We start from the raw sequence: 144,179 nt of genomic DNA, 5'->3' as shown, positions 1-144,179 counted from the left end.
CATCTTTAAGGGCATGGTGGGGGGAACGCTGGGATAGAAACCAACACTGGAGTATGAGCTGTGTGGAAATAAAAGAGCAGCATTAAATAAAAATCATAGTCGTTAGGCTATTGGGCTCTTCTCAACTCTGGACTAAAGCTATGACAATAGCATGAGCAGGGAAGAGTTTGTGGCTGGGGGAAGTCTTTGAATAGAACTCCTACAGTCCAACAGAGAGACAGATCTGGAACAGAACTATATATTTAAGTCCAGCAGCAGAATCTATCTCTTGTACAGCAGACCAACATGGCTGCCCTCCAAAACAGAGCTGGGACACTATGACAAAGCCATTATGACAAACAAAAATAAAAAGGGGCTTTGACCCATTGAAATTAAGGTCTACCCACACCACAGCTGTAGCAAAAGGGAACTGCGCCCAGGGCATGCATGTGCCCTGCACCCCTACCACACTCCTGACTGCCCCCATCATGCCCCAGAATGCCCCCGCACCGGTACACACCCGTTGTGTTGTGCCCACCCTCCTCCCCCTTGGCGCTTTGCCACTGACCCACACTTATGTTGCTTGTAGAAACAACACAGACAACAATACTGCTCAGTCTATTACTCTGCATGTAACCACCATCAAGTTGGAGGTAAAGATGAGATGCGTCCTTTTGAAAGTTCCACGCATAAAATTTGCTCTGAAAAGGCTCTTCCTAACCTACATGTAGGACAAAGGAGCTGCTGTGGCTATCGAGACACTTTCTAGATGGCTAATTTATAGATCAACAAATGCACAAGAAGCAGTTGGTCTTGACCCCAGCTGATTCACAAAACAAGCCAGGCACCTACATATTCAGGATAATAAAGTAGGGTGTCTAAGGTGCCACAAGAGTGGGGTCGTGAGGGCAGACACATCCACCAATAATGTGAGCCTTGTGCTCACTGCAAATCCAACTGCAAATCTATCATGAACAGCAGCAAATTTGGTGCTTCCCTTACTGAGAAGAGCATGCAGAAGCTTATTTACACTTTGAGCTTAGATGTTGGTATGCAGGCCCATAGCAAGATGGGGTGGGGGTGGGGACATTTATCTTGGTATCAAAGACAGTTCAGACTGAGATGAATGCCATCTTAATTCTTGCACTTTGATATTAAGAGGGGTCTGCTAGAACATGCTTTCCCGCTCCCAATCAAGTATGCATTGCAATAGATCTGGGTAACAACAGCGCAGCCTTGAGCAAGCACACCTGCCTTCAAACTCACAAAGAATATGCAAAAGGTCCACAATCCAAGTCTATCAGCAAACTAAACAGATCACCTGAATCTTTTCCTCCAAACGTTAATTTAATCTTAAACTTCCTGCCCAGCTATTAAAGAACCATCAACCTTCCAAAGTTTCTCTGTTTAGCCTTCCAGGCTCATTCTGTCTTAGAGTGTCCCTGGTTCCAATATCACCAGACGTAATCAGAAGTTGGGCACTCCCAGATTTTAACCCAACCAAGCCTTTTTCCATAACATTGTTCCTGCCTGGGAGTAGAAATGTAGCTCCAAGGGGATGGGGAGGGGGGGGTGATGCACCAGGTGCACCCCCTGTTAGGGCGTGGCAAGGGCGTTCTGGGGCATTCCGGGCCGGGGGCAGATGTTGGCGTGACGGGGCAGAGGATGCACCAGTGCACCGGGTGCTTTTCCTCCTTGCTACGTCTCTGTCTGGGAGTGGAACTCTGCTTTGTTTCTGGAAAGTAGAAATAGAAAATCGTTGCCAGAGGATTAACTTTTCTTATAAGTAGATCCCTAAAATTCCTTGGCTCTTTGCACTTAGATGTCCTCCTTGCATCTGTGAGCTGTGCTGGCCACTGTCTCTCATTCTCCTTTCACCTCTTCACCTCAGACCTCTTCTAGATCAGCAAATATTGCCCTCCCTTCATCACCCTCTTCTATTCCCACCTATCTTTTACCTCTCTCTACATCCTCCTTGACACCGTGTGTATGTTTTACAGAGTTGCATGTGTATTTTTGTTATTTTTGTTTCTTTAATAAAATTGTAAACTTCCAGGTAAAGTTCATTTGCACTTGCATTTGAATATGTGTGTCCTAGTTGTTTGAATGTGTGTGACTCATCTCAGAAACTGGAGTTAGGTGAGGCAGTGAAGATGGGGGGTGGAGAGAAGAAGGAGGTTGAAGTGTCTGGAAGATTGTTGAATGGTGTTTGAAAGGTCACCAGATTTGTGGTTTTGATTTTTTTTAGTATTGGTAGCCAGGTTTTGTTGACTTTCTTTCAGTCTGCCCTGGAAGTGCTAAAAATAACTGCAGGTAGTATTTCCATATTCAGCTGGAAGGAGCATGATACAACCACTTTCCTGATGCTAAGCAGGTTTGGATCCAGTCAGTATGGGAATCTCATATGTGCCACTTCAAGTTCCACGATGGAAGAAAAAAGAGATATAAGTATAATAAATAGTATCAGCCGCAGGGTGGTTGGGAAGAGAAGTATAGCACTAGTCTTTTCCTTCTCTTGGCATAGAAGATAACAGCTCTATGGGCAAATACTACTAAAAAAGCAGAAGGGTTAAAGAGACCCCTGTGCTAATAATAATTTTAACTCTTCCCCTTTCTTTCATGGCTGCCTTTTGTATTGGAGAAAATAGAAGATGTGGTAAGATTTCACAGACTATGCGGATCTAAGAGCCTGTCCTACTTTAGTAATATTCACTTGAACAAACTATTCAAGAATAATGATTTGCACAACTTCAGGAGCAAGTATTTGCACAACTTCCAAAAGCCATCATTTCATACAAGTAATTTAGAAAAGCCCTTTGCCTTGTGCCAAGGCTAAAGTGACCTAAATCAGCCAACACAAATTCTCAAACCAATGAAAGCAAACGCTGAGTTATAACCTTACAGTTACAAACAGAGGCTCAGAAAGGGATATTAATCTTTCTCAGGAAACTATGAAGAATGAAACTCAGTAATCACATTTCCAAAGCTGCTGATGAAGACAGACTGTGAAATGCATTCAGCTTTTTAACTTTACGCTATTTGACTTTATTGACTCTTTGTGGATAATGTAATATGAATATTGTTGCCTCCTGATTACTGTGAGATTCATGCAAATAAATGATGACATTATTGTGATACAAATATTTTGATTCTTACCTTCTTTATTTACTGCATGTTCAATTTTCACAGTTATACTTTGAGTAAGTTGTACTTTGACTGATGGGAAAGAATTCAGAGAAGAGCTATGAGAAAAGGTCTGGAAGATCTATGTAAAAACTGGAGAGAAGACCTAGACGAAAAGATTCAAAATAGACACATTGGCATTCTTTTCTGTTTTGGTAGCTACTTAAACATTTGAAGAAAAGAGAGAACTACAGGACCAAGATTAGAGTTCATGATTAATGTTTTAAATCAATCAAATTTTATAATTAAAAGAGTATATACATTTAAAATCAAAGGTAAAAGTATCAAGAGCCAGCATGGTATAGTGGTTGTAGTACAAAAAAACCCCTGAGAACTAGAATAATGCAACAATACAAGCATACAAAATATACATAACACTATACTGCTGGCTACAAAAAGGATGCTAAGCACTAAAGCGTGTTCTAAGCCTAAAGCATGTGCAATTATTTACTATAAAGTGCAACTGACAAACATAACACCACATACAAGAGTCCCACTAATATAAAAAGATAGAATCTTCAATTAATGTTCTCAGAATAGTACACAAAGCAACAATTCTGTAAAATCCAAAAAAGGCCAAAATAATTATTCCATGAATTCCATAAGACATGTTTCTTGGTGATTAACAAGGAAACAGGGAGAAATCACCAGGAAACCTGCCTTATTATAAATTTTTGCCTTTTTGTGGATTTTTATGCAATCCCTGTTTTAAGCACAAATTTATTGCATGGTGGGTGCATGTATAATCTTTGAATTAAAATGTTTTCAAGCAAATTTAACTCTAAATATGTTATATAGTTTTCTGTCTACCACAAGTAAAAACTTACCTACAGCTTCAAACAATAATAAATAGGTTTATTTGCTGCTAAAAAAAAATTTTCTGCTGCACAGTATTGCTGCTGCTTTTACTGTCAAAATTTTATTGCTGGCTTTATTGGCTTATTTCAGTTTCATTAATATTGTTGGTGACCTGTTTTTCTGCATTGACTTGAAAACTTTACGACTATGAAACAATATAAAATTAGGCAAATTAAGTAACATAAGCCAGATATAATGGCTAGAGATCTGTGCATTCAAATGTGCAACTGCTCCAAACATGCAAACAGAGGAAGGTGGGCATCTCCTTTTTATGACAAAAAGAGTGCATAGGTGAGAACCGTTTCTTCCCTGCAACTTTTGCACATGCATATAGAAGCATATATACAGAGCACATTGTTCACACCAGCATCTGAAGTACCAAAAGCAAGGGCAGAGCAAGGGGAAACTATGCCCAGTGCACGATTGCCCCTGTGCCCCTGCCATGCCCCCGTCCACCTCGCAATGCCCCCGGAACACCCCTGCCACGCCCCTGCAGGGGTGCGTACCTGGTGCATCGCACCCCCCGAGCTCCCTTGGTGCTACACCACTGACCAGAAGTATACTAGTCAGCTGTCCAAAAAATGCCAAGAAGTGATACGTTGGACGGAAAGCCCAGGTTTCTGCATGCTATAGTCGCACACCCTTTCACTGTTGAAATCGGAACCCTGCAACTGAGCTACACAATTAAACTGAAATCTTTCTCAAGCCTTATGAAAAGGCCAATATTCTGTTGGTAAGGAGCAGGTGTCCTAAATATCCTCCTCTCATCAGAAGAGCAATGGCCCTCCGCTGCTTCAAGTCAGGATCTGAACGGAAATACAGAAGAAGAGATTTGGTGGAAGAGCCATAGTGCTGTGCGTGGCAAGCAGCCCTTGCGGTACAGCTGCTGCCTTTTCATTGTGCTCTAGTGCCCTGTTTCAGCACAGAAAATATTGGCATACTTTTTACATCTTTCTTCCAACCAGCTCATAAAGTAGGCAGCTGTTTCTTCTCTCCTCTCCTCTCCCTCTGAAAAGCTGTCACGAAGCAGGAGGATGATGACTTTTGATGGCTTAATAAGAAGTAAAGAGTCCCAGTCTCAGACTTTGGCTTATGCTCGAGGCACCATTGGGGGCTGACTAAGAAATAAAAGCAGGATTGACATTTCTCTCAATGGTCCAAGAAATACCATTGTTATATACCTGTACATCACTTGCACATTTATGGAAGAACAATTCCTTCTGGCATATCAAGAGCTCTTTCTGTAGGAGACACACATACCCATGCCAAATACTTAAACATGCAGGTTAAAAAGTACTAGCCAATATCTGGAGAAATGAAGCAGGGGTGACCACCCTAGGAGTACAGAAATTACTCTGAAAACACTAGACAGTGACCATGCTGGGGAGGGGACACACATATTTATTTTGCCACACAAAATGACACCATTAAGTAGTTGAGAGCTAGGGCAGTATAGTGGTTAAGAGCAGCAGACTCTAATATGAAGAACCAGGTTAGATTCCTCACCCCTCCACATGAAGCCAGCTGGGTGACTTAGGATTCTGTCAGAACTCTTTCAGTCCCACCTACCTCACAAGGTGCCTGTTGGGACGGGATGAGAGAAGGCGATTGTGAGCCAATTTTGAGACCCTAACAGGGAAAGAAAAATGGGGTATGAAAACCAACTTATTTTTATAATCTTTGACCAACAGGCAGAAATAAATAACATAGTGGATGAGCTGCACATATAGGCAACAAGAATATAAACAACAAAAAATTAAAAGCATTCACCACCAGCACCCCAACACTTAAAACAGGGCTTCAATCAGCCTCTCTGGAGACTTGTGAACTGCAGACTTTATAAACTAATAGTAGTAGAAGAGAAGAGTTTGGATTTATACTCCTGTAAGGAGACTTGAGGCAGCTTACAAACTCCTTTCTCTTGTTCGTCCCACAACAGACACCTTGTCAGGTAGTGCTCAGAGAACTGTGATTAGCCCAGGGTGAAGGTCACCTAGTAGGAACGTAGGAGTGCTATAGCAAATCTGGTCCACCAGGTAAGTGCCATTCATGTGGAGGAGTGGGAAATCAACCCCAGTTCTCCAGATTAGAATTCACCTGCTCTTAACCACTACATAACATAACTTTGCTACTTGGCTTGAGATTTGGGGGTTCTTATTGGCATGAAGCCAGTCAAGCCTTGCTTTCTCTGACTGGTCTGGGAACTTTTTCAAGAACTGGAGGAATAAACTTTGATCATGCTTCCTATCAGTGCACACAATGGAAGAACGTGTGCTCCATCAACTCTACTTCCTCTGTTTGGCATGGGCAAAATCTTTCAGAATAAGGATTGCTGAGGGAAGTGCTGAGCACTTAGCCAGAGTGAATGCCCTTCTGTAACTGTTAATTCACAGTGGCAATAGATATGGTGCCCAGGCGAGAATGTATCTGACTTCAGCTAAGGGCCTCAAATCAAGTGTTCTTAGAATTTCCATTTGATGTTCTGTATCTTCTACTCTTTGTCTGATAAGCTTCTTTGCTTGCTCCAAACCCAATCATAGAATGGCATAGAAACCTAATCTCTCAAGACTAGACTGTACTACTGTGAGCCACTTGGGTTGAAATTTGTCTTAAAAGAATCAGGGGATTTTAAGCTGGCTTTCAGCCACATGTAGATTGATGATAAACAAACCCTGGCCTCCACCTTCATCATGCCTGTCTCAAATTGCACCCTAAGAGTTTGGCACCCCAGTGGGACTTTTCAGGGCTCAGGATGAACTAGCTCTAGTTCAGTCTGATGCGAGGAAGGAGGTCCAAGGTGAAATCCCTACAGAAGTTATGTCAATATCTTGGCCTTAAACAATTTGAGGGTTGCTGGAACGAAGTGCCTTCCTTTGGACCTGAGGAACTTGGCTTGAGATCTGGGGGTTCTTAGCTAGCTTTGACTCTTAAAAAAGCTTATATTCCAAAAAATCTCAAATCCAGCAGTTCTACTTCACACCAACATGGCTACCCTCTGACACCCACCTAGAAGAAGTGTTTAGATATAGCATACAAGCCCACCCAAAAGCCAAGAGAAATCATAAACATATTTTAAAAATCAGGGCCAATTCAATGTGCTTCAGAAATACTCAGTGCTTTCTCCCAAGAAGTTTACATGTCTAGCAAACAAACAGGGGTGAACACAAACGGTTATTATCCTAAATGTGATTCTTTTCTACACAAGTAGCTGTTTGAATCTGTCTATTTACAAGGATGTATTCATGAACAATATTAACTATTTTTTAAATTACTTGTACACTGCTGTGAGTGCAGGAAAGGCAGTGTATAATATATGGGGGGCATTTTCTTATCAGGCATTTTGGGGTTTGTTTATTTGGGAGGGTTCTCTGCTGCTCCTTCAGAGTTCTGCTTGAGGCAGCTTACGTATCAAAATAATAAGTTATCAATAGAGAAACAACCTACTAAAACAAGCTATTGCTGGACATTTTTTAATTGTCACGCAGTGGTCAACCAGATCCCTCTAGGATACAGGTGTCAAACTCGCGGCCCTCCAGATGCTATGAACTACAGTTCCCATCATCCCTTGCCAGCATGATGCTGGCAGGGGATGATGGGAACTGTAGTCCATAACATCTGGTGGGCCGCGAGTTTGACACCTATGCTCTTGGAGGTTTACAAACTGGGCAGAGAATCTGAGGCCTCCCCTGTTGCTTCCCCACAGCAGGGCTACTGGGGATACTGACTGTGAACATAGATGTTCCTTTTAACTGCTGCACTTAATAGCCACTGATAGATCTATGATCCAAGCCCTTGTCTAACCCCCTTTGAAAGCTAACTATAGTAGACATCGCTAGTTGTTTCGATTTTTAAAAGTTTAAATTGTTCCAAAAAAAATGTCTGCCGAAAGACAAGTCGACACATATTGTGAATAAGTAAATCCCCTCACAGACAGCCAATATATTTTGTAAATGGCCATTTCCGCGTAGCACAAATAAAACGTCTTGCAGGCATTTTTAAAAGAACCACTTTGGCTTTTTTTGGTAGCACAAACAAAAAAAGCATTGCCTTAGAATATGGTTCTTTTTTTCTACCTCCCCGCACATAGCTCTCACTTCAGTTTTTGTTGCAGGTTGCACCCACCTGAGTCTTGGGCCCCTTCTGCACATGCAAAATAATGCGTTTTCACGCCACTTTCACAACTGTTTGCAAGTGGATTTTGCTACTCCGCACAGCTTCAAAGAGCACTGAAAGCAGTTTGAAAGTGCATTACTCTGCATGTGCGGAATGAGCCTTGGTGAACGATATATCATCTGGTGAAAGTTTCAGAGATTCCCTCTGCTTGCAGCTCACCCACCCACCATTTCCGCATAAAAGGTACGTGAATATAGTTAGTTTTGACTGCTGATTCAGTGCACGTGTCATTTCCCCTTTTTTAATTGTTGTTGTTTTGAGGGAGGTGTTTTTGAAGCTACAATGACATGATGCGAGAATCTGCAATATGTGCATATTTTGAGAAGTTACTGCTTCAGGGACACCTTCAAAATAAACTAACGAAAAAAGAAACACATGCGCTGAATCGGCAGTCAAAACTGACTTTATTCATGTCCTTTTTACGTAGAAATGGTGGGCGCACGAGCTGCAAGCAGAGGAAACCTCTAAGGGAAACCTTCACCAAATGGTGAGTGGCGTGGAGAATCACAAGCAGGAGAAAATAGCAGGTGCAAGCTGCAGTGTAAATGAAAATAAGAGCGTGAAAATTGGGTGGGAAAAATAAGATGTTTTCTGCTCTCCTCACAGCAAGCAGGAAACATCTTGACTCCGTCTTGGGAAAAAAAAGATTGCAAGTTTAGCATTTTCACAAAAACCTGGGTTGAGCAAAAATAAAACATGCTGAAGATGTCTTCAGGGAAAAGCTGTCCAAATTTCCTCCCCAAAACACTTTGTTCAACATCCTCAAGACGCTTTATTTGTGCTGTGCAGAAATGGCCAATGAGAGGAATAACAGCCCCCTTCCAGGTCAAAAACAACTAAGGGTTTTTCAAAGGGTAGAAAATGTCCCTTAGCCAACCTGATTTGGGTTGAAACTTGGACAGAAAAGGCAAAAATTAAAGAGTAATAAAAGGAAGGAAAAGTAAGAAAAGAAAGGAAAATCCCTTCACAGCACTCCCAAGGCTGAGGCAGTGAAACACACACACAGCGAGAGAGAGACTGAGGTGGGAAACTGGTTATTCCCCTCAGAGCTGGGCAGGCTGTAGCTAAAAAGCAAAAACTGCAAGGCATTTTTAGACTTGCTAAATATATTTCAAAGCTTTTCGTGGTGTTTACGGGAAGGAGTGCAGGGGGAGGGGGGGATTCAAATTCCTGTCATAGAATATCCCCTTGAAAATCAAGAGCAAGGACTCAAAGCCTCTTCCTTTCCCGTTTATGAGGCATCTTTTGCAGTTACTGACAGGATAATCCTGTCGTAGACCCCGGAAACTTCACATCACGTAGGGTGCTCAGTCACCAAAATTACAACTGATCTCCAGACTACAGAAATCAGTTGCCCTGGACAAAATGGCTGCTTTGGAGAGTAGACTATTTGATATAACTACCCCAATTTGACACTGCAGTATCAAATCATGGCTGAGCATTCTCTCCTCCCCAAATTCCGCCTTCACCATCAGTGGCGTAGTGCCAATGGGGACAGGTGGGGTACGACGCCCTGGGCAGAGCAGCGGAGGGGGTGTGGCCGGGCTGCAGAGGGGGTGGGGTGGGGCTGGAAGGGTGCGGCAGGGGTGCAGGGCATGCACGCGTTCCAGGTGCAGTTCCTCCTCGCTCCGCCTCTGTTCCCCATGCGCCACCTTCAAATCTCCATGTACTTCCCAAGAGAAAGCTAGCAACCTTATGGTTACTAAATTCATAGCATTTCCATTTTACTGCTTCTAAATTTCTTTATTTGACTTTCCATTGCTAAATGTTATGCATTAAGTCACATTTTTTTGGCTAGTTGAACTATTTCAGTGGGAAACAGAGATAAGTCCTCATAAAAAAAAAAAGTTCACTTGGATCAGAATGGAAGTCCAGAATCCTGCTTCTCATAGTGGCTGCCAAGATGTCTTTGCAAAGTCCACAAGCAGGACAAAGGCAAAAGTAGTCGCTTGCCCCACAACTAAGATGCTCAAGACATTCTTCCTCTACGTAACCATTATGACTAATAATAACTGACAGAGTTCCCCCCTCCTCCTCAGCTTAGTTTTCTTTTAATGGCATCTAAACCAGTGGGCATCACTATGAGAGCAATCCTGAATCTTTGCAGATATAAGCCCTTTTTTAGTCCTGGGAAAGCATTCTTAGGATTGCATTTGCAGCCTTTATCCTGCAATCGATAAATGTTACAACTGTGTCTTCCTGACACAAAAGGACTACAAGCATGAATTTAGAGAAGATTATGCTTCTGTGCGTGGGAGGGGAGTTCACATACTGAGGGAAATCTCACTCCATTTAGGAAAGAGGCAGTTTTATTTAAAGAGAGTTTTCTCAAGAAACTAGCCTATTTTTGCCATCCTCCTTGACAAATTCCATTGACTATAACTCTCTCTTGAATTGTTTCTGTTCATTACTCACCTTTTCTTGTCAGTTTCGCCACCGTTTGGACTGGATCACATCAACTTCAACTGAATCATTGACACTTTCCCCACAAAACAAAGCATTTTCAGTCTGGAAATAAAATGTTTCCTCCATGTAGTTCCACGTGTTTTTTAAATGTTTTATTTCCTGCCTGAAAATGTTTTATTTGGCTCCTGTTCCTTAGTTTTTTTCCTGAAACATTTTCAAAACATTTTTACTTGCTGCTCAGAGGTGTTTAAATGTTTCCTATCACTCTCTGCAGTCCTTGGACAAAGTTCTCAGCAGCATTTTCTGAGCTCACTATGTTGTCTCACATTTACTTCCATCATTGGGGGGGGGGGGGGGGGGCGCTACAAAGACATGGCCCACAAAAAATCACAGCACAAGGCTTTGAAGCTTTAGCATCGGATCTAAAGATCTGAAAAAAGGGTCAAGGGTTTATTTTGTGTTCCTTAACAGCAGACTTCTGCCAAACTGAGAGGTGTCCAAGCTGAGCAGCAGAAAAATGTTTTGCTTTTTAAATTAAAAGTGTAAAGGTAGGAAAGTACAAAGTGAAGAAAATGATGTGAAATAAAGTTAAAATCATTGTTCACACTACTGCATCAATATAACAACTGGCAAAGGGGCTGCTCAGTCCAAATCTTAACTGACAGAACTTTTGGAGGGAACTTTTGGAGGGAATTTTTGGAGGGAAATTCTTGTGAGGGCACTGGTGGGCAGAAGGAAGCCGTTTCAGCGTAGCACAGTGGGCATCAGAAAAGGGTCTGCGGGCATCATAGCACCCATGGATACCACATCAAGGACCCTTTATATACACTATCTACATCCACACTTTATTTGCCTCAGCCCCTGTTGCAATTTCTACAAGTCTTTTTTTAAGGAAATTGACCTCTTGCTATAATGCAATTTTTTCCTTTGAAAAATGTAAACTCAAAGTCAATATAACACCACACAGATGGCTATGTATAAACGCACACACACACACACCTGGGGGAAAAAATAAATACCAATGCCGTTTATACGGTTTATCAAATGTCAAAATACCAATACAGTTTAGATACACCAGCAAACAACTATATGTAAGTTTGAATACAATTCAATATACAACTGAATACACACAGAACTACCATACGTGGATAAAGTTTGAAGAGGGTACTCCATTGTACCAACAATTGCTTGAGGACAAATCATAAGTTTACACTGTTTGTTTGGGAGAAAGTTACAATGGGTGAATTATCTTCCCTAAATTTTCTCCCATTGTCAAACTTATAGAAAAATAATAGCATTTAGAGTCTATAGACTCTATATAGAGTCTATAAACTTCCAAGTTCCTACAGACTAATTTCGTCTAGTCTGAGAAACCAATTCAATATCTTGATTATCAATGATAAACATAGATCTAAGGAAAATCATGTTCTGCTTGCTGTGCTTCAAGCTTCAAGTTTAGAACTCTTCCTAAGGTGCAGACAGGAATGAATTTCAGCAAGCAATAAATGTTTAGTTTAAGGGTAGAGCATACAGTTAGAGTCATTTGTCCTTTGTGAAACCATTTCAAAAGATATTACTTTATTGTTTTCTAGGATTGTTTCATACAGAGCTTGACTGGCTTTTGCCCATTTCTTTATCAAGCAGGATTTAAATCCATCAGCTACTTCCAAGTCCTATACAAGTCTTATACAAAGGAAGCAAAAGGATGCATCCCTGGAGAAAGCTTGCAATGGTACTTTTCTCAAACTGTCAGCAGGTTGTTTATAGTGCAATAATGTTATGTTTATTGGTTTCCAGCTCTCTTTTAAAAAGTGTCCCACCCCCATCCATTACATTTTTATTCTGCTCTTCTTGCAAAGAGCTTAAGGCAGGTTACATTATTCATACATCCATTTTATTTCACAACCTGTGAGATATACTAGGCTAAGAGTTACTGACCCAAATGAGCAAGGATCGGGCATAAAGTCTGGAAACCAGCCCCACAGTTTCCTTGGTGTCGCTGGTTCAAGTGACTGGATCAATGCCAGGTTACAGGAAGAACATCAATCTGCTCTCCAGGGAACACAGCCATCACAGCACAGTAGAGAACAACATCCCTAAACTGAATTCCTTCCTTTAAGCAGCACCGTTGCTCAGTGATGGGATCCAAAAATTTTAGTAACAGGTTCCCATGGTGGTGGGATTCAAACTGTGGCATAGTGCCAATGGAGCTGGGTGGGGCACGATGGGGGCATGGCCGGGCCTTCCAGGGGGCGGGGCATTCCTGGGTGGGGCTGTGGCAAGGATGCAGCCGCTGCGCCGGTCCTTGGGCGGGAAACGAATGCACGCAGGTGCAGGCTGCCACGCACGCTGGTGCACCTCCTGCTAGACTGCTTCAAGTTTTGCACGCTACTGCTGAAGGAGGGGCATAACTAAGGCAAAAATCACGTGGCAAAATCACCAATTAGTGACCCCCTCTCAGCACACACAAATAATTAGTAACTTACTCTCGGGAACCTGTGAGAACCTGCTGGATCCCACCTCTGACGTTGCTCCATTGAAACATATCAATTCAGTTCTAGCTCATCAAAACTGGGAAAGGCACCCATAGATGGAGTCATTTTTAATGGGCCTGCCTTCCTTTTCCCAGGGCACGGCTGCAAACTAACCCATCTGTCTGCGCAATAAGACAATTTCATTTCTCTGGGCTGCATTCATGGCCCAGACACAGACAATGACATCACACAGACAGCAAAAGCTACCATTCAAGGTGGAGAAGGGCTGAGGGAACAAGGAACTCCCCTCAGGCGCCGAATCTGTCTCAGCTGCCAGTTTATTGCATCAAATGTTCACCAGCCAGGAAGGGAAACTAAAACAGAAGCTTAAGGGAAGCCTGGGGCAAACTGACCAACATAGCAAAACATCTATTGGGCACCTGTTACAAATGTAGGCATCTTAAAACAGAAAGAAGAAGCAATCCTCAGACCCAAGACATCTCATCATATATATATTTTCATGGGGGGCCACCAATGGCCAACGATGAACTTCCCCACCAATCGGTGCACAGGACCCACGTCCACTGGTGGGAGGGCCATCCTTTGCATTCCAGCCACACTCACACCCGCCTTCCCCTGTCCCAGGAGCAAGCCTGGCCTGGTAGCCAAGGTGCTGAGAAGCTGCCCTTCCCATTGGGCCTGCTGACACTCTCCCCACCTGTGACCACCCTTCCCCTGCTTCAAAAAACAACCCAGACTTGGCAGAGAAGTAGTTCCAATCCTCCCTCCCACCGGGCCTCCTACCTGCCTCCCTCTTCCCCCATTCCCCCAGTCGTCCACCCGCCACCCACAAACTGAACCACAGCCAGGCGGAGAAGTGGCACCAAGCTCTCTTCCCACCAGGCCTCCCACCCACCTCCACATTTACCCAGCCACCCTCCCCCCATCCAAAAATCAACCCAGCCCTCCTGTCCGTGCCCCTGGCCTCCAGACTCCCACCCCAGCTGCAGCAACCCACCTGCAAGGCCTGACATGGTAGCACAGAGTGGTGGCAGAGTGGCAGCCAAGCACCAGAGTGACCCCGGAGTGTGTGGGGATTGGGAGAAATGCTCAGAGGAGTGCTGGAGGGGGGAGCAGAGAAGACAGGGGGGCAGAAAAACCTGCCACCAGCCCACCCAGTCCCCTGCCTGTGTAACCTCTATCTGTGGGTTCTGTGGGGCAGAACTTGGAATGAGTTTGCAACAACAAATTTTAAAAACAAAGTGGTTTACTTTCTTAACATATAACATATAACATCAACATTTAACATCACACTTCAAGGTCCTGTTCAGGTTGCATTTTCAAGTCCTTATATTGACAGTCTACTGATACTGCCAAGTCCAATTCTTCTTTGCAAGTGGGTTGGCTCCTGAAGACTCCAAGGGCTTGATGAACAGGATTCAACATGATGAAGGTTTCCAGGAGAACTCTCACCCATTACAAACATTAAAAAAACCCTGAAACAATAAGCTCCAACATTTACAACATAGCAAAAATAAACAACTACCTTCCCACTAGTTCCCATTCCCAACAACATTGCAGTTACCTTAACAAGGTGTTGAGGGCTTATACAATCAAGGTCCGAGTCTGGTAGCCTTGTCTCCTCCAAACTACATGAGCTCTGCAGCCTTCTGCTGCTTTGAGTCTCCACCCCTTTCTGGGTCAACCCATTCTGAGCATGGGGGTTACACCTGCACTCTTCCATGCCCCCGTCTAGAGCCCATTTTATTGCAGTTTGAAATGGGCCTTTCTGCTCATACATACCTATCCATATACATATATATGGTCAAATATCCAACCTGTACTTAACATATGCAGCTGCCTTACACCAAGTCATGCTATTGATCCATCTAGCTCTTTATTCTGACCCTCTGGAGAACAGCAGCTCTCTGGGGTCTCGGGGAGAGAAAAGTGTTATTGAACTCCTATGATCCAATATCTGCTATCCCTGAATTGGAAATGCCAAGGACTGAACCTGTGACCTTCTGCATGCAAGGCATACTCTGCTACTGAACCACAAAACTTCCTCGCATAGCAGATTTGTTTATTCCACTATTGCCGGAAGGTTTTATAGCTTTTTGTTTCAGATGCCCGAGACCAGAACTGAACAAAAGTATCAAGTGTACCCCATGACTTAATAGCTTGTCAATCGTGCTACGAGTTCAGTAGGAAATGCACACAGTGATTGCTGACATGGCATATTGATCCACCTATCAGTTCCTAGGGTGTATATTTGAATCTCTGCATCCCATTTTCTCTGTCTTTCATTTGCAGGAGGCGTGAGTGTTTTAGAATGGTGACCAAGTCATATCCCATGCTGCAAATTATGGTGTGACATTTAGAAAACATGACTATAGCAGACTATAGAACAGTATGACAACATTTGCTTTGCTATAAGATAAGAGCTTGATTTCTGACATGACTGATAATTACAGTGCCCCCATGACCACATAGAATCATAGGCTCATTCTGCACATGCAGAATAATGCACTTTCAAACTGCTTTCAATGCTCTTTGAAGCTGTGCGGAATGGCAAAATCCACTTGCAAACAGTTGTGAAAGTGGTTTGAAAACGCATTATTTTGCGTGTGCGGAAGGGGCCATAGAGTTGGAAGAGACCACAAGGGCCATCAAGTCCAACCCCCTGCAATGCAGGAACACACAATCAAAGTACTCCTGACAGATGGCCATCGAGCCTCTCTTTAAAAACCTCCAAAGAAGGAGACTCCACCACACCCCAAGGTAGTGCATTCTACTGTCGAACAGACCTTACTGTCAGGAAGTTTTTCCTGATGTTCAGGTGGAATCTCTTTTCCTTCACCTTGAACCCATTACTCCTAGTCCTAGTCTCTGGAGCAGAAGAAAACAAGCTTGCTCCCTCAACAACATGATACCCCTTCAAATATCTAAACATGGATATCATGTCACTTCTTAACCTTCTCTTCACCACACTAAACATATCCAGCTCCCCAAGTCCCTCCTCATAGGGCATGGATTCCAGATCTTTTACCACTTTGGTTGCCCTCCTCTGGACCCGTTCCAGTTTGTCAATATCCTTCTTGAATTGTGGTGCCCAGAACTGTACACAATATTTTAGGTGAGGTCTAACTAATGCAGAATAGAGAGGTGCAGTTAAATCCCTTGATCTTGATACTATACTTCTATTGATACAGCCCAGAATCGCCTTGACTTTCTGCTAACTCATGTTCAATTTGTGGTCTACTAAGACTCCCAGGTCTCTTTCACATGTAGTGTTGTCAATCCAGGTGTCCCCCATTCTATATCTGTGCATTTCATTTTTTCTGCCTAAGTGTAGTATCTTACATTTATCTCTGTTGAAATTCATTTTGTTTATTTTGGCCCAGCTCTCTAATCTGTCCAGGTCATTTTGAATCCTGACTCTGTCCTCCGGGGTATTAGCTATCCTTCCTATTTTGGTGTCATCTGCAAATTTGATTAGCATGCCTTCTATTCCATTATCCAAGTTGTAGATAAAAATATTGAATAGCACTGGGCCCAGGACAGAACCCTGTGGCACCCCACAAGTTACTTCTCTCCGGGATGAAGATGAGCCATTGATGAGCACCTTATGAGTTCCGTCAGTCAACCAATTACAAATCCATCTAATAGTACCATTGTCTAGTCCACATTTCATTAGCTTACTTGCGAGAATATTATGGGGCACCTTATCAAAAGCTTTACTAAAATCAAGGTAAGCTACATCCACAGCATTCCCTTCATCTACCAAGCTTGTCAGTCTATCAAAAAAAGAGATAAGGTTAGTATGATATGACTTGTTTTTCAGAAACCCATGCTGACTTTTGGTGATCACAGTATTCCCTTCTAAGTGCTGGCAGACCATCTGTTTAATGATCTGCTCCAGAATCTTCCCTGGTATTGGCTCAGTTGAAAGTTCTTTAGACTGCCATCCTAGTTTCCTTACACATCTTTCATTTTTCCTCGTCATTGGAACTGTCTGAAATTGTGTCCTCAATATCTCATTTTTAAGAAACTCCCAGCCATTTTTAAGAAACTCCCAGCCATTTCTCTTTTAGCATTTTTGACCACAGAATAGCAGCCAGTAGATTCCTAAGCTTACTGAAATCTGCTTTCTTAAAATCTAGAATGCGTGTATGACTATGCTTAGCATCCCCTTTTCACTGCATAACAAACTCCAGGAGAACATGATTACTCTCACCTAAGGATCCTATTACTTCCACTCCACTAATCAGGTCATCATTATTGGTTAGGAGCAGATCTAAAATAGCCATTCCCCTTGTTGCTTCTTCCACCTTCTGGAACATGAAATTGTCTGCAAGGCGAGTGATAAATTTGTTGGGCCTGATTGTCATGGAAGAGTTTACTCCCAGCAAATATCCAGATAATTGAAATATCCCATTACTACTATTTCTCTTCTTTGTGCAAGTTTGGTCATCTGTTCCAAGAATGCATCATCCATCTCTTCAGACTGGCAGACTCTTCATGTCTATAATAGACCCCAATGAGATCAGTGCTGTTTCTCTCTCCCTTAATTTTTACCCAAATGCTCTCAACATGTATATAGTTGTACTGACAAATAAACTACCATGCACAATATGGAAAATATGCCAGTTACAATGTTAAAAAACCTGCAGATGCTTGATAATGCTTAAAATGGAATTGTGCATAGATCTGTACACAAATAGAAATCCTGTTGGTGCACTGCTATTTTTTTTAATGTGGTATTGTGAGTATTTGGGTTGTGGATAACTTCTTATAAGTTGTTTTCTGTCTCAATCAAAAGTGAGGAGGGGGGCTGCGATACAGACTCTTCTTCAAGAATAACAGGTAGCACTGCTACTCAACTACGTGCTCTTGTGAATGTTAGAAAGCCTCTGTCTACCATAGGGAGGAGTATAACGTTCTCTAAGGACAAAGAAGAATTTCCATGCAGGACTACTTTCTCTCCAACAGAAATATTGTCTCAGATATCTTGAAACAAAAGAAAGAATAAAAATATACTCAAGAGCCCCTTTTCAGCAATCACTACCAACAGCACCTCCCATTTTTAATGCCCCCTTTTACTAAAACATTACTTGATATGAGAGCAAATCAGTCACAGGTCTTCCTTTCTGTCACCCTACAGGCATTTTGACTGCTAACGATGTTTCTATGTGTAACTGAAGTAAATGCAGTGGCAGTAACACACCATTGTGGCACAGGGAATTTTGCAAGAAATGTATGCTTGCAATAACAACAATAAGAGTCTACAATCTGGAGATGTCCTCCTTGTTTGTTTAGAGAAGAGAACTAAAAGAGAGGTTTATATTTCAACTGTTCCTGTTTCCTACTTGGCCTCCTTGGTGAATTGTGTCTGTTTTGTTCTGATGTTTGTCTTTTTGTAGAAGCCATGTTAAAATGGTACAAGTTGCCAGTTGTCATTCCTCAAGGTTCAACTCCCACCCCAACTCTAGAAATGAAGAGTGGAAGGATTAATCTTATTGCTAGCACATATACCTGTAAATTTCACAAGCAAGAACACTGTACTACACAGTGTACAATGTCTGACATTTCACACCTTCCAGCAAATACACCATGTTTTGAACTATGCATAACATACTGTAGGAATACTATATTTTTGGTATAACTTTACCAAAAATACTATCACCCTCTTGGTTCTTCAATTGTGGAGCTTAGACAGAGGCGGGATCCAGCAGGTTCTCACCAGTTCCCGAGAGTGGGTTACTAATTATTTGTGTGTGCCAAGAGGGGGTTACTAATTGGGTCTGCTTTTCCATTAGAAATTCCATTAGATCCAAAAATCATAAAGTCCTGTTGTTTCCCATGTGGCTGGTTAGCGAAGGTAGAAAACGGGATAATTCTCCCTGTTGGGCTGTTTTAAAAACATGTTTTAGAAATATGGTAAAGTTCCTTGTTTAAGGAAAGTATCCTTCTTTTTATTTCCAGAAACAAAATTAAGTATTTGAAAATATTAAGTATTTGACAGGCAGTCAATTAGAGGAGAAGTAGTTGTTTCTGTTGGCAGTAGACGATAGGACTTGCTATAATGAGTTTAAATTATGGACAGAAAGATACCAGCTGGAAATTAGGAACTTTTTTTTTACGGTAAGAGTTTTCTACAGTAACAGAGAAATTATTAATGCCCCGCCCCCATCGTGCCCCGCCCAGCCCCATTGGCGCTACGCCACTCTTTGAATCCCACCACCATGGGAACTTGTTACTAAAATTTTTGGATCCCACCACTGAGCTTAGATAGATACAGCACACAGCCAACAGGATATAAGATGAAAGATTCAAAGTGATTCTGGCTACAAGAACAGGAGAGTTTAAAGAACAAGCAGTAGAATTTTAGTTTGTGTTTCGAGGCATGTCTTGATTTCATTAATTTATGCTTGTGTCTCACGCTTAAGACATAATCCATCTTTCTACCTGAAACTGTTAAATAAAACACAAGTCATCAAAACAGTTGGAGGAATACAAGAAAAACTCAAAACCTCACTGAATACAACGAGACTCTCCCCACTCCTGATAAACATATATAGGATTAGGTAGATTGCAAGTCTGCTTAGTGATGCTAAAAGAGATACACTTTTTTTACTGCTCAACCTCTTTATCGCTTCTCTTCTGTACTGATTTAAAGATATGCATGTATTTATTAAGTTTACATCCTGCTTTTCCATCGGCATGCTCAAGATGGCCAATAAAATCAAATTGCAGAAAGCAATTACATCAAAATCAATACTGAAATGGCTGTCTTAATACTATTCATACCGTTTCTTCCTCTTTAAAAAAAAAAAAAGGTTGAAGGCAGCTTAACAACCAGACAGAAAGTAGAGGGTAGCCTTTTGCCATGCCAATGTATAGTGGCCAGAGCTTGCTTGAGAGAGCAGGGGGGAATATAACTGGGCTTCGATGGAGAGCCTATGGCAGTTTAAACCAGGGGTGGCCAACCTATGGTGCTCCAGATGTTCATGGACTACAATTCCCATCAGTGCCTGCTAGCATGGCCAACAAACCAATTGTTTTTGCCTAGCTAGCCCTACCCAGTCTCTCTGTCTCTGGTTGCCAGAATTGTTAAGCAAAGGAATGGCATACTTTTGTGTAGGAGTCTTGCTTGCACACCAAATAAAACCACCGTACTTGGCATGCAAATTTTGCCCCAAGGAGTGTGTTGTGGTTTCCTAGCCAAAAGCTGGACACTAGGAAAGCAACCCATGATCGCATAACAAGGCTTTCACTTCCGAAGAGCAGATAACAATCCCTGGATTTTACCCACACAGCACAGACAATACACCTGCAGAGCCAACAGAGGAAATTAAAAAGATGATAGTCTCCCTTTTTGCAGGGAGGGAGGAGATGAAATATCAGAGAAATGAACTAATATTCCTTTCAGAGGCCAGCAAAGCCGGTAGAGGGAGGAAATGGCTCTCATCTGTATACATAGCCCTGACGGCTCTCACCTGATTCTTGTGCGGGCAGCTGTACTATCACCACCTTCCAATCAGCTCCTCATAACATGCCAGCGTCAGAGATAAGGATCTTTCAACAGCAAACTCTGCTTGCATCCACATCTGAATTCTGCATAGCTCAGAAGGAGGCCTGTGCTTAAATGCTGTGCAAAACATCACTGTTTGAAATACCAGGAGGTTCGATGAAGCTTTCATATTCCAGACCTTCTGGGGTCTCCAGATCTCCCCAGATTTTTAACTTTTTTGATTGGGAGAAGAGAGCAAGGGCCACGTTTTTGACACTAATGCTTAAGGCTAAAACATCGCAGTACTAAAATGTAGCAGTATCCCTCCCCTATACACAATCTCTGTTTTAAAATAAAATTTTATTGCATTATTATAAACTTAAACATTTTAACAAACTTAAGTATATCTGCTATTAATCCAGTTTTCCAATATCATTACATTCTAGTTCAATTTTTAAAATATCTTATAATTAATATCAAGGTCAATGATTTCTTATCTATATTGTCAGAAGAAGGAGGAGGAGGAGGGAGGAGGAGGAGGAGGAGTTTGGATTTATATCCCCCCCTTCTCTCCTGCAGGAGACTCAAAGGGGCTGACAATCTCCTTGCCCTTCCCCCCTCACAACAAACACCCTGTGAGGTAGGTGGGGCTGAGAGAGCTCCGAGAAGCTGTGACTAGCCCAAGGTCACCCAGCTGGCATGTGTGGGAGTGTACAGGCTACTCTGAATTCCCCAGATAAGCCTCCACAACTCAGGCAGCAGAGCTGGGAATCAAACCTGGTTCCTTCAGATTAGATACACGAGCTCTTAACCTCCTACGCCACTGCTGCTCCTAGTCTTTAGTTGCCCAGATCATAGTTTATAAGAATATTCAATTTATTGTTCACTGATTTATATAATCTAAGAAAATGTTCCATCTTCTCTTGTACTCTGTAGAGGGTCTGCTATGCACCAAAGATGTTAGTTTCACCATTGTTGAATATTCACTGAGTTAACTCATCCATTCCATAAGATCTGGGTAATGCTTTCCACCTTGTTGCAAATACAATTATTGCTGCTGTTACAATTCATTATATACTTTTGTTCTATTGCTCAGCACAATACTTAGTAACATACATTTAGGATCTCATACAAAGTTTATTTTCAATATCTTCTGCATCTCACCATGAGTTATAATCCAATATTTTCTTGCTTTCAGGCATGTCCCCTGATAAAAAGGGGCATTGGTATTTTGACATTTCTAACATTTTGGCTCAAAACTTTTGGCTCAAAACTTTAGTTAGATCTTCAGGTCATACACACAATCTCTTAACAAAAGAAAATATACATATGAACATTATTTAATAAATAGATATAATGGACTTGCAGCCTAGGCTAGGCCCCAACAGATCCCCCTAGTCCAAATAAAGTATATCTCCTTTCCCCCAAAACTTGGACCTCATATTGGTGCCAGTCTAATCTAGGTCTAATCAGGCTTAATAGGCTGATCTTATCAACGACACATAAACAGGAAGTCCACTGGACAAGTCAATTTCACTCCTAAAATCTACTCAATTTTACTAGTAGAAAGGCTTTTCTTCCCAGTAAGAAGTGAAATTGATTAGACAGTACTAGAAGCAGAGAAATGCTACCAGCATTGAAAGTCTCCACCACCTCTAACTACAGATACTCCACTGCCCAGGCTGGACTGCACATATTGCATACTTAAAGTAAGGATTCTGTGTCAAGGTAATCTAGTGTCATGAGCCAGCCCCTGGGTACTTACCAGGACACAGAGGACTCTGAGGCAGAACCTGGGGACACAGTGCAGCCAGAGCTGGCTGCTCCTGAGGAAGACCAGGCGGTACATCCTTTCCCTGCCTGATGACATACAGGTGGAGGAGCCTGCAGCTCCTCCTAGAGAACCCAGTGATGAGCCAGCTGTGCATAGGAGGCAGAAGCAGAGGCTGCTACTGCAGAAGCATAGAAGGAGTGTTCATTTGACAGCAAGGTATGGGAGATTAGAAGTCTCTGCATCTGATGAGGATTAACTCCTTGCAGAATCCCAGCCCCCTGAACAAGGCTCTCTATATAAACCTTGCTGTGAGCTTGCTTCTGCCTGGATGCAACAACTGTGTTACCTGTCACCACTGTGTACTTGTTTTTTGTTGATTCCTAGCCTGCTCCTTGGTTCTCCCATACCTTGACATATTGGACTGTGACCTGACTACGCCTTGCCTGCTGCCTGCCTTGATCCATTGGACTGTGACCTGACTACACCCCTGCCTGCTGGCAGCACATAATAGACTGCATCAAGACATTGCAATTCTGCAACCTGAAAACATTATTCAGATTACACTTGTGTGTGTACATGTGGATGGTGGGGTTTTTTGCATAATTTATTCCAGTTCTGCTAGTCATCAGCAAGCATCACTCTCTCATATCACTGGAAATATAATTCACTCTGGCTTCCAAAGTCTGAGCAGGCATTGACAATGCCCTTGCAAACATAAGAGTGGAAATTTGGTTTTATTTTTAAAAAGAATTGAAAGCAGAAAGGTTTCAGGAAGTGGGATCCTGCATATCCATGGAACTGTTGCATGCAAACTTCTGCACAGCTCTTGCCTAGCTACGCCATCTCACAATGACGCTGAACAGCAGTAGCTGTATTTGCAAGGAGGGCATTACTTCTGACTCTTTTGTGAGCTGTAGTCTATTAGTCCCCTGTAGTGGGCCTGCTTTCCTTCCTAAGACTCAAGAAGGATTACAAAATGTTTTTAAAAACGTTTATCAGACAGCATACTCAGTCAGCAAGGCATTTAGTTGTCTCAAGGATAAAAGGGGAGAGTTGAGAATTGCACACTTTGCTATCAAGCTGCCTCGGGGATCAAAAGAGAGGAAGAGAGAGGTTAATAAAGGACGACTTTGAAGATGCATCATGTAAGACATCCGTGTCTCTTTTGCTACCAACTTTGCGCTATTAAAAATAAATTTCACTGTGTAGATGAACAGCCCAATCCGAAGGGAATGTGTGAAATTGGTTGTGGGAGTGGCACAAGCTTGTGTTGGCATGAATGCCCAGGAGGACAAATGGGGTCAAATGTCCCGGGCAGAGGACATTTAGTCACGTGGGGAGCAGAAAATTTGCTGTGTGGCTTGGGCCATTGGTGTGTTCAGATTTGTGAGTTGGGGCATGTTCGATAATGGGATGGTGACTTTGAGATGACCTGGTGCAAAAAAAGTTGCTTGGTCGTGGTGGGGGAGAGTGGCTGCCAATACCGGGGGTGAGGGTGGAAAACTCAGATAAATTTCCCCTAGATTTGCCTCTGGGCCCACCCCACTGGCATAAGGGGCACTTATGCCAGCAGAGAGAGCAAACACATCAGCAGACATTGCACAGCTCTGCACCACCCAAACCAGAACAATTCTGCTGCTCTGAAGCTACGCCAGCGTTGGAGAGCACGCTGTTGCAGCCTGGGAACACCACCCTCCCTGGCCACAGACCCATGCCACCTGAAAGTGTGGCATAAGTCCTTTTTGTCCATTTGGTGATATTCAAGTGGCAGGAGGTTTTCTTGTTTTTTTCCTCCTTCTCACACTGCCTGAAAGTCCTTTGGGGGGCAGCGCAGTGACATGTTAGTGGTGCCATCCCTGGCCACCATGTCCTCTGGATCGGGCTGTAGCTATTCTAGGTCTTTGCTGTGCCCTAGACCCTACTTTAATTAGCCACAAGCAGAAAAATCCATGATGAAAACTTCTCTGGTCACTACATCTCCACCCAGGAAAAGATTAACCTGCTGAGTTAACAGTTTCTTAGGTAATAGTTAAATGTAGATGAGACCTGCCAGGTGGAAGAAAAAGAAAAGTGACAGTCTTTTACACACACTTGGGCCCCTTCCGCACATGCAGAATAATGCACTTTCAATCCACTTTTACAATTGTTTGCAAGTGAAATTTGCTATTTTGCAGAGCTGCAAAGTGCATTGAAAGTGGATTGAAAGTGCATTATTCTGCATGTGCGGAAGGGGCCACAGAAAGCACCACAGCAGTTCCAGGAAAAATGGAGACTGGTAGATTTAGCCCTTAGTGGGGTTGTCAGCAGAAAAATGCACTGTCCTTTTAACAAGAGCTTAATAGGATATTATTTACGAGGGGGTGTTTTTATCTCCATGCCAAGAAAAGCTTCCTCTGCCCATTTCTACATGTTAAGCCACTGCTAAAATTAAAAGGACAAGACATTTTCCTCCAGGCCTATTGGCAACCTTAGCCAGTGACATCCCATCCCCAGACTTCAAAGAGCCAGCATGGGGAAATGGCTAAGAGCGGCTGACACCAGGTCTGATTGCCCACTGCTTCACATGAGCAGCAGACTCTTACCTGGTGAGCCAGATTTGTTTCCCCAGTCCTCCGCATGAAGGCTGCTGGGCTAGTCACAGTTCTCTGAGGACTCTCTCAGCCCCACCTACCTCACAAGATGTCTGCTTAGGGGGGAGGAAGGGAAAGGCGTTTGTAAGCTGCTTTGAGTCTTCATACAGGAGAGGAAGGTAGGGTATAAATCCAAACTCTTCTTCTTCATCATCTTATATGGCAACACAGAACATTATATGGGGTCACAGAGCATTTCGAGTGCCTCTGAACAAGAGAGACAACCAGCCTTCACTCACTCCAGAGCATTCCTTGTTATTCTTACTGTGCCTCTCCGTGTGCAGCCCAGCCTCCCTTAACGAAGGGATAATTTTATATACCTGCTGCAGCTGAGTCCCAAGGAAGAGCTGCTCACACAGAATTCACCAAGCCAGCTCTGCTAGTTCCCCAAAGTGCTGAGAAGGATAATTAAGTAGACAAAGGACATACAGCCTTAATCCAAACCAGGCTATTAGGAAATCAATTAACAAGACACCAATTCCAAAGCTCATGACCAAGCAAGGCTCCAGTCCTCCCAAGGGGATGCTCGAGGCTTGCAGTATGCTCAGCAATTATCAGCTCACATGGGGTTCCGGGGGGTGGGGGGAGCCTTTTTCCTCCTAGGCGGTGCAAGGAAGGACATTATTTTAGCCAGAGCAGCCAGCCATTTTTGTGGGGGTTCAGTGGCATGCTGGGAAATGCTTCACTTTCTGCATTTTTTTTAAATAGTGGAGAAGTGCCTTTATATTAACTTAACTATAGAACTATGTGATGTTAAAACATGTCTGCAAACCACCAGTTCCCTAACCTTGTTAACTATAAGGGAATGTCCCTAAATTATAAACTTTCTCAGTATAATATGTGTGCAGAGTAAAGTTAGGCAGAGACTGACTTTCTTAGGGCCAGAAAGCAGTCTCGGGTCTCAGAAGGGATTTGGCTCTCCAAGATCTAGACAACGCTGGAAATGCTCTGAAGGGGCTACCATAGGTGAGGAAAACCAGTACTGGTAACACATGTATTAGTTCCGTGGTGGCGAACCTTTGGCACTCCAGATGTCATGGACTACAATTCCCATCAGCCCCTGCCAGCATGGCCAATTGTAGGGGCTGATGGGAATTGTAGTCCATAACATCTGGAGTGCCAAAGGTTCGCCACCACTGTATTAGTTTGTCCTTTTTGCCAGTTAGTTCTCACAAACAGTTCATATTTTATTTTGCATGTATATATGCTTGTTTTGTCATTCTGATTCTAGAACAAGGAGAAGATTTTCTCCTGGGGCCCCAGATCCATCACTTTCCCCTCCACGTATAACCACCAGTACTTCACAGGTGAGAACATGGGTATGTTTCTACACCCCCTTTCTCATATCAAGTTTTACAGGCTTCCACCATCCCCACCCTGGTGTCCCAATTTAGGAGTGCCAGCCTCCAGGTGGGATCTGGCGGTCTCCAGGTGGGATCTGAAGATCATTTTCCCTCATTTTTGGGCTACCTGGGGCAACTGGTTACTCTAAAAAATAGCATGCTGGACTAGCTGTACTACTGGTCTGACACTTTGCAGAATCATGGTAAATTTAATTATAACGTATTATGTAGAACTTGTATACCTGTGGAGGCCAGGGTGTCAGGCTGGAGCCTGTCATCCATCAGGACTGCACCGAGTAGTGGGCAGAGATGAATATGGTGTTGGTTACTTTCGTTTTTGGCTAGTGTAATGAACTAGATGTGTCTGAGGCCAGGTGGCACTTTGAGTCTGTCTTGCATTCCTCTCTGTAAAGCTTTGTGGGGTGGAGGTGTGGAATTGGGAGGGGGAAAGGCAAAGAAGGGTTTGATATACTTAGGTGATTCGAGACAGCTCTCAAAACTGACTTCTTTCTTCTGGCCAACCGATGTCTATCAACAAAGGCTTCTGAACCAAAGTTACAGAGTCTGAATAGGTCCATAGAACCAGGGCTTGACACAGGGGTGAGCAGTAGGTAATATGGGAGAACATCAGTTGGCCATGTCCATCTTTGTGCATTTACACCAGGCCTTTCATTCCAGAAGACAGTTTTCATAGAAGGATAACACACAATGTTTGTGCAGTGGAGACAAGATGTCTCCAGTCTCCTCTGCTAGAGATGAAGCTTCTAAGGACCAGAGGGAGCTGAACCCTAAAGAATGACAAATTTAGGCAAAAAGAGGAATAATGGTTGACCATGGTCTGGTACCAGAAAAATAGGGATAATCCACTGTCAGTAGAAACAGGTACATATGATAAACCTGGGCTGATCTTTTAGAGTTACGTTTGGGCATTCTGTTCTCTTGAATTCAGAGGGATTCAGGTTTGAGGTTCGAGCTCAGTTGGCTGCAGGTAGGCCACAGGCTTCTTAATTCCCAGATAGGCCAACAGGAAGAGGCTGCTATTGCTATGCCTATCATAGCTATGCCTAGCTTATCCTGGGGGAATTTACACACACACTGGGAGGGATTTCATCTCTGCAGCTGGCCCATTTGGTGTGTGGAAATGCCCCCCCCCCCCCCCACACACACATGCACAGTAACAGTCTACTTTATCTCTAGACTCTGGAAGGTTCTAATGCTATAGAACAGTCTTCGGGGGTGGGGGGTCTCAACCAGAACCAGGGACCTTTGCAATGATAAAGGCAAAATGATGTCGCCACATCTCAAAAAAGATATTGAAGAGATAGAAAAAGTGCAGAGAAAGGCAACGAGGATTATTGAGGGACTGGAGTACCTTCCTTATGAGGAGAGGCTGCAGCGTTTGGGACTCTTTAGTTTGGAGAGGAGACGGCTGAGGGGGGGATATGATTGAAGTCTATAAAATTATGCATGGGGTAGAAAATGTTGACAGAGAGAAATTTTTCTCTCTTTCTCACAATACTAGAACCAGGGGGCATACATTGAAAATGCTGGGGGGAAGAATTAGGACTAATAAAAGGAAACACTTCTTCACGCAACATGTGATTGGTGTTTGGAATATGCTGCCACAGGAGGTGGTGATGGCCACTAACCTGGATAGCTTTAAAAAGGGCTTGGACAGATTTATGGAGGAGAAGTCGCTCTATGGCTACCAATCTTGATCCTCCTTGATCTCAGATTGCAAATGCCTTAGCAGACCAGGTGCTCAGGAGCAGCAGCAGCAGAAGGCCATTGCTTTCACCTCCTGCACGTGAGCTCCCAAAGCCACTGCGGTGGGCCACTGCGAGTAGCAGAGAGCTGAACTATATGGACTCTGGTCTGATCCAGCTGGCTTGTTCTTATGTTCTTATGTTCCCACATGAGGGGAGCAATGCACCATACTGGACACTACAGAAAGGCTATTATTAACCATATTCCCAAAGGTCTGTGACTCATTATTAGTAGCAGAGATAAGAATCTTCCGTCCTTTCCACAGAGCAAACCACTTTTTATTCTTTATCAAAATTCTAAAGGCACACTTCAATCAAATCAAATCACCTTTATTGGCATTTAAAATATAAAAGAGATACACAAAATGTGTTGGTCATGGCTCCTTTCGTCTAAAGGTTGGAATTAAAAAGATGTAACTTTGTTTTAACAAGATGAGTTTGCAGAAGACTGAAATAGTTCTTTGTATTTGAAGTTAGTTTGAATCATAGCTTCCACTAAAAAATTTGCCACTATTTCTGTGGTTTCTGAGTCAGTATCGCACAAGAAGAATTTAGTTAATTTGATTCCTTTTGGGTATATACAACCTTTTTGATAGGATAGTATTCAAGAGGAAAGCACTGGAAATCTCTTGCAATCAGATAATAAGTAAGGGAAATCTCTTGCAATCGGATAATAAGTGAGTGTCAGGTGTATTGCATCCAAAAAAATATAATCAAACCAAGTATTTCTTCATGTAGTTGTAGAAGTCACTGTCAGTTTTGTACACACTGGCTGGAAAAGGTCCAAAATGCTAAGCATTATTCCTGTCATTCCTATAGCATCCCTCTGTCTATATGTCTAGTCTCAGATTTACCCAGAAATATTTAAAAGTGTGTATATGTGGAAGCAGCAGAAAAGGAGAACTGCCTGCTAAACTCTTCAATTAAACTGGCATGCAAACAGAATGACCTTTAAAGGCAGTAAGACGCATGGTGGGTGCTGAGCCTGCAGCAAGAAAGTAGCATTTCCTGGTTGACTCACAGCATGGCTGGGATCTTGACAAGCACAATTACATCAGAGACTTCCCATAACTTTTGTACACATTAATGACATTGGTGGAAATAGCCTTTGGAACTCAGCTATGGAAACTGCTTATCATGTAAACTAATTTGCACACTGTTTTACCCTCAGCTCTCAAATACACCAAGAGCTATATATATTCTCTACCCACATGCACTTTTTTATGCATCTGTCCAAGAATTTGAATACTGTACCAGGAAAGCTAAATCTTGCACCCATAATAAATTACACAAATATACACATGCTTGCTTGCTTTTTAACCAGAGCAGCAGCAGCCACAGAGTGTGACTTGGTTACAGAGCACCAAATTATCTCTTCCCATAATTAAAAGTATTTCCTGGCCTCCTTTTAGGATTCAAGGTTGTACCAGTGACTGCCCCAACATTTTCAAGATGTATTGTTGAAGGCTTTCACGGTCGGATTCAACTGGTTCTGGTGGGTTTTCTGGGCTGTGTGGCCGCGGTCTGGTAGATCTTGTTCCTAACGTTTCACCTGTATCTGTGGCTGGCATCTTCAGAGATGTATCACAGAGACTGGACACAGCGTGTAACAGACGTCTCTCTGTGATACCCCTCACAGAATGCCAGCAATAACGATTAGGAATAAGATCTACTGAACCTGTCCACACAATAAAAAACTCCCACAACAACTCAATTACATGGATATTTCAGAGAGATTTTATACAAAGCACTACATTCCAAGCTTTTACATTACCAACCCCAGACATGCATAATATACTTAACCCAGATGGGTTGATGAGTGAGGAGCGCTGCTGAAGATCCAGGAAGCTGATAATCGAGGCTCCAGGAAGTGGTCCAAAAGGCTGCAAGAAAAGGCCATTAAAAGATTCTCAGCTCTTTTGCCATGAGCATCAAATAACGATAAGATGCAACGAGGGCTTTTTGCTGTAGAGCTAAGTCAGATTTTGTCCATTAGATAACTATTTCCATAACTGGGAGGAGGGCCAAAATGTTCTGCTAAAGGGGCAGCATCCACTTTCTTGGAGTAAAGTATTATTCTTTGGATGAAAATGTATGACGGAATAACATTGTTATTCTTTAAGGCGGTACATGCGGTCTTGGAGGAGATGGGTTATCTAGACCAGGGATCTGCAACCTGTGGCTCTCCAGATGTTCATGGCCATGCTGGCAGGCGCTGATGGGATTTGCAGTCCATGAACGTCTGGAGAGCCACAGGTTGCAGACCCCTGGTCTAGACCCTTTTTGATTAAGATTTAAGCCTGGTTTTGGGACAGTATCAGTCACCCTGAATGGTGATCTTTGCCAGAACAGTGAACATGAGGGAGAATTGCTGTTGATCTCATGGACATCTCAGTGGCTGTTGATACCCTCAATCTTGGTATCTTTCTGGACAAAATAGTAGGGTTGGGTCTGGTGGGTCCAGTGGTAGAGTGGTTTTGCCTGTTCCTTGGCTCACTCTCTCCTCAAACTCCATGGGAGCAACACAGGTCATTTGGTCCCGACCTCAGCTTGCCCTGGTCCAGCTTTAAACTGCAGACCAGCAGGAAGCGGGTTGACCAGCTCCAGCTTCATACTGTTGGCTCTACCCTCAAGCTCCACCTCTGGTCAGGTGGACCTCTTGAAGCCTGGGCAAACTGAGACCAGCATCCAGTGGGCCTGTGCTGCCCCTGAACTCCATATAGAGTTTAGGGGCAGGACCAACCCCAAGTTCAACTGCACCCCAGACTGAACTCTGTAGGTTCAGGGTTGGAGTGCAGTTGTGAGGGGGCAGGACATGGCTGTTGGGGGGGTAGCGCCCAAGGTAAGCCCCGGGCACCTACTCAGCTATGCCCCTGACTTGAGGAGAAAGATTCTTCACCCAAGGATTCATCCAAAAGTTTCAATTATTATGACTCCTATCTATGTACAGGTACACAGTTGGCAGTCTAGTAGCAGAAGGGGAGGTGTTGGAGAAAGGCACGCTCAAGCTTCCAGCACAGAGGACACAAGCTCTTGGTTATGCCGATGGCACTGGCTGAAGAACGATAATGGCTAAGTAGCTCATCCCCTGCTGCCAGGTTATACTCAAAAGAGGCAGAGGCTGTGGCTAGAAAGAAAACATTTCCTTCTGAGGCAGGAAGATTCAGATGACCCCCCAGGTGAGATGTATGCCCCAAGAAAAATGATTTAAGCTCAGAACCCAAGGAAGAACTCTCACCTTCTGTGACTGTGTATTGAGAAGTCGCAATCCATTACCCCCACACTTGCTTGTATGAGCATAGCAGGAGGCGCAGAAACTAGGTAGGGCCTTTCCATGGCAATGCTGGAACAGAGAGCTAGCCATAGGATGCCATCTGGGGTGTGATACTCTCAGACTAATTGAGGCAGCAGGTACCCAGTTTTTAATTGGCACCCTGGGGGATAAAAGGAAGGAGAGGCATCACCAAGTGGAAATTCGGGATGGCCATGTGGTTTTTCCAAACTTCTGGAGAACCAGAATGAACAGGGTAGGGCTTGTAAGTTCATTATTTCGCAGCACTCTAGATGGGCCTTTGAAAACAGTCTGAAAACTTGAATTGGTCCAAAGTGCAGTGGCCAGCTGTTAATACAGGGAGTGTATTGCTGAAAGATCTCTACTCAGTGCCTGTCTGCTTCCAGGCAAAATTTCAAGCGCCGATTCCTGCAAGGTGCAGTGGTTAAGAGCGGCAGATTCTAATCTGAAGAATCAGGTTTGATTCCCTGCTCCTCCACATGAAGCCTGCTGGGTAACCTTGGGCCAGTCACAGTTCTTTCAGAACTCTTACAAGGTACATGTTGAGGAATGAGGAAGGAAATGCCATTGTAAACCACTTTGTGACTCCTTTTCATAGAGAAAAGTGGGATAAACCTACTGTTCTTCTTTTCAAGGGCCTAAACTGTATGTAGCCAGAGTATATCAAACACCTTTTCCTCCCAGACCTTCTAGCCCAATAGTTAAGATCTTCCTCCCATGTCCTTCTCAGTGGCGTGGGAGGTTAAGAGCTCGTGCATCTAATCTGGAGGAACCAGGTTTGATTCCCAGCTCTGCTGCCTGAGCTGTGCAGGCTTATCTGCGGAATTCAGAATCTGTACACTCCCACACACACCAGCTGGGTGACCTTGAGCTAGTCACAGCTTCTTGGAGCTCTCTCAGCCCCACCTACCTCACAGGGTGTTTGTTGTGAGGGGGGAAGGGAAAGGAGATTGCCAGCCCCTTTGAGTCTCCTACAGGAGAGAAAGGGGGGATATAAATCCAAACTCTTCTTCTTCTGGAGAGATGAGGCAGGTGACAGCTAGAGAGAGGTCATTTTCAGTAGTGGTCTTTGGAATGTGCTCCCCGGTTGGAGTGAGACATACCCCGGTTCCTACTATACCAGTCTTTTAGGTGCCAGGCAAAACATTTCTTTTCACTCATATATTTAACTGAAGAGTTTATCTTTTGTGCAGATTTATTTAAGGACAACTTCTGCTCCAAAGATTTTTAAAATGATTTTATGGTATATTTTTACTTGTAAGCTACCTTGAGCAGGAGGTGATGAGAGGCATCATATGACTTGTACTAGATTGAATGCCATGATCGCTAACAGTCAACATGGGTTTCTCAAAACAAGTCATGCTCGACTAATCATATCTCTATTTCTGATAGCGTGACAGGCTTGGTAGACGAAGGGAATGCTTTGGACATAGCAGACCTTGATTTCAGTAAGGCCTTTGACAATGTCCCCCATGATATTCTTGCAAAAAAAGCTAGTAAAATGTGGGGTGGACAATACTGCTGTTAGACGGATTTGTCGTTGGTTCTGGTGGGTTTTCTGGGCTGTGTGGCCACTGGCCGTGGTCTGGTGGATCTTGTTCCTAACGTTTCACCTGCATCTGTGGCTGACATCTTCAGAGGAGTATCACAGAGGGAACTGGACACAGTGTGTAACAGACTTCCCTCTGTGATACACCTCTGAAAATGCCAGTCACAGATGCAGGCAAAACGTTAGGAACAAGATCCACCAGACCACGGCCACACAGCCCAGAAAACCCACCAGAACCAGTTGAATCCGGCTGTGAAAGCCTTCGAGGATTTGTAGTTGTTTGACTGACTGAACCCAAGAGGTGCCCACCAATGGCTCATTATCCTGAAGAGAAGTGACTCGTGGGGCGCTGAAGGGTTCTGTCCTGGGCCAATGCTATTCAATATTTTAATCAATGACTTGGATGATGGAATAGAGGGCATGCTAATCAAATTTGCAGGTGTCCCCACATTAGGAGGGATAACTAATACCCCACAGGACAGGGTCAGAATTCAAAATGATCTGGGCAGATTAGAGAACTGGGCCAAAACTAACAAAATGAATTTCAACAGGGCAAAATGTAATGTGTTGCAGATATAAGATGGGCAGTACTTGGCTTGACAACAGTATATGTGAAAGGGATGTGGGAGTCTTAGTAGAACATGAGCTGAACATGAGACAACAGTGTGATGTAGTTAAGACAGCCAATGTGATTCTGGGTTACCTGTATCTATAGCATCTAGATCAAGGGAACTAATAGTACCACTTTGTCTGCCCTCACCTGTCAGCCCACCTGGAATACTGTGTGTCAGCCCTCACCTAGAATACTATGTTCAGTTCTGAGCACCACAGTTTGAGAACGATATTGACAAGCTGGAGTATGCCCAGAGGAGTGTGACGAAAATGATAAGAGGTCTGGAACCAATGCCCCATGAGGAGAGACTTAGGGAGCTGGGCATGTTTAGTCTGGAGAAGATTAAGGAGTGATATGATAAGCCATGCTAAAATATTTGAAGGGATGTCATGTTGAAGATGGAGCAAGCTTGTTTTCTGCTGTTCTAGAGAGTAGGACAGGGAGTAATGGATTCAAATGATTTAAAAAAGAGATTCCACCTCTTCCTGACACTCAGGGCTCTTTGACAGTAGAATATGCTGCCTCGGAGGGTGGTAGAGTCTCTTTCTTTGGAGGTTTGTTAAACAGAGGCTTGGTGGCCATCTGTGTTTTGATTGTGTGCTCCTGCGTGGCAGGGGGTTGGACTGGATAGCCCTTGTGGTCTCTTCCAACTATATAGTTCTATGTTTATTTTTGTTGCAGAACTGCTCCTCTGGCATTGTTCATCATGGAATTCTCTGCCAAAGGAGGCATTCCTCCCTTGTGTTGATTTTTATCCCATTCAAATTCAGAACATCACCTCCCCCCACCCCACCCACCCACCCACCCACCCACATTTTCATCTTCACAATAGTCCTATAAGGTTGTTAGTCTGGGAGTCAAGGTCATTTTCATAAACTTCGCAGCAGAACCTGGGCCAAGAAGAGCACACTGTTGAGTTGCAACCAATTATCGGTTCTTCCAGGCAACAGGCGAGCAGAGATGGCTGTCCTTGCCTCCCTGCAGCAACCTGTGGCTGACACCTTCAGCAGAATCATCGAGCAGCAGAGAAGTCAGCAAATTAACACTCTGAGACGCATCGGTTTTGCACTGCCCACCGACAAGCAATGGTTTGCAGTGAAGTTGATTTAAAAAAACCCTCAAGTTATGATTTAGTTCGGTGATTTATTAGCCGTTCCTTCCACTCATTTTCCATGAATGGAAGAGGCAAGTTATATAGTTCATGATGCAACAAAGGAGTAAACTGCTCCAACAGGAATGACGGTGGCAGAGGAAAGTGCCGTCAAGTCACAGCTGCTTTATGGCGACTCAGGAGGGTTTTCCCGGCAAGAGATATTCGGAGGTGGTTTGCCATTGCCTGCCTCCACTTGGGGTGAGGGAGTTCTGAGAGAACTGTGACTGGCTGAGGGTCACCCAACATGCTTTATGTGGAGGAGAGGGGAATCAAATCCGGTTCTCCAGGTTAGAGTCTGATGTTCTCAGCTACACCGGCTCTTAGTCTGATGCTCTCAATTAAAGTCTGATGCTCTCAGCCACAATGGGATGATTGGGCCGGGGGGAGGATGCAAAAGGTGTTGCACATCAACCTCCGAATTTGGTACAGTCCATCCACCTAGCTGATTGCGCTGCCTTGCCCCAAACATTCCAATTTCCAGGGTCAGCAAGGGCTCTTCATGCCCTGTAGTTATTGACTAGAATAGTTAGAAGACCTTTAAAACGTTATTTCAGCAGCATTTTCATGCCACCAAATTGCATCTGATTTATGGGGACCCCTGGTGGAGTTTTCCAGGCAAGTGACATTCAGAGGTGGTTCCCTGTTGCCTGTGTCTACGTCATGACCCTGGTACTTCTTGGAGGTCTCCCATCCAAAAACTTGCCAGGGTCTATTCTATTTAGCTTCTGACAAGATCAGGGCAGGTTGGGCTATCCAGGTTTGGGGCAGCAGCAGCATAACCAACCCCAAATTGTTGTGCAACTATCCAGCCCAAGAAAGAGGGGTGGGCGCTTAGCATTTCCTCTCTTGCTGTTTCCAGACTCTGCTTCAAGTTACTGGCTGACCATCTCTTTAAGGCACCATCTTTCATCTTGATCTTCACTAAGCACAGAAACTGGATTAAAGGGACGATGCAAACTGAATGGCAAGCCTTCGGCTCCTCCAAAAGATAGCTCTTTTGACTTACAACCATCTTGTTAAATTTCACTCAAGACAGCCAGCACATGAAGTGGCTGGACAAAAGAGATGGGAGGTCCTATATCTTAAGGATTCATACGGTGCGGAGAAAACAGCCCAGGCGTTTTCACTGAATGGTTTCATACTGTGTGTGGTCTCTCTGATACAGGCTTTTTCTTTGAGTACATCAACCACTCAGAGAGGCAGACCAGAATGAAATTGACCACAAGCAAGAGAAGACTTGGGATCTGGAAAAGTTTGAACTAAGTCTGTCATAGATGAAGGAACCATGTGAATGTATGCACTATAGGGTTATATTATAGTTTCCAAACGTGATTGATTTGAAATTTTGATTATTTTGATAAACCTAGATGTTCTAATATGAATTATGAAATTGGAACCAAGATAACAATATTTTAGTTGGTATGATTTTGTTATAAAACTAGTTGAAGTGAATATTAAGGGTTTTTATTATCTTAAAAAATACAGTATAGAAATATGCTAGACCGTGAGATATGAAGGGTACCCTGACCTCACTCTTCATATCTCATGGTACCCCTGCCGCCACCCTCCACCTTCCCCTCCCATTGCCCCTGCTTGCCACACCCCCCACCTTCCCCTCCCAGGGTGAAGGGAAGCACTGGGGGTGGTGGTGGCTGCTGACCTTGTGGCAGGCCCTGCCCCATGGGCCAGCTCCATGTCCTTGCTGGCGCCGGAGGGAGACACCACGAAAATGAGGGGGGAGGGACGGTAGTGTTGCCACGGTACCCCTGGGACATGCTCACGGCACCCCAGGGTACCAGGGAACCCTGGTTGAGAATGGCTGTGCTAGACGGATGGGGAAGTCAACTGGGGAATACAAAGTTTAATAATGTAACTAAGTACTCCTGATTTGAGGAATAATGAACAAGTATGTGATGTATGACTATCGTGCTGATACATGTATACATTTGGTTAATTTTGTGAGAAATAAATTTGTTTTAAAACACAGAAAAAGAAAAAAAGAATGCAAGATGAGCCAAGCTGAACTAGACCACCTCGTCCAACATCCTGATTCCGGCGGTGGCCAAAAAATGCCTCCAGGAGTCCACAGGAAATCATTAAAACCAAAGAACTCTGGTCCCTCAGCAGCTGCAGAGCACGGGCCACCCTCCATAAATTTCTCATCTTTCACATGTCAGCTTACCCACCATCCAGAGGGCTTAGGTTAGCATACACGGGTCATTCTTCTCTACCTTATCCTCACTATCAACCTGCGAAGTCAGTTATGTTGAAAGTGACTGATCCAAGCCTACTCTCCCGCTTAATAGCTGAGGGGAGACTTGAAACCAGCTATTATTTTTATTTATATTTACTTATTTATTTGATTTTATAGGCCGCCTCATCCCCAAAGGGCTCTAGGCGGCTCACAATAATCCTAAACAACCATAGAACAATTTAGGGAATCCAAAAGGATACACAAACCATCTAAAAACAATAGTAAATTAATTAATTAAAATTCAACGCAGCAAATAACTTCATCACAACAGTACATGATTAGATTGGAGGCACCCGATCTAAAAGGAAGGGAAGGAGGGCATTGGCAGCCGCTAAAGGATGGAAACAGCAGGCGCTGCCAAAGATGGTAAATGTGGTGGGTGTTACGAGGGGGCAGCCGATCCGCAGCCAGCCTCATCAAAAGCCCGGTGGAACAGCTCAGTCTTACAGGCCCTGCGGAACTTGCCAAGGTCCCGCAGGGCCCGGACAGCTGGAGGAAGAGCGTTCCACCAGGCAGGGGCCAGGGCCATAAAGGCCCTGACCCAAGTAGAGGCCAGCCACATCATGGAAGGGCCGGGGACCTCCAGTAGCTCCGCCATTGCAGAACGCAACGGCCTGTTCGGGACATAGGGGGTGACACAGTCCCGCAGGTATGAGGGCCCAAAGCCGCGAAGGGCCTTAAAGGTCAATACCAGCACCTTGAAGATTATCCGGAACTCCACTGGGAGCCAGTGCAGGTGGCGAAGTACGGGGGTGATATGATCTTGGTAAGTACCCCCCGTAAGAAGCCGAGCAGCTGCATTCTGGACCAGCTTCAACTTCCGGGTCAGTCTCAAGGGAAGGCCCGCATAGAGCGAGTTACAGTAGTCCAGTCTTGAGGTGACTGTCGCATGGATCACAGTGGCCAGGTAGGCCTGGGAGCGGTAGGGTGCCAGCCACAGGGCCTGGCAAAGATGGAAGAAGGCAACATGGGACACCTGGCCACTATTATGTCAAAGTGCAGTACTTCAGAAGCAGAGAGATGAAGAATCCCAGCTGAAGTCTATTCAACCTCTGGCCACAGGCATTACTTTCTGTTAGGCTGACTGAAGACCGTGCCAACTGCAGGACTCAGAAGCACTTCACCAAAATTCCACATTCTCGCCTTTACTACTGCTGTGCATCTGGAGTAATAGAGACCAGAGATCACCTCACCTTCTTCTGTGAGTGATGGACTATATTAGAGACTATGCCAGGGGTGTCCAACTCTGGTGCCCCAGATGTTGGCCATGCTGGTAGGGACTGATGGGAATCGTAGTCCATGAACATCTGGGGCACTCGAGTTGGACACCCCTGGACTGTGCTAAGCAAATATCAGCTATCTTCAAACCTCACGTGATCCTTATTTTTGCTGGCTGACACCAGTGCAGATTATCTGTTCTGCTGCCAGATTCTTAGCACTTGTGGTTTCTCTAAGCTGTTAGAGATGGCTGTTATTCACGAGGCTGCGTTTTAATGTTTACTGCTCTGTACTTTAATTGTGCGTCTGTATTGACTTCGCTCAAGCCTTTCCATCAGAGGAGCGCCATGATAAAGGAAAGCAAGCCTTTCCAGCGGGGCTTACTCCCAGGAAAGTGTAAATTGCTACACTGCATTGGCTTTCAAAACCTATTGGGTGTCGTCATATCCTGTGGCACTGAATTCTTCACATTATGTATTATTGATCGTAATGGGAACAGGGAAGCTTCGCCATTGGGTGGAGCTATAAGAGTGGCAAACAGTGGTTGTGAATTAGCTTTACAGAAGGCAAAGCAGGACAAGGAGCCTGTAGCCAAGCATTGCCGAAGGCTTTCACAGCTGGAATCAACTGGCTGTTGTGGGTTTTCTGGTGTGCGTCCCCATGGGCTGGTAGCCTTTGCTCCTAACGTTTCGTCCACATCTATGGCTAACATCTTCAGAGACACGTGTTTCTCTCTGTGGCTGAAGATGCCAGCCAGAGATGTGGGCAAAATGTTAGGAGCAAAAACTACCAGCCCGTGGCCACACAGCCCAGGAAACCCGCAACAGCCAGATCCTGTACCGGTTCAACGGCATGTAGGTTTCTCTCCTCACACCTGCTAATAACTCCTTCATTGGGGTGCTGTGTGTTTTCCGGGCTGTATGGCCGTCTTCTAGCAGCATTCTCTCCTGACGTTTCACCTGCATCTGTGGCTGGCATCTTCAGAGGATCAGATCCTCTGAAGATGCCAGCCACAGATGCAGGCGAAGAGAGAGAATGCTGCTAGAAGACGGCCATACAGCCTGGAAACCACACAGCACCCCAGTGATTCCGGCTGTGAAAGCCTTCGACAATACATTTAACTCCTTCATTGTTGACTGTATGAATTATACCCAGTAGAATCAACAAGGTGGCTTACATGACATTAAATACACTTTTGCCAGAACTCCTGCTGTGCTCTCAAACACAGAGAATTGCAATGGGGAGACTTTCCCAGCTGTTCCCCCCCCCCCAATTCACAGTAGGGCTTCAAACACATCCCACCCTGTCTGCCTTCCCTGACCACTGTCAATTAGTTGCTCAATTGTTTAGCCGCACACGTTCCAAATTCCCAGTTTGTCCCAGATCTTTTCACTCCCCCATATTTCTGAAATAATTAGCAAGCATGAAAGTGATATGAGGGGAGGCGGAGAGAAGGTCCCCCCCTTTGGTAAAGATGCTGTGTTCAGGTCATATGGAGGCATGGGTTCAAATCCCACTTCTGACCCAAAAACATCTTTAGAGGCAGGAAAAAGTTTAACAGCAGACCACATGCTTTGCATCCAGAGCCTGAGTTCAACCCTCAGGATGTTTAAAGAATCTCAGGTAGCAGGTGTCAGAAAAATACCCTTTCCTACCTGCGTGCTGCTGTGAGCTGAAAGAGAAAAGGAGCTTGATGAACAAGAAATCCAACTCGATAGAAGGTGGCTTCCAACACTTATGTTCACCTTTTGCCACCCTCTAGACCATAGGTGTCAAACTCGCAGCCCTCCAGATGTTATGGACTACAGTTCCCAGCATCCCCTGCAGCCTCATGCTGGCAGGGGATGATGGGAACTGTAGTCCATAACATCTGGAGGGCCGTGAATTCGACACCTATGCTCTAGACTGTTCTACTGGAAGCAGAAGAAAAGTTACAAGAATAGAGCTACTCGGGTTTTTTTTAAAGCACTTTTTATTGATCTCATTAAAAACAGAACAAGGAAATGATGGGAGGCAAAAGAAGGCGCCTTTAAAACTGTCAAAAACATGAACGGGGGGAGGGGGGAGGAACGAAACACAAAACAAAACAAAAAACCAGCAATATGAACGGTTTAGAAGAGATGCACGGGGGGGAGGGGGGGAACCAAACAAAACGTGGTACTGCACCAATTACAGTATTTAGAGATATATGAAAAAAATTAAAATGACCTCCTCTGCCACCACACAAAAGGTGATGACAAATTTTATTCACACTACAATACTAACAATTTAAAAAAAGGTTCACGGGGGGTTTCTTTTTTCCTGGATTTTATACTAAAATCACTTTGTTCTTTTTTTTTCCTTTATACAATTGATAAATTTATATTCACGTAGTGAGTAAAAATCGCACTAGAATCAGCACCGTTTTAGTTACTTGGGGTGAGGGACAGTGGTGGGTTCGTTTTGGATTTTTTCTTTTTTCTTAATGTTCAACCCTCAAATGGTAAAAAATAAATCAGTTCATTCCAACATCATTATGTGTAACTTTAGAATAAACATGGAGGGGGGGGCCGGGGTCGGAGAGAAGGGATGGCACCGGTCGTCTTCTCGCAGCGCCGTGTCCTTGGAGGGCCCGGTTTCAGCAGCCGCTTGAGAAACGCCCTGAACGGGGACACTGTAAATGCCAGTTTCCTTTCGATGTTTTTCTTTTAATTTTTAAAAAGAAGCTCCTTTCGTTTTAGAAGTTAGTGTCATGTAAATTAATTCCCTGTACGCTTCATAGCATAATGGAAGAGGGAAATACACCCGCTGGTGGGGGGGTGGGGGTGGGGAGGAGGGAAACACTGAGAAAAGCAACATGCCCCAAGAGACAGTTTGTAACGGAGAAGCCCTGGTAGGACTCATGAGAAATATCTGCCAGGCCTGGAGAAATCAAAGGTAGATGCAGGAGAGGAGAGCGCAGATGTCTAACGCACTGGATTAGGTCACTGGCAGGCACCTGTTCGTGAGACGATACGGTTTCAATTCCAGGGCAACGAGCAAGGAAAGAGAAAGTTAAGGTTCAGCTGCTAGCAAAGCCCCCCAGAGCTGTGCCAAAAGAGCAGGCCTTGGCTTTGAAAAAAGGGTTTCATCAAGTATGCAGAGTTTATTACAAGCGAACTGGAGATACTTGGCATAAACAGTCCATTCAATTTTCTTCCTTCCAAGAGGGAGGCGGGGGTGGGGGAAGACTCTCTCTTGGCTCGGAGAACACGCGTCACATTAAGAGAGGCCGTGTGGGTCACTCAGCGTGGAACAAGCGGGAGCAGCCGCCCCCGGACACACGCTGTCAAGCTAGCCGCTTCCTGGCACATCGTAGGCATGTTGGGTCGGGGCGACAGCGCGAGGCTTTCATTCGTTCCTCAAGTAACAATCACAGCAGTGCCTGGAGCCAGAGTGTCTCAAGCTCATAGGCTTCCTTTTCCCAGGTTACCCTTTCTTGATGGAGAAATTCATACAATCTGTGCATTTGGGGAAAGCTGAAAGAGGCCCTCAAAACGGGGCAGCCACCACCACTGCTGTGGAGCTGGTATCCGGGAGTCCGTTCTCTGCTGCCTCCTGGGAGGATGACGACGACGACGTACTTGCTTGCCGGTAAGCGAGGGCGGCGCTGGAGTGCCTGCATTTGGGGGAGCCGCACTGACAACTGAAATATTTGCCCTTGATGTCCCAGAACCTCTCGCCATAGTCAAACCTACAAGAAAGAAAGAAGACCAAAATGAGGGAAGGCGCTACGGTTGGATGTGTGTCCCACTCAAGGGCAGGAATGTCTCAAAGCTGTAGAAATCAAAGGGATATGTGAAGGTGCCCGATACCAAATCCAGCTATCTTAGGTCATTGTTCTCCACTGTGTCTGGCAGCCGCTCTCCGAGGTCTTATGCATAGAAAGCCACTTTCCAGCACTTGCTTTCTAATATCCATTCACTAAACTGTTATGGTATGTGAAAAAAGAGGGCTCATCTCCTAGGTCGCAGATAGCTGGGTCACCAACAGAACCGGAACCAGAGAGTCTGGAGCAACTTGAGATAGTCGACCTTTAAGGTGATAGATGCAAGAGACTGTGACTCTGTTCTTACGGAAGACTGTTGCTGGGCGAAGTGCTAGTTTGAACCATTATAAAGGCAGTGTATAGAACTCTATATGTATCTTTAGGCTTCTTCCTTACCTTAGTGCTGAGTCCTGTGTAGCTTTAGAACTTTGCACAGTGTATTGTGTAGTGTTATGCTGCAACTAACAAGTAAAGCCTTCCTGTGGAAAGACCATCTTGTGTGAAATGTCTTATTCCTAAGAAGGTAGGAGGCTGCTGTGAGTGTATGAAGTTGGACTACTAGACCTCCTTGTCTACTGTGGGTAGCTCCGCTCTACTCTGCTGATATAAACTACATGTGGAGCCTTCAGCATGCCAGCAAAGCGCTCTCTCGACCACTGAGCCAAAACCTTCCTTCATGCTACTGTTAGGTAGCCCAGTGCAGTCTATTCTTCAACATGGCGGTGGGTCTTGGCTAAAGAAAGTTCCTTTAGCAGCCAAAGAAGGGGGGGGGGGGACTCAGCTAGAAAAACAATCTAGGAATCAAAGAGGTTGAGAAGTCCAATATATAACTGTTAAATATATATTAAATACACATTTTATTGCACTGTGCTGAACTCTGCACTGTGCTGAACTCTTAATAGGAAACTACACATCAAAATCTCAACAGATAATATACATCAATAACTAAAAACACATAAAATATCAAGATATCACAAAACATACCACAAATATGCACAAGATCTCAATTGTTAGGATCATACGTAAAATATCCCAGAATCTACCCCAAAAATTCCTGACGCATTTTGATCCCACTGGACCTTCTTCAGAGATCAGCACTCCTCGCACATACAGTTCTAATATCCCTACACACAATCTCATTTACAGTCCGGTATGCTTTATATAGGTCAAAAATACTAATGGTGTTTCTACAGATATCTAAGGTTTATATCGCGAATCCTACAAAGTCCATATTCATCAGGAAACCTTTCAAAAGACCACCCCTTGGCAGACCTGCCTTGGATGGAAATTAAATCGACGATGTGTGGTCTAACATATACCAAAGAGGCAGCAACCCCTGCTCCCTGAGACCCTTCCGTTGGAGACTGAGATCCTTGGGAGGCAAAGTAAGTGATGTCCCAGTAAGCCACTGTCTCTCCCTAAGATCAATTCACGATAAGGAGAGAGGGAATGAAGACAGAGTGACACAAAGATGTATGAATGGGGAACATCTCCCCACAGACCTCTTGAGCTATCTGCTGTCTATTGAAAAGAGCCACCCTAGACCTCCTTATCTGAGAATAAGCCCCACTGAACTCTACTGGTGGAATGCTCTGACAACGGAGGCTTGGGCCCGGCGAGATCTGGCACAATTCTGCAGAGCCTATAAGACGCGGATGTTCTGCCAGGCCTACGGCCGGCATCTTTTCTGGCCTCCCTACCCACACTATTATTATGTACCTTTATTCTTCTTCATCTTATCTCTTTAGTAATAGGATCTGACTTTTGGTTTTGATTCTCTTCTTTATGTTTCTCCTTGGTTGGTCACCCAGGCGATGAAATGAAACAGGGGCATCAATGAGTTATTTTAAACGTTGTGGCTTAATTGTACACAAACTATTCGATTGCTTTTAATTTCTGAAACTGTCAGCCGCCCTGAGCCCAGTCTTGGTCAGGAAAGAGCGTGGTATAAATCCAATAATAAATAAAATAAAAATATGCGGCTCCCCGTGTTTCCCCGAAAATAAGACAGGGTCTATATTAATTTTTGCTCCAAAAGATGTGTTAGGGCTTATTTTCAGGGGATGTCTAATTTTTTCCCATGATTTTGCGCCCCCCCCATGTGACCAGATCAGCTGTGCCAGGGAATAAGAACATAAGAACATAATAACTTTATTATTATTATTGTTGTTGTTGTTGTTGTTGTTGTTGTTAATTGAGTTTATAGACCGCCCTCCCCCGGAGGGCTAAGAACTAGCCTGCTGGATCAGACCAGAGTCCATCTAGTCCAGCACTCTGCCACTCGCAGTGGCCCACCAGGTGCCTTTGGGAGCTCACGTGCAGGATGTGAAAGAAGTGGCCTTCTGCTGCTGCTGCTCCTGACCACCTGGTCTGCTAAGGCATTTGCATCTGTAATTAGGGCTTATTTTTGAAGTAGGGTTTCTATTTTAAGCATCCTCCAAAAATCCTGAAAAATCACGCTAGGGCTTACTTTTGGGGTAGGTCTTATTTGCGGGGAAACAGGGTAACTTCTGAGTAGGCATGCATAGGTTCACATTGCATATTTACATTTCCTGGACAGAGAAGCCGGACAAAAGCTGCAGCTTCCTCCTCCATTCCCTTTATCTCATTATCAGATAGTCCTTCATTTCCAAACTCATTCAAGATTCAGGGACTTCCGGAAACGCAAGATGGACGACAGACTTCACAACAGCTCGTTCTGGCATTAAAATGCTGGACTAGGGAAATCCCATCTCCTTCACACCAGCTTTCAGGGTGACCCTAAACTGGTCACATACTTTGCTCTGCCTAACCCCATGGATGTTGTGAGCATAATAGAGGGGGAAGAACCTCATGTGCTGCCCTTAGATCCTCAGAGAAAGGGCAGAGGGAAAGTGCAGTCAAAGAACAGAACATATTGTTGCTCTCTCATAAATTTGGAGTCTGGGTGACAAGCCATGGAGAGTCCTGTTTTGCTGCAAACAGGCATCCTGTTTTGCTGCCAAGTCAGTCACCTGGCGAAATAGCTACCACTAGAAGAATCTCGCAGCACTGACTTATACTTGCATCCCCTGAATGCCAGCCTGCTTGTTTCCACGGAGACACCTCAGCCATGAGGGCCGCTGTTGCTTTATTCTGCCACTTGTGACGTTCCAAACCGACTACAGGCCATTAAACAGGTACCGAGGCTTGCTGGGGGCTTGCCAGACCTTGGGTTCCCTGAGGCTGCAACCCCTGATGGTTTTCAAGTATTCGTTAGATCACTCAACATGTTCACTACGCTCCATCTAGTTTGATGGCTGCCAAGGCCAAGGGTAATTTGCAGAGCAGCCTAAGCCTCGTCCAAAACACAGCCTCAGCCTAGAAACACAGATGAGGCCTGCAAAGCGCTCCTCCATTATCCCTCCCACACTCCCTCTTTTGTCCACTACGGCAACCCAGAGCAAAGAGGCAGTTCACACAGTGGTGCCTTTTCCGAGAAACTGGGGAGGCAGCGGCCATAGCGTTTCAGGGAAGAAGCTCGGTGCCAGTTGCGAGGCTGGAAAATTGAAAGCAGAGGTTTCAGACTTAGGCACGGTGGAACCAAGAGGCCATTCCATTCAGGAAACTCCAGTGCCTTGCAAAGTGGTTGCATTAGCATAACATGGGCAAGGATGTACAGTGGGGCAGGATACAGACAAAATGGCTCCAAAGAGCACGTTTCATCAAGCCCCTTGGTTTTTCCTTTTCCTTTATTTAATCTGGCCTCCTCCAAGTGAGGAGCGCAGCAAGATTTCTGAAACTAATGGGGTGGCACACAACCAGAAGGGTGAACTGGTTGAGTCGAACAAACCGGCTCAGTCTAAAGCAGATCTTTTTGTTCATTTTCACCTATTATGTTCTTCTTGAGAGCTAATCCAGATTTTATCTTTCCCTCTTGACTTGTGCTAATAAGCACGCACACGGCTTTCATCTGGAAGAAGCGACAAAGGACAGAATGGTCCTCGCAGAAGAATTCGACTGCTGCATCTGTGAGCACAGCCAGCAGAGAACTGGAAGGCGTCTGCTCTTGTTCTTCAGCACCTTTGGCGATGCCGCACAGCCCTCACAAGCAGACCATTTGCAATTGTTTAGATGCAGACCACATAATTTGACTCAACGCAGCAGTGGCGTAGTGGTTAAGAGCAGGTGCACTCTAATCTGGAGGAACTGGGTTTGATTCCCCGCTCTGCTGTTTGAGCTGTGGAGACTTATCTGGGGAATTCAGATTAGCCTGTGCACTCCCACACACGCCAGCTGGGTGACCTTGGGCTAGTCACAGTTCTTCAGAGCTCTCTCAGTCCCACCCACCTTGTTTGTTGTGAGGGGGGAGGGGAAAGGAGCCCCTTTGAGTCTCGTACAGGAGAGAAAGGGGGGATATAAATCCAACTCCTCCTCCTTCAGGAACAAGCCATGTTTGAACAGCCTTTCTTTATTTTGCTAGGAAGGATACCCTGAGTTGCTGTTCAGTGAAATATGCCCAGTGAGAGCAGCACAAAGGCGACCCAAAAAACCACCAAGGTGACCCTCTTTCCCTTGCTACCCCCTCCTGTTCTTTCAAGGCCAGGACATACCCAATCTCCTCTCCCGCTTGGATGCTTCTGCTGCTGAAGAAGGCAATTCTGGGAAAGCGCAGGTCCTGGTGGGTCATGAACACTCGCACGGGGATGAGGTTTGGCTCACAAAGGTGGTTTATGAAGCGACTGATGTTGCCGTAGAAGCGGGCATCTATGCAGTACACCTCTCCATCCTGGCAAAAGGCAGAGACAATATCCATGTTAGACAGGCTTCTGGAGGCATCTCTAAATAATGTCAAAAATCACAAGGACACGTCACCATTTACAGGCCAAAGGACTAGGGAAGGGGTCTGCAACCTGTGGCTCTCCAGATGTTCGTGGACTACAATTCCCATCACCCCCAATTGGCCATGCTGGCAGGGGCTGATGGGAATTGTAGTCCATGAACATCTGGAGAGCCGCAGGTTGCAGACCCCTGGACTAGGGAGATTGGGAATGACCAAAACTAACTGGGAATTACAGTCTCGAATTCAGGAAGGAGTCACTTCCTCGCACAATTTCTGTGCTTGGAGTCAGACGAAAATGTCTCCGAGGGCAAGAGCAGGGATGCTCTCCATGTGCAGAATTATGGTCCTCCTATTCCATTTTTTGGGAGGCAGGCTTAAGTCTGGCTTCTTCTTAAACTGAACGGGACTGCTGAATAATGCCAAACCAGAGGCTGCAAAGTATCTGGAACCTTCAGGCTCATTCCGCACATGCAGAATAATGCACTTTCAAACTGCTTTCAGTGCTCTTTGAAGCTGCGCGGAATAGCAAAATCTACTTGCAAACAGTTCTGAAAGTGGTTTGAAAACGCATTATTTTGCGTGTGTGGAAGGGGCCTCTGATTCCACAACAGAAGTGAGAAAGCAAATTACTCCAGGAGCAGAAAGAGTAACTTTGGGCTTCCCTAAGACTGCCGGACTTTCTCAGGGCATTTTAAAAAAATTATTGTGGCAGAAAACAGCAAGCGGCAGTCCTTAATTACAGACACTCATTGAAGAGACATCACTTCACAGAGTACGCCTTGCCCTTTTGGGGTGAGTTGCTTCTCAGGGATCACTCTACTAGCATCTCACTGGGCTGCAACCAAAAGGCCTTCCTCTCCTTTTCCCTGCGTTCCAAACTACAGATTATCCTTCTTTATTCTGATGAGCATTTGAAGTATCTCCTGCAACAAACAGCCATCTGCACTGCTGTGAAACGAACGACCCCTCGAACCTCAAGGTTGGTACATCTCGTGATGCCACACGAGCATATGCCGTTCAGGTTGCATCGCCCTTGAAATAACGGGAACAGGTTTGAAACAGCATGGCAATTCCACCGGAATTTGCAAGAGCTGGTGTTTATTCTCTCCTGCATAGCAAAGAGCAGTGGTCCGCTGCTGTTTAATCCTCACTAGGGGAAAAGTCTCGAGCACAGGTTGCATTGTGCGCACACCCCGTCCTTCTGAAGGCAACAACCTAACATTTTCACATTTCCTCTGCCATACCTGAGAGAGCTGGCTCCTGTGCAAATGTCAAAACAGGAAATAAATTGGACTTAACATCAAGAGAGCGAATATGTTTTCTTCCTTTCCCTGATAAAAACTCCCCTTTTTTTAATAGACAAAGGAATTAAACAAACTCCCCGAACTCCTGCCCTTCAGCAGAAGAGGGCAGCCCATTCAGAAGCCATGGAAACCTCCCTTACTTGTACAGAATTCTTAGCAGAGCATAAAAGACACCGTTGGTTGAGGACTAGAACATAAGAACATAAGAACAAGCCAGCTGGATCAGACCAGAGTCCATCTAGTCCAGCTCTCTGCTACTCGCAGTGGCCCACCAGGTGCCTTGGGGAGCTCACATGTAGGATGTAACGCCTTAATGGCTCCCTCTCATGCTGTTGCTCCCCGATCCACCTGGTCTGTTGAGGGCATTTGCAATCTCAGATCAAGGAGGATCAAGATTGAAGTAGCCATAACCGACTTTTCTCCTCCATAAATCTGTCCAAGCCCCTTTTAAAGCTATATCCAGGTTAGTGGCCATCACCACCTCCTGTGGCAGCATATTCCAAACACCAATCACACGTTGCGTGAAGAAGTGTTTCCTTTTATTAGTCCTAATTCTCCCCCCCAGCATTTTCAATGTATGCCCCCTAGGGGTGTGTGTATATATATATCGGGCAGCTTCGACTGTAATGCGAATGAGGGGACCATCTTTAGTACCAAGATGGTAGCTCAGTCCAAAGATCAAGCCTGAAAGTACTGACATCTGAAAAGTGTGTGTGTGTGTGGGGGGGGGGGGGGGGGGGGAAGGATGGCTGCAGAGATCATAGTTACAAGACTAATAGCTGATTTCGCTCTCTTGTTAACTGTGGCTAAGAGTCATGCAAAGCAACAATCGACCCATGTGATTCCTGAACCAGTGAAATGATAAAAGATCCTCCTCCCCACCTCACTCCCACCCCCCCAACTATCAAGTCCCTTGAGCGTCTCAACCCACATTCAATGGTCTAATGGGATTGCACTTTTTCCAAAGGTGCAAAGAGCTTCTTGTCACACACATCTGCTCTGTCCAGTGAAATGGGAGAGAGAATTCATTTTAACACTTGCATTTGTCCTGGGAGCCTCTTACAAACCCCATCCCCGCCCCCATCCCTCCCCCATACACTACCTTATTGTCAAGGTCAAAGAGATAGGAGTCTTCTTCACGTACGTCTGCCTCTGAATCAGAAATCAGTTCTCCAACATACCTACAGAACAACAGAAAAGCAAGAGAACGGGAAAAAGGTGAATGGCCCACGGGATCAGACAGAGGGTCTGTGTCACAGGTGTCAAATTTGCAACCCTCCAGATGTTCATGAACTACAATTCCCATCAGCCCTTGCCAATTAGCCAATGCTCATATTGGGAGGGACTGATGGGAATTGTAGTTCATGAACATCTGGAGGCCCGTGAATTTGACACCCCTGGTCTATGTAGTTCAATAGTCTGTTTTTCACAGTGACCAGCTAGGTGCCTCTAGCAAACCCTCAAAACCAAAAGCGAAGACAATATGCAGTCTTCTGTTGGCTGATCATATCAGCAACTGATGGAAATATTATATGAATCCAGTCTGGAGACCTGTGCAACTCAAGGAGGGGGGAATCTCGTCCTCCCTCCCTTATACTAATCCAGACCACTAAACCATCAACCACTAAACCTTATACTAATCCAGACCACTAAACCATCGACCACTAAACCCTTATACTAATCCAGACCACTAAACCATTGCTGACCATTACTGTCTGACTTGTGGCAGCTCTAAAAGGTCTAGAGGAGTCTCTCAGCTCAACTGCCTGAGATCCTCTGAAACCGGAGACGCTGGGGGTTTCAACCTAGCACCTTTGACACTTAAAGAATGAAGTTTTCAAATGAACGACAGCCTCTTCTCTTCGCTCAAATTAAACCACAGTCGCAATCCACAGACTGCCAGTACCATTCGCAGCAAATATGCAGCATGCTCTGATTTCACAACTGATTACGTGGGTGCTTGCTCTTTGAAGGAGTTTAATCACAACATGCTAGAATGTGAGAATGAAGCCCTGCTCTACGTACGATCGATGGATACTAAGATGTCCTCAATAAGCAGCGGGGCTTTTCCTGTGATGGCCCCAATTCTTTAACTATCCTTCCCACTGGAGATTTTGCAGGCCCAGTCTTTCTTCATTCTTTTAAGAGGGGAGTGAAATCTTAAACCGTTCCTTCATTATTCAGAATAAGTAAGTTTACTTTCTTTTTTCGCCCTGCTTACTGACACCCTGCTCTGTGTGCCTGGAGGTTGTTATGATTAGGTTTGCAGCTCCTTCAACTATTGATTTTGTAGATCGATTTAGACCTGTATCAGTTTAACTGTGAATCTTTTCATTTTTAATTGCACCTTGAGAGCAGTTCGGGCAAAAAATGATCTACAAATAAACGTATATTTGGGGATGAACAATATACTGATAGATCGATCAACAGATAGGCGGCCTAACAGCGTAATCCTAAACAGAGTCCCACCTTTCTAAGCCCAGTGAAAACAATGGACTTAGAAGGGTATAATTCTAGAGTGGTCTAAAGCACTAACTGTGGTTGGCCCTTGCCTAATTCTGAGAACAGATGATGATGAAGAAGAAGAGTTGGATTTATATCCCCCCTTTCTCTCCTGTAAGGAGACTCAAAGGGGCTGACAAACTCCTTTCTCTTCCTCCTTCACAACAAACACCCTGTGAGGTAGGTGGATGGAAATTAAATCGATTGTGTGTGGTCTAACATATACCAAAGAGGCAGCAACCTGAGACCCTTCCATTGGAGACTGAGATCCTTGGGAGGTAAAGTAGGTGATGTACCACTAAGCCACTGTCTCTCCCTAAGATCAGTTCACGATAAGGAGAGAAGGAATGAAGAAGAAGAAGAGAAGAGTTTGGATTGATATCCCCCCTTTCTCTCCTGCAGGAGACTCAAAGGGGCTTACAATCTCCTTGCCCCTCCCCCCTCACAACAAACACCCTGTGGGGCTGAGAGAGCTCCGAGAAGCTGTGACTAGCCCAAGGTCACCCGGCTTGCGTGTATGGGAGTGCACAGGCTAATCTGAATTCCCCAGATAAGCCTCCACTGCTCAAGCGGCAGAGCGGGGAATCAAACCCAGTTCTTCCAGATTAGAGTACACCTGCTCTTGACCTCTACGCCACTGCTGCTCCTGAGAATAAATGAGAATATTCTTTTCTCCCAATCTGAGGAAAAAAGTTGTGTTCTTCTATCAAATGTGCAATTATTCCAGTGTCATTTAACCTCTTTACAAAACAGACACTGTAATTGCTTGCCCACTTTCATAATCCGCAATGGTCTGTACTTAAATGGCTCCCTTTCCGATGGACTGTATGGGGCTGGCTAGTAGCTGCCGGAGTGAGGGGCCATCTAGCCAGGCACACAGGCTCCAGCTGTGCCGTTTGCAGTGAAGCAGCACCTACCCGAGACCACTGAACGTGGACCCGCTGCCTTGCAGAATCCCTTATAAGTGCTCTTCCAGATTCACTATGAGAATGGTTAATGGGCTAACGTTCCCTCGCTCTCTTTCATTAACGGGTGAAACGGGGCTTCTGCTCAACACCAATTATTGTGAATATGGAAACAAGGGGAAGTAATTACTCCAGGCTAATTAACGGCACAGACGTTGACACCACGTTGCTCATCGGGCGCCTGCTGAGAGGATGCAGGCCAGGCTTCCTCCACGGTGTGCCATCTCTGGAGCGGAGTCTCTGACTTTGCACCACACAATGCAGTTCAGTAGCACCGCAGAAGCAGTGAAATCCACCTGGACCGCTTAGGAGGAGTCACAGCCAAACAGCTGCCGTTGAGGCTGGAATTGCCAGGAGCTGTGAGAGCGCGCGCACACCTGCCGCCCAGAACGCTCTAGGGCACTGGGACCAAGAAGCTACTCTGGCACTTCCAAATGAGAAATTCTGGCTCCCCACACTTCTGCCACATTTATGAAGAACCCCAGATGCTCCCTCTGAATGGGCAGTCGGTGAGAATCTCAGGAGGAGGTTCGGTTTTCAACGGAGGTGGGCAGGGCAGTCACTAGACTTAGCAGGAGTAGTTAGCTCAAGGGCGCTAGCTCAAGGATCCCAACCAAACACTGGAGCCCATCAGCCTGATGCCATGCCATTTCTGACAAGCTCTGTGCTGTTGCAGCTTTTATTTAGCCACAAGGAGGGAGGTGTGCTCTTATCCGCCCCGCCTCAACCTCCCCCTCCTTTTGTCATCACTCCTACACCTGAGTTTTATGAACCCAAATCCACACAAGATTTTTGAAGCTTTCAAGCAGCCCCTGCAAATATTTCTACCATCACGGGGGGGTGGGGGGGGGGGGGGGTGGGGGGGGGGGGGGGTGGGGGGGGGGGGGGGTGGGGGGGGGGGGGGGTGGGGGGGGGGGGGGGTGGGGGGGGGGGGGGGTGGGGGGGGGGGGGGGTGGGGGGGGGGGGGGGTGGGGGGGGGGGGGGGTGGGGGGGGGGGGGGGTGGGGGGGGGGGGGGGTGGGGGGGGGGGGGGGTGGGGGGGGGGGGGGGTGGGGGGGGGGGGGGGTGGGGGGGGGGGGGGGTGGGGGGGGGGGGGGGTGGGGGGGGGGGGGGGTGGGGGGGGGGGGGGGTGGGGGGGGGGGGGGGTGGGGGGGGGGGGGGGTGGGGGGGGGGGGGGGTGGGGGGGGGGGGGGGTGGGGGGGGGGGGGGGTGGGGGGGGGGGGGGGTGGGGGGGGGGGGGGGTGGGGGGGGGGGGGGGTGGGGGGGGGGGGGGGTGGGGGGGGGGGGGGGTGGGGGGGGGGGGGGGTGGGGGGGGGGGGGGGTGGGGGGGGGGGGGGGTGGGGGGGGGGGGGGGTGGGGGGGGGGGGGGGTGGGGGGGGGGGGGGGTGGGGGGGGGGGGGGGTGGGGGGGGGGGGGGGTGGGGGGGGGGGGGGGTGGGGGGGGGGGGGGGTGGGGGGGGGGGGGGGTGGGGGGGGGGGGGGGTGGGGGGGGGGGGGGGTGGGGGGGGGGGGGGGTGGGGGGGGGGGGGGGTGGGGGGGGGGGGGGGTGGGGGGGGGGGGGGGTGGGGGGGGGGGGGGGTGGGGGGGGGGGGGGGTGGGGGGGGGGGGGGGTGGGGGGGGGGGGGGGTGGGGGGGGGGGGGGGTGGGGGGGGGGGGGGGTGGGGGGGGGGGGGGGTGGGGGGGGGGGGGGGTGGGGGGGGGGGGGGGTGGGGGGGGGGGGGGGTGGGGGGGGGGGGGGGTGGGGGGGGGGGGGGGTGGGGGGGGGGGGGGGTGGGGGGGGGGGGGGGTGGGGGGGGGGGGGGGTGGGGGGGGGGGGGGGTGGGGGGGGGGGGGGGTGGGGGGGGGGGGGGGTGGGGGGGGGGGGGGGTGGGGGGGGGGGGGGGTGGGGGGGGGGGGGGGTGGGGGGGGGGGGGGGTGGGGGGGGGGGGGGGTGGGGGGGGGGGGGGGTGGGGGGGGGGGGGGGTGGGGGGGGGGGGGGGTGGGGGGGGGGGGGGGTGGGGGGGGGGGGGGGTGGGGGGGGGGGGGGGTGGGGGGGGGGGGGGGTGGGGGGGGGGGGGGGTGGGGGGGGGGGGGGGTGGGGGGGGGGGGGGGTGGGGGGGGGGGGGGGTGGGGGGGGGGGGGGGTGGGGGGGGGGGGGGGTGGGGGGGGGGGGGGGTGGGGGGGGGGGGGGGTGGGGGGGGGGGGGGGTGGGGGGGGGGGGGGGTGGGGGGGGGGGGGGGTGGGGGGGGGGGGGGGTGGGGGGGGGGGGGGGTGGGGGGGGGGGGGGGTGGGGGGGGGGGGGGGTGGGGGGGGGGGGGGGTGGGGGGGGGGGGGGGTGGGGGGGGGGGGGGGTGGGGGGGGGGGGGGGTGGGGGGGGGGGGGGGTGGGGGGGGGGGGGGGTGGGGGGGGGGGGGGGTGGGGGGGGGGGGGGGTGGGGGGGGGGGGGGGTGGGGGGGGGGGGGGGTGGGGGGGGGGGGGGGTGGGGGGGGGGGGGGGTGGGGGGGGGGGGGGGTGGGGGGGGGGGGGGGTGGGGGGGGGGGGGGGTGGGGGGGGGGGGGGGTGGGGGGGGGGGGGGGTGGGGGGGGGGGGGGGTGGGGGGGGGGGGGGGTGGGGGGGGGGGGGGGTGGGGGGGGGGGGGGGTGGGGGGGGGGGGGGGTGGGGGGGGGGGGGGGTGGGGGGGGGGGGGGGTGGGGGGGGGGGGGGGTGGGGGGGGGGGGGGGTGGGGGGGGGGGGGGGTGGGGGGGGGGGGGGGTGGGGGGGGGGGGGGGTGGGGGGGGGGGGGGGTGGGGGGGGGGGGGGGTGGGGGGGGGGGGGGGTGGGGGGGGGGGGGGGTGGGGGGGGGGGGGGGTGGGGGGGGGGGGGGGTGGGGGGGGGGGGGGGTGGGGGGGGGGGGGGGTGGGGGGGGGGGGGGGTGGGGGGGGGGGGGGGTGGGGGGGGGGGGGGGTGGGGGGGGGGGGGGGTGGGGGGGGGGGGGGGTGGGGGGGGGGGGGGGTGGGGGGGGGGGGGGGTGGGGGGGGGGGGGGGTGGGGGGGGGGGGGGGTGGGGGGGGGGGGGGGTGGGGGGGGGGGGGGGTGGGGGGGGGGGGGGGTGGGGGGGGGGGGGGGTGGGGGGGGGGGGGGGTGGGGGGGGGGGGGGGTGGGGGGGGGGGGGGGTGGGGGGGGGGGGGGGTGGGGGGGGGGGGGGGTGGGGGGGGGGGGGGGTGGGGGGGGGGGGGGGTGGGGGGGGGGGGGGGTGGGGGGGGGGGGGGGTGGGGGGGGGGGGGGGTGGGGGGGGGGGGGGGTGGGGGGGGGGGGGGGTGGGGGGGGGGGGGGGTGGGGGGGGGGGGGGGTGGGGGGGGGGGGGGGTGGGGGGGGGGGGGGGTGGGGGGGGGGGGGGGTGGGGGGGGGGGGGGGTGGGGGGGGGGGGGGGTGGGGGGGGGGGGGGGTGGGGGGGGGGGGGGGTGGGGGGGGGGGGGGGTGGGGGGGGGGGGGGGTGGGGGGGGGGGGGGGTGGGGGGGGGGGGGGGTGGGGGGGGGGGGGGGTGGGGGGGGGGGGGGGTGGGGGGGGGGGGGGGTGGGGGGGGGGGGGGGTGGGGGGGGGGGGGGGTGGGGGGGGGGGGGGGTGGGGGGGGGGGGGGGTGGGGGGGGGGGGGGGTGGGGGGGGGGGGGGGTGGGGGGGGGGGGGGGTGGGGGGGGGGGGGGGTGGGGGGGGGGGGGGGTGGGGGGGGGGGGGGGTGGGGGGGGGGGGGGGTGGGGGGGGGGGGGGGTGGGGGGGGGGGGGGGTGGGGGGGGGGGGGGGTGGGGGGGGGGGGGGGTGGGGGGGGGGGGGGGTGGGGGGGGGGGGGGGTGGGGGGGGGGGGGGGTGGGGGGGGGGGGGGGTGGGGGGGGGGGGGGGTGGGGGGGGGGGGGGGTGGGGGGGGGGGGGGGTGGGGGGGGGGGGGGGTGGGGGGGGGGGGGGGTGGGGGGGGGGGGGGGTGGGGGGGGGGGGGGGTGGGGGGGGGGGGGGGTGGGGGGGGGGGGGGGTGGGGGGGGGGGGGGGTGGGGGGGGGGGGGGGTGGGGGGGGGGGGGGGTGGGGGGGGGGGGGGGTGGGGGGGGGGGGGGGTGGGGGGGGGGGGGGGTGGGGGGGGGGGGGGGTGGGGGGGGGGGGGGGTGGGGGGGGGGGGGGGTGGGGGGGGGGGGGGGTGGGGGGGGGGGGGGGTGGGGGGGGGGGGGGGTGGGGGGGGGGGGGGGTGGGGGGGGGGGGGGGTGGGGGGGGGGGGGGGTGGGGGGGGGGGGGGGTGGGGGGGGGGGGGGGTGGGGGGGGGGGGGGGTGGGGGGGGGGGGGGGTGGGGGGGGGGGGGGGTGGGGGGGGGGGGGGGTGGGGGGGGGGGGGGGTGGGGGGGGGGGGGGGTGGGGGGGGGGGGGGGTGGGGGGGGGGGGGGGTGGGGGGGGGGGGGGGTGGGGGGGGGGGGGGGTGGGGGGGGGGGGGGGTGGGGGGGGGGGGGGGTGGGGGGGGGGGGGGGTGGGGGGGGGGGGGGGTGGGGGGGGGGGGGGGTGGGGGGGGGGGGGGGTGGGGGGGGGGGGGGGTGGGGGGGGGGGGGGGTGGGGGGGGGGGGGGGTGGGGGGGGGGGGGGGTGGGGGGGGGGGGGGGTGGGGGGGGGGGGGGGTGGGGGGGGGGGGGGGTGGGGGGGGGGGGGGGTGGGGGGGGGGGGGGGTGGGGGGGGGGGGGGGTGGGGGGGGGGGGGGGTGGGGGGGGGGGGGGGTGGGGGGGGGGGGGGGTGGGGGGGGGGGGGGGTGGGGGGGGGGGGGGGTGGGGGGGGGGGGGGGTGGGGGGGGGGGGGGGTGGGGGGGGGGGGGGGTGGGGGGGGGGGGGGGTGGGGGGGGGGGGGGGTGGGGGGGGGGGGGGGTGGGGGGGGGGGGGGGTGGGGGGGGGGGGGGGTGGGGGGGGGGGGGGGTGGGGGGGGGGGGGGGTGGGGGGGGGGGGGGGTGGGGGGGGGGGGGGGTGGGGGGGGGGGGGGGTGGGGGGGGGGGGGGGTGGGGGGGGGGGGGGGTGGGGGGGGGGGGGGGTGGGGGGGGGGGGGGGTGGGGGGGGGGGGGGGTGGGGGGGGGGGGGGGTGGGGGGGGGGGGGGGTGGGGGGGGGGGGGGGTGGGGGGGGGGGGGGGTGGGGGGGGGGGGGGGTGGGGGGGGGGGGGGGTGGGGGGGGGGGGGGGTGGGGGGGGGGGGGGGTGGGGGGGGGGGGGGGTGGGGGGGGGGGGGGGTGGGGGGGGGGGGGGGTGGGGGGGGGGGGGGGTGGGGGGGGGGGGGGGTGGGGGGGGGGGGGGGTGGGGGGGGGGGGGGGTGGGGGGGGGGGGGGGTGGGGGGGGGGGGGGGTGGGGGGGGGGGGGGGTGGGGGGGGGGGGGGGTGGGGGGGGGGGGGGGTGGGGGGGGGGGGGGGTGGGGGGGGGGGGGGGTGGGGGGGGGGGGGGGTGGGGGGGGGGGGGGGTGGGGGGGGGGGGGGGTGGGGGGGGGGGGGGGTGGGGGGGGGGGGGGGTGGGGGGGGGGGGGGGTGGGGGGGGGGGGGGGTGGGGGGGGGGGGGGGTGGGGGGGGGGGGGGGTGGGGGGGGGGGGGGGTGGGGGGGGGGGGGGGTGGGGGGGGGGGGGGGTGGGGGGGGGGGGGGGTGGGGGGGGGGGGGGGTGGGGGGGGGGGGGGGTGGGGGGGGGGGGGGGTGGGGGGGGGGGGGGGTGGGGGGGGGGGGGGGTGGGGGGGGGGGGGGGTGGGGGGGGGGGGGGGTGGGGGGGGGGGGGGGTGGGGGGGGGGGGGGGTGGGGGGGGGGGGGGGTGGGGGGGGGGGGGGGTGGGGGGGGGGGGGGGTGGGGGGGGGGGGGGGTGGGGGGGGGGGGGGGTGGGGGGGGGGGGGGGTGGACTACAATTCCCATCAGTCCCTGCCAGCATGGTCAATTGGCCATGCTGGCAGGGGCTGATGGGAATTGTAGTCCATAACATCTGGAGTGCCAAAGGTTCACCACCACTGCTCTATGCCTACTAGGGCAGTTGTCTGCATCCACAAAGCTGTGAGGGGCCGTTGTGAATTCAGACGACAAAAGAGACTGCAAATAGTACAAACTGCCATGAAAGTTTGATGTCCACTGACAAAATCAGGTTCCTTTGACTATCTGCATTTGGACATCAGACTAACTGGGAGTTGATCAGGCCATGACTTATATATACAAACCACAGTTTACTGTGATGTCTGAACGTAGCCAAAAAATGGCCTCTGGCCGCAGCATACGGAGGAGGGCAAAGCTCTCCAGCTCACACCTGCTTAGGATCTTCTCCATCTGGACAGGCTTCTCAGGAGTCGACTCTTTCAGGGTCTTGTTCATCTGCAGAGCTACCCAAACTTGAGAGTTGAGACTCGAACACTGCAGGGGGGTCTCGCCCTCCTTGTTCTTCAGCGCGACGTCTGAACCGCGGGACAAGAAGAGGCTGCGCGACAAAAGGACACAAGTGAAATAACTACGGGTCGTGCAGCCCAGTCAGGTCTAAGTCTGGGGACAGCTCCACAGAACGGAGACTATCGGGGGGGCAAGTGCAGAAACCACCATCAAAGTCAGTTCCATCCCTCGCTTTCAAAAATGGTTTGCTGAGTGACGCTGGTGAACTAACCTATCTCCTAAACAAGCGGAGAACCGCCCATCTCTACTGCGGGGAAATTTCACACGTGCACCAGTGTTCTTTCTTCAGTTATCGTAACAGTCGCAACGATAGCCAAGTTTGCAAAAGAAAGAACTTCTACTCACTGAAAAAGATTTCACACATTGGTGCTGGTTGAAACTGAACCACAGTTCATGGACAAACATGTCTCAGTAGCCTTTCTGGATAAGATTGTGTACTCTTCTTTTTTTTTTTTTACAGGTACACATTTTGTTTCTTTTAAATTCTTTGAAATGTGTTGATTCTGCTGCAGTTGTTTTGTCCTGATTTTCTGGCTTGTGGCATGTTCGTCACTCAGTGACAGCTTGCCTGCAGTAATCATCCAGCACAGAACCACCTTGAGATGGATCTTTTCTACCATACTCTGCCGCCTGAGCTGCGGAGGCTTATCTGGGAAATTCAGATCAGCCTGTGCACTCCAACACACGCCAGCTGGGTGACCCTGGGTTAGTCAGTCAGCCAATTGGCAATGCTGGCAGGGGCTGATGGGAATTGTAGTCCATAACATCTGGAGTGCCAAAGGTTCGCCACCACGGCCCTAGGGCCTAGGTCTCACTTACTAGAGAGTTCCACCAGGCCAGAACCAGATGCCGGATGCTCCTTGAGATAGGGACCGCCAGTAGTTTATTACCAACTGAGCATGACGCTCTTTGCGGGATGTATCAGGAGAGGGGGTCCTGCACTAAATGGCCTCCATGTCTCACTGTGTTTCACTGCCAGAAGAGCAGCAAAAGAGAAAACGTGTGTGGTGTGCTGGGTAGTGTTGGAGCAAAGGAGACACAGATTCACTTTGTCATGAAGCTCACTAGGGTGAAAGTCAGCTTTTTACCTAACCTACGTCACCGTGTTGGAAAGATAAAACGGGGACAGGAGAACCATACACCCGCCTTCCTTGTGATGAAATGTGCGAATGTGGCAAGACTGTAGTCAAACAGGAAAGACGTCTCAAGGCAGCCTGACATCTTCCTGGCCGCAGTCTGTGTGGCTTAGCGGACAGAATGCTGGATACGATGAGGCGCCATCCTCATTCCCATTCCTAATGACAATTTCCACACAGCCACAAAGCGATTGGGTGGCAGCCAGTCACCTGGCTAGGTTAAGATGTTGTGCCAAACCACACTTCAGTGGGAACAAGGAAGGTTAGATTTACCATGAAGGTTCCTTCTCTTCGGAGGCAGGGAAAACATCTAAGCACGGGAGCAATCACTCATGCCAAGAGGCCCTCCCTCTCAGACTGAGAAAGCCTCTCATCAAGGCTTGTCAAAGAGCCTAGAAGAAACTGTGCGCATTGTGCCCGAATGGCCATGTGCCAATTCCTGGCATGTCTCAGACAAACCGTAGTTTGCAGTCCTGGGAATGAACCACTGTGGTCTGGTTTCCTAAGAAAGCAGGTCTGTAAAACAAGCGAACCCTTAGATTGCAGCAGTAGTAAAGGTAATCTTTGGGGAAACCGAAAAAGTACTCATTTGCTCACAGTGCACAAAATGAGGATGGGGAGAAATTGTGCAAGGAAGCCAAGGGCATCGTTCCAGGGTCTTTCACATAGACTGGTGTTACGTCTGAACACAGACAATTTGAAAGGTAGACCACTACCTCTACTTGCTCCATGGTTGTCGTGTGGACTCGAAGGAGGGGAGTGAGGGAGAAACCATGCATGCTACCATGAGCTCTTCAGAGAAAGGGCATGGAAATTACAAACGACAAAGATGAACAGCAGATGAGCTGCTGCCGCCAGTACTTACACTACACACTCGTAGCGGTTCTCTCGGGCCGCAATGTGCAAGGGGGAATCTCCATGGATGTTCACCGCATGCAAGTCGCATTTTGCAGCTAGCAAGATCTCCGCTATGTCCACGCATCCCGAGAAAGCAGCCCAGTGTAAACAAATGTTCTCCTCCTGAAAGGGGGAGGGGGGAGGAGAGTGAGAGAGAGAGAGAGAGAGACCAACTGTGTTTGTTGTGCTGAAAGCCTGCTGCTTGGGGACCCAACTGTCCCTCCTGCTCTCCGCGTTTCTAAGGCGTGGGCTGCCTTCTCCCCTCACTAGATTTCCCAGCCTCATTTCTGAGGCAGGCAAGCAGGCAGGGAAGCTCCCAGCAACAGCCACTGTCAGGCTCACCCAGGAGGGGGAGGCTGCGAGGAAAGGCTGCCCAGCTCACCTTATAAGGACAGATGAGTCATTTGTTTGCAAGACACAGAAAGATCAGGATCAATCCACAGAGAGAAACCACAGGCAAGAGGGGAAGCAGCAGCAGCAGCAGCCTCTGCAGAGCTCTCTCACCTAGCCTAGCAGGAAACCGTGGGAGATCTTGTCCCAGATGGATTGAATTCACAATGGGTGAACTGGGGAATGAAGGAGTAGAAAGGACCCCAACCAAGGGCTGCCAGCAGCTACTCCTGAATGTTAATTTGTATCCCTCCAAGCTCAGAAGAGACTGAATCGAAGTGTCTAACAAGATGATGTCCCCCTTGTTGTCACCTCCTCACCCCCCCCCCCCCCAGTTGCATCAGCCCAAGAGTCTTTCAAACTGAACACAGTCTGGGGTTTCCATGCTCAGAACTGAATTCCCAGCTTTGGGATGAAAGGGAGCGTGTGAACGCACACACCATTTTCCCAACCTGAACCAGCCCCATGGAGCCATTATTTATCCTGCTGGGGAAAGTTTTGTACACATGGAAGTTTCCCCACTGAGGTAAACAGTATCTCCCCAAGGCTTTTTCAGGTCAGGTAAATGGTATTTTTGGGGGTGGGGGTGGGGGAATTAAACCCCCTCTCTCCATTTGCCACAATCCTAATCAGAAGCCTCCCACCCCACCCCCACCCCCCGCACTAGGAACTACACTAGCACAGATCTACAAGCACATGTCTGGTTGACAGAATGCAACATGGGAAGGTGTCACAAGAACAACGTATTGTACAGTTAGACCGTATGTGCCTGCTAGAGAATGATGTGCATCTCTTTGCTGCTGTATAGATGGAGGCACACTGAAATCCTAGAGGACTAAAAGAAGAGTTGTTGGGACTAGAATTTGTTTGTAGAAGAAGGCACAGATGTCATAAATATGCCAGAAAGTATAATTTTACATGCTTAAGTTGTAAATAGTGCATTTTAACTTATTAAAGCAGTAAAATAAGTTCAAAGTCCTAGACATTCTTTTTCTCTAGTCCAGGATAAACATGCTTTCTAGGAAAGGGGACAGGAATAACCTCATCCCTTTCCCTACAAGATAGATCAAAAACTGTCAACAGCTGCCCTGGAGCATGAGGGCCTTTTCCTCGAGCTTGTGCTGCTCCCTTTGAATCTTAATATGGCCTGGCAGAAAGAGAATCGTCCCGCATTTCTGTGCTGTGATCATAGATATGTTCACCATCAGTTCCATGTGGCCTTTGACTCTCCAGTGCTCATAACACGATCTAGTGGGCACTGAAATAGTTTCTTTAGAAAGTAAAGGCATCTATTCCTGGGCAGTTTTGGTTAAAATAGCTGGAGCATGGAGTGTGTGGGGGGGGTGGCGTGGGTGGGAATGGCCTTGTGTTTTTGCATGCCGCTCTGAATGGACTGGGGGTCAGAAATGCAATTTGCCATGCAATCCCCTTCACCAGCAGTCAGGTTACTGACCTCTAGCAGTAAAAAGACTTGCCTCTCATGTCTGGATTTCGTACAGAAAACTACGGTGTGGAATACATCTATTTCTTTCAACCATTTTTTAAAATATGGCCCCTTCTATACTGTATCAGGGACACCTTTCTCAACACCACTTAATCAAATGGAAAGGATTTTCTGATGAGAGTAAGGTACAGTTTATCCTTTCTAGTCTGCGCCCTGTCACAATGGATACGGTAGCAAAGTTTTTACAGCTGCTTAGAAGACTTCGAGAATCGGCACACTGAGCCTGTGTTATTATCGACTATGTCTTTTTGCCATTAATATTCCTTGGCCCTTAACATCTGGGCCGCTAATCACCTAATGAGACTCACTATGCCTCCCTTTACCGTGGGGAGGGATGGATTTTATATTATTGGAACGCTGGACGCCACCTTACATCTTGAACCTCAATCATAAATTTAAACCTTGAGTTTTATATTGGGTATATGCATTGGGAAATTTTATCGCTGCTTTTAAACGTTTATTTAATTATACTGTATTTTATATGTTGTACACCGCCCAGAGCCCTTCGGGGATGGGGCGGTATAAAAGTCTAATAAAATAATAATAATAATAATAATAATAATAATAATAATAATAATAATAATAATAATAATAATAATAATAATAATAATATGGATAAAGATGTTGTTGTTGTAACAGTTTTTTTATGAATGCACCCCCCACAGATGTGATGTCTTACACTAAGTCAGGGCACTGGTCCTCCCAGCTCAGTACTGGCTACTCACTGGTAGTCCCTTTCCAAGCAGTCATTTCTCTTGACCCAGCAACCTGACAACCTCAGTTCTTCAGGGCTCCACCACTCTGCTGGAGTTTCTGTTTCCTCAACTCAATGGAGTTTCTTTCTCCTCATAAACTCGCTATTGCCTGTTCTCAATGGCAGAGGGTCTTCAGGGATCTCAGGCAGAGAAAGGCCTCTCCCAAGCCCTCTAATCCGGAATGCCAGAGATTACTGGGGCTTGCATGGAAATCATGAGATAGTCCACCAGTTTTCTGCCACTATAAACCAAAAACTTGCAAAGTGGCAACTCGGTCAAAAATACAGTCCAGCAGAGCGACTCATCAAGGCTTACGTTGTCACGGATGTTGATATCTGATCCTTTGGCCAGGAGCAGCTTCACCAGCTCAACATGTTTGTATTCCGTTGCCCAGATCATCGGCGTCCAGCCTCCGTCATCCTGGGAATGCAAGAAAGAGCTCTGCTGGGTCAGACCAAAGGATAGTGAAGTTCACCAATCTCTCCCCGCAACAGTGGGTAGCCAGATGTTCCCAGGAAGCCCATAAGCAGGGCATGAAGGCAAAAGCCCTCTAAGCAACCCGTGTTTAGGTCCACGGAGGTCCCACTTAGTAATCACAGCTAAAATGGATAGACCCTCTCCTCCCTGAACTTGTCTGCTCTAATGCCTTTTATCACTAGCCACCAGCACCCATGTGGCAGAAAAATCCACAAGGCAATTATGCATCAGGTGGTGTAGTAGTTCCTTTTCCCTGTCCATCGATTTAATTGGCCGAGCCCCAGCCACATTCCAGTACCAAGAAAGGGGAAGAGGAAAAACTAATCTGTGCAATAACTTCACATCATTCAAGATTTTATACATTTTTATAATGTACAACCCCACCATCGGTATTCCTTGTTAACCCCACAAGTCACAAAGTCCATGTCAGTAAAATGCTTCAACGCTTTAGTCATTGTAGTTGCTCCTTTCTGCACTTTTCCCAGTTCTGGGATATCTTTTGAGCGATGCGGCAATCAGAGTAGTAAATTATTGGCTGTATTTATATATTAGCATGATGGTACTGGTTGTTTCGTTTTCAAATCAGTTTCCCAATACCCATTACTCAAGAATAATGACTCTTATATAGAATTTGCCTTTTGCACTATTGCTCACAAGTCAAGATTTTCATTGAGCTTTCCAATGCAACCTCTAAGCGGGTGATATAAAATTTTTGCTGGTTAGTTGAACTCCGTTCAAATCCCATTGAGGTACATGACATTGGGATTTTTTTGCTCCTCGTGCAGTACTTGACGTTTATTTACACTGCATCTTCTTTTGCCGTTCTTTTGCTCATTCACACTGAGCCATTTTGAAGTTCTGGACAGTCTACTGAGGTTCTCACCATTCGGAATCATTTCATGTCATCTGCAAACTTGACGACTTCATTGCTCAACCTCTATTCCAAATTTTTATGAATGACAAAAGGAGCTTCGGTGCCAATACGGGGGCGTTGCTTCCTGCCATTGTGAAATCTGTCCATTTACTCCCAACTTTGCTTCTGGCCCTTTAACCGGTCACCAGTCTCTAAGATGACCAGTGCACATCACCCTCTCTATCTGCAAGCTGAACGACACTCATCAAGACCTCTAAAAGGATGGGAAGGCAGGATTTCACTCTGCAGAAGTCGTGCTTAGTCTTTTCCAGAAAAAAAATTGTGATGCACATTTAACAATTCTGGTTTTAAGTAATGCTTTCCAACAATCATCAGAGTCAGAAGTTAAACCAACAGGTCTGTAATTTCCTTTCCTTTAGAGCAGGGGTCTGCAACCTGCGGCTCTCCAGATGTTCATGGACTACAATTCCCATCAGCCAATTGACCATGCTGGCAGGGGCTGATGGGAATGGTAATCCATAAACATCTGGAGAGCCACAGGTTGCAGACCCCTGCTCTAGATTCTCCTTTTTCAGTCTGATGTCACCTTGCCTTACCAACTCTTTCCTATCTAGAGTTCATTTCAATGGATTTTTATGCTATGCTTGTTCCAAAGGGCTCCCAAATACTTCTTCCCTCATCCATAACCGATCTGTAAGGCGTGTTTGTTCACGAGAAGGCAACTTGCCCAAAAGTCAGCCCTCAAAAACGCAGACCTGAGCCCTTCCATCCAACCCTAGGACTCTCACCATTGCAACCCACTCGGTCTGCCATTTTCACAGCCGTCTTCTGGACAAGGAACATTCACCTCCTTTGTTGTGTCTCGCAACACATTATTCATTGATAAAGTACTCTCCAGAGATGGGCCAGGCTCTCAGGCTGGCCATCTGAACGACTTACCTGGCAGTTGACATCCATCTGCCCATTGGATAGAAGATGCTGCACCACCTCATAATGCCCCTTCTTGGCTGCCAGATGCAGACACGTAGAGCCTTCTGCATCCTGGACAAAGTACACAAACAGCTGTGCTGTGTTAAGCTGGCACTACAAAGGTCTGCAATGCTGGAAAACAGGCATAGACCACCATAGACCACACCTGTAACTATGATCCCTCAAGACAAAAGCAAGCTATGACCAGTCAATTGTGGTTGGCCAGGTATTAGGAGAAACAGGAAGAGGAAAGAACCTTCAGGTGGCCATGCCACTTATTTGGAACTCCTCCCCTAAAAAGAAGTTCATCCCATTCCATCCTTACTGGCATGCTTTCAAATGGGTATGATAGGGGTATTTGACTCATTTGTTAACAAGGGCCAGATAAACCATGAATGTGACTTGGTCAGGCCAGGCCTGAGGTGGGGGGTGGCTCCTTTGGCTGGCCCCAGAACAGCACTGGGCAGGTGGTTTTGATTTGGTTTTGATTTGGTATAACCATTCACACACCCACAGGTTTCATACTGAGGATGAAAGGGAAAGATTTAAAGAAGAAGAAGAGTTTGGATTTATATCCCCCCTTTCTCTCCTGTAGAAGACTCAAAGGGGCTTACAAACTCCTTGCCCTTCCCCCCTCACAACAAACACCCTGTGAGGTAGGTGGGGCTGAGAGAGCTCCGAGAAGCTGTGACTAGCCCAAGGTCACCCAGCTGGCGTGTGTGGGAGTGTACAGGCTAATCTGAATTCCCCAGATAAGTCTCCACAGCTCAGGCGGCAGAGCTGGGAATCAAACCCGGTTCCTCCAGATTAGATACATGAGCTCTTAACCGCGTACGCCACTGCTGCTCCTTAAACAATTTCAATGAGTACATAACTGAAAAAGAAGTTCAGTGCAGTTTGAGAAGTCATAAATGACGCAGACCCAAAGTAAAACATAAGCTAAAAGGCCAGAAGGTGGATTTGCTGGCTGGAAACATGCAAAAATGCAGCAGACATTGTACAGCAGGAAACATCAGAAGAGCAACCTCAGCCCTGGCAGACTTGTATGCGAATCTTCCACTCTCACAGCAGCTTATGCCCCAGGAGTTCACTTCTACTCGCTAGACCTGCCATACTGCTCCTTTGGGCAGCTGGGTATATTCAAACCCCAACTACCTCCACTCTTTAGGTTCCTAGAAAATAAAGACCACACAATCTGCCTTCTTCAGCTTTTATTACCAGCATGCTGCTCCCCTTCAAGGATGATTTATGTTCTACAGAAGAAGTAATTACCTTGAATAAACCAGCCTAGATTTCAGGTTTTATTATGTGGCCATAAATAACCTGATAGGCTGAATATTTGGCCTTCGTGTCTGTTAACAAAATGAAAACAAACAACCCCCTTGCCCTTTTAGCCTCAAAAGGCAAACAAGTGTCCTGAGTGATGGCCCTCCGTGACCTCGAGTGGGCTGCTTCAGGTCTGTGCGGAGACCCATTTGCTTCCCAAAGGGAGCTCGCTCCACTCATCTAGGCTTTTGGGATCTAGCCAAAGTCCTCTGGCAGACCGTCTTTGGCGGCTAGCGGCTGCTGGCAGGGTAGCTTTTCAGGCACAGCCCAACTCCTCAGTAGATAGCTACCCACTTGTCGCTACGCCACTCTGCAAAGCGAACGAAGCAAATGAAATGCCTGCACTTTGCACGCCTTCTGATTTATCCTACTAATGAGCAATCAATGTACTTCCTACTACGGCCCATATCACCCAATCCATGCCACTGAACCCATCTTAGTCAGCTGGAAAATCGCCTTTGCATTTATGCATTCGAAGGCCACCACTGAACACCCGCCTGGTTTTGCAAAGGGGTGTGTGTGTGTGTTTGAACATCAAATATCCATCACTCTCTGCCTGATTATCGGCTGGCAGGCGCCACCCTGAAAGATGTTCCCTGACACAATCGCATTTTGACTTGGCAATCTAGGAACCGCTTTTGGAAGAGACAGACCTCTGCCATTAGCCTGCAAGATGCTTTGTGCGCACTAATTCACACGATCCAGAAACAGAAAAAGGGCCTGCATTTATTTATTCATTTATAATTTATATATATAGGGTGCTCTTTCCCTGATAGGCTCAGGGTGGCTTTCTGCATATTCAACTACAGTTCAGTTTCCTAAACCACACTTAAGATGCCCAATGTAAGAACATAAGAACTAGTCAGCTGGATCAGACCAGAGTCCATCTAGCCCAGCTCTCTGCTACTCGCAGTGGCCCACCAGGTGCCATTGGGAGCTCACATGCAGGATGTGAAAGCAATGGCCTTCTGCGGCTGTTGCTCCCGAGCACCTGGTCTGTTAAGGCATTTGCAAGTCTCCTAACCACTTCCAAATAAGGAGTGGGGGAGAGAGGAAAGCAGGGGGAGGCCAATTCTGATGGAACGCCATTGCTGCCCTCAATCACAGGCCTGGCAGAACGGCTCCATCTTACAGGCCCTGCGTAAACTGTGACAAGTCTGGGTTTCGCTCAACAGAGCGTTCCATCAGACTGGGGCCAGGGCTGAGAAAGCTCTGGCCCTGGACAGTTGGATCTCTTGTGGGCCAGGGATCACCAATTGGTTGTTCTCCATAGAGCAAAGAACTCTCTTGCGGGTGTACTTGGACAGGTGGCATGACCGTCGTGAATGAAGGCAGAACCCTCTACACCAAATCAACACTACCACATTAATGCACTTTCAGTTCCTACTTGTTTCTGTTTAGGGAGGGGCCACCCATGGAACAGAACATATAATGCACACAGAGCATCTCAGATTCAATCTGTGCACATCTAGTGAAAGGTCTTTCTTTCTCTGCCTGAAATCCCAAAGAGCTAGTGAGCTAGACAGACCATTGGTTTGCTTTGGTATGCAACAGAGTGGTGAACTAGGATCTAGGAAATCTGCTCTTCCCTTTGCCATGAAGCAAGCAGTCTGCTTTGACCGGTCCGCTCTGTGCTCCTTGGAGGAAGGTGGGATATATACTAGATCAGGGGTAGAGAACCTGCGGCTCTGTACTAGATAAATGACAGGTGAGATTCTTATGTTCATAACTATATGTAGAAAAGCACTTGCTGTGAATGCAGACGGTCCCAAGGTTCAATCCTAACCAACTCTCAGGTAGAAAGTGTTAGAGAAGACCTTTCTCAGTGTGGGACCCCAAAGAGCTGCAGTCACAGTTACAGCTGACTCCGTAAAGGTCTACTTCATGCATGTACCCAAATGTGAAGCAAAGAGAGAGAAACCACTCCAGGGCCTGAGCTATGACAAGTGCCAGGTTTAGTAACATACACCCCAGCAGCTTCTAATCGACAGATATTTTTCTTTTTTTTAAGTACTCCCCCACCAAAAAGGTCAGCTTCTCTTTTACTTTTAAGACTCCTTGGGAATCTCGAACTCTGTCGACTGGCAGCCCACTGGAAACAGACACAATCAAAGACATGAAATCAAGAAGCCGCTCGCACCTTGGGATCTACAAGCGCTCCAGCCTTGATGAGGTACTTTACAGCCTCTAGATGATTGTTCTCTGATGCTTCCATAAGTGGAGTCCTCTGGTCCTCAGAGCAGTTGTCTATATTAGCACCGGCCTGCGACAAGACGCACAGAATGCAGAATGATGACAGTCAGTGTCTGTTCACTGTAGAGGTACACCCCAGTGGGCTTTATGACTTGGGTACTTGCTAATTCACCCTAAGCAGTGAAGGAACTTGCTGCATCCTACTGCCCCCTGCATCAGGAAGAGGGAATCTGGTCTTTAATAAGGAGGCTCAACAGAGGACTTCCCAGCAATTCTTGTCAATACTAAAAGAACTTCGCTGACTGGCAACTCCAACTCATTGCCAGCACAACTCAAAATATTCTTTCCTATCTTCCACGCCTAAATTATCTGGGAGTACAGTATTTCAAGGGCTGCCTCCTCCCATATGAACCTCCCTGACAGCTGACCCTGCTTCAGGGGTAAGGTGAATGTTACTCAAGATAGAGATTTCTCTCTTGTGGTGCTTTGGCTCTGGAATTCCCTCCCTGAATTCATTCACTTACTCTTCTGAGTTTCAGCTGCCAGGTAAAGACTTCTCATTTAACCACACCCTGAGCTATAAGTAGCCTTTTGTTTTATTTTGAGTTGGTTTTGTTCTGATCTTCTGATCACCTGGTGAGGTACAGCAAAGGTAAAATGTGGACGCGGCACCTTCCAGAAGATCCCAACTCTTATTCACTATGATCCCATCATGCATATTTTTAATGAAAGAAAAAACTCCCAAAGAGCTCTAGTCGGTTGGACAGAGTAGAGGCTCTTCAGATGCAGCTGGCAGAAGGTGCCAAGATACCAACCCCGCTGAATGACAACCACTGGCAGAAGGTGCCGAGATACCACCCCCTCTGAAGAAGAACAACAACTGAGATAAACCTGGATCAGCATGTGGCAAATGTCCACGTGCCCAGACTCTGCAGCTGCATGAAGAGGGGTTCTCTTGTTTTGATGCTCCATTTTGAAATTAGGGTCAATCCCGTCCACTGGAAAACACAAAAATGGGAGTAAAAACACAGTGCAAAGTCACCGTTGGTAGAAGAGTGAATGCAGAAGACACCCCCCCCACGCACGCACGCACGCACGCACGCACACAATATCACACTGGCAGAAAAGAAAGGGGGAGACCTACAAATTGGATCTATTTCCTTGACCTGCCTTAGTTCAAGAAGAACGACAGAATGTGTCCTGACAAACAGATTCCATTGTATTACAGGACATCAAACAGGCTTATACAAACTGAGGGCACACAAGGAATTGTAGTGTGTGCCTGAGAAAATGGGATATTGCCCCCCCCCCCCCAATCTCCTCCTCCAAGACACCAGAAGCCACAAAGGGCTTGAAAAGTCTAATTTCCCTGTCTCTGTGTTTAACAAAAGAACAGTTCCTGTTAGATCTCCAATGTCAATCAACAGGTACTGTCCCCATCAGGCTGTTTTTTGGATGGGGGCAGGGGCTCTTTAAAAACCAACCACCTATAAATTCATCTTTTCGGCATGGTGAGAAATTCCCCAAAGCACACACGAGACCGGGGGTGGGCCCTTCTTTGCTGCCACTTTAACACGACATTTGTTATGACTGGTACATTATTGTTATAACTGGCACAAGATTTGTTATGATTGGCACATTATTATGAAAAATTTTATTAGAATGAACAACACTGGAAGCCCGTGAGGAACTGCAAAGGGAGGGGAGCCTAAATATTTGTGTCGAATGCCTGTATCCAAATCTCCCTCCAGAATTCTAGAGGCCCTCAAGGGCTCAAGAGCAGGTACTTTTCTCCCATCTCCCCCCATGTTATTTTTTCCTTTAACTAATTCAACTGTCCTCAATGTGCACTGCCTCCAGAACCATGCTCGGTCCTCATATGACATTTTCTTTCTTCACTCCCATTCATATTCAAAAGTAATTTGTTCTGATTATTTGTGGAGTCTCCTAAGTATGTAGAAGGATGTCTACGTCTGTGGGTGGCCTTTGCTGCTTTCATGATTGGAACAGGCAACCCATTTTTCTATGGGCAACAGCAAAACTAGTTCTGGTGGGCTTTCCGGGCTGTGTGGCCGTGGTCTGGTGGATCTTGTTCCTAACGTTTCGCCTGCATCTGTGGCTGGCATCTTCAGAGGTGTATCACAGAGGGAAGTCTGTTACAAGATCCACCAGACCACGGCCACACAGCCTGGAAAACCCACCAGAACCAGTTGAATCCAGCCGTGAAAGCCTTCGATAATATAACAGCAAAACTGTTTCCACCTAGCAAGATATACACGGCATATTTTCTCTGAAATACAAGCCACTGTTTTTCCTCATTCATGCACGGATCTATTAGATCTATTATCTATTGCTAAATCTTTTGCAAACACTGGATTAGTTACACAAGGAAAGAAAGAAAATAGGAGGGGGATACCTAGCTTTCTAGAATGAAACATGGGAAGAGCTGGGAGTCAGCACCTTCTAAGCCACCTGCTCTGTCACATCTGCTCTGATGTTCTGTGCAGGTGATAACCTGTCCACAGGTGTGCTCTCTCTGTCTCTCTCACACACATAGAAGGTCTCGCTCAGGTCCACTTGCAGTCTTCTGACTGGTATCAATTTGAAACCTGAACCTTGAGCTCACAGAGAATAGGGGCTGGGAAGGACCCAAAATACTGCTAAAACAAAACAGCTGAAACATTACTCAAAGCGAGGGGCGAGTATTATCTATTGCTAGATCTTTTGAAAACACTGGATTAGTCCACATGAAACCAGGACCTCTGACATTGCTTAGGGCGTGTCACCGCCCCATCCTTCATATTAACTTCCTAGGAGGATTCAGCTGAGAAAACAAGCTACTTCACAGGCCCTAATTCAGGCTGGTGGTGAGCAGGGTGTTTATTACGCAAGTTATTTCTACCCCCACCTCTCCCCACGAACTGCCAAAGGAAGCTTACAATAATTCACGCACACAAATCAGGAGCTATTTAAGCAAGCTATGTAAGAAAGTTAACTAGAAAAAGAGTAGATTAAAATAATAAAAAGAGTGGAGATTTTTTGAAAGAAGAAAACCCCAAGAGTAACCAGAAGACTAAACTGAGATACAAGAATTCTACAGCCAAGAACGACACCCCAAACCCTCACCAGAATTTAGAAGGGGAAAGATCACCAATAAAATAACTTAGTGGAAGACCTCCCGACTTCTCCAGCTCTGCCCCATCCAGCCCTTCATTAATTCGTGCTCCCATTTGATTCCGTGGGAGTTTCCAATTAAGGCTGAGCCTGATGAACACTCGTTAATCACGAGGCCTCTTGGCTTATTCACTCTATGGCCAGTGTGCTCATTTCCCACCCCAGTGCTGTAATGTCAAGTGCTAAAATCAAGGCGAAACTCCAGAACCTAAAAGATCCATTGGAAACCCATCTGCACAGTGGAGATTTCTCCTCTGATACAACGCAAAGAAGCCACTTACCCAACATAAGGAGGACCTTCTGCAGCTCTCCTTGCCGTGCAGAGAAATACAACTGCTTTGGGTGAAACCGTAATTTCTTGGGCCTGTCAAGGAGCAGAGAGGCTATTAGCAGAGGCGGAGCCCACGGGGACATGTCGGGTCACATGTCCCCGAGCACGAATCAGCTGGTCACGTGGGGGGTGGAGAATCACCCCCACACATTTGCCACATGCCCCACTTACTGTCAGTGGGGCGCCAGGCACCATTCCCCCCTCCCATGCCTCCGGGCTATTAGTAATCAGAAGGGAAGGAAAGCCCTTGATGCTCCCCCCATTACTAATTGCACATCAACACACTCCTTTATCTGCATGTTTCACCAGCTCTTATTTCCCTTGAATAACTACATTTCCAACAACCCAGAACCACATTCAAAAAAGATGCCAAATGTCAGGACGAATGGTGCAATAATCTGGTTTGGGCAGGGAGCGCTGATATGCACGAGAGACCCCAAAAACTACCTGAGTTTGTGAACTGTTTGACTCATGAAAATAATCCCATCTGTTACGCTGTCGCCCTCTGTCTCTACAAAATCTTTCCCACAACAGGGATAAAAACACAGTTCCTCGCTACTGGAGCAAAGGAGGGACGCATTGCTCCTCCGTGCGTGGAGCACAAGTGCTGCACGGCAAAAATCTAAAATTCAATCCCCAGCACCATCGTTTAAAGAATGACAGGCAGAGAGGGATGGGAAAGGCGTTCTTTCACGTGAGACTCTGAAGGGCCACAAGTTGTTAAGCAGACTATGCTCATTAAGATGGAGTAATGGTCTGAGTCAATACAGGCGTCTCCTTCCTAATGGAGGATGGCTCATCCTTCAATGGCAGAGCATCTGCTCATCACGCAAAAGCCCTTAGGCTCAACCATCCCCAGGTCAAGTATCCCAGGTAACGTGCTTTGGAGGAACATAAGAACAAGCCAGCCGGATCAGATCAGAGTCCATCTAGTCCAGCTCTCTGCTACTCGCAGTGGCCCACCAGGTGCCATTGGGAGCTCACCTGCAGGAGGTGAAAACAATGACCTTCTGCAGCTGTTGCTCCCAAGCACATGGACTGTTAAGGCATTTGCAATCTCAGATCAAAGAGGATCAAGATTGGTAGCCATAAATCGACTTCTCCATAAATCTGTCCAAGCCCCTTTTAAAGCTATCCAGGTTAGTGGCCATCACCACCTCCTGTGGCAGCATATTCCAAACACCAATCACACGTTGCGTGAAGAAGTGTTTCCTTTTATTAGTCCTAATTCTTCCCCCCAGCATTTTCAGTGAATGCCCCCTGGTTCTAGTATTGTGAGAAAGAGAGAAAAATTTCTCTCTGTCAACATTTTCTACCCCATGCATCATTTTATAGACTTTTTATAGGAAATGTTCTCAGGTAGAAAAAGTCCCGGCCAGTTAGTAGGCAACACTAAAGCTCGAGGGACCAATGGTTTGACTTGGAACAAGGCAGCTGATCCAGGAATATCAGAAATGTCCGTTCCAGTGTCGTGCAGTGGTCAGCATTGGACTAAAACTGGGCAGCCTTGGGCCTGTCACTCTCCTTCAACTTTACCCACCTCACAAGATCGACGGGAGGATTAAACCGAGGGGTGAGGAAAGAAGAACATGGTACAGAGCTTCTTGGAGGAAGGGAGGGAGAAAGCAGGAACAAGTAACAGACCCACGGGTGGGGTTGCCCTCGAGTTTGGGACAGCGTGATGATCAGTTTGGTGGTGTAAAAGTGGGTTTCCCCACGGTTATGAGGAAAAGGGCCGAATACTTAATCAGACTATTTCCCTTACGACAGCCTAGTTCAGTGATGGCGAACCTATGGCACGGGTGCCAGAGGTGGCACTCGGAGCCCTCTCTGTGAGCACGCGGAAAATCACCCCCCCACACACACACATCTAGGCTGGCCTGGGTCACTGAGCACGATATGCGAGCACCGCGGTGAGCAGGAAGGACTCGGCTGGCGGGCCTGTGCTCCGGGTGGCTGATGCCCGGGGGGAGGGGGGGGGGCACAGAGGAGACAGAGATGCTAGAGAGGCACAGAGCTGTGCACGCGGGACTTGCTGGAGTCTAGAGCAGGCTGGCCCCTGCTCGAGCGGGTGGGGCGGCGGAAGAGGGAGCCAACCGTTTTTTTCTAAACTAAAACCTCAGCATTCAGGTTAAATTGCCGGGTTGGCACTTTGCAATAAATAAGTGGCATTTGGGTTGCAATTTGGGCACTCGGTCTCAAAAAGGTTTGCCATCACTGGCCTAGTTTGAGACTCCAGCCTAGTTCAACAACAGAAGTGCTAATGAAGGGTTGGTGGGTAGAAAATGAATGAAATCAATCCAACGTGCCCCACTGAGGCGAAACCCAAATGAAAGCCCCAAACCACGCCGTGAGTGGACGGCTCCACTGACATTTGAATATCGTGCCAATTCTGACAACCAGCCTCATTCTTACTTTTCTGAATCCAGGGCGATCAAGGCGCTTTCAAGGGTTTCTTTAATGGGTCCCGGGGGCATTCCAGGTGGGGCTGGCTTGGGAAAGGAAGAGGTCCCAGCTAAATCAAACCCCTCGGCAGGCAAACTCTCTGGCCGGCCTTCCTCGGTTGGTTGAATGCCACTATGGACCAAAAAAAAGGGGGAGGGAGAAAAAAAGACAACCACCATGAGCAGTCAATGCCACACACATATTGTGCATCCAACAAAGACAAGAGTTAGCTAGTAAGTTGCATTTCTCTTCAGTAATGTCAAGGACAGTGATATGAAGTTCTATCGAAAGTTCTGCTACTTGCAAGCATGGGTTGCCCTTGAAGCCAACTGAAGCAAAAACTCATGTTACAATCCTCCCCAGAGTGCTTTACCCGAAGGGAGAATACTGGGTGTTCCATTAGCCCAGTTTCATCAACTTCCTACGTGGGAAGTTGGGATCCTCAAGAGAAGTGGTGTTCAAGGACAGCCTTCTCCCTGACCTGCTAGCTTTTGACTTCAAAGCCCTTTAAACAACGTGAGAGAAACATTCAAGCTTTTGCTCCCCTTACGTTGCAGTTTGTAATGATACGAACCAACAAAAAAACCCCAAAATCCGCTGGGTATCGCTCCCAACCACAAGATACAGGCGTTCCTACTGATTCCACAGTTTCACTCTGTGAAATATGGTCAGTTTTGCAATCTCCCTTTCCACAGACAGGACTCCTGTGAGCAACAGACAAGTTGGACCAAACAGTACAGAGTTTCCCCCATGCCAACTATCATCAACTAGGTCTGAACTTCCCAACAACTGCCTCTGAGAAGACTTCCAATGGGCAGGTAAGATCATCCACCCAGCGTCTCACTTCATCCCTTTGATTCTTGTCAGCAGAAAATTGATTCGCCCACTGCAAGTTCCCCAAATGCATAAACACAAGCGAATTCCCACTTGCGGGAGGGCCAGAGAGTAACCCACCTCCCTGTCGTGGTGTCTGCCCTTCCCTCTGAAGTCCCGATTTTCTTCTGCTCGTAGGTCAGGGAAAGGGTAGAGGTAGTGTCCGCCTTGGCGATCGTCACTTCTTTCGCCTTGGAGGCCTCCTCCCCACAGTGTGGACAGTAGCTCATGCCTTTGACCTGGGAGGCACAGTTCTTGTGAAACCGGTGGGAGATGCTGCTCTCTGGCTGACACTCCATGAACGTGCCCTGGGAAAAGAAATGCCAACACAAAAGAGACATGCGTTTCTTTATTCACATGATCTGCAGTCTGCCTTTCCCACGGGGACTCAAGGCGGATTACACAAAGTCAATACAACCAGCAAGACAAGACATCCAACACACACTGCAAAAGGATTTGGATGGCAGAAATGAGTAGCCAGAGCTAGTGATCTATAGTGGTCAGCATGTTAGACTTGGTCTGGGGAGACAAAAGTCTGGGGAGCGGTGGGTTCAAATCCCCAGTCCATGAAGCCGACTGAGGGTCTTTGGGCTGGCTGCTATCTCTCATTCCTATCGATCTCACAGGGTGATGGTTAGCTTAAACTGGAGGAGGCATTTATGCCATCTCCCAGGACAGGATACAGAAGCATGGTGCACGTCTGTATTAGAGTGACAAAACTAGGCTCTGGGAGTACTAGGTTCAAATCCACACTCTGCCAATGGAAGCTTGTTGGGTGACCTTAAGCCAGTCACAGTCTCAGCCTAACCTACCTCACAGGGCTGCTGGGAGGATAAAGCGGGGAAGGTAGAACGATGTATACCAGCCTGAGCCCCTTGGAGTTAGAGATAAACAAATACTAGATTAAGGGTGGCCAACCTATGGTGCTCCAGATGTGCATGGGCTACATTTCCCATCAGCCCCTGCCAGGATAGCCAATTGGCCATGCTGGCAAGGGCTGATGGTAACTGTAGCCCATGAACATCTGGAGCGCCATAGGTTGGCCACCCCTGTACTAGATAGATAGAAAAGTAATAGGGTTATGTTTACTCAGGCTTCACCTGCCACAGTATGGATGAGCAGATGAAGCTGTACTACTGAATCAAATACCAGCTCCACTTAGCTCGATATTTTAACCAGCACGGAAAAAATCTTTTCTTTGAACAACAGATGCAAGGGATCGAACTTGGAACCTCTTGCACTCAAAGCATGCACTCTTCTGTTGATCTGTGGGCCTTCCTCATTTTAGATCCGGAAATAAGAGCCAGCATGGCGTAGTGGTTAAGAGCAGGTGGAGTCTAATCTGGAGAACCGGGTTTGATCCCCCACTCCATCACCTGAGTGGCAGAGGCTTATCTGGTGAACCAGATGTATTTCCGCACTCCTACATTCCTGCTGGGTGACCTTGGGCTAGTCACAGTTCTTCGGAACTCTCTCAGCCTCACCTACCTCACAAGGTGTCTGTTGTGGGGAGAGGAAGGGAAACGAACTTGTAAGCCACTTTGAGTCTCCTTACAGGAGAGAAAGGTGGGGTATAAATCCAAACTCTTCTTCTTCTGCTCAACTCCAGTTCCTCTACAACTCCACAACTGCTCAACTCCAGTTCCTCCACAACAAATCCAATTTCTCTCTTGTTTTCTGTAAATCAGTGCTGTTCTAAATTATCCAGATAGTGAGAATATTCTCTCTGAGTGAATTCAGAAAAATGTGTTCCATCTTTCTAAATCAGATGTTTTCCCAACCAAAATCAGGACACAAAAAGGAGAAGACCGGAACACTGGACACCCTTAATACTCGTGAACCTCTGAGGCAAGTCCTTCTGCGTGGTGGCACCTTAATTGGGGGACTATGTCTCCACAGCAGTTGAGGTTGACATTATTGTTGTGGGGAGGGGCATGACTGCAATTCTCTATCCCCTTCTCTCATCTGATTAACAGCCCAATCCAGAATGGGCTGGCGGGAAGAGACAGAGCTACTCCTGCGCTGCCCCATCTTCTCCAAAGGGATTTCCTACACAGCAGGAAGCCCCAAAAAGAAAAACAGAAAATCCCACAGGGAATAAAGGAGATACACCATTAAAAACATGGTGCATCTCCAACACTAGTTCCGCTGCTGCATAGGAACTGGACAGGCTACACCCCCTGGTCTGCCCCTGGAATGCCCCCAGTCATGCTGGTGCAATGTTTGCGGCAGTAGGCCGAGAGCCACGTGGTGGCTTCCAGGTTGGGTGCCATAGAGTCCTGGGTGACTGGCTGCTCAGTTAAGATTCCCCTCCACTGTGCATCTGCCCCTTGTGCCGGCAGAGTGGGAACCCACGCCAGTACAAGGCTGTGACAACTCCAGAGAGGGCTCCAGCCCCGCCACTCTGGATTGGGCTACTAGTCTATTTTAAGAGAGTGCTCCTAGTAAGTCCTAGTAAGTTATCTTGTTTCTATTGCTGAGCTCTGGTTCCAGAGCTCGGAAGTTTAAATATCACTCGGGCTGTTCCATCTTTTTGTTTTAAAAAAAAACCCTACAATTAATTGGAAGTTGCTTCAACTGCTCTGTTTTTATGAGCGTGGTGTGTCAATGGTTTCAATAAACAAAGCTGGGTATCAAAGCTCCTCCAAGGCCATGAAGCACAAAATACTGAGCAACACCCGGCTGCTTCCTTTGACAACAGTTAGCTTTGAACCAAGCCGGAACAGGAACAGGGGACAGTGCATCCAAACGCAGCATCTGTGAAGCTGGTAATGCCAGCCCCATAGTTAAACATGTGTAGCTCGTTACAGCTCATTCCCGCACTCTCTCTCCCACTCACCGCCCTTGCTTTGGCTGAGGGCACGTCCCCCTCCCTTAATGAGCCAAAACCCTCTTTGGCTCTCTCCTAGCTTTGCAATTTGCTCAGAGAGGTTTCTAAGCGCCCAGAGATTTTTGACTCAATACCACAACTTCCAGGAAAGGGGTCTTACCGTAACTACTGTGGCAATTTGTGTTTGTTGTGGTCGTCACCCCCAGAGGCGGGCGGGGGGGGGGGGGGGGAACGCTTTAAACGCACAGCAGCCAGACACCCCTCCCCTCTTTAATACTCTTGGCAGGGAGTAAAATCTCATCCCTGACTTTCCAGGGTGCCAAGAGACTTGATCAAAGTGTTTTCATACATGACATTTAGAAAGCCTTTGAACCTCTCCTTGCACTATTCATGCGCGCGAACAAATGTTGTTAATGCCAACTGACAGAAAACAGGAAAAGGGTCCCCTTTTTAAAAGCCAAGTGTAATTCCTGGCCAACACGTTTTAGCTGGGGTTGTTAGGTCAAAATGAATCACTTCGGTGAGGGACATCGTGACTTCGGGCGTGTTGGGCTTCTCCGTTCGGAAAACGAAACAGGAATCCAAGTGGTTGCTTGAGATCTGCCCTGCCACGTGAGGCACAGAAGGGGAACCTAATTCTGCTGTCCTTCCACTGAACATTCAGAGTGCGCCACAAATGTAGGAGGTATAAAGAGGTGCAAGGCGAGTGAGGAGATAAAATAAACTCGTCATCCTTTTAGCTAGAGGCAGCAGAAGGTGCAGTGGGATTCTGTTTCCCCATTTACTGTATTTGTAACCCATCATTCCTCCACTGGGGAACTCAAGGCAGGATTCCCAGGGGGTCTCTCCTCCAGATAACGACTGGAGCCAGACTTAGCTGCAGCAAGAATGCTGTAGCGTGCACTCCGGTACCCCGTTTGTAAATATCTTCAGAGACTCAAGGTTTCAAACCAAGCCTTGAAAGCAAAGAAGATAAAAGGGCCGCAGAAGCGAAGGAACTTAAAGATCGCTCCCAATGCACCAGTTCTCATAAATATGACGCTGGCCTCCTTTGAAAAACTGTAAAGAGTTGTCAGGAGAGGCTGCCGGTTTCTTTCGAGGCCTCTTCCATGAGCATTTCAATTGGACCAACCAGGAGAATGGCCACTCGGGGACACTTCCATGCCAGCCAATCAGCACAGGAGAAACGGCTGAGCAGCCCACTCAATACAACGATTGCCTCTTCAGGGCAACTGGGTGGCCGCTTTGTGATACTGGAAGCTGGACTGAATGGAGCACTGGTCTCATCCATCGGGGCGCCTCTTCCGTTCTTGCGAAGAGAGAGCATGCCCCACAAAGAGACAATGCAATCCAACTCAGGGAGGCTTTTGAACAAGTATTTTAAGGAGGCTTGGATGGAGTTTGACGGCCTGTACCACAGCCCCTTCTACCTACCTCCCAGCATTTCGGAGGCAAGATGGCAGGTTCTAGTCCAGAGGTGTCCAACTCTGGCGCTTCAGATGTTCATGGACTACAATTCCCATCAGTCCCAATTGGCCATGTCAGCAGGGGTTGATGGGAATTGTAGTCCACGAACATCTGAAGCGCTAGAGTTGGACCCCCCCCCGCTCTAGTCCCAAAGGGTGACCTTTCTTCTCTTCCCGTCCCCAAAGGCTGCCCCGCAATTCAGCAGGAGACTTACCGCTGCACAGAAGAAGCCGCATCCCGGGCAGCACTGATGTTTCACCATCCTCCCTCTATGATCTTCGCACAGCACTAAGAGCTGGACCTTGTTGGACGGGCGCATCACCTCGTATTTCAGCACGCGGTTTGTGCATCGGTTCAGCTGGAAGGGGTGGGGAGGGAAAAGCCATGCTTGAGAAGCGCATTGCAGAACGAGAAAGCCCTCTTCTCTACCACGCTTTGCACACTGAGAGAGATTTCACACGCCGCATCGGTTGAGCCGCGGCCTCTTTGGAACAATTACCACGTGCGCCGAGGAGGCTCAGCAACACTTAACTTCATGTTTCCCTCTCAACCTCACTTCTTCACCAAAAGTGGAAACACACACCTCAGCCACGTATGCACCCGGTGAGAGTTGTATCCTGCACTCTTGGGCAGTGACTTGAAAGAAGGGTGGCCTCAAGCACCACTCTTGGGCTCATTTAAATGAAAACTCCCTGGAAGATACACAGTCAGTCTGGACAAAGAAGGGAGCTGATGTTAATGCTCAATGAGAATTGTGACCTAAACAGACCTGGATTGCACAGGTTTCCTAAATAAAGGACTAAAGCTGGTTCGATCAGCTGGTCCTCGGACAGCAACGTTAAATTTGGCTTGGAAGAAACCACCAGTCTCCGGCTTTCAGGCATCCCGTCTTCACAATCCAATCCCTGAAGGCTCACCAATTGTGCTGCCCGCAGGCAGGGGTGTGGCCGGGTCTGACCCCACAGGGCAAAGCAAGCGGCAAGTGCGGTCAGGTCACAGCCCAATGGGTCAGGACAAAGCAGTCGCCAGGCAAGGCGTAGTCAGGTCACATTCCAATAGGTCAGGGGTCTGCAACCTGCAGCTTTCCAGATGTTCATGGACTACAATTCCCATCAGCCCCTGCCAGATGGAAAGCCACAGGTTGCAGACCCCTGCAATAGGTCAAGGCACTCCTCCACCTGAATGTCATCAGGCAGAGAAGGACTGGTCTTTCCCAGGAGAAGCCACCTCTGGCCGCACTGTGTCCTCAGGTTCTGCCTCAGAGTCCTCTGTATCCTGGTAAGTACCCAGGGGCTGGCTCTTGACACCGATCGCACCTGCACTGCCAAGCCAAGGACACCGTGGGTTAATCCACAGGCATCCCTTCCTTTCTCTACACCTGAGGGATCACCTCCATAGGTAGACTGGCCCTGCTAAAAACAGCACTGCCTTTGAGGTGAGGGGGCATTCCAGACCTATCTGTGGCATTCCAGACCATTCACTCAGACAATTCACCACTGGAGGCTGTAATCAAGAGTTGAAGGTGTATGAATGAGCCATTCTTGGGATTGCTCATCTATGCTATTTGTTTATAATATCTTTACCCTGCCTCATGCTAGCGTTTTAAGGCGGCTTGAAAGATCAAAAACAAGAAAAACCACAATAAAAACAAAATGAATAAAATATTACAGTTAAAACAACAATGTAGAATCACATTAAAATAACCCCCCACTACTTCAAACCCAAACCCAATCACTAGCATGTCGGCAGGTGGCACAGGATGGTGCTTGCATCTGGGTCCCCAAAAACCAGGGTTCTTCTCCCCACCTTTGCTGAAACGATTTTGTTGAAACAAGAGGCACTCTCAAATAGATTCTTCTTTTTAAAAAAACACAGCTAGGGAACAAATATATTTCAGGCAAAGCAAGTCTTAATTCAAACTGCTGCTTCTTTAAAAAAAAGTTTTTTCTTCACTTATGTTTATTAAAAAAAAACCTTTCGAATCTGGACATCACCTATAGATTTTTTAAAAAAACAAAACAGGAGCTCTTGCTTTGCCAAAAGCACAAGCTGCTGATCTGGAGAGCCAAAAGACCCCCCAGCCTGACTTTTTGACCCTGTTTATCAACCCAAGGGGGGGCACCATCCAAACCCCTGCAGGAAAAGAATCTGCCAGTTATCTCCTGACCACAGGCAGTCATTAGAGCTTGGCTATCCCAGCAGAGTCTAATTGAAAAACTACAGGGGTGGCGGCGGCAGCTGGCTGGCGGAATCTGCAGCAGCAGCAACGGAGAGCTTCGGGGCTACAGAGCAGCCCGTGGCGGTGGGCTAATGGAGGGGATTCAGCAGAGGGGTCTCTGGGAAAAATGAACGTGGGGGGATGCTGGAGGGGCTTAGGACATGCACATGAGGGGAGCGATTCCTATTCATTCAGCTGGGGTCTTGCGAAGAGGAAAGACTGAGAGTTTGCGCACATCCTTTGGCAATAACCGTTTTTTTCCAATAAGGAATGTGTATGGCCGGATTCTCAACCACCTGGCTGCAATTTAATTTGTTGCGCTCTATTTGTCTACCTGTGCGGGCACCAGTGCTTTTATTTTCAAAAAAGGAGACGCCAGCAGTGTTCAGCCTGGGCTAGCAGGTGGTTTCAGGTGCTGCCACGGTGAGCGGGTCTGCTTCTCGGCATTGGAGGCCTCCCTCATCACCAGCTCATCCATTTGGAGTCCGCTCTGTGTGCACCTTTCTGCTTCTCTTTGTGCTGTGTGCACCAAGCCCAGTCTCTGTTCACCTCTTAATCACATCCTCTGCAATCTCATTTTTGCCCCGCCCTTCCTCCAAGGACCTCAGGATGGATTAAGCCAAGAGAGGTCTAAAACCATCCAGTGGCTTTCGTGAAGCCAGATCTCCACATCTGTGATCTGGCGCTCCAACCAATACACCCTGCTGGCTCTCACCTTGAATTTTCCTGGGTTCTTTTGTCTGTGAAGAGTCACTTTCTTCTACACACACACCCACCCCCAACTGACTGGAATCAAACTGTGCCTGGGGGCTCCAATCTCTGCAGCCCAGCTCTACCTGACAAAACTCAAGCTAGGGAATTACGTCCGAGAGCCAAACTAGATGCTGCATTTAACAAGCATCCTGCGTGGGGACTTGCAATCGGAAAGCAGCTGCAGGTTGTCCCATGGGAACTCACTTCTAGAGTGCCCTGATTTGGATCAGGACTGCAGCAGGGGGACAAGGGACTTCAGCCTTCCTCAGGTTGGGAAAACAGCATGGGGAGGAAGACTGAAGCCCCCCCCCCCCCAATGCACTGCAGTCTCCATCCAAATCAGGCCCCTGCTGTGCTGCAGAAGTGAGTCCCCATGGGAATCTTGCAGCTACGGTGGTCTGACTGCAGGTCCCCATGGTGGCCTCACACTAAATGCAGGGTCTAGTTTGACTCTCAGCCATTCCCAAGCTCCATAGCCATTACAAAACAGAAAGAAGCACAGGCAGAAACAGCCAATCAAATCCGTCCCTTGCCATGTAATTGGCAGAAAATCCAAAAGTGCATCCAATTGACTTCGGTGCCCCTCTGCAGAGAAGCTGGCAGAACTCAAGGACTGCATATTGAGATGTGAAGCACTATCTTCCTCAAGCCGCACCGATTACTTCCAGCTGCTGCAGCCCCAGAGGTGGGCCTTAGGGCCTGGGGCAACGCCAGCCTGCCTTTCCAACGTTCTCTCCCAAAGCGGAGCCGGCACATGATCACACTCCCCCCACACGGCACAGCCAGAAGTCAACTACCTCCTCGTCCATGCTCTCTGTCGCCATGCACTGGTTATTGGCGAGCGTGGTGGTCTCACGGCTTTTGGGGGTCTCCATTCGGCAGCTACAGAGAGGAACTTCCTGAAGACTGTCGGCTTCCATTGCTTCAGGCCCGTTGGAAAGACCTGCAAAGGGCGGGGAGACACACACAGCACAGAAAGCAAGCCAGTCAGTGCACAGCACCTTATATCCCCAACACGGTGCACATAGATGGAGCCACAAAACTGTCTGCTAAAGTTGGCTCGTAAGCGGTCCTTTGCTCGTGGCAACGATCAGCCACGTCTTGGTAACTCGGGCAAGGGAACTTTTCAAAGCAAGCTTCTTTTTTCACACAAATGGCTGATGGACGTGAGTAAATGTGGGTGGGTTTTTGCAGACTTATTTGTGTAACTGTGTTACAAGGCTGGACAATACAGTCCAAAGGGAGTGTTCCAAGTGCTTTGTGAAACATTTGCTCTGATGTTTGGCGCTGGCAGAAGAATGCCCCTTCCCCAGCTTTATAGGAGGGAGAAGATATAAAAATCAAGCAAGGGGTTTTTAAGATATGTTAAGGAGGGAAAGTGGAAAGGCAAGGAGAGTCTACAAGAAATCCAACTCTGGATGCCGTACGACATCCCGATGAAATAGAAATTGGAAGACTTCCCATTTGCAGACCATTTTCAAGGTTCGAATCACTTAATATACATTGTCTCGGTAATCTGTACAACGACCCGGTAAGGTAGGCCAGCATGACCCACATGATGCAAATACAGAGCAGAATGGTTTGCTTAAAGGAATCTAGAAAGTCTGGTGGGGGGGGGGGGCGATATTTAAACCAGCAGCCTCCTAGGCCCGTGGTGGTGAACCTTTGGCACTCCACATGTTATACTGGCAGGGGCTGATGGGAATTGTAGTCCATAACATCTGGAGTGCCAAAGGTTCGCCACCACTATCCTAGGCTATGGCTTAATGCTTTTGCCACTACCCTACACTAGCTCCTGACAAGCTATGCACTCTATTCAATTTCTACTCGTTCAAAATGTTACTGCGTTCCAACTTTGCCTTCCCACACTTCCAGTCTCACCCGTGTCTCCATCGTCCTTGCAGGCAACCGAAAGGGAGCGGCGCCGTCTTTTTTAATGACTTCATTTATTTTTAAATGCGTCTTCAAGAACTGTACTCCAATCTAGATTCGACCTTCAAGCGCTTGCATTTGCGCCTGGAGCTATCCGGCTCCTGCTTCGAAAGGGTTAAGCTGATCTATTGTTTCATGGAGCCAATTCCCAGCAGCTGCCACTTGAAATCAATGTACTGGTGGCCATGTCAGTGCCAGAGTATTTCTTAAAATCAATGCCCTTTGTCTCGTTGGGCTTCCCTCCAGTGGTAAAAGCCAGGTGGTGGGGGCGGGAGGGGGACGGGGGTGGGAGGGAGAGAAGGTCCTGCGTATCACTCGCAATAAGTGCTAAAGCAGCCACAGACCATGCATCATTAAACAGAGGAGTCTGCTCAGCCTACTGCAGCCCAGCTGAATGGATTACTGGAGCAAGCCAATCCCAATAAGGAGAAGGTGGGCAACTAACAAGGTGAAAGGTCACGTGTAGCGCTGCATCAGTCCCTGAGTGTGCGGCCAAGCGGCGTGGAAAAGCTCTCAAGCCCTTTTTAGGATTAGAGGCTGGACGGCACATGGCCTTCAGCAGCGGGACCAGCCACGCTTGAAGCAGAAGGCACTTCTACCAAGCAGAGCCCTCAGCCAACCCCATCTGCTCAACAGAGCAGCCTTCCTAACATTGACACGTGCACACTTGGCCGCTGCCACCTCCTCCTATGGAATGAGATCGCATGCCTCAGGCCCGGGAATAGGCACACGACTCCATCAGAAGGCAGCCTGGAAGGTGGGGAACTTCTGTGGATCGGGGTTAAAAAAAAGGAAAGGAAAAAACCAACAGACACAACCGAGGGGAGATACGTTCGGCCCGGTGCCTGGCACCCTGAAATGCTCCGAAACCTGAGCGCTCGTCAGGATATTCCCACTGGGCGAATATGCATGGAAAAGTTTAATTCCCTGCATCACCCCCCACGTCCATCCACCCAACTGCAGGCGTGACTGGGCCAAGTGAGCCATTAGCCCTCCCTTCCTGCTGGTTGCTATTTGATCCATTTGTGGTTTATTTAGTGATGCTGGCCTCTCCTCCTATTAGCAGCCACCAGGGGGCATCATCTTAATACAGAGAAATGAAGCTAAGGAAACAAAGAACCAACATGGTACATGGCCATATTTAGAAAGCTGACACTCACCTTCTGATTGTGAAGATAGAATTCCCTTTACTCGGAGATCCAAAGAATCCAGAGACACCTCCATGTATTCCATGTTGTTCTCCGGCCCAGCTTCTTCTCCGCTCCCCAAAGGTGGCTTGTACGTTTCGGAACCTGGGTTAAAATATAGACATATTTATATAACAAGAAAAAGAACTATGCATGCTATGTCTCTCTAAAGGCCATATTCATCTCTAACAGACAGTATTGCTGGCTACACGCTGAAGGATCTGCAAATACAGATGCAGATAGAATAATTAAAATGCAACAGCTGGGCCAATTGATCTTTTCTCCCTACTTCCTCCTCTGCCCGATCCAGGGAGATTTCCTCTATTACAGTTCAAGGAAAGGGGGGGAAAAAAGGTGTTAAGAGACCAGGAACATAAGCAAAAGAAGTCTTCCTTTTTTCAGACACATCTGTCTGCTGCTGATTTGCAGCAAGAGCAGAAGCATACATGGCAAGAGGAAGGGAAGAGGAAGACCTGGCTTGCCTTGGGCTTAGCCCACTCGGATGCAAAAGGGCTCTGGATCCAAGCAATGCTAAAAAAAAAGGCTATTGAGGCAGAGAGGGATGGAGGGAGGGCAAGGGGACACCTGGATTCATCCAAAGGGGAACACAAGCCAGCATTAACAGCAGGCTCTCAATGAGCAAGGCAGGGTCTGCTAGAGAAAACTGGGGGACCTCTAACAGGGACCGGGGCTTGCTTCCCCTCCATGGCTCCACTCTTGTTCTCCCTTCCTGACTCTGCACTGCTGTGCCAGCAAGGTGGCCTGCTAGAGCCTAGAGCTGGTAATTCGCCCTGCAATCCCCCTCAGCCACTCCCTTCTCTAAAATTAAGCCACCCTCATCCAATCAGAGAGAAGGAACGTTCTGAATGACTTCAAGTAAAACCAGTCACACGCCAGGTGGGCCCACCCATGGGCCAAAATGCATTCGTTGAGCCCTGGAGCAGCTCCAAAGGGAGCTCAAGGTAGGCTGGCCTCCTAAAGGCGATCCTGCTCTCTGACCTATGGAGACGGCACAATTCAGGCTGCTGAAATGAGAGATGGGCAATCTGGCTCGGCTGCCAGGAGCTCAAAGCGAGCTTGCTCAAGGCACTGCTAAACCTGGCTTAGCGGCTTGTTTTATCAGACGACCACGAAGAAGAAGAAGGGTGGAAGTGTGGCCACGACAGGCTAGGCTTTACCCTCGCTTCTCAAACTGGACCTGTCAACTGCAATTTCTCCTCCCTTGTACTGCTCTTGTCTGTAGGTTGGAAACCTGGGAGCTACCCGATCTCTCTCAAAGGGCAACAGAGACCTCGAGTCTCTACTGAACCGAAGACAAGACTGAGCCAGTTACCTGAAATGCTGCTGGGTTTCTTTTTACTCCGTCGCCTCCTCTTCCGGGTGGGTTTCAACCAGGGGCTGTCTGTCTTCCCTTTCCTCTTCATCAGTTTCTTCTTGAGGCTGGACTCTGAACTCTAAAACCAGAGGAGCCATCTGCTTCAGGAAACAGTGACCTGACCCTCAGTAATACCAAGGCGGGGAGCGGCCACGGCCCTTCCTCGGGACAGCCACGGTTAGTGGCACGCCCTGCATTTTGCAAAACAGCAGTTCTACAAAACACCACCAAACCCTCACTGCAGTCCAAGACTTGACCATTAAGGGGGTTTGTAGCTTGGGAAGAAGAAATCCTTCACGTCATCTTAACAGTATTTGCTTCCCCACAGCATAAATGGGGGGGCGGATAAGAATAAAAATTCTGCACCCAGCCAATGCACGCTCCAAATCCAGAAACGCCTTGTTCTGCACAAATTACGTGAAATAAGCAATTCAGCACCATTTTACCTTACTTTGCATCTTACACAATACAATTTTTACAATTTAGTGCAGGGACTTTGTTCAAAAATATTTCACCTCTAGCCACCAAGCGCACAAGCAGCGACAACTGGATGGGAAATAGTGGGACACACACACACCCTCCTCCCCGGGCACTATGCTTCTGCCACATTTATTCTAGTCATTCATTCATGAGGAAGGGCACAGGGAGGGGATGAGCCCCAGAGGTGCTTTGACTAGGGAACAGAGTCAGCGTGGTGTAGTGGTTAAGAGCAGGTGGACTCTAATCTGGGTTTGATTCCCCATCCCCTGCCCATGAACAGCAGGCTCTTTTCTGGTGAACCTGATTTGTTTCCCCACTCTTACATTCCTGCTGCGTGACCTTGGGCTAGGCACAGTTCGCTCAGCCCCACCTAACTCACAAGGTGTCTGTTGTGGGGAGAGGAAGGGAAAAGAGTTTGTAAGCCGCCTTGAGTCTCCTTACAGGAGAGAAAGGCCGGGTATAAATCTGAACGCTTCTTCTTTTCTAAGTTGCTCAGAGCAGTTTATTCATCTTCCGGCACCAGCCCAAAATATTTTCATCCTCCGAGGCCTTTCAGGGGCTGGGGATGGCTTTGGACTGATTTTTAGGATCTTTTGGATAATTTCCTCCCTCTCTCCACATCCCCCCCCCCTTTTTTTTTTCCCTGCCATGGCCTATCCATTTTATAGGTTCCTCATCGGCCTACGTGCTTGATTTCATCGTTGATTGGCCTGGTGAAATCACTGCTAACTGCCTCAGGCATTAAAAAAATTCCAGAAAGAACAGCACACGGATGTTTCACATAGATAGATACTGTTGGCCATCCTGATAATTCATTCCCTCTCCCTTTAGCTTGACTGACCGAGCTGCATGAGGAACACACACAGTAAGAGTGTGGACGTAAACATTTCAAATAAATAAATAAATGGGCTGCTGACACCCAACCACTGGAAATCTTATACAGCACTACCACTACGTTCAAAGATTCCAGCAAGCAACAACCAGGCATATTTACACCTCCATAAGGACTAGGAACTTGCTTCTTTAAAAAAAATGAAAATAAAGATTCTCAAGCTTGACATTTCTGGCCCTGATACTATGTTCTGTTATTTGTCTCCACTTATGGCAGATACAAAAGTTCAAAAACTCATAGCTACAATGCAAAGACTGAGGCAGATTCCGCATGGGCCAAAAACATCGATGTGAAAATGGTGTGAAAATGGTGTAAAACCTTTTACACTGGCTGATTCCGCATGGGCCAAAAACAGTGGTGTGAAAACAGTGTGAAAACAGTGTAAAAGGGTTTAAAACGGTGTAAAAGGGTTTACACCATTTTCACACCGCTGTTTTTGGCCCATGCGGAATCAGCTTCTGTTTTAAGCCATTTTACACATTTTGACACTGGTTTCACACTGCTGATTTTGGCCCATGCGGAATCTGCCTAGGAGCACAGGCGAGCCTTTTTCTGTTTATGTCCTCAACAGAAGTTCTGTGGTACCAGCTGGAAGATAAACACAGCAGGAATTCGAAACCCTGATGGACCAGAATTTGCTGCCACATAAAATATATTCTCTCAAGGGATCCAAGCTACCAAGGGGTTCGGGATGCGAAGCTTTCCTGCCCACCAGCAGAGCGACACCCAAGAGCCTTCGTCCGTTTCTCTTTATTAATAAATTCAATGGTTTATGTTAAAACGTACACGAAACAACCACATAGCTTAAATTGCACAGATAATCAAAGCCAATAAGTTAAAGCAGAAGTAAAACATTTAAAAAAAGCCCCACCCCCAAAAACTGTCAGCCGGTGCTTGGGATTGAGAAGACCAGGATCCCATCTGCAAATATGCACAATTCAGCCCCGTTGAAATCAATGACATTTCATAAGCTTAAGTCTATGTTCCATTCCTGCTGCCACCGAGCTCAATTACAACATCCTTCCATATGCTTTAAAAAGGGGGGCAGATTTTTATTGTAAACGTTCAGGCTTGTGAACATAAACAAAACAAGCGAAAACATCCCAGGACAAAACAAAAATTGTCTTTTCGAACTGCTCCAGTGTGACAGTTCGGGAGACTGAGGGCCAAACTCTTTTGTGTGTCGGGCAGGTTCAATTCCCTGCTCAGCCATGAAATTTACTTTTGAGCCACAGACCGGCTTAATAAAAAGCGACTGTTCCATCTAGCGTGACCATCGACAACCGGAACAAAGAGCTGGACTGGCAACCGCAAGGAATACGTTAGGTCGGGTAAGCACAGCTTCTAGCAGCAGGTAGGGTGGTCTGCCAGGGGCTTGATAAACCACCTGCTCCATTTGCCTGCCTGAAGACCGCAGAGCACTTGTTCTGCAGGATATAGATGGGCCCAAGTTCCTCCTCGGCCATCTCCAGTTAGAAGGATCTGAGGAAGCCAAGTGCTAATAAAAGCTTCCCCGAGGAACTGTTGCCTGTCAAGGGACCTAGTCAGACCACTGACTCATCAAAGCACAAGATCACAAGAGATCCCATTTTGGGCACCTGCTGGATAGGGAGGGAAAGTGTATGCGTTGACCCACGGAGGAGAGAATGGGAGATATTTGGTCTGTGTTTGAGCAAAGAATCTCTCCCTCCATCTTCCACCCCCACCCCAAATCTCAATTTCTCTTCTGTAGCCATCCATCATTTCAGCCAAGGTAGAAAGCGGCAATTGGGACAGGTAAGAGGAAAAGTTGCATAGGCCTCTGGCAGAAAGACAAGCCACACGCCCTCAAGCCTTGAGCAGAGCCACCGGGGCCATCCCCTCCAGTCAAACCTTGCCTGAATTGCACCCATAAGTGCACTGGGGCTCCTCGGTTTACAGCCAGTCTCGGTGACCGTCAGCTCCGCTTTCCCTCCTTCCTGCTCGGGCAGAAGAGCAATGATGTCCCGTTTACTATTGATTCATTCATTCACATCGGTTTCCCACCCTGCACCCAAGAATTCAGATGTCTTTCTACTTCCTGATCATCGTATTGCAAAGCAGATGTTGGCCCTTTCCGCACAAGCCAAGTAAAACGTTTCGAGACAGGAAACATAAAAATTTCCTCGATGGGAGTTGCACATGGTTTTTTAGCCCAGAATGTTTTAATTCCTGCCTCAAAATGTTCACTTTGTATGCTGTTCCCAAGCAATTATTTTCTGAAAACAGTTTTCTGGAAACTTTTCTTTTGTGGAACCATTTTCACTTGCTGTGCAGATCTCTTTAAAACGTTTCCCACACTGTTTTGCAGTCCCTGGACTTCCTCGTCAGTGCCATTTTCTGAGATCACACTGGCCGTCTTGCGCATTTTTAAAAAAATTCAAGGGGTTGTATCTATGTAGCTACGTAAACATGAACCCTAGAGAATTGCAGCACAAGGCTTTGAAGCCTCATAGCATCAGATCTACAGAACTGTTAAAAAAAACCCCACGGAATAAACACAAAATGGCAACCAAGAAGTGTTTTCAAGAGGATGAGTGTGGACAAGCGGGTTTTTAAAAAAATGTTTGAAAACATTTTCAAGGGCTTGTGCGGAAAGGGCCATTGTTGAGGCAGCACAGTATATGGAGGTTTAAATTAGTAAGGCTATGCAATCAGTGCAATTAAAGTTTTAATAATAGATTAAAATCCCCTCCCTTTATTCCACTGGGACCAACAACTGAAAACTGGTGGGACGCTTGAAGAGCCTCCTACTATTTAAGCAAAACAGCTTAAGCAAAACTATTTAAGCAAAACAGTTTTCCTACAATCTAAAAAGTTAACAGTGTGTTTCCAGCCTTGGTATTGGACTGCTAGTTTAACAATGGGCCAGGTGACATACAGGTTTAAGGGGAGTTTGTTTTAAGTTTTACAGCAAAAATAACTTCTGAGAAGTTTCTGGATGGCAGGCATGGCCAGGAATAACATGCTGAAGAAGGGTTTCTTTTAAAACAAAAATGGGAAAGCAAAGTATTTTGAATTGTTTCTTCATTTAGACAAGAGGAGTTCAGTAACACCTTAAAGACTAACAGGATTTATTCCAGCATAAACCTTCAGGAGTCAGTGCTCACGGCATCAAATGCCTGAAAGTAGATTGAAGTGAAAACTTACATGGAGACCAATTTTGATAGTCTTTAAGGTGCTACAGGATTCCTGTATTATTTTAATATGGATCTACCTATATGGCCTTCTCTTTCTCATTGAAAGAGTTGACTCCGAAGATTAAGACGTACAAAACTTGTATACATTTACTTAGACATAATTCTCATTGAGTTGGAAGAGACGAACTTCCTAGTTGACCTGCACAGGAATGTTGCCAGGACTTATTAATAAAGTGTGTTGGGAGTCTCTTGTCAAAGAGTTAAGTCTGTACCTGCAAGCCATTGGGGGTCATAATTCTACTTATGCACCTCCCTATCAATTATTCCCAGGTACTGAACTCGCAAAGCGAGCCAATGAGCTTCATGGCAGAGCAAAGATTTCAACCTGGGCCTCCCGCATCCAAACCCATCTATGGATGTGGGCTCTGAAACTCAAATAATCAGCAAAGAAAAAAAGAAGGGGTGAATGCTAGAGGAATGACACAGCCAAGGCACAACTTTGCAACTGCAGTAAACTTAGTGGAAATAAAAATTAGGATGAGAGACTCAAGGCAGCCTGCTGGAAACAGCAACATAAATGAGCAATTAGCTAAAAAAAACCCAGAAAAAAACAACCCAATTTTGCTGTGGTTTAACCATGACAGGCCTGGAGATATGGTGGCTCACACTGTCCCGCTTGCAGATTGTTCAAGAAAAGGAAGACAGGTAAGAGGGATCCAAGGACACAACTCACCAAGTCAGACTCATCACCATCTTCCTCATCTTCTCCCGATTCTCCAGAGTCTTGGTCCTCCTCCGACTCACCATCAACCATCTGCAACACCCAAGGGAAACCCCATGTCAGCTGAAAATGGGTGCACACACAAAAATGAATTCTACCAGATTCTTATCCTCCTCCCATCATATATCAGGTCTGTTTGCAGCATGAACTTCAAAGCCCTTTAACAGTTGGGGGGGAAACCTGGGTAAAATCTTCCTTTAAAAAATCTTCTTTAATGTTAATTTATGTTATGAACAGCAGTTATGAACAGCAGCATTTGGAGCAGCAGTGGTGTAATGGTTAAGAGCAGGTGCATTTTAATCTGGAAGAGCCGAGTTTGATTCCCCACTCTGATGCTTGAGCTGTGAAGGCTTATCTGGGGAGCTGTGTGGTTTCCGGGCTGTATGGCCGTGTTCTAGCAGCATTGTCTCCTGATGTTTCGCCTGCTAGAACACGGCCATACAGCCCGGAAACCACACAGCACCCCAGTGATTCCGGCCGTGAAAGCCTTTGACAATACTTATCTGGGGAATTCAGATTAGCCTGTGCACCATGTCAGCTGGGTGACCTTGAGCTACTCACAGTTCTTCTGAGCTCTCTCAGCCCCACCCACCTTACAGGGTGTTTGTTGTGGGGGGAAGGGAAAGGAGACTGTAAGCCCCTTTGAGTCTCCTACAGGAGATAAAGGGGGGATATGAATCCAAACTATTATTATTATTATTATTATTATTATTATTATTATTATTATTATTATTATTATTGTTATTGTTATTGTTATTGTTATTGTTATTGTTATTGTTGTTATTATTATTATTTACTAGGTCTGCAGAGTGGTGTCTTTTTGAAAAGTTACTTGGTGAATCTGAACTCTGTAGGATTCACAGTATAAACTTCTGATATTTACGGGATCACCATTAAAGTGCTGTAGGTAACCAGTACTATTATTTTGATTCTTAAGAGGTCAAATTGAAAGATTTACTTAAATTTATAATTTTAAATATTTGGAGCATTTCCAACTCTGCTACCAGAGTTCTTTTAACTGGAGACTGAGCCCGGGACCTTCTGCATATGAAACATTAAACATCTAAGCACAGCCTGCCCAACCTTCTTGGCAGTGGCTGTCAAGGAAGCCCCAAACAACCATCATTCCTATAAGCCAGCAAGCAAGATGCTTTTGCGAAGAACAACAATATTAATTATCTTGCTTCTGAGCAGGACAGCTGATTGGGCGCTCTTCACACAATTCTGTTGTACATGTGCATGTGCAAATGTAAAAAAAAACACAGCAAGAGTATACCCAGCAAGTGTGCGGAGCAGAGAGCTGTCATTGGCTTCTGCTCCCCTCCCCCACACCACGCATTATTTTCTTTCTTTTTTTTCCTTTTTTCAGTGTTAGAATTTACATCCCAGCACACGGCTTTTTAAAAAGCCCTCTGGGTGGTATCCATGCCGTGCTAAATGTGTATTTGCCACTGTACTGTGTGTGAATCACCGCAAAGGGAATTTGTTTCCTTTCCCACTCTGTAATTCACATAGCAAGTCTACCTGCAGGGAGAGACTCGCAAGTCACAATTCCATTCCAGGGAAGAAGATTTGCAATCCTATAAGGAACCACCAGGCCTTAAGGCTGGCTCATGCTGATGGTTTAGGTTTTAGCAACAGGGCGGTAATTGATGTTGAACCACTAGCAATTTGAATTCCAGTTAATAGGGGCAAATAAACCTCACTGTGCTTTACAAGGAACTGGATGCTTGCAGACCCCTTCCGGGTTTTCTAGAAGGGAAGCTAAAAGGGCGGTTGATGCTGTGCCTTGAAATATGTTCTTGGAAAGTTGAAGCATGAAGCTCAGTGAAAAAGAGATAGAGAGCAGGCAGCCTACAATGGAACGCATGAAAATACAGAAAAATAGCCTTGCTGGATTAGGTCAAGGGTGCATTCAGGTATCACAGCAAACCACAGTTTATAAACCGTTGCTTGCTTTATAATGTAACATAAAAGGCCAACTGTGGTTCGTTGAATGGTGCAAAACTGATGGGTTAGATCCAAACGAAATTTTTCATTTAACAGAAGGTGAGGTGTAGTTTCTGCCAATTACTCTTTCCTGTAGAAGACCCCTGGATTTGTCTCTTAATCCATTCATGATGGTCCTCCTTTCCCCAGGAGATCAACAGGGTACCCTGGAAAGAGGGAAGCAGAAAAGTCTGGTTCTGCTGAGAAGAGCCTCACCTCAGTGAAGCATACCGCACACTAGGTTTGCAGCTTGTTTATTAGTCACGGGATACACTAACTGTGGTTTGTTAATTGAGGCACTGCAGATTGTGGAACACCATGATGAAGAAAGTATAGGAAAGACAAAGAGATGTAAATGAGGTAAGATGCGGACAAGTGCAGTTTGTCCACAAAGAGTAATCTGTTACTTGCATACGATAGATTAACAAAAGTTTGGTCCTTGTGGGATCCGCTATTGCCCGTATGGTTACAAATCGCACGCAGGTTTTTATCTGTGGCAGGCCCAGGCTCCTGGAATGGCTTACCAGGGTGGGTACAGACAGCTTTTCACTGGCTGCATTCAGGAAGGCATGTAAGATGGTTTTAATTGACGCACCCATCTAGATGCAGCCCCAAAGACATCCAGCATTGTGTTTCCATCAGCAGCAAATCAGATGTCCCTTGGAAGCCCACAAGCACAGTTTGAAGGCAACAGCTCTTCCCCACTGTTTGCTCCCAAGCAACTGGTACTAAGGAGCATGCATCCTCCAAGCATGGAGGTTTGCTATGATAACCCCCCTCCCCAAAAAAGGTAGCCAAGGCAGCTATATTAAGCTCTTCAACAGCCAGCTCCCCACAACACTCCAGCATTTGGGCTGGATATGAATGTAGGAATCTGAATTCACTCCATAAGGTCTAGTACTGCCACTTATGAGGTCTGTTGAGCATCTGAGGCCTTATCACACCATTCTCCTCGTGAAGAAAACACCAGAACAATCTGAAAACAGTAAAGACACTCTGAGATTGAAGAGAAGGCAACTGGACTGAGGGAAGGCTAGTGATGAAGTAAGCCCCCCCCTTTCCCCCATTGGGAATAGTCTGGCTGACAATTCCTTTGCCAAAAGCAGCCCCCCCCCCCCCCTTGATCTGAAACACTTGATTTTGGCCTTTTTGAGCATCGTTCTCATTCCCTTTTGTCCAGGAAAAGATTTTGTTCCAGCCCATCAACTCCTGTCTATCTTTTCACTGTTCATCTGCATAGACAAAAAACATTCCCCCAGTAGCCATTCCAATCACCTTTCTAACTTTGCTGGCCTCTGCAGCCACTTCTTTAGCAGTTTGGTTGTCCTCTGCAGGAAAGGCAGACAGATGCTCCGTCCCATGTTCGTCTTCCTCCTCAAGCTCATCTGAATCTTCCTCTTCGGAATCCACCTCTAAGCTTTCCCCGTTCACATGAGGACTCGTATCGTCCTTTTCACCCTATATGTGCCCAGACAGACAAATTGCAAGGTGACAGCATTGACACACGTGTGCACCTATGTGCGCACATACACACACATCACCATGAAACACTCAATCATATTTTACTTTACTGTGAGTACGGTAGTACACAGATGATCAGAGTTGTTTAATTTCACCTTTGCCGCACAGAGTCTTTGGCCACGTTGGCCATCCTGATGACTTTGTGGTAAACTATCTGCTTACTGATGAGGATGACACAGTTTCATATACAGTAATGAAGTTTTGCTACAGTGCTTACAAAATGTGGAAGGTTTTGGCCGGCAAGTCTATTAGCTAAATGATTTTATTGTATTGCTGTTGTGTAACATTATTTGGTCTGATGTTTTACTATGCCGGTTTATGGCTATATGTAATAAACTAAACTGAACATGCGCCACCAAATGTACAACCGAGCTATTTGCCACCCACTTCCGAAGACAGGCCTCTATTGCTAATGAGAACCCACTGTGACGAACAGGAGCCTGCCCTGCCCCTGAAAGGAAAATCAGCCACTCAGATGAGCCTGCAAGAGAATGGGGAAGAGTTGTTGGAGGGATCACAGGAGAAGTCGGTGTTGAGTTCTGCCGCAGGGGGACAGCAGTGACAGCTCAGGTCTGGCGCAGGAAAAAGAGCAGCCAGAGCGAAGGGTAGTTCTGCCTGACAGCGCAGCAAAGAAGCTTGGCTTTATCTCTGGGAGAGAAGAGGGTGCTCAATTGTTAGGCCTGGCCCTGGTGTGCAATTCAGTCTAAGACTACCTGAAGGCACAGCAGCTTGAAGGTTGGTCAGCTAGCTGTACAAATGTTAGTAGGAAAGAGGAAGCAGGGCCACAAAGGAGTCATCACATTTCCTGCCAAAATACTGCTTTAGAAGCTTGCGTCGCAGCCTGTGGATACATTTTTAGCCTCTGTGCGGGCACTTAGGGCAGCGATACATTACAGCCTTCCTCCATCCATCAAAACCATCTTTGGCCCTCACCTTGCCACCTGCCGAAGAGTGGGTGATGCTCTTAAACATCTCGATCACAGTCCGCTGTTTTAAAACTTTGTTCTTTTTCTTGGGGACCAGGCTGTAAGTTCCCATTCTTCGTTTCTTCTTCCGAGACACAGAAGCAGCTGGATGGGAGGACAGAGAGAAGAACGTCAGGGCAAGGGGAAAAGCACACGATGCAGAAATAGCTTCTGGAGTGGAACACGGATGTGTCCAACAGTTAATGAATAAATTGGACCTCGCTTTCGTTCCTTTAGGAGTCGCTTTAGTCAGAAATGCAATCAAAGAGCTACAAGGGGGCATAGTCAAGGATGGCTGGAACTGAGCAATGGAGATACCTGTTCAGCTCCCTGCAGCTATAGGGCCCTTTTCTAGACTGAGATTGGCAGCCTCCCTCCTGCCTTCAAATTCAGGTGACATCATAGCTCAGCGCCTGATGTGAGTCTTCAGAGAACATGTGCCAGAGGCACAGGAATTATGGGATAGTTGAGAGAGGTAAAATCCAGCTGGGGAGTCTCCATTAGTGCTCTTTTGATTTCAGAACACTCCTGAACCAAAGATGCAGACTGCATCTGACAGCAGTCATGCATTCCTGCCTCAAAAGCAGCATAAGAAGAAACAGGCTGAGGGGCTTTAACAGTCATATTATTTGATTTGATTCATTGCAAAGTTTCCCACTTCGGTTCTCCGAGTTCCTTTTCTACCTCGGTTTCCCGGGAATACCTTGTTATTTTCTAAACTCAATTCAGATATCATGGATATGGAATAGGAGAGGTATAACTAGAAGTCTTAACAAGGATTAAACTGTGGTTAAGAATCTCACTAATTAGAAAAGAAGCTAACCTCAGTTTGTTAAAGACGCTCATGTTTGAACAACACAACAAACCAGTTAGCTGAACACTTCCATTTTCCATCTCAGCAAGCTAAGTGGTAAGACGCAGAGGAAGAGTGTGCAAGGCCACAATTAAATAGGTTTGTGCTTCTCATGAACAAACCCTAGTTTGTTCACAGCATCTGAACTGAGCCTAAGAGATCTCTGGAGAACCATTTCAGGACAACAGAGGAGAATGGCGACATTTGACAGCCACACACTGTACACACTCCAATCAAATAACAGCAAACCAAGCAGGTTGCAGAGTTAAACTGATTTTATATCTACCGCTGTAATAACAAGTAAGCAAGCTGTGAACTCGCCTCATAGATTACTCTGTTGCCTTAAACTAGCAGCTAAAATCCTAGCAACCCAACCCTATGCATGGTAACTCAACAGTAACTCTCCCTAAGTAATGAAGTTACTGCTAAGGGAGAAAGGTCCTAGATAACATCTAATGAAGGAAACACACATTGTCTTAACATTTTCAAATGCATTTTTATTCCACTCTTTCCCCAAGGAACTCAGGCGCATGCTTCTTCCCTTCTCCATTTCATCCTCAAAACCACAGGCGTAGCTGGAATGGGGACATGTGGGGACATTTGCCCCAGGTGCCCCCCTCCCCGGTTGCGTCACATGGAGGGAAATCACCCCCCACACTTTCGGGAAGGAGGAGGGACAATGCTGGGACTTCGCATGATCTGTGCACGCCGCCCAGGATGAGGCCTGCACCGATTGGCTGGCCGATGGGCGCAGGTCTCATCCCGGGCAGCGTGCATACGTCACATCCAGACCCTGCCATGCCACCTCCTCCTTCCCCCATTGTCCCACCAGGCCTGGCCACCGGCTAAGGTAAGTGGGGCACAGGGGGGGGGCATAGGTGAGGCCACAGTTGCCGGAAAATTCGGAGTCTGCCCCGGGCTCCATTTTCCATAGCTACGCCACTGCTCCAAACCATCCTACGGGGTAGGTCGGGCTGAGACAGAGAAAGCGACTGGCCAGCGATTAGCACAGAGATCTGAATCCCCACTCCACTCTCTACACCATGTTGGTTCTCAAATGAAACTGAGAAATTCTGGATTTTCCCGGCTCCTGCGGGCCAAACAAAGGGGACCAAGATGTGAAGAATGTGTGAAAGCATCATCTAACACCATTCTTTCACCAGCAATTATTAGGGAGAGGCGCAAGAGAGATATGGTTTGGTAGCAGACCTCTATCCCCCTGTCATGCCCAAGCTTCACAGCAATGCAATTAGTATATCAGGATCTTGGACAGAGAAAGTCTGCTACCACTGGACATTGGCTGAAATGGGCAAGAACATACCAGTGTGATGATGCACGTACTTCGAATTTTGTTTAAACTGGACTCTCTGCCAGTACTCATGAAATGTTAACGTGACAGTGCAGAAATAGCTTCTGGAGTGGAACGTGGATGTGTCCAACAGTTAATGAATAAATTACCAAACGACGCCACCAAAACTGAATGCTGGATCTCACTTTCATTCCTTCAGGAGACTGCTTTACTCAGGAATGCAATCGAAGAGCTACAAGGGGGCATAGTCAGGTACAGCTGGCCTGCACAATGGAGATACCTGTTCAGCTCCCTGCAGCTATAGTGCCCTTTTCTAGACTCAGACTAGCAGCCTCCCTCCTGCCTTCAAATTCAGGTGACTTCATAGCCCAGCGCCTGATGTGAGTCTTCAGAGAACATGTGGCAAAAGTACAGGAATTACGGGATATTTGAGAGAGGTAAAATCCAGTGCGATGTTAACGTGACGAAAGATCCATACCTGGGAAGGAGATACTAACTTTTGCACAAAGAGCAGGATTACATGCACAGAAGACCAGTTTAAAAGGGATGCTGGGAGCAGGTGACATGACACAGGTAAGTCCTTCTTGTCCAGCAGCATCACACTGAAATTGTAGTCACGTTTACAAACAAGAGGGGGGTTTCAATGTCCTTTTTGCCCCCCAAAAACCAATCACGGGGCCCGCCCACACCAGCTTTTTACCTGTCTGTGATTTTGAGGCGGCCACATAGCTCTGGTTCTGAGGTAGAGATGAATGAAGGCCAAGGACAGAGGGCAAAGGTGGGGACTTTCCAAATTCGAAAACATGTTTGTTACCATCTTCCTTAGGTGCTTTTGCTTCTTTGGGGTCTTTACTTGCTTTCTGGGGAACAGAAATCAAAGGACCCTTTATATTCTTGCATAAAGCTACTACTTGTATAAAGCTACTACTGACGGACAACACACACACGCAAGCAAGCAAGCAAGCAAGCAAAAACATTTAGGGCCTTCCCAAAGCACACCATCCTTACGTTCTCCTCACCACACCCAGTTCTCAGCCTCTTCTCTCCCTCTTCCACAAAAAAGGGCAGAAGGGTTCAATCCAAGCCAAGTATTCTGGTCCAGATGGCTAATCCAGAGCCCATCTCGCAACACTTCCAGCCGCCGTGCATCCTTGTAGGCCAGTATCAGAAATCAGCCTGGGGGAAAGTCCACAGACTGGCTGAAAAGATTGTCTCTGGGACCCCTACAGTCACAAGGATCTCTGAGGTAAGTTCCCACTTCCTAGTAGGAGGGGCACCCAGAAGGAGCCAAGTGCAACTCCATCACTTCCTGTAGCCTTGAAGGTGCCAAGGGGCTTGTCATAAGCTTCTTCCATCTCCAGGAGGATGTGCACGCGTGTGCTCTCTCACATACACAGAATGGGACAGCACACTTATTGAACTTGGGGAGGGGAGGAATGACTGGTGGACATCTTAACCAGGGATTTCTCCAAACTCTGTACAGCTGTGTCCAATGTCTGAACATGTATCGTTCCCTGCTTTTCCTTTTTATAAATGAAGGTTCTGATTGGAAGTTCCAGGGATCCGGAGCAAACGACCAGAGCAGCTGTAAATAATAAAACAGCACGGGGCAAGAGTTTCTCCAGCAGAGCTGAGGAATCCAAAATGGTTGGCTCAAAGAAGAACGAACTTGATGATGGAACAAAAAAAAAAAAAAACTCCCAGGAAAACAGACATTTTTTCCAACCAATGCCTCAGGTGATTCATGTCAGGAACTAGTCTCAAAGATACTCCTTTCCCGTGGGCAAGAGGAGCCCAAACCACATTCAGTGAGCCCTCAACCTTTTTCTGGCCTTTCCCATCCAGATCTCACAGCCTATCAGAATTCCTCTTACAAACACCCAGCTGGCTAGCAAGTACAAAGACACAGACGGCCAATATGGCAACTGCTGTATATTCATTCTGTGCTCCTTTTAGCTTCCTGCAATCATTTTGTTGACTTTTAGCTGTTTTAGACTTTTAGTCTAAACAGTGGCATAGAACTGTTTAATAAATCATAAAAATGAGTGTTAGTGTTTGGTTCTCGGGGAAGGAGTGTGGCTCAGTGGTAGAACACAGGCTTAAGATGCAGGTATGGTCCAACCCCTGGTGTCTCCAGTTAAAGGTAGCAGGTGTGCTCTGCCTGAACCTCTGGAGAGACACTGCCAGTCAAAGTAGATACCACGGAGCTAGATGGGCCCAATAATATGAGTCAGAATATACTGGTGTTATATTTTCACATATGTTGAAACAAGCAAGCCTAATTGTGCTGATAGCTCAAATATGGTACTCTTTGGAGATCACAATAATGAAGTAAGAACATAAGAATGAATTTGTAATGTGACATGCAGCTTTATAAAGACAGTGAGAGTAGGCAATCCTATACAGAGATATTCCAGTCTCAAGTTCACTGAAATCAGTGGGTTTACACGGGAGTAACTCTGCATAGGATTGTGCTGCAAAAATAGTTGGACCAGCCTGCTCTAGCCTGTAGCAAGTTCCGCACGCACCGCTCTGTGCCTCTCCAGCATCTCTGCCTCCTCTGCCCCCGCCCCCTCAGGCAATAGCCACCCGGAGCACAAGCACCAGGCCCACCAGCCAAGTCCTCCCTGCTCACCGCGGTGCGCGCATGTCGTGCTCAGTGGCCCAGGCCAGCCTAGATGTGTGTGTGTAGGGGGTGATTTTCTGCCCCCCACATGACGAACTCTGTGTGCACATGCCCACAGAGAGGGCTCCGAGTGCCACCTCTGGCACCCGTGCCATAGGTTCGCCATCACTGTCTTATTAGGATCAACCAAAAGATCACAGAATAGAAAGTGTCTAAGTTCCCCATAACTTTTCACCAGGCTAGTCATTTATGCATTACTAGAGGAGGCCCTAAGAAATACATGAGAAAGACACTACTGATGTTTTGGGGGTTTTTCCCCTATGACCTTTGCCCCTCACTCAATGAGAATGTGATGGCACGATGCAGGACGACAGACATCTGTTCATAGTGGGGCTTCTCTGTGCATTTATGACAATGGAGCTGGACAGGACAGGGTGTTACAAATCATACGCTTTTTAACATGGGAGCATCTCTCCCCACCTGTATGGTGATTGTCACGTTTCTTTTCTTTTTTTTTAAGAATGAAAAATAGCCTTCACCAGCTTAAGTGTTAAGTCCTAATGAAGAAAGAGCCGTTAGCAGAACCGTTAATAGAAACCACATCCTTCCTCCAGAGGACATGGAAAAACAGTGGAATTCCCAGCAGGGCACTCTCCTTAAAAGCCTTCCATAGAGCTTAACAGTTCCTCTGACAAGGAAATGGTAATACATCTGAGCCTTTCACCCATTCCCTTCCTGCTGCAGACAGGCAAAAATAATAGTCAAGAACAGCTCTGCAAGATCAACCCAAATAATAATACTAACAACAACAGAATACATTTCAGCCGGAGCTAGCGGGAACTACGCCCGGGGCATGTGTGCACCCCCGCCCCGCCACACCCCCGGAACGGCCCAGAACGCCCCTGCACTGGCACGTGCCCGGTGCACTGCGCACACCCCGCCCCCTTGGCACCATGACACTGCATTTCAGTGTTTAAAGCCTTTCACTGACATTATCTCCATTAAAGAGTTTTAACTTCTTGAGAACTGTAGAAGGAGGCTAAACTATGAAGAATGAAAAGTCTGGTCCACACAGCAGTGAGCCAGCACAGAAACATTCACAATCTCCCAGAAGCAAAATGAAGAACTAATTAGGGACACCTGTTTACCTGTGAGACAAGTGCCAGAAAGCTGGGGCTGTCCCTGCTCAGTGATATGCATTTTCAAATCTGAACATTTTCTGATAAATAATTTAAATAGTTAAATTATGTTAACAAAAGGATTGTGTACCAGAACTAGGGGGTCTGTCCATTCTTCATATGCCACATTTAGACCAAATAATTTGATTGATTTGTAGCATAACAGCTCTGACAACTGTAAACAGACTATATTGGCACATGTGTTGTCGAAGGCTTTTACGGCTGGAATCACTGGGGTGTTGTGTGGTTTCCGGGCTGTATGGCCATGATCTAGAAACATTTTCTCCTGATGTTTTGCCTGCATCTGTGGCTGGCATCTTCAGAGGTGTATCACAGAGAGAAGTGTATAACAGACTCCTCGATACAGTATATAACAGACTTCTCTGTATAACAGACAGATGAAGGCGAAACGTCAGGAACAAGATCTACCAGACCACGTCCACACAGCCTGGAAAACCCCCCACAACCAGTTGAATCCGGCTGTGAAAGCCTTCGACAATACATGGAAGGGGCTTGATACAGACAGCCTACTTCTGCGAAAACCTAGGATCAGCAAGTCTGTGTGAGCCATGAGGTTCCAGAAGTAGATTTCTCCTCCCTTTCTCATTTTTTAAAAAATATATTTCTGTTTCTGTTTCTTTTTTAGTTTTTTAACTTTATTTATTATTATTATTATTATTATTATTATTATTATTATTATTATTATTATTATTATTATTATTAATTATTATTATTATTATTATTATTATTATTATAAAACAGTTATACACAGCAAACAAGATCAATATGCTGGATTTTGTATTACATCACACGTCGGACACTTCCCAAGCATCTAGGACTGTGTGATGTATCGACGAATAATGCGTGCAGAGCCGAGTAGGATGGCCTTTTGCAGCTGACATATGGTGATTTTGTCAGCGCCAATTGTTTTTAAGTGCCGTTCAAGATCTTTAGGCACTGCACCCAGTGTACCGATCACCACTGGGACCACTTTTACTGGTTTGTGCCAGAGTCTTTGTAGTTCAATCCTTAAATCCTCGTATCGTGTAAGTTTTTCCAGTTGCTTCTCACCAATCCTTCTGTCACCAGGAATTGCAACATCAACTATCCACACTTTCTTTTTTTCCACAATCGTGAGGTCAGGAGTATTGTGTTCCAAAACTTTGTCAGTCTGAATTCGGAAGTCCCAGAGTAGTTTTACGTGTTCATTTTCAGTGACCTTTTCAGGTTTGTGATTCCACCAGTTCTTTGACACAGGCAGATGGTAGTTGTTGTTGTTGTTGTTGTTATTTATTATTATTTATTATTATTATTTATTATTATTATTATTATTACTACTACTACTACTGTAATTGTTCTGTTTGCTCATGTTTGTTTATTTTTTGTTTCTTAACTTTCTTTCCTTTTTCTGTCACTTTTTGTTGATAAAATAAAAGTTATTTGGAAACAAATGAACAGCCCTGCCTTCCCTCCAAGGGCGCCCCTTGTACACAGGTCTGAGTGAACACAAGAGGGTCCTTTTAGATGCCTCAGTTCTAACAGAAGCAAGACAGTGATGGACTGTGTCTTCAACACCCCTCCCTCCCCCCTTGAGGACCAACCGTACTCTCTGGGCACAAACTACCGTATATATTTGAGTGTAAGTCGACTTTTTCAGCACATTTTTTTAATGCTGAAAAAGCCCCTCTCGGCTTATACTCGAGTATATAGGTAATTCCGCTGGAGCTGTGGCACACCGAGAAAGGAGATCACACCAGCTGTGGCAGAAGCATTTTGCCTGCATCCAACTTTGAGTATTAAGTTCACCATTCCCTTTTGTGTTTTTATGTAAAGCTAGGCTTGTAAATCCTCCAGCTTTGATAAAGCCACAGTCGTTGCAATTAGAGTTGCTCCATTGGCTCTTAATGTCATGTTAGGTATCTATTTTATTTTTGAAATTTACCAGTAGCTGCTGCATTTCCCACCCTAGACTTATACTCGAGTCAATAAGTTTCCCAGTTTTTTGTGGTAAAATTAGGTGCCTCGACTTATATTCGGGTCGACTTACACTCGAGTACATAGGGTACTTCTATCCCTGGTTTTTTAGGTAAAGATAGTCTCCTGGGCAAGCACTGGGTCGTTACTGACCCATTGGATGACATCACATCACATTTACTAGGCAGACTATGTTTACAGGGTGGTTTGCCATTGCCTTTCCCAGTCCTCGACACTTTACCCTCAACAAGCCGGGTACTCACTTTACCAACCTCGGAAGGCTGAGTCAACTTTGAGCCAGCTGCCTGAAACTGACTTCCTTTGGGATTCAGTAGTAATAAGTTTATTGTCTGAGCCATAGGCCTTCACAATCTCCTGTCTTTGGGATTCAACTCAGGTTGTGATCAGAGCATTGGCTGCAGTACAAGGCAGAATACATAGTTCTCTCCTTCTCAAATTTTATCTTCACAATAAAACTGCAGGGCACCATAAATGGTATTTCTTATGTGCAATGTTACCCGGGACGGAGCGAGGGGAACTATGCCCGGCGCACGCACATGCCCCGAACCCCCGCCGCACCCCCGCCACGCCTATGCACCAGCGCACGTTCGAGGCATCATGCCCCCATCTCACCTCGTTGACGCTACACTACTGATGCCCAGTTCCATCAGCAGCAAGTAGCCATGAAGACTAAAGCGAGCTTCCACATTCAGAGGCAGTGAACTTCTGAATACAGGAGGCTAAGAGGCAACATCAAGGGAAGCCCTTGGCCTCTATGCCCTGCTGAAGCTCCTCCGCAGTACCTGGGCAGCCAGGTACTGAACTAGATGGACTACTGGTCTGATTCAGCAGGGTGCTTATCTTGCTTAAATTAAGCAATTTAGAAAGAGGCTGAATAGAAAATTTCCTTTGAAAAAGTCCACTTAATGCTTCCAAATTTATCCTGCACAGGAAAAGCCAGCGCTGAATTCTCGCTAGCATGCCCCCTCATCCCTGAATACCTCTCCACTGGATGACTGAACACTCAGCAATTCTGACAGGAGACGTGTGTTGCCTCCTGATGAAACGTGCTAAGCTTGAAACGGTATGAAAGCGAGGCGGCAGCGGCCCTGTTCTTGGAATCCGAATCTGTTTTTGCAAGCACGTGTCACCCTTTGATGTCTCAGTAGCTGAATGAGGAGTGTGTGTGTGTGTATATAAACACAGCCCTGAAGACTGCCCACTTGGGCACGCAAAGCTGTTTTACCAAGTCAGAATCTTGGTCCATCTAACTCAGTATTGCCTACAGTAGCAGCTCTCTAGGATCTCACAGAAAATTTCTCCCTAATACCGGGGACCGATGCTGGGACATTCTGTATGCCCCTGGATTTTGTTTCTATAGAACAAGGATGTCCAACTCTGGCACTTCAGCTGTTCATGGGCTACAATTCCCATCAGCCCCTGCTGGCATGGACACCTCTGCTATAGAAAATCGACTGACTTACAAAGGAAGGGGGTGTAAGTTCTCTGAGAGGGCCTGAAAGCAGTTGCCTTCAAGGTTCTGATACAAAAACGTGCCCCTAAATCCCACACATGGCTGTCAAAACTATACTGGAGGGAAACAAACTCTTGCTTGAAGCTCACTCGTTTTTAAAAAGATGGAATCTTTTCCCGTGGTTCTGCAGAAGCCGTGGACGTAATTGCACTGGAGAAGAGCAGGCTTACAGATCCCCCTAATTGTCAGAAATCCCAGATAATGCCTGGAATTCAAAGCCTCTTTTCATCTGGAACCTGGCTCGATATCTGGATGCTTCTCTGCCCACCGAAGAACCAGCCGTGGGAACCGAAGCAGTTTCAGCATCCACTGGCTTGAATAGCTGTTAAGCCCTTTGCATTGACGGCAAACCTAAACGTTCCAAGTGCCATCCGGAGCACAACTGCCAAGCCGTCGGCAGGAAGGAGATAGCCTTTGGGAACGCATTTCCAAAGGTCGCTGGCAACCTTTGCAAGGCCTGCTGACATGCGAGTCCAAGTGATTTAAAAAGATTTCCAGGTGGCACGGCGCTCGAGCCGCCCACACAACGAGCGCAGGCCCGTGAACCAGACTGCCGGGCTTCCCTCCGTGCCCTCCTTGGTATCTACAAACATAACCCCCACTGCAGCAGCTCTGGAGAAAATGTGGAATGATTCTTAATGAGCTGATGAGCAAACAGGAGACACGGACAAAAGCCGGCCGCTGAAACGACCCCCACAGCGTGATGCCAGAACCGCATTAAGCCGTGTTGCCCCAAAGCGAGCTCCGCCGCTTTTGCAGCAGCTGTGGACTGGCTCTAATTGGCATGCAGAAGGTTCCAGGTTCAATCCCCAGCTTTTTGAGTTAAAGAGTCTCAAGGTAGCACATGATGGGAAAGGCCTTGAGCTAGCCTGAGGTCTTAGAGAGGAGGCGGTACAGAGTTCGGGGACTTAATTGTAGCATAAAACAGCTTCGTGTGTTCAGGTGGAAGCTCACCTATAGGATGCTCTGGACACACTGCAACGAGGGACAGAACGAGGGACAACTAGGATTTCTAAGGTATCAGCTTTGGCATTGGAAAATAAAACCCAGCTCGGATGAGAAAAAAAGAATCCAGCAGGCAGACCTTAAACAAGTGGACTCCTTGAGGATTTTTTTTTACAGGAAATGAACTAAATTCATCTCAGGCAGATGGAGTTGAGGCAAGAGGTGTAGATTTTATTACATGATGTACCAGCTACACAGTTTATGAGTGAATTGCATGCAAAATCTACACCAAACAGACAACATTTCTCTGCTCCTTGTTTTTAAGGTCAATGTCGCAGGAGACATCATTTAGGAGCGAGGAAGGTCTCATCTAGATGAGAGACTGAATCCAGCTGGAAAACTACCTGACTTGGACAAGTACCTGGAGAGAGGCTGAGAGCCACTGGGATCACACAGCACACTTCAGCTCACACTTACCACCTCACACACAAATCAGAACCCCGGGGGACTCCCGGCCGCAACTTTCAGTGTACTTTACCAGGCTAGAAGTGTTCTTGGGCATCGTCTTCCGGGCTCTGTGGACCTTGATGTTGGCGTTTGTGGTTCTTTTTGCCTCCGTATCCTTCCCACCCTCCCTGTACTTGGCTGGCAAGGCAGTCTGTGCCTGAGAAAGGGCACCCAGTGTTCTCCCTTTGCTTGCTGCTGCAGGGAGGGTTTTCGCCGCATGGCCAGTGAGGGAAGCAAAAGCGCTGCTGGCAGTCCTTAAGGGCGGCTCCTGAGCCATCTGCTTCGGCAAAATGTACCCATTGCTCCCGGTGACGGAAGTCTGCGTGAAGTCATTTGCTTTTATGTGGTTCTGCTTCCCGGCGTCGCTGTCTCTCTCAGAAATGCCATTCTCCGCTATCCTGCTTAACTTAGCCATGGAGTCCCCTAGAGTCGCTTTGATATTGTCCTGAGGGTTTCTAGCTGCGTTGGGGTGGCTCTTGGTTTCGTTGCGCTCGCAGGACCCGTTGGTTTCCCCGTCTGGGGCCATCTTTGGTTCCCCAACTTGTTTTTCTATGGCACTCTCATCTGCTGCCATAGCATTAAATCCTGGAGAAAGGTTAAAAAAAAAGAGAGAAGAGTTATAGATTAAGCCCAAATGTAGGGCAGGAAATAAAATAAGAAACCCCACAAACAGCTAAACTCCAGCTTCAACTCAGAAGGCTTGGGTACTATTCTACATAGTAGTTTGTCTGGATTTATGAGAAGCGGTCAACAGATTATGAGAGACCCATATAGGGAATAAATGTAAACTAGTGATTGTCAGCTCCTTCAATGACAGAGCCACAAACTGCACTAAAGTTACACTGCAAGACAAGACAGAGTCTAAGACCATCTTCCTACTAACCATCTATATGAACCAAGGTATCCCACACCCAAATCCAACACTTAATCCATGATGGCTTTCATTGTTACAGTAAGGGGCATTCCTTAAGCTCTCAGTCAATATTGTCCATTGCATTGATGCTCTGACTTCCTTCCTGCACAGAACCCAAGGAGACGTTAAAAGTTTCCTAAGTTGTGTTCTATCCAGGCCAAAAAGATCACAGACCAGAACAGGTCACAAAGACGATGCAACAACAGAATTTGATTAAGATGGGGAGACCTAGATTCCCATTCCCCCTCTGTCATGCAGCTCACTGGGTGACCTTGGACTAGGCACACTTTCACAACCTAGCCCAGGGGTCTGCAACCTGCGGCTCTCCAGATGTTCATGGTTAACTGGTTAATTGGCCATGCTGGCAGGGGCTGATGGGAATTGTAGTCCATTAACATCTGGAGAGCTGCAGGTTGCGGATCCTTGACCTAGCCTATCTCACAGGATTCTTGTCAGCATAAGAGGAAGGAGAAGAGAATCACGTACATGCCTTGGAGTGTCTTGGTGGGGGCAGAAGAAAAATGCGCTAAACAGCACTTAAGGTTGCTATATTATTTGCCCACTAACCATAGCCTGAAACCTAAGATTACTCTCAGGAAAGCTATTAAATCTCTTTCGGCCTCTCTCTATTTCAACAGGGGAACGAGGATAAAATGTGATCAGTGTTCTTGGACGCACCTAGCCCCTTAGCAAAACATTTTGTAGAGGTTGCTTTCTAGGTTCTTTTGTTGATCTTTAGAAGCGAGGTTCATGGTGGCCAGCATTACAGAATCGTCACCCCAAGTCTGGCAAATGCCTTCACTGCTGACATGTAGGTGCCCGGAGAAAAGACCAACTCATTTTGTCAAGCACTTGGTCAAACTGCCTTGGTTTTACATTTTATGATGTTCTCTTATTTATTTTTTTTTCCGACTGATGGGCTTGATGAAATTTTAGTAAAAATTTTAACTTGCAGTTGGTGGTTTTCTCAATAGGTTCTATGACTGTAGCTGCTTTGAGAAAATTCTTGCATGGCAGAAGAGAGACTGAAATTTAATTTGGTGGAGGATAGGCCCCCAAGCAAACTTTAATTGAGAAACAATAAAATCTTTGCCCGCAGCTTCACTCACAAGGCAGTGAAAAATGTCCTCATTGTTTTTTGACCTCTCCTCCAGTTTTTCCGCACAGTCCGATAGTGCACAGATCTGTGCAGAATGTTGTGCTCTGTAAGTGAGAACCTGATAAATACTAGACAGCAGCGAATGTATCAGAAAGCCTGGCCACAGGTAGGTCAGTTTGTGTAGCATAAGAAGCGTTTAGTCCCTGGACAAATGTGTAAATACAGAGTTTTATCAAGAATACAAAAGTTGTCCATGACCGCTCTAGATCAAGGTGCCAAGCTCTGTTTCTGTACAAAGAAGACTACTTCTAGATTCTGATCAGAGGAAAATATTAAAACAAACTACTGAAACAGCACAGCATATTTTATTCTTCTGTTTATTCTATGCTGAGATCCAGGGTAAATCCTTAACCCCTGTTCTTGCACTGAGAGCTGACCTCTCTGTTGCAGCTTTGATGCCCTTTTTAATAAACAGCCCTTCTGTAAATCTGTGTGAGAGGGTAGCTAGTTTCCTACAGGGCGCTATAAACCTTCACACTGTTAGGAATGAGTGTTAATTTTAGGTATTGTAAAATATATAATGTATGTATTTATCTAAGTTAGTTTTCTATTCTGTTTACACATTACTTTTTAATGTTAATAAACTGTGCCTCTTTTTAATTATTATAATGGATTATATTTTTGAAGCCAGTAAACTTACGTACGTATGTATGTAAAACAAATGACCATGAACATTATTACATGTTAATAAGGGCATCTTTTTTTTAGCCTTGCAATTTCAGAAACTTTTACAGAAAGTTCCCTTCAATAAAAAGTCAAACTTCCAGGCACACAGGCATACACTGTCCATTCCTGTAACAAGTTCTTCAACTAATTAACTCTGCAGTGGAAACAAAAGTCAGCATATGTTCCAAAGACACTGTAAAACTCCAAAACTGAACCAATTTTATGTGGGATGCTTTGTGCACACAAGATGCTTCACAAAGCACGAATCAAATCAACCCAACATACTTTGCTGTAATTCAAAACATGATAAGATGCAGCTGTTATTTCCTTGGGATGGCAGGCAACAACTTTAAAAGATTCAGGAAGACAGAGAAAATAAACATTCCAGCCCATAAAAGACACTGAAAGTAGGTAGTTTAGGGCTTGTGTAGCTCAGTGGTTTTCCTAGGACCAAAATCCTATGTAGACTGTAAAAACTGGAAGGCTACACGTTACGTTGCCTTTAAAGTCATCAATCAATTTAGAAGTCTGGAACAACTGCATTTTGAACAGCTTGATTTTAATACAAAACTGATATTTGCACATTTAGAACTGCCTTTCTATTTTTCACAGGTGCGCAACAACAATAGAAGGAGGACTGAAAAGCAACATGTGTGAATTCGGCTTAAACTGCATGGCAGCCAAGTGCAACTCTTTCCTCCTCCCACTTAAAACCTTTTCTTGCAGCAGCCACCGAGTCCTCACAACTTCAAATCAGGCTAACAGACCCATAAAGGAGAAATGAAGAGTGCATCTTCTCCCAGGAAGAGAATTAGGGCTGCATGATCTAAATGAGACAGTTAGGTAGATGGAAAGATTTGGCAAAGGGCGATGGAACTGGAGTCACACCCAATCCTTCGTCAAGTGGACGCAGGAAACAATCAAGGACAATTACACCAAAGACAGAAAAAAAGACAAATAATGGAAATTATTCTTGGAATAACATTATATGGCACTACTCCATTTACTGTAAATAGCAAATAGTAAATGTTCTCTTACAATACAAAAGCTTTCCTATGCATTAAAGTAGATCATTCATATCTGCTCACCACCTCTACGATTTCAGCCCCTTGCTCTGAACAATCTGACAATAAACACCAGGAGCATAGAACTCCAGAGGTTCAAAGGGACCTTTGGTTTGGTGTATCACAGAGGGAAGTCTGTTACACACTGTGTCCTGGACACAAACTACCCTCCGTGATACACCTCTGAAGATGCCAGCCACAGATGCAGGCAAAATGTTAGGAATAGGGGTTAAGGATTTACCCTGGATCTCAGCATAGAATGAGAAGAAGAAGGAAATATGTTGTACTGTTTCAGTAGTTTGTTTTAATATTTTCCTCTGATCAGAATCAGAGGAAACGACTTCTAGTCTTCTTTGTACAGAAACAGAAGAGGGAAGGGAGGGAAAGCGAAATAAAGGTGACCTTACCAGCGCAGCTGCAAAGTGTCTCTCAAGGTACTCTTTCTGCCCAATGACCCCTAACCCACAGAGTCTTACAGGAAGCCCCTCAACCTGTTAAAGAGGCATCTGTGTAAACAGTGAGATAATGAGGAAATGTACCTAAATGAACATCGTTAAACAAATTATCTGGAGACACCACCACTGCAGAACTGTTCTGGGTATTGAGAGTTTACAACATTGATAATCAGCGTTAGACCTTTATTAACCAAGTCTGTAAACATTTCATATTCAGTCTGGCATATGGAACAACAGAAGTACTAGAGGTCATTCATTCTTTTAAAAATTGGGTATGAATGGCCTTTTGAAATCTGTTATTAGAAAAAACAGTGACCAAAGACTGAATGGCCTTGAACCATGCCTATGGTAGATAAGACTTTTTTGTGAGACAGAATCTAGGACTGACCCGACACACTATATTTTCTGCATAGGATGCAAACGGGTTGTTGACAGAGATGTGGGGAAAGGATGAAATCATCATGTTTTGACGTCAAAGACTGCTGGACTGGCAATCTTGAACAACAAGAAGAGATGTGGCATGGAAGGGGCATGCCCCAGTGGGTGCCTGGGAGCACATACATTCCCAAGCAGTGAAAATAGGAAGCTTGACAAGGATGATGGAAACTTGTGATTGATCAGACGAATGAGCCTCAGACATCAACCTTTTCCTTCAAACCAAGGGCAGCAGAAGGACTTTGAAAACATCAACGCCTGATGAGCGAGATGGATGTCAGTTGACTATAGGGCAGTGGTGGCAAACCTTTGGCACTCCAGATGTTATGGACTACAATTCCCATCAGCCCCTGCCAGCATGGCCAATTGGCAGGGGCTGATGGTAATTGTAGATCATAACATCTGGAGTGCCAAAGGTTCGCCACCACGGCTATAGGGGAAGGAGTTCTTGGACGATGGAGGAGCTGGGGACTGGCAGGGATGGAAGAGTTCATGACAGGAGACAATGACAATGACTAGTGAAAAGAGTGAGAGCCCCAATGAGAGGCTCCCAGACTCTGATGAGGAGGACACTTCAACAAACAATGTTAAGTGTATGGGCAACATGGAGTATCTTGTTTGTCAAGAAGACGAGGGAGATCGACATCGAGAACAGATATCAGATTGACGAACTGGACAGCCTGACTGACATACCGGTGACAGGCCTCTACGTTGAGGAGACAAGTGATCAAGGTCAAAAAGAGACCTCCTGGGGACAAACAGGGGAATCTAGCTGTGGCCACACCAGCGATACATCCTGAGATATATTTCTAATCTGTTTTTGGCTTTCCTTAACAGGGGGACTGTGAAGCAGCCAGTGTGCTTACTGAAGTCGCATCAGAAGATGGCCTAGTCCAGTGATGGTGAACCTTTGGCACTCCAGAAGTTATGGACTACAATTCCCATCAGCGCCTGCCAGCATGGCCAATTGGTTCGCCACCACGGGCCTAGTCAGAATAGTAGGAATTGAAAGGGCTGATGGTGTATCTCTGTGAAGATTTTACTAGAGGGATCATCCACTGAAGTGAGAGACATTTCTCACAGAGCAGTCATGTCTGGCCTTCAAAGTCAAAAGGAAGCAAGATGGGCACGTATCAGAGACATGAGTCTCCCCAAGACAGAAGAGGCATTCTTCATGTTCATCTTTAGGGTCACATATGAAACACTTCTGGAATGACACCCCCATCAGACGAGGAAAGATCCTATCAAAAGTTGAAGAGCTCAGAAAAGCAGGTCCTCTCTGTATTGCTGCAAACAGAGAACTGAGGGTGGAGCCCTCTCCCCGCCTCCCTTCATGTGACTGTTTGGGCAGGAAAACAGCTTGTTCTCAGCTCCGGAGGGGAAGGGGGGAGAGTAAGCTTCTAAAAGCCTTCTGGTCAGTTCTTCATGGATGGCCCGTGCCTCACAGTTCTATGCAAGTCTCAACTGAAAAAATGATGAACAATAATTTACAACATAGGAGGTATAGACATAAAACTAAACAGGAGACATTTTTGGAATTCTGTTTGCCACAGAACCTTCTGGAAGGAGGAGGAGGAGTTGAATTTATATTCCCCCTTTCTCTCCTGCAGGAGACTCAAAGGGGCTTACAAACTCCTTTCCCTTCCCCCTCACAACAAACACCCTGTGAGGTAGGTGGGGCTGAGAGCTCCAAAGAGCTGCGACTAGCCCAAGGTCACCCAGCTGGCGTATGTTGGAGTGCAGAGGCTAATCTGAATTCCCCAGATAAGCCTCCACAGCTCAGGCGGCAGAGCGGGGAATCAAACCCGGTTCCTCCAGATTAGAGTATACCTGCTCTTAACCACGATGCCAGTGAAAGACAATGCTGAAACTATGGTGGTTGGCCCAGGCATTTCCTAGATGGGAAATAACACACAAACCATACATAACCTTCTCTGGCCAGTTTGGATCAAGAACTGAGCACAAGTGTAACATGCTCTCATTGGGATTTGTTTGAATTACCAGAGTTTCACAAGAGGGGAACAGCCCATTGAGCTCACTGTCAAGCATCCATAGCACATCAATGCAGCAAAATCTTTCAAGATGATGTCAAAGAACCATGAGGGAATCTGTGATATACACTTTTCAAATCTTCACTGCTCACAAGGAGCTCCACTGAAACACTTACGACCTTGCCAAAAACACTCTGATGGCTGTGCTGTGTGAGCAGTATATCCAATGGCCAGGAAACTGCAGCCCGGCACTGAAAGATGTACTCACCTTCCTCCTTATTGTTGGTGATATCCTTTAGCAGCTCAGTCTTCATGCAGATCTCCCTTCTGGTCTCTCCTTTGCCCAGCAGAGTTCGCTAAATGGGACAGAAACAATTCCCATAACCAAACATTCTTTCATACACAGTTTTATTGACTTATTCAAAACATTCTATACTGTTTTTCCAAAGCTCAAAACGGCAAAAAACAAAAACAGAACCATAAGTCAATTAATTTAGTTTTGGAAGAGGTATAGGTTGCGCCTTTCCCCAAATCTTAGAAGAGAAGAAGAAGAAGAAGAGTTGGATTTATATCCCCCCTTTCTCTCCTGCAGGAGACTCAAAGGAGCTTACAAACTCCTTTCCCTTCCCCCCTCACAACAAACACCCTGTGAGGTAGGTGGGGCTGAGAGAGCTGTAACTAGCCCAAGGCATGTGTTGGAGTGCACAGGCTAATCTGAATTCCCCTGATAAGCCTCCACAGCTCAGGCGGCAGAGCGGGGAATCAAACCCAGTTCCTCCAGATTAGAGTACACCTGCTCTTAACCACTACACCACTGCTTTAGGAGAAAGAAAGCTTGTCAAATCTACTCTCCAAGTGTGTTCAAAGGTTTAGGAGCCATTACCAAAAAAGATCTGCGTATAGCTATTAGGCTTGGCAATTCGGGTGCAACAAATACCAGATTCAGGCCGAATCTGGGCAAATTCGGGCATATTTGGGCCAAAATCAGCCAAATATGTCCTGCCCGAATATAAACGAATCCATCTCTAGTCCAATATGCTGTTTCACACACTGGTCAATCAATGGTCCTCAATGGGCAACAAACAGCTCACAAAGGCCAAGGCTAGCCTGGAGGTTCTCTTAGCTCGCCATGGCTAGCAGGCCATCTCTCCCCCATGAAGCTGTCCAACCCCCTTTTAAAGTTATCTCTACTCATAGGCATCACTGACTCCACCGATAGCAAATGTTTAATTACATGTTGAATAAAGAAGCATTTCCTTTGATCTGTCCGGCACCTCTTGCCATAATCTTCATTGGTGTCTGGGTTTATACGAAGTGAGGCCTATATAAGCATTAAATTAGAAAGACATACTACTGAATAGGCTGTGCTTTAATCCTCAGACCAGAACCAAGACGCTTGGGCAAACAGTACATAACAAGTTGCAGAAAAGAACACTGACTAGCGTACTGATCTTGTGGTATGGAGTTTGAGATCGAATGGTTGGGGGCTGGGGAGGGGGGAATGGGAAAATTGGGATGCTCCCCCTTTTTTCCCCGAGGTCTTTTGGACAATTTTTCGAATGGAAAATTTGGGGAGCACTAAAAAAAAACCCTCTTGCAAAATACTTTCTTTAGAATAAATACAGTGCTGCTTAAGACAAGGTTTTCCACACTCGGAATGTATAGCATTAAAATGTCTTGAGGACTTTCCAATGGAAAAATTGGGAACTTTTAGGAAGAACTCAGACATTCTTATACTGAAGGCATATAACAATTTTTTGTTTAAATGTAAAGAATTTCCCCAACAATTAAAATGCTATAATGTGTTTAGTGATAGCTAGTTATATCCCCCCTTTCTCTCCTGCAGGAGACTCAAAGGGGCTTACAAACTCCTTGCCCTTCCCCCCTCACAACAAGCACCCAGAGTTCAGTATTTTCCAAGTTACAAAGTTTAGTTTAATATTCAAACAATAGTGCTACCTATTGTGACTCTATAAGCAGTAGGCGTTCAAATAAAACTTTCTTTTGTTTATTACAGAATTTCTTTTCTGCCATCAACTTTTCTTTTTCCCCACCTCTCAGAGGGCAAAATTATAATGCATGTGCTATTGTAGAACGTGGTTCAGCAGTTTACAACTTGTAACTTGTAAAATTACGCTTGTCATTTTTCTAATAGAAAATGAAGGTATTTAGAAATCCACAAATATGTCAAATAGTAATATTTCATATGCTAACAAAGTTATAAATGATGCATTTTTTGTTGCTAAATCAGTCAAAGAGGTTTGGGTTTGACAGGAAAATAGGTATCGCATGATGATAGTTACAGAGGGTGGCCAGGTTGGTCTCCGGTAGAACAGCTAGATCTGAGTCCAGTAGAACTTCAGAGACCAACAATATTTAAAGAAGTCTGATGTAATAAATAATTTTTTAAAGGATAAGCTTTCAAGAGTCAAATCTCTAAACATTTTGTTGGCCTCTTAGGCATTACTGGATTCGAATCTAGGTGTCAGTATCACATATATTTCAATTTCCCCCCAAATTTCTGTTTTTCCCTGGGGAAAAAAAGAATTTAAAAATTCACACACAATCTGGAACTTCAAAATTTTATATCTCCATATAGAGATTTTATATCTCCATATCGAACTAGTTCAGCTGGGAGATTCACTGGGTGACCTTAAGCAAACTGCTACCTTTCAACTCAGTGTATCTATATTATAGGGCTGTTGCAAGAATAAAATCAGGCAAATGAATGAAAACTACCATGAAACTCTTGAAAAAGGTTGGCATAGTAATGTGTGGCACAGCAGAGCCCAACCTCTGTCTTATTTAGGCTCCCTATAAAATGCAAAACTGGGATGGTGGTTGGTGGTTCCAGGCTCTGGGCACTCGGACACCTGGTCTGCTTGTTGATGCCCACAGTCACTAGTGAAAGTTATCACAACAAACCACAGGTGAGGGCGTCCACAAGGAAGGATTGGGAAGCCAGGGAGAGAGCATGCGTTGAGTGACATGGGACAAGAGGTAGCAATGGGGGGAAGCCATCCCATGGCCCCCAGTGGCCAGGGAAACATTGTACAGGGGAAGGAGCGCTCCAACCAATGATGTCTGGGAACACAAAAGGGTCTGGCTGGAATTAGGTGGCCAGGCAGCATAGGACTTTTAGAGGTTCCCCTGAACACCTGCACATGGGTGCTGCTGTCTTCAGAGGAGTAGAGATGGCTGTGGAAAGACTGAGGCAACCTGGGGCGGTGGTTGGGCACCCTGTGGCATCTGGTCCTCTGGACACAGGCTGAGGAGGAGGCAATGGTATCCTTGGGAGTTCTCGACTTCCATGAGGAGAAGAGGCCATGTGTGGTGCAGTCACTGCAGGGCTTAGCATGATCCAACACCCTCAGAGATGGAAGGCCAAGGCTTATATGGGCCTGAGAACAGCTATAAGATCAGATGCTGTGTTCCTATGTCCTGTCTCTGTGACTTTGCTCTGAAATAATTCTCATTCTGTCAACCCCAAAGTCAGTTGAACACAGGAAGTCACTCACCTCTCAATGGCTATGAGTGTTCCAAGCTTTGAAGATGTTGTTGCCCCCTCCCCTTCTTCAGAGGAGCCCATTTCTCCTGGTGAAAACTAAAAACATGCTATAGGGGCAGTGGCCACTTGATGGAGGGCAGCCACGGACACCGCCCCTTCTTCAGGGGGGTTCTCAATATTGATCAGGGATGCTGGTGATGCAACAATGCCTCCTGCACCCACTGCTGCATGAGTTGCCACTGGACATCCTGCCCCAGTGATGATGTCTTGAGCCCCTCCCAGCAATGGCCCAATGACCCTAATGGGAGCTGAAGTCACAAAGGCGGGAGAGATACTGATGTACCATGATGCTGTGAAGCACAGCAGACATGGTGAACAGTTTGCCCCAAAACTCTGACTGCATGACTCAACAACTGCCACTGTGGTGGAAGCATCTTGAGTTGGCCAAATGCACATTCACTGATCATCCAGGTAGTCTTGTGGGCCTGGTTGTAGATAGCTTGTCCTCGATGTTGTCACAGCTTCAGGGGATGAGAAGATATAGCAAGAAGGGAGTGCCCCGGTCACCTGTAGAGTCGGTGCCCAATCCCTGGACCCCACCCATCCCCCATCTCACCAAGCAGCCAACTCTTGCCCTCCAGCCACTGCTCCAGGAGCTGTTTCGGCCCATATGATGCAAATATCTGGGTATTGTGAACACTTCTGGGGAATTTCGCCACCTCATCTGTGAAGATGCCATGATGATCACAGGATGCCTAAACACTGATGATGTAGATGTGGTGCCAGATCTGATACACCTGCAGCTCTTCATGAGGGCTGTCATGGTAATGTCAGTGCTGTCCACAGTGACCAAAACATTGAGGAAGCCGTTTGTAGGCCTGGAATCATGTCCATAGCAGGGCCAGACTGGATTCCTCTACTGAGAACCACACAGTGGTTTGGAGGTAGATGAGAATGGCATTCGAGGAATCCATGCAGGCAGCAGCAGGTGGAGGACTTCATCAAAACCCTCTTGGACATTCCCGTGCCCAAAAACTGCAGGGACAGGAGGGGCTAAAGGAGGGCTAAAGAACAGAGATGACACAAGGCGCTGGGACCTGTTCCAAAAGGTGATGGCATCCTTCTCACAAATCCTCTGAATGGTGGCACTGCCTAGTTGGCATCAGTCCAGGTAGGAGCTGTCCAAGAAACAAAGAAAGCTGATCTTCACCATGTACTTTACCGCCAGACGGTGACCCAGATGCAAAAGGCTGGCAGGAGATGGGTGAGGCAGACAGTGGTGGCTGAAGGGGGCACCATGCTCCTAGGGCAGCTGGCATACCTGTGAGGCCTTTATACTTTGGTGGGTAGACCTTGCTGGCCCAGGGCAGCCGCCTCTGACTTCCCTGCCTAGCCCCATTGGACCATACCTCCTGGTAGTGTTTCTAGGCCCCAGCCCTTTTAGGCATTCAATGGCCATGGTGACCGGAAGAGGGACGAGAAGTGTGGATGGGATGACTTTCCACAGTCCGTCTGCCGGTTCTGCATTCCTTTGTGACAGTGAGCTATGGCTGCAGTCTTGCTGCTGTCAATTGAGGGCCTGTGTCAGCTGAACTGGACAGATGCTGAGAAAGTGCTCTTGTTCAGGCTGGTTGTGGACACCTCCAGTGTTGCCCTGGCCTCAAACATGCCGGACAATGCAATGGCCTGTCACCATAACTTTGGACATGCACCGTGGTTCCATGGTTGCTCAACATTGCTGGGTTGCCTGGGAGGTGATCCAACACTGCAGGCAAACGTCACATCCTCGGATGGTGACCCTGCTCCTGGCTCAGCAGCTGGCTCCTCTGGAGCCCATGGGTGATGTCAGCCAGATCTGCCTCTCCTGCCACAGACAACAATGTTGGCTCCACGCCAGGCTACAGATGCAGTGCTCCTACCCAGCACAAGCAATACCATGTTCATCGATGTGGGCAGCCACAGAGTGGGAGTATCTGGAGGTATGTCATGAGTGGCTGCAGTCTACCTCCCAGGTAAATCTCTGAATGGAGGGTCTCTTGGTCGCTGTTGTAAAAGTCTCCGGCCACCCTGAAGCTTTGCTTGCCATGACCGAAGGTGCCACCAAAGGGCAGGCATGGATGGAAGGGGTCTGGATGGCCTCGCCCATGCCTTGCAAGCCCATGCAGTGGCAGCGCCCACTTCTGCACCAGCGCTGCTGCACTGACCTATCCGGAGAGGTCACCTTTGCCAGCATAGGCATTCCTTGGGCCTCTGGGGCCGCCATTGATGCTCTATCACTTCCCCAGTGCCCTTGCAATCCCCTGCTCCCATCCACCCCCAGGAGGGTTCCTCTCCCCCATTTTATGCTGCCCCCTCCAGGGATGCAGTAGAGTGGCCTATCCCTCTGCCCTCCTTTGCCTCGTCCTGCCCCTTTAACGACCCCAGCCCGGCTTCATCATCTTGCTCCCCGCCGTTCCTTTGCCCCCCTACTAGCTGACAGCCAACCTGTCAGTCATGGCCTCATCCTTACCCCCTCCTTGCCAGCACTCCTGCACCGGCGTTCCTTTTCCCCAGGGTTGCTTCTTTGATGCTGTCCCAAGACTGACAGCGGCGCATCTCTTCCCTGAGGGAGGCAGCTCAGTTAAGGCAATGGCTGCACTGTCACCAGCAACTGTGCACACACCCCACCCCCACTCAGGGTTGTGCTCTTAGCCTTCTTCCATCCTTTAACTGTCTTCTGGTACTGCTTCACAGTTTCCACAGCCTCTCATAAGAACATAAAAACTTAAGAACTAGCCTGCTGGATGAGATCAGAGTCCATCTAGTCCAGCTCTCTGCTACTCGCAGTGGCCCACCAGGTGCCTTTGGGAGCTCACATGCAGGATGTGAAAGCAAGGGCCTTCTGCTGCTGCTGCTCCTGAGCACCTGGTCTGCTAAGGAATTTGCAACCTCAGATCAAAGAGGATCAAGATTGGTAGCCATAGATCGACTTCTCCTCCATAAATCTGTCCAAGCCCCTTTTAAAGCTATCCAGGTTAGTGCCCATCACCACCTCCTGTGGCAGCATATTCCAAACACCAATCACACGTTGGGTGAAGAAGTGTTTCCTTTTATTAGTCCTAATTCTTCCCCCCAGCATTTTCAATGAATGCCCCCTGGTTCTAGTTCTAGTACTGTGAGAAAATCTGCTAGTTCTAGTTCTAGTATTGTGAGAAAATCTCAGGAAATCTGCTGGAACTACTCCACACTGACATGACAACTGCCATTCCACATCTCAAACCTACATTATGCGATTTTAATAGCACAGAACATACAATAGTGCAGAGATAGAGCACATGCCTTGCATGTTGAAGGTCCAGGTTCATACTAAGACCCAACTGAAGGCAGAAAGTCTTTGGAAAAAACATCTCTGTTTGAGACCTTGGACAGCTGCTACCAGTAAGAGGAACCAGTGGTTTGACTTGCTACCAGGCCGACTCACAGTAAAAGGATCCGTATCTCAGCGCAAGCACAACATTGTTAGGACCTTGGGGAGTTCCGCGGGGCCTGCAAGACGGAGCTGTTCCGCCGGGCCTTCGGAGGATCCAGCCGCTAACAGTGCCCCGTCTCTGGCCCTTAACATCCGGGCCACAACTCCATCACTGAGACTCGCCATGCCTCCCTTCATCGTGGGGAGGGAGGGATTTTATATTTTTGGAACGCTGGACGCCATCCTACATCTTGCACTTTAATTTATATTTAAATTTAGATATATTGGTAAATGTTTTGGGATATCTTATTGCTGCTTTTAAATGTTATTAAGTATATTGTTTTTAAATACTGTGCACCGCCCAGAGCCCTCCGGGGATGGGGCGGTATAAAAATCTAATAATAATAATAATAATAATAATAATAATAATAATAATAATAATAATAATAATAATAATAATAATAATAATAATAATAATAATAATAATAATAGCAGAACTAGCAACACCTCTCTCAACTAGACACCCCGAAGGACTGCTGGGTTCCACTGGTTGACAACCGGAGTTGTGAAAGAACTCTTGCAAATCAGTCATATGTTGATTTCAGCCCCTTTGAGCGTTAATTACCAGAAAAGATCAATAAGTATTCTCTACACCGTTCGTGGTCTTTCTATACCCACAGCAGCTCTTCCACGGTACTAATAAATTACATTCAGAGATGGGAGGGGCCACCATTTTCCAGTGCTTTATTATTCCATGGACATTTTCTATTTCTAAAGGCTCTTGCAGAAAATTCAGTGCAATGAATGATATCATGGCCAATATACTACAAAGCAAGCTTGGGAGCGTCAAAGTCGTAATTAATGTTTTCCAGGGGATGGTCCTGAGGAACTGGGTTAGAAAGAAAGTCTTATTAATTTGCAAATGTGTCACTGAAGGGAAAAACCACAGATACGTATAATTTGAACAAATTAAGTTGTGAATTGACCCAATCAAATCCAAAGCTAAAATTCGTTTTAAACATGGTGGGAGGATAGCGTAATGACCAATCAGCAGTCTTATTTGGAACGAACATGAATGGTTCGACACTACAGGGGACGATGAGAACTGTACTCCATAACATCTGGAAGGCCACGAGTTCGACACCTGTGGTCACACCAGTGTCATCGCTATAATTTCTGGTTGTTTAGGTTTCTTTTTGTAAGTGACAAAAGGAAGAAATCAGATGCAGACAGAATTTCTTTTACATCGAAATAGCTGTACGTAAGAGGAACTTGTGGCAGCTGCAGATTGTTACGCAGAGATCAGAAAAGCCCACACTTGCCGAATTTCTCTTTTCTAGAAGAACATTTGCCTCTGGATGCTGTCTAAAGAGTAAGATGGAAACAAAGTTGTTTTTTTAAAGCGAGTCCCATGTTAGGGGAGGGCCCAGGGTCCCATATTCCAGTTCATGCTTTGCTTATATAAGATCTCAGGTTCAATCCTTGACATCTCCAATTAAAGGGTCTTGAGTAGCCAGTACTGAGAAAGACTCATTGCTACCTGAGACCTTGCAGAATGGCTGTCAAATCAGACAATACTAAGCTGGAGGGGCCAGTTTTCTGACAGTTTCATGCTTATCTACTTACTCCACTTATACCCTGCCTTTTTTCCCCAATGGAAACCCAAAAGTAGCTTCCACTGTTCTCCTCTCCTCCATTTCATTCTCAGAACAACTGGGGAAGAAGGTTAGACACAGTCACAGGTTCACAGTCACCCACTAAGCTTACATATTGCAGGCTGTACAAACGTGGTTTTCTCAGTTCCCATTTCGACTGACTGAATTTCAAGGCTGTTTCATTAAAACCTGGACTTCATGCCTATACTCTGCATACGACACAGCACTGCGCCCTTTATGACTTTGGAAATCCCAAAGTTAATGACAAAGGAATATATCTAATATTTCTCCTAAACTAATATGATTATACTCTTATTGGAAGTAAAAAAAATCAAAACCACCCAATTCAGACTAAATCTTGATGCATTCTTCCCGCCTAGTCTCCCCTGCGCATTCTAAAATGGGATCTACAAGGGATCTCGTCCTGAAGGACTCCATCTCAATTTAAGTTGCCATAATACTCCTTTACATTTTTCTACAGCAGAGTAATGTAGCTACTCCTCTGGAAGTTTTCACCCTAGAAAAGCTGTTTTGTTTTTTAAAAAGAAGAAGAGTTTGAATGTATACCCTGCTTTTCTCGACTGTAATGAGTCTCAAAGTGGCTTACACGCTCCTTCCCTTCCTCTCCCCGCAAGACACCTGATGCTGAGAGGTCGGAGGGAATGGTGATGAGTTCAAGGTCATCCAACAGACTTCAATGAGCCAGAGTGGAGAAACAAACTTGGTTCACCAGAGTCTGCCGCTCACATAGAGAAGAGGGGAATCAAACCCTTTTCTCCCGATTGGAGTTTGCTACTCTTCTCCATGCTGGCTTTAAAAGCAGTATATTTTTTAAAAGGTACTTTTAAAAGAGTATTTATTTTGAAGCAATAGATATTAAATTTGCCTGCAAAGATTTATACCTTTACCTTTTCCACAATACCCTTTCCGTAAGTCCCAAGGCTCACTTTTACGCCAGCAAATTTAGTCGACCCAGTTCCCAAAGCAAAGAAGCTGGAATTCTACCAATGAGACAGGTACACTTAGTACTCATAACAGTGTAATAGGTACAGTTAAATTAAGCACGTACAGTGGAAAAGCAGGTTCAAGGAGTTGGGGTGACAGGAATGGAGAAGAGGGTTAGTCTCATGCCCTATCGGTCAATTAAAATAGCAGCCAGGGGGAAGCTGTTTGGCCAGCAAAGAGCAGACACGGTTCTGGTGATCTGGCAGATTCCAAAGATTGACACCACATTTAGCATTAACAACAGAAATCCCGAAGTCTGCCCATCACGCGTGGAACTAGAAGAAATCTATGGATATACACAGCAGCAAATACATCACTTTCAACAGCTGCCACACAAGCACAGTCTGTTTCCAACTGGCCTGATTCCTTCTCCACCGGCTGCTGCTTCCAGCACTGCTGCAGCCAGTTAAGTATGGCTACTTCCTTACCAACCATTATGTAGATTCTGTTCCAAAAAGAGTCAGCCTGGCTGCCAAAAGGGCTATCTCCCCTTTATCATTCTTGCAAAAAAGTCTACCCGCCTGTTGAGCATATGCCTGGGACAGGCCACACAGCAACAGAACAGAAGAGGACCAAGCAGCAATTCCTGAAGATCAGGGAGAAAGGAGCATCTCTAAAGCCAGGGAGCAATTTCAGCAGTAACTCATTATCTTTGCTCATGCATGCTGACTTGACTGAATCTCAGTAAAGATTTGCAGATGCACACTGAAGCAATTTGCTTTGAAGGGTGACAAAGGGTTGATCCGCACATAAATCTGTCCAGTTTTGCTTCTTCAAGCACATGCAATCACATGCAGACAGACAACATGTGACTCTGCAGCTCTTTGGTTACTGCATAGATACGCTCAGGGGCAATATCTGTGGTTATAGAAGCTCCAGAACTGCAGCTGTCAAGAAGTATCAGCATGCGGTGGATTTGTACAATACCTTTCCCTGTTCAAAGACTTTCTCGGGGAGAACCGGGAGTGATCACGTGGAGAAGAAGTTCTTGCGGACTCTTGACCGTGAGTTAACAGATCAGCATTTTTAAAAGGCGATGGACATTTAATGTACGCTTCGATTCAACTCTGGAAAATAAATGACCATCTTTCATCTCCCAGAAAGAAGCAAATGCTGGTATCAAGAGCTAGAACATAAACCAATGTTCTTGCGGTCAAGTCAAAAGGTGGTTTTTTTTAAAAAAAAATGAAACTACCCAGAGGACCCGCATGACTCCTGTTACCAACCAGCTGAAAGCACAAAGGAACAGCTACACTCAACACAAGCATAAAGAAAAGCACAAACCAACCTCCTCTTCCAAGTTTACGCCCATGGAGAATCACCAGCTATACTATAAAAGATGGCCCGATTTAATTCACGAGAGGTTTATGTCATGAGCTTCCTAAATAAAGCCTTAGCATCAGCCCCAATTTAAAGGGTCTGCCTATGTTTGCCTCATTGCTGCAGTTCAAGAGCTTAGAAATCTAACAGGCCCATTCTAACTAAACCAGAATCTAAGACTGGGAAATACAATTTGAAATTCAGTAGCCTGGATATTTCCAGGGGCCTGAGTCTTCCTTAGCTATGGCCTCTTGCTGGGACATGTTTGCAGCTACACAGCAGGCCCGGAAGACAAGGCAAACCATAACCAGGCACTTACTGAAGTTTTCCTGGCCTTTCATTTTCAAAACCCTCGTTCCAGATTCTAGATGCTTTCCAAAGAGAATGCACAGTTTGAGCAATGCTTCTCGTGTTGGCTATCCTCAGAACCACACAAAAGACTATTCTGACTGCCTTAAGATTGTCTATCATCCATGCGTATACTGGAAGAATCATTTACAGCCAATTCATCCAAAAGGTCCTTTTGTGCAGACACCAACGTATTTATTTCCCCCTCCAACATTTTCTTTCCACTATCAGACAAGAGCCAAAACCCAACAAGCAGAGTCGCCATGCCTCTTTGTCCTGTGGGGAGAAAGGAAGGGGGAGGGACAAAACCAAACCAAACCCTAGACAAGTTTTTGAAGGATCAAGGAGGCTACAGTTACAGGATTGCTGTCCTGTATCCACTTTCTGACCTCTAGGAAATTGACAAGGATTCAACCTCCCCTTCTTGATCAGCAATCTCAACTGCATCAATGTTTTCAGTCTGAAGGTTATACACAGAAAAAAAAACAAGAGCCATGAAGAACCTTCCTACAGCCTACCCCACAAATGGCACACACACACACACACACACACACACTTTCACAAACCCTCACAAATCTGCAGCATTCTCCAGTGCCCATCCACTTCCTTCCAGCACACCCCAAGCCCACCCAAAGGTGTTCCCAGCAACTCTGTTGCAAGTGTCAGTACCTCCATTTTTTCCCCCTTAAATGCAAAGCAAACTTCCCTCTTGCTCACACTCCACCATGCCCCAATCTGTCGGCTGCTGATTGGCAGAGAAATCTTATACCCAACCCTCCCAAGCAGAGAAATGTCTGCTTTAGCAGCACTCCCAACAAAAGCCAACTGCCAAGCAAGGACGGCTTCAGAATAAAAGTCTCTCACTTGCTCTTCCCCCCCCTCCCTTTCCTGCAGCCGTCTGTCTCCATTCTCCTGTCTACAACAGATTATTAATCTTCAAGCACTGGAGAGTCTTCACAAAGGTTAGGCACCAGAACCAACACAGCACGAGACACACACGATGCACACACGTTTTCAAGAGAAGGGCAATCAATGCATCTTTAAAAAAAAACCAGTGCTTGATGAGGCTCATTTGAAAGGAGGGAAAGAAGATGACAATCGAAAGGCTCAAGACCAAGAGCAAATTCCCTTCCCGCCTCTGCCTCTCGGCCACCCCCTGCTCCTTGGGAAATGGGAAGAACGTTCAAGATCTCCAGAAGCCCAAGGCATGGTTTGAAGGCAGCCAGATCCTGAGCTGGGTTTTTTAAGAACAAGCACTTGAAATAATCAGGACAGGGAAAAACCAGCGCCATCAGGTTCTAATGAGGACACCGAGAGGCAGCGGCAGGACCACGTGCGTTTGGATAGCATGGCACCGCTTCCCTTGGCCTTCTCTCCTCTCCCCTCCCCCCCCCCCACTCCCCCAGGACCGCACAGTTGCATCAGAACCAGGTTGCCTGAATGCTGGCATGAAGAGGCTTAATGGACTAGCCTGGCAGCAATCTGTCTTGGGGGCATTAGCATCTCCTGCACTGAAGAAACAGCGAACCTCCTTTTGCCTGAAATAGATCAACCCATGGAAAGGACATAAATCAAGGGAAGGTTTAGCTTCCAGCTGCGCAGGGCATTGTAGAAATTCTGTACCCAGCTAGAACAGGAATCTGAAGCGCTGATCTGATTCAGGAGAAAAGCAAAGGCAAAAATGGTTCCAAATGGCCTAGAAAACGCCCACCGCTGCAAGTTTCAGAACTCCTGGGCTGCCCAGTCCTTCCACGTGCTTGCAATATCCTCCCACCCGCTCGGTACTTCTCCTGGGTCCGCTGTCTCGCCCAGACTCGACGCCACGCTTCCCAACCCAACCCCCGCCGCAACCGCACGCAAACCCTCCAGTGATCTGCTTCATTGTCAAAGCAATCGTTCGCTTACCGTGTGAAAGACAGCCAAAGCTTGCAATATGTACCGGCCGGTTGGCAAGTCCTTAATGGTATGATGCAACCTCAGCAGCTGAATAGTCAAAACAAAACGGCACCCTCTGTGCCCTGATTGAAAATTTAAAAGATATCACCTTCCTAACATTGGCATGGAAGGGGGAAGAAAGAGGAAAAACGAAGGGGGCCAAAGCATTTCTACCACCGTTACTAACCAAACAATTATTAAAACCAGTTTGCGGGTGGGGGTAGGGGGTGGATAGGCATTTGGAGAGTTGAGCCGTAGCAGAATCCATGCAAAGAGAGCCTGGAATCATCTTGCCAAAGGAGGCTACCATTTTTCCAGGCGATTCTCAAGCTCACGTCATTTTCTCATAGGCCCAGAAGCAACTGATGGTCAAAGCTTATCTGCTCTTGTTCTCAGATTTTTTTGTTCAGAGTTTAGCAAGGAGGATGGCTTATCAAAGAGGCTGTCCTTCTTTCCTGCAAATGGCGCCTGCTCTCTTCTTTCAATCTCCCTTGCCTGTTGCAGCCATACAGTGATCCTCCCAGAAAGGAAGAACAAGATACCCAAACACAGCAACAGCCAAAAGCCCATTAATAGGGCTTTTTTTAAAAAAAGCTATTACAATCCCTAATGCAAAACCCCATACCCAAACCCCTAAGAGAGAAGATCGCCTTCCTAGGTGCAGTACTCCGAACCACCATCTTTTCTTTGGATTACCCTGGGTGGGGAGACAGCCAGAGGGGAAGGGAATCCAGAGTGTACGGCTGCTATCCTAAGCATACTTACCTGAAAGCAAGTCTCAATTAAACGAATGGGACTTACTCATGTGTAAACATGCTTAGGATTAGAATGCCTGCCTGGCCATCTGGCTTCATTGCACAGCACAAGCTGCGCTCTCTTGATGACAGGGGATTGTCCGCTGTGGAAACATCACAACCCTAGAAGACCTACGAGAGTAACAAAAATAACACGTTATGAAGCGCTGAGGTCAAGCAGGTGAGATCATTTTGCTCAAAGAACTTCCAAAGTATCCACAACTTCTGACTGAGCTTTTTTCAGTTTGCCCTTTCATAAATCAGAAAACCTGCTTCACTCCAAATAATCAGAACCATCCCACACAATCCAAGCTTCAAACTAGGACTAAAAGGGCTAAAAAAATCCCAGACAGAAAATGGCCCTCCCCCCAATGTGTTCCTAACAGTTGTGCCCAAAAGGTGTCCTCCCAGCCACAGACAGACCCTCTTTCAAGTCAAAATGAAACACAGCAATTGAATTGAAGGGGAGGAAACCCCGCAAAGGGGGAATTGGAAGCATGAAGACAAGAAACAGATAGAGACAGAAACAGCTCTGAAGGGCCTACCCATTGCCAAGGAACAATAAAGCTTTGCTCTCTTTTTTGAAAAAAAATTAGCTAAAATAACAAAACCAAACACAAGACCACACAGCCAGCAGCCCAGATCCTAGAAGGGCAGCAGGTCCTCTAAAGCTCTCAGGCAAAAGCCTAGCAAGGCCTGGTCCCAGAAGCCTGGTTTCTGCTCTGTCATGGGGATGGAGCCTGGCCTTTTCCTTCCATCCCAAAAATTGCTCTGAATTAGATCATCTCGCACAGATCACCTCCCCCTACAGGCTGCTTCTGAGCATGCTCGGCTCAGCCGTGCACTGCCATTTCATAACTGCATTGTTTACAGACACACGACGACCTGCCATTTTTTGACAGTAAAATAGAAGCTGGCGTTGGCAACGTGATGAGCCTTTCCGTTCATTTCACAACCCTGTTCAGGCCACGAGCTCTTTTCCTTGCAGTCAGGAAGAGAATCCAAGTAATTAGCTGAAAGGGGGGGGAAATTAACATGGGTGGGAATTTTTTGTTGTTGTTTTGTTTTAAAGGAGAATGCATTTTAGGTGCAAAAAGGAACTATACTTCCTTTCTAGACAAATCAGTCCATTAGCAAGAGCAAGCTGCAGGACTTCTCTGGAAAGAAGTAAAGATATCCAGGTGGTGTTTCCTTTTGTGGCTGCAGCTAATAATACCAACCCTCTGATGCCTTCCACTGGGAGGGGACAGAAATTGGGGGCTGGGAAGATGCAATTTCCCTTCAATTAATGGATCTGTTTCATCCCAGGACATACCCTTGCTTCTCCAAATGCAAACTACAACAGTTCTGCAAAGACACAGAGGACACTTCCAAATTGGCAGATGAATCCCATGGAAAGCCCTACCAGGCAGCCAGCAAGCAATCCGCTCTGGACGCCGACTCTCTCTCCTGCCAGATCTAACACTTCATGATGAAACTGACACAGAAATCCACAGATTCTGTCGCCCTTGAGAAAAGAAGATCTGGTAGGCAGCGTTTTAAGGAATCGTTTCCCTGTGAAATAATTTCCTACTTTTTTTTTTTGCAAATTAATGAAGAGATCAAATGAACTGTTTGCAGCAGGAAAAAGTGGCAAAACGCGACAGCTATTTCCAGAAGCATATTTGGCACCGATATCTCTAAAAACACCACATGCACGCACATGCACACAATTGGGCTGGCTTATTACGTGTCATTCATTTACAAATAAATGAAGTTGCATTTACTGAGTCAGACCACTGGCTTGTCTAAAGCAGTTCTGTGTCTGGCAGTGGCTCTCCAGGGTCTCAGGCCGAGAACAGAGTCAAGTCCTGCGGTCTGACGTTCTTAAGTGCAGATGCCACAAATTGAACCTGGCACCACGTATCTATAAACCACCACTGACCTTCAACCTCCCCTTCAGAGGGATTAAGACTGCTGGCCAGCGTTAGGCACGCTGAATCTGCCAGCCCTTCCACGCGGGCAGGTCATCAAGGCAATACAGTTGTCCAAGGCCACCAACTCTGCATCACACAAGCCCCAAACAGCCAGAAGAGCAAGTCGAGGTCACGCCTCAAGCAGAAAGGTGTGAGAAAGAAAGTTTCTGACACCGTAGGTGAAAATCGACGGTCATGGAGGTCAACATCTCCAAGCAACCCACTAAATCAGTGGTCGGTCATCAGCCCACAGAACCTAACTGTTCAGATGGATCATGAAACCCCACCTACAAGGTTGTGAGTTGGTTTTTGTTGCTTTCTCAAAGGACGTTGATGCTAGAGAGCAAGAATGCTATGCCTCCTACATAACTTGGCATGCATGCTGAACAGGCCAGCAAGACAGTCACTCAGAGGTGGAAATTATTCCTTTTTAGCCCAGGCAGGTTGAGAGACTCTGGTTCTTTCCTGCCATGCGATTTAATGTCGTGTCACTTCCTGCTGCATGCTTGCAGCTCACTGGATCCCCAATGTTGCCTGGGGTTAAAGACAGTCTCGGGTCCTTGAAGACTTTTAAATTAAAAGGGGGAGGAGAATTCAATTTCAAGATGTCTGTAATAGCACATCTTTGTAGAATTCAGAATAATCTTTCAAGACTTTCTCCAGATGTGCTTGCAACACATCCCAAATCTGTAGGCTGATCTCTGGAGCCTGCCAATGTACTGGAATTTGCTGCTATGTGATGTGGTGATGTCCAGATGTCTTCATATGGGGAACAGACACATGGATGGATGATAGATACATCCATAGCTATTGGTCATGATAAGTTCAAGGAACTTCCAAAGACAGAATGCCACTGGACACCATTTAATGGGGAAACATGGGAAGGGTGATAGGAGAAAGGATGTCGCCTTTATGTCCTGCTTGCTGGCTACTGTCCTACAGTTGGCTACTGTAGGAAACTGGTTGCAGGACTAGATTAGCCCTTTAGTATGATCCAGTAGGGCTCTTCTTCAATGACGAGAACGTGAAGTTGCATTTAAGAAGTGGCAGTACATAGAAAAACTGCTCTGACTCCCGATATCGACACAAACTTGCAGCCATCCTTCCAAAAATATTCATCTGAAAGCTTCTCATACCAAGAAACAATAGGTGTTATTTTTTAAATCAACACACACGTATATATAAGCAGGACTCTTAATTTTGACATAAGAAAGGGGAAGAACTTTAAATGCTTTGATGGGGTGGAACAGAAGGACTATGCCTCCAACCTTTGTGCTGGAATCCTCATCTTATAAGACCCTAGGAGACTGTACAACATGTTCAAACTGACATAAAAGGCAGTAGATCAGGGGTGTTAAACTCGTGGCCCTCTAGATGTTTATGAACTACAATTCCCACCTGTTCCTTCCAACATGAGCATTGGCTATACTGGGAAGGGCTGATGGGAATTATAGTTCTTGAACATCTGGAGGGCCACGAGTTGGACACTTGTGCAGTAGATAAACGCAAGTTTCTTGTCTTGAGGGCTTAATTTGTACGGAGGGATGGAGAGGTTTTTTTTCCAGTACAGCTACAGAGTTACTAAAAACGCTAATACGTTACAACTCTATAATCAGATATTGGACGCATCACATATGGGGGGATGGTCCCACATGTACCATTTTTGGCACCACGTCCCATATCATCTGAACAAAGAACATAGGAATGAAATGTGGAATGGCCCAGTTATTTTAAAAGAGACTCTTGGGAAACTGGGTGGGTCATAACTTGTTTGCCAGCCCTCTTAACTTCTCTTGAACAAGCTGGTTTGCAGTCTCTAAACTGAAAACTTTGGTTTGTCACAGCCCTAAGAAAACAGTATAGAGATCATATAGGATGGAGCTACCCAATGCATGATAATAAATTTATCGATTGCTTGTACCACATAGGTTTAGACCAGCCATTCTCAACCAGGGTTCCCTGGTACCCTGGGGTGCCGTGAGCATGTCCCAGGGGTTCCGCGGCAACACTACCGCCCCCCCTTCATGTTTGTAGTGTCTCCCTCCGGCGCCAGCAAGGACATGGAGCTGGCCCATGGGGCAGGGCCTGCCACAAGGTCAGCAGCCACCACCACCCCCAGTGCTACCCTTCACCCTGGAAGGGGAAGGTGGGGGGTGTGGCAAGCAGGGGCAATGGGAGGGGAAGGTGAAGAGTGGTGGCAGGGGTACCGTGAGATATGAAGAGTGAGGTCAAGGGTACCCTGACCTCGAAAAGGTTGGGAAACAGCGATTTAGACTGTGATTGTTACAATAGTACAAGAAACAGTGAGGGTCAATCCAAGCCATTATGGCAAGAGGTCTAATCTGCTCCCTCCAAACTGTGCTGAAAGTCCGCAAACTCAAGAGACTCACTATGCCCTCCTAAAAATAAGAGTATCTTGGTTAATACATGCCAGCATACAAAACCAGCCTTTGAATCTCTCAAATATATTCTTAGCTAAACAGAACTATTTTTCATATGATGGTGGCAAATACAAGAACAGGAGAATGAGACTGACCGTTGAGGCTAAAGTTAACACAGTGGTTGAGCTTTCTTGAAAACCAAGGAATGGAAATATAGTACATCATATGCCAGGGGTGTCCAACTCTGGAGCTTCAGATGTTCATGGACTACAATTCCCACCAGCCCCTGTTGGCATGGTCAATTGGCCATGGGATGGGAATTGTAGTCCATGAACATCTGAAGTGCCAGAGTTGGACACCCTGTCATATGCTAATCACAGCCTTTCTAAAGTTTAGAGGCTCGATAAAATTTGAGATATACTTTTAATGGAAAAAATTGATTCAGAGATTAGTAATTTAGCAGTGCTACCCAAAGCAGAGTTACATTCTGAGCCCACTAACTTCAATCAATTTCTAAGGCTGTATGCATAGGAGGGCCCTGTTATGCAGGTGCAAACCAGAACTGTTCACAGGACTTTGGCTCTTCTTTGAAGATGACATAGGTAAACCAAATGCATGGATTACCTTTCCACACAAACGTTTTACCTTGTACCCAGCCCGCTAATAGAACTGTTTTTCCATGGAACGCCATACTTTTATCCCTCTGTTTGATGCCAGAAATGTTTCCAAGCAACTTTTACTTCGTTGCTTTTAAAATCCCTTTTTCCCTGATGTTTTCCCCTAAAACATTTTCAAGCTGCTTTCTGGTAGCAGCGCAGACATATCCATTCGACTTTTCCTGCCTCCTTTCCTATCTTACCAAAAAGCCCAGCCCTTATCCACGCTCTATCCCCTTCGGCATTTACTGTTTTTTTCTTTTAACGTTTTTTTAAAAGATATGATTGACGGTTCGTACTATCAAATCACCGATATGTCGCATGCGGGGAAAAAATTACAGGGCATGTAGCAACGTCACAAACAACCTCACTGCCTCATAACAAACAAATTGTGCGGACAAGCAGAAACATTGTAACTTATCAGGAGAGAGCAATTGGGAGAACGTTTGGAGAGGAGGAATGCGGACAAACATTGTAGAAAACAATGGGATCAAGACCACCTAAAAAACAACTAGTATGGAAAAGGCCACAGCATCGGAGTTTACTGAGGTTTATTCATAACACTTTAACATTTTACTAGCAAGACTGTTATAAACTTATTGTGATTACTTCTCTTTCCATTTTCTTCTACGTCAAGCTTTTATTATTGTAATGAGATCCATCTTTTTCATAAGCTGTTACTCAGAAGTTAATTGTTACTTTTTCTTTTATCATTCATTACTATACTGATTGCTAATACGTCTTCTGTCAGGTCAATGTTTGCACCAATTTTGTTATTTTAATAACAATGATAAATACAGCATAGAAGAAGAGAAAGAACTAAAACAAGAAAGCGGTTACCTTTCTAGCATTTCAGTGAGAAGGAGCAAAGCATTTTCAGCAAGGTAACTAACTATTTGCAGGATACTCTTCCTTCAGACTTCCTGGGATTCTTTGTGAGGTGATAAAATCCATGATGCAAGGCAGATTAGTCGTTATATCACCAAAACCAAAGATAAGTGTAGACAGTACTCGGTACTCCAAATCTAAGAATAAACAATCCCTATCAAACCAAATCAGGAAAGATGGAAGTAATTATATGTGTTTTATACTGGAAGGGCGGGGGAGATGGCCAACTGTTGGAGCATGGGATGAATCTGGTCATTTCACCTGGCCCATGGTAGCCCCACTTGCCTACCGTTTCATCTGTGTAGAAAAATTATTTTCAAGTTTTAGGACATTCTCTATAGAGCAGACTAGGAATAGAAGTTCAAGATGGATGCCCAAGCCTTCCACAGAAAGTAGCAAGTTTTAGTTCCTGCCTCCCTGAGAAAGGGTTGGGAAATCACCCATCCAAGATGCCCCCAGTCGCCTCCAGGAGAAAGAAAATTTCTGTGTTGGGGTTTTTTCCCGGTTCTCTAAAACTTCCACTTTGCTTCTTCATCAGAACTCTTAAAATTAAAAAAAAATACATACTGCTTCATTAACTCTAAAAGACTGGATATGTGGCTGAATAAAATTTGGCATTTACAGAATTAGATAAGCTAACTAAAATGTTGAAAGAACAAACATCAGAAAAAATTGAGAAAATGTGGTCTCCTTGGTTGTGGAAGGACAATATGACTCACATTTGTTCTCAGCTGAGTTTAAGTTGATTCTAGAGGATATTGTATTAGTTCAGTTTACTTTCAGTTTCTTTTTGTTTCTGATTTTGTATACAAATTTATTATTGCAATGATATATATTCAAGAGATGGACTATAAGATAGTTATTTCTCAGATGGATATGGAGATGTAGGTCGGAATTGATATTCTGACTGTATTTTTTCCCCTCACTTTCTTGTTGCACACTATTATATGTATTTTACTGAGATTTAATAAAGTTTATTTTTAAAAATAAAAGAATGGATATGTTATAATCACAAAAATATCTAACTTTTTCACTCCTACATAATGATAAATTCATAAACTACAGTTAATGCAACAAATTCTGAATAATAAGACACAAATAACAAATCTCAATTTGTTTCTTGCCTCCTCTTTACTTCTCAGGAGGATTAACATCTTGCCTTTTCTCCAGCTAAATAGTCATATCAGGCAGCGATATTCAACAAACTGTGGTTTGTGAACAGAAACACCATAACAAACCACAGTGATTTTTTCATCTTCAAATTACTGCTGACTAATGGCAACTCCACTGGATTTTCAGTGCAAATGGAAGTTCAATGCAAAAGACATTCAATGACATTTGTCATTTCCAGCCTCCCCACCACTCCCCTGGTACTTCTTGGAGACCTCCCATCCAAATACTTGCTAAGGCTGCGAGCACGTTAACTGGCCCTAGGTAAACCAGCAAGTTTCCATGACAAAGTCCAATACTTCAACCACTAGGTCACGCTAGCTCTCATACAGTACATACAACCTGTGATTTAAAAAAAATATGAGTCTGAAATCCTGGTTTGGTGCCAACCAACAAACCCCATTATCAAGCATTCAGACAGCACAACTATATCCTTTCCAGGATAAAGATGACAGATTTGTGAATTCATCTGCCATTTCCTGAAGCGTCTTTGTTCTAGAATGCTCCACTTGGGTCCTAGTGCTTATCTAGTTCTGTCCCAAACAGAACATTCTAGAACAAAGACGCTTCAGGAAAAGGCAGATGAATTCACAAATCTTCATCCTGAAAAGGATATCGCTGGGGTTTGAGCAAACGGCAGTTCATTGTGTTGTCAGAATATGGCCCATGTTTTTGGACAAGAGGCCTAGAGCTAGATTTCAGCCTCCATTAACAAAAACATGTGTAACTGTCTAACCCAGGGGTAGGGAACCTGCGGCTCTCCAGATGTTCAGGAACTACAATTCCCATCAGCCTCTATCAGCATGACCAATTGGCCATGCTGGTAGGGGCTGATGGGAATTGTAGTTCCTGAACATCTGGAGAGCCGCAGGTTCCCTACCCCTGGTCTAACCCATAGGTGTCAAACTCGCGGCCCTCCAGATGTTATGGACTACAGTTCCCACCATCCCCTGCCAGCATGATGCTGGCAGGGGATGATGGGAATTGTAGTCCATAACATCTGGAGGGCCGTGAGTTTGACGCCTGTGGTCTAACCCAAGCCTCATGCCTTGAATAGCATGAATTGCCCCAGCTTCTAACGAAGTTAAATTCAAAACAAACTGACTTGTGATAAACAGATACACAGGTCAACCTTGCATTCTATCCAATATATAGCAGTAGGATTTCTTCACATAGTCCATGGTTTTTGAGAGCTCTTTTATTTAGGTAAAAATTAACTATTTCCACAGGCTCCTTTCCTCATCTTGGTTACCCAGAACCTTTTCTCCATTATGCAATATAGAAAAATAGGAGGCTCCGAAGGCAAATAGGAAATGACACATTAAGAAAATACAGTTCAACCCTCTTCCCCTCGTCCCCCCCTCCCCCAACACACATCAAAATAAAAGCAGGTAACCTTGAAATTGCTGGCATTTGCAGAATTTCAGCTTTCTAAAACTGGCACCTTTGCTTTGCTGAAGCCTTAGAGCTGTGAATAACACTCTACTGAACTAAATTGTCTCAGGGGGGAAAAAACCCACAAGAAAGTCAAGGAGGCTAGAGACAACAGCTGACTATGTTAATCCTTACTCCAAAATGAGTCCCAGAAACCATTAAATGCTCTGCATCAATATTCAAGATGCATCTTTCTGTAGGGTGATTTTCTCAGTAAAAATACATCAGCCCAACCATACTGATCTTTAGCTGTCTTGCCAAGAGTTCTTCTTTTACTACCTGAAAGCATGCCCACAATCCTAGTAAGGAAGGAATCTGCAACTTATGACACAAAGGAAGGTGGGAGTTAGGAGCTACTGTACCTGCAAAGCCGACAACTGCCTTCTTGAGGCTCAAGGAGTTCCAGGTCCCAGATAGTCATGAGCAAGTAATACAGTTTCTGCTCATGTGATAAAAAAGCTCCCTCTACAGAGTGAGCATGCTCAGTGGAGACCATTTCAGTGTGCAAGCAGCAGCCATTTCAGAGAGAACCTGCAAGCTTCAGGGTTTCCCTGTCACTGGAGAGCCTGTTATTTCAAGCAACACAAGCGCCAACACTGCCTCTCTCTAGTTACAATATGTGGTTAATCAAGATAATCTGTCCACATTCTGACATGATGCCAAGCCTCAAACAGATCACTTGCCTGAAAGGAAAGCAAAAGCATTTGGAACCAGGCTTTCTGACGGGGGGCCTCCAAGGCCTTGCAGAGACAAAATGGTGCATCTTAGAATTACAGATTCCAAGAGCGTGACAAAAGGGCAGAAGTTTATAAAATCCATCTCAAAACGAGTGATTTAGATATGCCTCACTGAACTGGAAAACTGCATTTTGTCCGTTTTGACAGGGTTTTTCTTTTTTGTTGCTTTTTTTCCAATCGCAAGGCTTGGAAAACACGCACGCACAATGACAATATTTTGGGCCACAGGTATGTGGGACACACCTGTGGAGCTAAATCAGAAGCCCTGGACGACAGGATGCCGACGAAGCCTTCGCCCCCAGATCCAACTGACATGACTGGAAGAAAAAAATTTCAAAATAAAGGATCTCTCGGTTCCTAAATTACCGGCACTTTGCCTCCATTTCCATTCACCAGTATCCCGTAAAAAAAACTGTCAAGGTTAAAGAAAGCATAGCAGTCATGTATTTATATTGAAGCCAGTACTGGTTTTTAGTATCCCCATATAAGGGGGAAGAGCTAGACAAGGGGAAGAAGAAACGAGTAAGTTTTGTGCAGAATGAATCTATCGCTTTCCTAAAATAGCAAGCACACTGTCTTCAGAATAAATGGAAACAATTGTAAAGCAAATGATTGGTTCATGTGGGGAAAAGAAAGGGTTTCTACATAGAGAGGGGTTAAAAATCCATAGAGATGTAGAAATCATTGCATTTGTCTTGATCGTAACACAACTCCTAGCTTAGGGGCCTTCCTTCAACTTCCACTAGGGTCTTGAAGTGTGCCATCCTACAGGATATCTGCTTGTTTTTAATCATCAGGTGCATGGGAAGGGAGGATGGTTAAAATACAAGGAGGCCCCTGGCAGAAAAATCACTTAACCATTTCCTCCAAACAAGTCAGAGAGGGACAAAATGCAAAAGGTGACAGCTTTGAGCAACTCGCCCAATGGAGTTCTGCTTAAATAGCCGCAGTCATGCTTAACTTACAGAGGGCTCCCCCCTCCCTTGTTTAGGTCAGCGCCCTGGAAAAGCAACAGTCTCCTGTTTACACAACTGAACTAACCCATTCATATTCTAACAACTGTAATTTCTCAGGCAGCTTTCCAATACGGTTTTGTAATGTCATACAAAATTAACAAAGAAATGCCAACCAACCTTGCGTCCCACATTTTAAGCCAAAGCACTTTTAAATTCCCAACCATGCCACAACTGTTGATTCCAGCAATAGCATCCCTGAGAAGGGTAAACACACAAGAAGATCCTATGCATTCAGCCAAACAAAAATCTGCTTTATAAATTTCTGGCCTTGGCAAGGTCCTAAATCAGGAGACCCCAACCTTTTTGAGACTGTGGAAACCTTTGGAATTCTGATACGCTATGGTGGCACAACTACAAAATGGCTGCCTTACATTTTTGGAAGTCCACAGTAAGAGGGAAGAGAGACAATTTTTTAAAATACACTAACAAGATGAATGAAAGCTGCATCTGTAGCAATGTTGTTTTATTATGCACAAACGATCAGCTCTCCAGTGGCCAAGCAAAAGCCCTGCTTGGCCACTGCAGAAATTGTGGGCACAAAGAAGAGCTGGCTTTATGCCCCACTTTTCTTTACCTTTAGGGAGTCTCAAGGCAGCTTACAAACCCCTTCCCTTCCTCTCCCCGCAACAAATACCTTGTGAGGTAGGTGGGGCTGAGAGTTCTGAGAGAAGCGTGACTAGCCCAGGGTCACCCAGCAGGCTTCATATGGAGGAATGGGGAAAGAAACCCAGTGCACCAGATTGAAGTCTGTCGCTCAAGTGGAGGAGTGGGGAATCAAACCTGGTTTCCTAGGTTACAGTCCAAACCCCACGTGGTTCCACCTGCTTTCTAAAAACACAGTGGGTATCAGGAACGGTCTTGGTAGGTACCATGGTGCCCCAAAGCACCAAATTGGGAACCCCTGTCCTGAACAACAGCCCCAAGGTTTAAAGCTGAATCTCAAGGAACTGATCTGCATCCAAACTGATCTGCATCCAAAACTGATCTGCATCCAATACAATGGTGGCATTTTGACCCAGAAAAGGGTTACCCTAATTTGATCTTCCCCTCCCCACTCCCAACATTCAACAGGATTTTCTTCTTATTCTATCCAGAATGTTAGGAACTGCAGATTCAGGTGTTGGTCATACATATAGAAGACTGGCAGATTCTGTGTCCTTTCCCATTTTTTTTAAAAAGCTCCAAACTGGGTCAGCCGGAAAAAAAGATTTTTCTCCCTCTTTGCTTGCTGTGCTTGTTTTCTATCCAGAGAATATGTCATTCAGATTTTCAAACATCCTTTGCCTATGGCCTGTAGTGGCAGTCCAGTCTACCACCTTGGTTCTCTGCCACTAAAACAGGTCTTAGTTTTATCATGTTATCCACAACCCTTAACAATTCCAAGTTCAAAAGCAATCCCAGAAATATTACAACACGTCTTCAAGCTCTCTGGTGTCGCCATTCAACAGCCTAGCATCTTAAACCCAAATGATACCATAAATCGAAGAGAAAATTTCCTCTTTCAGGGGAAGTCTGCAGAAAAGGATGTTCCAAGTTGCTAGAAGTTGCTCTGTCCCTTAGCCCTTGAGTTTAACTGTGCCCTGGATCAGCAAATGCTTGTCCATTATAATTCAATGACCAGGACAAAGGCTGTTTATAGCAGATGAGCTTGTTTCCCTCTTGGTCTACAACAGTCCTGTCTCCAGCCACACAGAGCATGGCTCCCTCTACAGGCCTCGAATTACAGTGAGCCTTCTCAGAAAGGACACCATTTCCTTCCAATGTCCTCTCTCCTCCTTGTAGAAACAGCAGCCATTTCATAGACACGAGCTCTTTTCTGAACACAGCCTGCAAGACATTACAAGAAACATCACATGTGCACACAGAGTGTGTATGTAGAAGGGAGAGGGAAAGATATTGATGTTTTAGGACATGAAGTGGTTTAATAAGTTTCAACTTTTGTAAAAGCAGAATCTATTTTCATCCTTTTCCAAAAGGGAGGAGGAGGGGAATCAGAGCCTTCTTTAAGGGTGTCCAAGAGGAAGATTTCTAGTTCCAACATTAATTTCCTGAAATACAGCCAATCTTCACTAGTTCCCAACTCGAAGAATTGTGTCTTTGCTTCTCTGATCTTGCATGAATCCAGTTGTCTCTTAACCTCCAAGTGACTGCCTCTCTTCAAGGAAAGCATTTTTTGCTTCAGTTCACAACTGCGTCCTGCAAAGAAGCCAAAGTTCTGAATTCCTGACTCCACCTAACATGGTGCTTGAAATTCTTTCAAGATCTCACATTTTGGAAAGAACAAAAACATTCCTTCTGAAAAACCTAAAGGGCTATTGCTCAATTACACTAGAATAGACATTACTTTCACAGCTTATTTCATTGTGGGTATAAAAGAAGAAGGGACAGGGATGTCTAACAACATGCCCATTCACCACGGCAAATTCAGCCATTTCTCACCTGCAGACCTTAATTCTGCCTTAGAAATAAAGCTGCTTTTAAGTCTTTAGAGAAATCATATTAAGCACAGCATAAAGAGATTGAAAGGAACGGAGCAAAATCATTGATCTCTCTCATGTCTTTACTTTTACATTATTAAAAGCTACTCTGCCATACCACAAAAACCTCTCTTGTCTTTCTCAACGCTGAATGGATTGGGGGGGGGGGGGGGGGGAAAAAAATAACCACCCTGCAAAGATATTGAGGGCCATCTTCTCTTGCTACCTAACTGACAAGAAGAGGCCTGGGAGGTTTACAGGTTAAAGACCATATTTGAAAATATTCTGAAAGTGATTCGGTGAACTGCAATCTTGGAAATACACATGTACTGGCTATTTTATAGATTAAGTCAAAACTCTGCAAGGTTTGCTGCTGTTTTCAGCCAGTCAGAAATGTAAACAGTTACGCATGCTTGTTCTCCTTTCTTAAGTAGGATCTGGATCCTAAGGAAGCTCCCATATTAATCTCTCTTCTGGAGTAAGGAATCTCAAGGAAGAAAAATCCAGGTTACCCCTCCAACTGCTACATGCCAGCTCTCTGCATCCCCAAACATTCTGATTTACAAACACATGGCAGCGTGTCGTATTAGGAATGCAGTTTTGAAAACATGAAATATGTAATATCTTCATTAAAGCTTCACTGCATTTAGAGTTCCAGTTGTACAAATAAATATCTGCCTGACACAAGTGGAAAAGGCACATTCATATAAACCGTGTATATTCTTAACTTCATTATCATGTCTCAAAGACGTGGCTCTACATCAATGTGGCTGGTGTGTTCAGTTTGTTCTGTGGGAGAAGACACGTGGAAAGAACCAGTGCACAGCAAGATAAGCATGCAGCCATGTTGGTTGTGTTCTTCACTGTGCCAACGAAGGAGGGCAATCAAAATGGCTGCCCTCCATTCATTTGCATTTCTGTTGTCTCTCTGCAAAAGCACAGATCATGTTACAAGAAATTCTACTCCCAGTTCTCTTGCATTCTAGGTGTCTCTCTCCCACTTGCCTTTCCATCTTATTTTTAAACCCTTGTCCTCTTTGCACGAAAACCTGATTCTGGTTCTGAAGAGTCATCTGTTCAAACTGCTTTTATTTGCAACACCCAATCATCAACCAGCACTTGCGGTGTCAGCGGTAGGTTTAAGAGACAATTCCGTAGTCTCTGCATGGCTATTATTACCATCTGCCAGGCAAGGAAATGACAAGTGAGGTCACAAAAGCAGGCACCCTGTCTTCATATAAATATCCTCTGGAATGAACAGGAGACGACATGAGGAGTAGGATCTGTAACTTTTCTTTCAAAAGCAGAAAAGCATTTCACTGTATGCCAGGAGGTGGCAGTGGGCCTGTAAAATCCACCTTACCTTTCAAACAAAAACAGTAAAATGGTTGCATGAGAGTTTAGCATCCAACATGGAGAGGGAAGACTTCTCTTCACAAAGGCATGGTCGTCGGAGAAAACATGAGACACAGTACTTTGAAGAGAAAACTATTTTTTAAAGAGATAATATCAGCAAACAATTGTTCTTAACATAAACTATATCCTGTGTCAATTCCAGGTCCAGTTTCTGAATACAGCGTTCCTGACTTCTGGTCATATTCCCATAATTCCAAATGCATATCATATGACTATTGAAATTACTCAGCAGATTAATGTATGGGGGGGGGGAGGGAGATTGCTTCAGAGTTTAAATCTTTGATTGTTAAAGCCACGACCACCACCTTTTCCTGGTGGGAAACAGACAGCCTCATCCATTCTGCAGAACGGAATAACCACACAAGTCAAGTTGTGCCAGAACGGGCAATGAATCCAAAACTTGTTTATGTCAGCATTAACTGGTCAAGATACTTAGAGATTGCTAATCGTCTCCCCAGCAAAACTTCGGTGTCTCCAGTAATCTACACAGGCAGCAAGGATTCAGAAGGTAAAGTTTCTCTTTCCTCATTGTTGCATCTGCATGCCAAGAAGAGGTTCTGCTCATGAATTCTCCCCATGAAAAATGCAGAGGACCTGCCAGAAATACAGCTGGCAGCTCGACAAACACCAGTCCATATCCAAAGAAAAATCCTCTTCTAAATTGTGATGTAAAACTTCACTTGGCAGATGCTGTACAGAGTGACATTCAGCCACAGCAGATGTCATGTGCTAGCAGGCAGCTTGGTAAACCGAAAAGCAAGTTGAACTGGTCCCTACACAAGCAACTGGCAGTTAGAAACCCAAAACACGAAGCAAAAAATACAAGGACACTTTATGCCAGTATCAAAAATGCCTACCTGCTCAGGAACTGTGCTGGTTCCTCATAATTCAAATGCCAGCACTAAGACTCACAGAACCATCAAAATCTGCCCTAGCCAAAAACCAACAAAAACCTGCAACAACCTTGCACAAGTCTGGACTTGCTTGTGTCACCTTTATCCCTTTCACACTAGGACACAAATGCAACCATGATAGAACCAAGGCCCCATCGGCCGTGGCTGTATTTTCCAGCGTGAACCTTTACGCCAATCGGAGCAAAACAGAGCATCGACCAAAACCTTGCACTCACATATACAGGCATGTGAATGTTCACACCCAGCTGTCGGTATGTGGCCCCATGTCTTGCGCTGTTGCCAGGGCTCTTCATTTTGTAGGACACCATTTTAAATATATCTGTTGTTATTACACGTTAAGTAATTACGTAAATTGTAGAATAAAGTAAATGGTAGGAAAAATTAAGTAAATTGTAGAATGAAAGAATGTTGTTAGGACTGCGCTTTTGCTTTGCAAGGCCACGAGCAGGATTGCTGTGGAACTAAGCTACTTTTGAGCCTTGGACAGCTGTGATACTGCCTCTCAGAGGAAAGGCCCAAGTAGACCAATCGCTGCTGCTCCTGCCTCTTCTAGCTTATAGACAAAAACTTCAGGCAGATGTTTGCTCTATACCGATTTACAGGTCATCTTTGTTTTCTGGCCCTCTTCCATGCATATCAGCCAGAAGCAACCTCAAGCCATTTCAAGTCAACTGTTTGCCTTGCTCCTTTCAAAGAAACTGATTTCAGCACTTCA

General features: G+C 47.2%; 1 protein-coding gene across 1 annotated transcript; it reads right to left on the bottom strand.

Moving 5' to 3' along the window:
* Nucleotides 1-40,863: 40,863 nt before the first annotated feature.
* Nucleotides 40,864-127,620, bottom strand: EHMT1 (euchromatic histone lysine methyltransferase 1). Its single transcript, XM_048512144.1, has 23 exons — nt 127,597-127,620; nt 114,676-114,763; nt 107,756-108,309; nt 99,661-99,820; nt 96,767-96,903; nt 95,588-95,770; nt 92,276-92,356; nt 86,971-87,091; nt 85,611-85,742; nt 83,316-83,461; nt 79,762-79,905; nt 75,332-75,558; nt 74,348-74,509; nt 71,883-71,965; nt 69,319-69,425; nt 68,375-68,497; nt 64,879-64,980; nt 62,904-63,008; nt 59,908-60,062; nt 57,694-57,937; nt 49,173-49,343; nt 46,537-46,712; nt 40,864-41,890 (listed from the first exon to the last, which is right to left on the bottom strand). Exons 2-23 carry the CDS (start codon nt 114,719-114,721, stop codon nt 41,689-41,691), a joined length of 3,561 nt encoding a protein of 1,186 aa, XP_048368101.1. The 5' UTR covers nt 114,722-114,763; nt 127,597-127,620; the 3' UTR covers nt 40,864-41,688.
* Between the last annotated feature and the right edge of the window lie 16,559 nt (nt 127,621-144,179).

The sequence above is a fragment of the Sphaerodactylus townsendi genome, linkage group LG12, assembly GCF_021028975.2.
Source record: "Sphaerodactylus townsendi isolate TG3544 linkage group LG12, MPM_Stown_v2.3, whole genome shotgun sequence".
NCBI classification, from domain to species: domain Eukaryota; kingdom Metazoa; phylum Chordata; class Lepidosauria; order Squamata; family Sphaerodactylidae; genus Sphaerodactylus; species Sphaerodactylus townsendi.
The sequence above is the reverse complement of the archived record's forward strand: the minus strand, read 5'-3'. Positions and strand labels throughout refer to the sequence as shown.

What these genes read in the sequence shown, in the direction of transcription:
- EHMT1 (XM_048512144.1), bottom strand. Translation starts at nt 114,721, where the DNA reads ATGAAGACTGAGCTGCTAAAGGATATCACCAACAATAAGGAGGAAG. An exon ending in GAAACCCAGCAGCATTTCAG is followed by an intron (nt 85,743 to 86,970) that starts GTAACTGGCTCA and finishes ATTTTAACCCAG; the next exon opens with GTTCCGAAACGTACAAGCCA. An exon ending in GCAGACACCACGACAGGGAG is followed by an intron (nt 74,510 to 75,331) that starts GTGGGTTACTCT and finishes TTTGGTCCATAG; the next exon opens with TGGCATTCAACCAACCGAGG.